This window comes from Diadema antillarum, unplaced genomic scaffold, assembly GCF_040938485.1.
Source record: "Diadema antillarum isolate AM-2024a unplaced genomic scaffold, OU_Dant_1.0 seq00002213_RagTag, whole genome shotgun sequence".
Taxonomy (NCBI): domain Eukaryota; kingdom Metazoa; phylum Echinodermata; class Echinoidea; order Diadematoida; family Diadematidae; genus Diadema; species Diadema antillarum.
Window position 1 is genome coordinate 1 of NW_027272847.1, and position 127,323 is coordinate 127,323.

General features: G+C 38.7%; 2 protein-coding genes across 2 annotated transcripts; one reads left to right on the forward strand and one right to left on the reverse strand.

The window, feature by feature from the left end:
• Positions 1 to 2,375: 2,375 nt before the first annotated feature.
• LOC139714269 (E3 ubiquitin-protein ligase Su(dx)-like) lies at positions 2,376 to 66,611 on the reverse strand. The gene is made up of 21 exons (XM_071625986.1): positions 66,500 to 66,611; positions 51,322 to 51,425; positions 36,589 to 36,739; positions 26,577 to 26,701; positions 24,404 to 24,541; positions 21,299 to 21,532; positions 20,424 to 20,814; positions 19,572 to 19,667; positions 18,249 to 18,426; positions 17,221 to 17,278; positions 15,957 to 16,041; positions 14,907 to 15,041; positions 14,043 to 14,196; positions 11,923 to 12,011; positions 10,673 to 10,832; positions 9,780 to 9,913; positions 9,060 to 9,200; positions 6,828 to 6,948; positions 5,786 to 5,987; positions 4,882 to 4,954; positions 2,376 to 4,234 (listed from the first exon to the last, which is right to left on the reverse strand). Exons 2-21 carry the CDS (start codon positions 51,365 to 51,367, stop codon positions 4,135 to 4,137), a joined length of 2,811 nt encoding a protein of 936 aa, XP_071482087.1. The 5' UTR covers positions 51,368 to 51,425; positions 66,500 to 66,611; the 3' UTR covers positions 2,376 to 4,134.
• Positions 66,612 to 74,672: 8,061 nt separating this feature from the next.
• LOC139714270 (cleavage and polyadenylation specificity factor subunit 1-like) lies at positions 74,673 to 113,517 on the forward strand. Its single transcript, XM_071625987.1, has 39 exons — positions 74,673 to 74,734; positions 76,092 to 76,288; positions 76,791 to 76,921; positions 77,823 to 77,903; positions 78,532 to 78,680; positions 79,857 to 80,006; positions 80,798 to 80,937; positions 81,728 to 81,838; positions 82,319 to 82,412; positions 82,937 to 83,024; positions 83,665 to 83,764; positions 85,186 to 85,214; positions 85,565 to 85,616; positions 86,025 to 86,122; positions 87,437 to 87,511; positions 88,929 to 89,009; positions 90,022 to 90,102; positions 90,581 to 90,676; positions 91,984 to 92,125; positions 93,624 to 93,799; positions 94,393 to 94,529; positions 95,045 to 95,131; positions 96,799 to 96,880; positions 97,433 to 97,530; positions 97,887 to 97,977; positions 98,587 to 98,676; positions 99,073 to 99,243; positions 99,931 to 100,083; positions 101,899 to 102,015; positions 102,978 to 103,068; positions 103,635 to 103,719; positions 104,684 to 104,825; positions 104,947 to 105,099; positions 107,015 to 107,191; positions 108,031 to 108,097; positions 109,116 to 109,322; positions 110,446 to 110,575; positions 112,115 to 112,253; positions 112,930 to 113,517. Exons 2-39 carry the CDS (start codon positions 76,126 to 76,128, stop codon positions 112,975 to 112,977), a joined length of 4,302 nt encoding a protein of 1,433 aa, XP_071482088.1. The 5' UTR covers positions 74,673 to 74,734; positions 76,092 to 76,125; the 3' UTR covers positions 112,978 to 113,517.
• The last annotated feature ends 13,806 nt before the right edge of the window (positions 113,518 to 127,323 follow it).

Below are 127,323 nucleotides of genomic sequence, written 5' to 3' on the forward strand. Positions count from 1 at the left end.
AATTGCTCTCAAGTAAGTGTTCTATAATAAATTACACTCTGCATAAAACCCCACCAAATATAACAAGAGATCCGCGGGTCTAGCGCTCACCTGAGTATCGCAAGTTCACCTTTCACGCAGTCACTAATCTAAATTATTTACAGCTCCACCAAAATTTGACCAGGCATTCTCAAGTAGAAGATGAAAATGTACAATAAAGGCCCAATTTTTTTAAGATTCCTTAATTTGGGGGGATTGGGGCCCCCTGGGGCCCTCTGGGTGGGGCATGGTGCCCATTTTGATAAATTGAGATCCTGACCCCTAGGGATGCTACGTGCCAAGTTTGACAAAAATCCATCATGAGGTTTTCAGGAAGAAGATGAAAATGTACAATTCAGGCCCCCATTTGGACCCTTCCAACCACCCCCCCCCCCCCCCCCCCCCCCACCCAAGAGGGGCACCCCTGGATCTCCTATGAACAAACTTGAAACTACAGTCATTAATGTACTCACTCATAGTATTATCTCAGCTCTATAACTTCTGATTCTAGAGAAGATTTATAAAGATTCCTTCATTTGGGGGGTTTGGGACCCCTGGGGGCCCCCTGGGTGGGGCATGGTGCCCATTTTAACAAATTGAGATCCTAACCCCCTAGGGATGCTACCTGCCAAGTTTGGTGAAAATGGGTCATGGGGTTCTCAAGACGACAATAAAAATGTACAATTTAGGCCCCATTAGGACCCCTCCTCACCCCCTCCCCTGGGTCCCAAGGGGGGCACCCCTGATTCTGCCATGAACAAACTTGAAACTACAGTCATCAATGTACTAACTCATAGTATTAACTAAGCACTATCACTTCTGGTTCTAGAGAAGAAGATTTTTGCAGAATCCTTAATTTTGGGGGGCTTGGGCCCCCTGAGGGCCCCCTGGGTGGGGCATGGTGCCCATTTTAACAAATTGAGATCCTAACCCCCTAGGGATGCTACCTGCCAAGTTTGGTGAAAATGGGTCATGGGGTTCTCAAGACGACAATAAAAATGTACAATTTAGGCCCCATTAGGACCCCTCCTCACCCCCTCCCCTGGGTCCCAAGGGGGGCACCCCTGATTCTGCCATGAACAAACTTGAAACTACAGTCATCAATGTACTAACTCATAGTATTAACTAAGCACTATCACTTCTGGTTCTAGAGAAGAAGATTTTTGCAGAATCCTTAATTTTGGGGGGCTTGGGCCCCCTGAGGGCCCCCTGGGTGGGGCATGGTGCCCATTTTAAGAAATTGAGTTCCTAACCCCCTAGGGATGCTACCTGCCAAGTTTGGTGAAAATGGGTCATGGGGTTCTCAAGAAGAAGATGAAAATGTACAATTTAGGCCCCATTAGAACCCTTCCCCACCCCCCTCCCCTGGGTCCCAAGGGGGGCACCACTGATTCTGCCATGAACAAACTTGAAACTACAGTCATCAATGTACTAACTCATAGTATTAACTTAGCTCTATCACTTCTGGTTCTAGAGAAGAAGATTTTTACAGATTCCTTAATTTTGGGGGGTTTGGGCCCCCCTGGGGGCCCCCTGGGCGGGGCATGGTGCCCATTTTAACAAATTGAGTTCCTAACCCCCTAGGGATGCTACCTGCCAAGTTTGATGAAAATCGGTCTTGGGGTTTTCAAGAAGAAGATGAAAATGTAAAAAGTTTACGCACGACGCACGACGGACGACGCACGACGGACGACGGACGACGGACGACGGACGACGGACGACGCACGACGCACGACGCACGACGGACGCCGGACGAAGGGCGATCGCAATAGCTCACTTGAGCCTTTGGCTCAGGTGAGCTAACAACTTAGAAAGAAAGAACAAAAGAAACCAACCCCCAAACCAACCAAAGTGTGCTATCATAGCCATTCATTGCCATGGAAACTGATCAAAACAATCCCATCTGGCCACAATATCCGTGAACAATATTGTTGGTAACCATGCCCTTTCCATGGCAGTTGAAAACCATCCCTCTCAACTACAAGTGAACCATCTAATCTTTGGGTCAGTAACCAGACTCTATGATGTTAACGACCTGGGGGTGTTTCATAAAGCTGTTCGTAAAGTTACGAACGACTTACGAGCGATTGGGGATCAGTTCTTGTACTGAATTATGGAAATTCTGATAAGTATAGCACATCAAAACTGATCACCAGTCGCTCGTAAGTTGTTCGTTACTTTACGAACAGCTTTATGAAACAGGGCCCTGCAGGTAGCATGGGGATACCACAAAGTGGGAAGGCTGGCCCGGCTCGGATATATTCGAGAATCCCCGTGATGAATTGTGTCTAGCTTCATCAATGATCTCTATGTAAATACACACACATCCGAAGAATCTCAACTAGAGTCGGCCGTTATCGACGAGTGTACACTTGCAATGGACATATTTGCTGACCGGTGCTATTGATGATTTTTTTTCAAAGGTACCTCAGTTGGGCAGCAAATGAATTGGACCAACGTTACTTCTCATGCTTCAGTGTCTCTAAGCTGTCACTGGTAGAGGGGTGCAAACTACTCAACGTGCTCCAGCAAGCAAATAAGTTGGTTGCATTTGTAACTTCAATGACAAAACACTAAAAGAGCACTCTCTTTCTACCCCCCCCCCCCCACCCTTCACACCTGAAGAATCACTGACATAGATAATCTCAATCTGAATAGACCAACTTCCACTGAACAGAGATTCTTAAAAACTGAAAACATTAAAACATAAAACGTCCAGATGAAGTTAGCTGCTGCACTGACGTCTATTCATACACATGAAAGTTAGACAAATATCCAATAAATCTTTTTTTTTAAAGAGTTTTTTGTCATTTTTGTTCTTTTCGGTAGATAGGATATGACCGTAAATGCTTGGCTGACACAAAAAAGACTTTGCAACCGATAGAGAATATGTTAAAATAGATGTATCTATCTACGCTTCGTATGTACAGTGCTTTAAAGCATTCACGCAGGGAGGGTGAGTAGAATGTTTTGCAATGATAAATCCCTGATAGACATATAAACATTGCATGATAAAAGCCATGCAGGAATTAAGGTATTAAAGCTGCTTATTTTTTTTCTTCTAGGAGGCAACTCAACTGTAACATAATACAGAGCAGTCACAGCCCACATCGAACCAAGCTAAGATCTTGAGACACGAATGACTCGACAGTGTGCCATCATACAGAAGCACTACAGCATGTTAGTGAATGAAATGAAAGTTAAAATGGTGTCATGAATAACTTATTGAATGAAGAAGAGAAACGTCACGCCACTTGTGATTCAAACACAAGCGTAATTCCAATGACAAACTCTCCAAGTGGAATCAGACGTTGCGACGCTTCTGTGAAAAGCTTTGACGAGTCCTCGCGATAAAGCCGTACAGTTCTCGCAAGAACTCTCTGTCTCCTTGAAGCTCTCGCTAATTCCCTGATCATGATACTGCTTCTTAGCATTAACCCATTGAGGACGAGCTGCTTTTGCTATAACAGTCATTACCCATAGACACCTGCCCAAGTATACTCAGGGCTAGTCTTCAACGGGTCAAACGGATGGCAGCAACCCAACGGAATCCTCCGATGATTTAGTATAATTCCTCTATCTCCCTACCCCCATCACAAAAAAGAGGGGAACAAATTATGATCACAAAATTATATGCCTGTGCATATTACATGTTCCCCACATGCAAGGCCATGTCTGGCATATTGCGTGTAAGCTGCGCTCTAACTGGACAAGGGACACTGCTGCATTTACTTGACGATCACGTTTTGAACTTGTATGGTTCAAGTCATCAAATGTTTAGGTGGTGTATCGCCAAAGACGTCCATGTGTCCACAACTGATGATCTCCTCTTCCTGGGTCAAGCTGAATACATCAGGAAATAAAGTTCATTCACCCAATATATGTAATCAAAGATGTATTTCATATTTTGCAAGTCTTTCTTTTGCAGAGAGAATCACACGACCACGTATGCAATATCTATCCTAAACCCAATCCGCGACTGGCCGAAATGATGCCACAGTCGCAGGCGACACGTAAGCGAACTAAGTCTCGTAATGGTCGTCCACTAATGATATCGCGCCGCAGTGAGGAAATCACCAGGGCAGTCAGTCCATGGGCAGGGGACAGAAGGGGCTCTTATTCCTGGCCGAAGCCTTCTGTCTCTTCAATGGCAAATGTCAGCTTCTCCACCAGCTGTTCGTAGCTCTTGTACGGGGGTAGATCCAGACGGTTGAAGCTGTGGGGGAAATTGAAGGAGGTGAGACAACAATCTGAGGATTCACTTGCGGGCAATCAACACAATTCAGAATTGAGGCCACCATATGCTTGTCTAGGGGAGCAAAAACAGCCAGATGCAATATGAGAACAATACAGCAACATTTATATGTTAACAGCTGCACAATCATGTACGTTATGAATAACTGATTTCATGCTCACTAAATAGTACCCTTCCAGAAAACTGCAATCACTTTACAAAACTTTGCAAAAAATTGCATAAAACAATCTACACTTACAGTTCCCTTTTTTTCTGGAGTACATCGTAGCCTTTACCATTTACACTGTAACTGAAATTACATGACTACTTGAAGGCCTATTTATGCTATTGGCTTCAACAAGGATTTGATATGCTCTCATCTCACAGTGCAATTAGTTATCTTTCTTTGGACAGAAAAGTCTTTCAAAAGAGACATGAACCTCTAAAGATACACTATAATGAGCTGCGTACAAGGCAGCAGCTCAACCAGTGGGCTAAAGTAGACGACAGAAAAGGGAGGATGAGCACAAGAAATTCTTGGACTTTAAATCTCTGCTCACAAACCCTGTCTTGACAACTGATGACAAGCAGGCTTGCATCAGCACTGCCAAGGCTGGGGGCAAACGTACCAGGTGTGACTCCGTGGTAGCCAGGTCTCCTTGCCAACCTTCTCAATGCAGAACTTCTGAGGACCGTTGCTCCCTGAAAGGTGAGAAGGAACAACACAAATAATCAGCAACAAGATACACCACAGTCCAAATAGCAACCAGTTGCACAGATACGAAAGTAAAGAATAAATGATGGCAGCCAACAACCTACGATACAAGTATATTCTCTGGCGAAATATTTTTAACATCTAAGGGATACAGTTCAATATGCAGAATAGAGAAGTATGTGTTGGGACTGGTTCTGTTTCATTTTTTTTTTTCCCCTAATGGACTGAAACCAAGACTATTGCTTCAAAAATAGAATGGAACAAAGAAGTGGGAAGGAGGAAAGGGTGTGCTCACAAGGGATTTGATTTATCAGCTTCAAGAGCATACTCTCATGTCATTCAGTTTGCTCGGTTCAAGCTCATATCTGAGCACTGCCCTTGAGTTGCTATCTATATATACTTAAATCAGTGGCCAATATTCTTCAAGATGGAAGCTGTCTACAAAATAAATCTTAAACCACTGAGGATGAGTCCCGAGTATACTGGAGCAAGTGTCTATGGAAAATGCATGTTGTAGCAAAATAAGTCCGTCCTCAATGGGTGAAGGAGCTGTTTTAGCAGTTCCACTTTGCAACAATATAAGAGTAATCAGTATTTTTCAGACTACTAACTCTCCACTTTCCTTCTGAACCAAGTTACTAAATATATAAATGAATTTTAGAAGGGATACATTGCACACAACATCTAAACTCTAAAATGTATCACACAATAACATCTAGTACATTAAAAATGCACTGCACAAAGAGTGCATCACTAATGATCATCCCAATCAGAATAAGAGAATCACTGGTGGGACAGGACTAAAGAGGCGGACTCACCCATGAGCTCCGTGAATCCTCCGACGGGCAGCCGGCACGTGCCCGTGACGAACTGCAGCAGCCGCGCCCGCTTCTCGTTGTCCATCTCGCGCACGGCGCGCCAGAACCACTGCACCTGCTTGCTCTCCCGCGTGTAGTGGCGGTAGATGGTGTGCCGGTACCAGTCGTCCACGTCAAACTCCTGCATCCCACATAGCATCAGCTGGGGAGGGGGGAGAGATTGGGGGAGAGATTGGGGGAGAGATGTAAGAGTGGGTGTGTCAAGGGATGACATTTCACCAAGGAGGTTGAAGACATGGAGTTGTAACATTCTTATTCCCTTTGATCCCATGTTTGATGCTGCCACTCAAAAATATATGAAGTATATGCCAAACCGGAGATGCACCAGAGATAGAAAGACAATGGATTCATAGGTCATTGCATAATTACCAGCCACTCTCTAAGGAAGATATGTCTCCATATAGGATATGCCATATCCTATATGGGGATGTCTTTATGATGGTAATTACTTTTCGCTGTCCCTTCTTATAAAAGATGAGCTGGGCATAATGGTACAGACACAGGGATGTGTGAATAGAAATTGCACAAAGATTGATGAAATGAAATCAAAATTACTTGCCCTTACACATCTTTACACTAATCTAACATATAATTGAATAAATGACCATACTTGAAGATGATACCAAATCAGTTTCAGCTGTCGTAAATAAAATGATAAAATCGGCTTTGCAGTGAGGGTACAGTTTCGGATACAGTCACATACAGCTCATATTTACATTTTTGCACATATTTCTGAACAGGATTTACTTTTGTGTCTTATGCTTTAACGTTAGGTGAAATTTCCTTTCGTTTCATTTGATAGATAAACATGCAAAATATAACCGACATTACGTTAGCGTTCACAATGAATCTTCAGATTGCTCAGAAAGACAGTGGCACTCAAGAATGCTATGGTACACAAAAAAATAAAGGCAGTATTCATTTTCATGTTCTCGGTGATTGAAGCAGAGTGTGAACTGGTCCAGGAATCCCGTTATCTCACCTCTAGCTCCCTCTCATCAAAGTACTGGAGCCACTGGAGGGGTACCACCTCGTTCATGCCTTCCAGGAAAGCCTTGGTCTGCTCCTCGATGCCCCGGTTGAAACGGAACTGGGTCATCAGGCTGGTGGGCCGATGAAAAACAAAACTTAGTCACACTCATTTCACAATATCAACCTTTCAACCTTGTGAAATATCAATATTTTCAATCAACTGTCAGGGGGATTTGGGCAGATGATAAACAAAAAGCTGTTTTAACTTTAGGGTTAGAAACGCCTTCCTGAAACGCCAAAAGAAGGGTGATCTCAAACGTGTTTGAGCCAGAAATGTAAAAGTCTTAGCCTTCTCTTCATGACAAAGTATTACTACAAATTTAATCATCAAAGTAATACAGGCTTCACGCTGGGGAAGGGTCTGTGATCACTACAAACTTTATGGCATGCTATGACAAATAGAGTATTAAAGGTGCACGGTCCCGGTGTTTTAGTCAAATGCGTACGCGGGCGCACGGCGCATGTTTCCTATAGAGACCTACGCTATCCACTCCTCTTTAGCGCTTACGCTTTGGCCCACTTCCCCGAGTCCGAAGAAGTCCGATTGACTGTAGTCAGTGGTGCGATCACAGTTCGGCTCATGATTCGGCCGACGGGGATGACAGCTTTAGCAAACTTCTTTTGTGATGTCATAATAAGAAGCACATATGCACGCACCCTTGCATTACTACAAACTGCGCGTTGCGCAGAGAAAGCAACGAAGGCAACGTCACTTCGCAACACCTACGCACTTTACTCTTGATGACAGCTCAACTTCGGTAATCTTCGTATCAATGCCAACGGTGATCGGCAGTATCATCAACAGCGCCCTCTACACTACCGGGACTATGCCCCTTTAAGCTGAACTACAGCATGAAGGGTCATGATGAATATGGCTGCTTTCATCTCTTCCAGCTTACCAATCCATCACTCAATCAGCATGAGCTGAGAAGCTACTTTCATAACCTTCCATTAACAATAAAAAACAGAAGCGATACCCTTAAATAAATCATGCCAATCCACTTCAATGCTCAAGGTAATATAAAATGAGTATAAATGAAGTGAAGGATTCTATCTATTTCCTTGAATGACACACTTGCTATTTCTGGATTGAGAAAATACTAAAAGCTGGGGTCAACATTTTCCCATTACTGAATAAGGGGCCTGCTTGGGGAAACAATATCGCCAGAGTGCTGCCATCTGAAGTCACCCTTGAGCCTGGAATCTAAATCGGGCTCATGGCTGGGGGGAAGTGAGTCACTTCGAAACTTTAAGCCAGGCATGATAGTGGTGTGAACATGACCTCCTTCAAACCCAATACCTGTTACTGCCTCATTCACTCCAAGGATTTGGCAAGTGGCTCCAAAGGGCAGTCGGTGTTTGGCAGGACTTACTACAGTACCATATAACTGACTCATTTCAAAACTCACTCTCCTCCATTTACTATTCTAATGTGCGTAAGGGTGCCAAATTCCAAGCTCATTCAGATCACGTTAAACAACTTTCAGCATGATTGATTCATACAACAAAAAAGAACAAAAAATAAATGTTGTTTCACTACAACATCCCCCTGAAAATTATAAAATTTAATTGAAGGCATCTCACAAAAATAAGCACTTTAATTCTATAAATAACTTTGGATGCCAATACAACAGAGTTCATGAAAAAAATACAAACATGTCATCAAGTATTCTGAATCTTTCATCTTTTCAGGGGTCTAATAAGTATATATTTGTGTGTGGATGAACACAAAATTCTTTTTGACATTAGAGTGATAATTCACACCATGCAAGACGATAGTAAGACTGCCACAAAAATTGAGAAAACCTACAGGAGTACATGTTATTCATTTTGTCCTTCATGAGATGGGCAATCACTGCACTATTTGGGCCGTAAACTCTTCAAACACTACCGTACATTCCACACATTTTGCGGGTTTTTTATTTTCACGAGTTTCGCAAATCGGGTGATATTCAAATATTTTAAGACAGGCAAAAATATCAATTCCGATCCCTACATGAATATGAAGTGCAAGTGTACATATCTCCATCCATTGCCGTACTCTATGATCGCAAATTTACCTAATTGTAAAATTGTCAGGAAATCCTGTTTCACACAAAAATTAGACTTGTGAAATATGAGGCATATACAGTAGGCCATTAGAATAGTTGACAAAAACTATCAACCATTCTACTCCACTTACTGTATATATTCTTCCTTGTTCTCCTCTGTGACCTCAATGTCCTTTCCTCCCTCCTTGAGCTCCACAGTCTCCACCTTGCCCAGGATCTCAAAGTCGGCCACAAACGTCATGTCCATGTCCAGTTCATCTATGTCATTATCCCTGGAAATGGAAACGTAAAATTGGACGTAAACAAAATGCTATTGATACCCATTCAAATACTCTGAAGCCATTAGTTTTCATGGATATAAGTACAAACGCTGTGCCCCAATATGGCACAAGATTTCAAGGCAGCAAGTTGATTTTTTTCTATTTTTTCCCTTATTTGGCTACAATGAGAGAGCATAAATTTGTACAAAACTAATTCAAGGGAAATTATGCAATCTGGATTAACATTCATAGCTTATGGATTATCCATCTGGGCCCTGTTTTATGAAGAGTTATAATTGATTGTATAGTTAATTTCTATCATAAGTCTATGGCAGCCTGTGTGGTAAGGAAATTTATGATCCATCTTATCTTTTGATAGAACGGGGCCCAGGACTATAGTTCTGACCAATTTGATATGATCACATTCATGGGCAGAAATTCAGACAGCTCTGAATAATGACCCAATGACAAAGAAGTCATATCACTGAATTAAAAGTTGACAAATCTAAACAAGGTTTTTCTTCAGATGACAACTGTAACGAAGAAACGAGGACTTTGGACTGGGGGATGTCTAACCACAGCGAGACTCACTTGATCCACACCAGCGAGTTATAGAACTCGGGGTCTATACTCTCCAGGTCACGCAGCGTGAGGGGCTTGTTGAGCATACGCTTGTAGAATGGCATCGTGAATCCGCTGTAGATGAACTTGCCGTGGTAGAGGGCCTATTGAAGAATTGAGAGTTACACAGAACAGGAGAGAATGAGTGCTTCAATTACTGACAGACAGCAAAGGAAGATTCAACTCCAGAGGGCCTAGGCTTACTGAGTACATAACACAGCTAACTCCACACATTCTCTAATCTCCTACAAAGTAGGTAGACATCAATTGTTCTTCAAATACGGAATGCCGTCTTTTCTTTGTTTAGAGCAGTAATGAAATTGTCATTCCGAACAGCGGTATAATGTTTTGCAACCAAAGGGCATATATGTCCTTAATAATCCATTGCTTAACAACACACCTTTTTTTCTTTTTTCTTTCTGCTGCAGTTTCACGTTGCATGAAAAACACAAAAATTTCCATTCTGCGAAAATTTCCTTTTTCACAGTAATTTCCCCAAGTGGCAAGTGGATAAGATGCCCTACTTTCTCAAACAGATTTCATCACTAAACTCAAAGAAGAGAAGCATCAACCAATTATAATACAAGTCCTGAAACCAGTTCCATGACATTTGCTCCAGCAACAATTGCTCCCATAAAATATTTGCATGCTAAGCCAAACATAAATTCTACCCTCAAACATAACCCTAACCCTAATCCTAATCCTCACATCAAACTAAACCTAAAACCCTATCAAAACTCTAACTCTAACCCTAAGTCCTTGGAGAAAATAAGACCGGAGCAATTGTTGCAGGAGCAAATGTTGTGTCACCCCTAAAGCTACATTATTTTATTTTTAAAAATTTTCCCTATATCACCACTCACCATGGCGATGAACCTCCCAACGAAGCGGAAGTACTGGAGATGGTCGGGGTTGACGGAGGAGGCGGGGTTGATTTGCAGACAGTAGTTGGTCTTGTTGGCATACTCAAAGAGGCAGTACATTGGGTTCAGGACCTCGTGGGACAACATGAAGAACCATTCCCTGGTGGAAGGCACATATAATAATAATAATAATAATACATCAATTTATAAAGCGCAAAACCTATAGACATATATTCTTCTGTGCTGCAAAAGCTTCTGATGTGCTTGATAATAATGAACAGTTAAACGAAAAGATGTGTTTTGAGCCGCGATTTAAAGACTGCTACGGTTGGGGATTTCCGGACTTCTAATGGTAGATCATTCCAGAGTTTGGGAGCTGCACAGGCAAATGCTCTGTCTCCTAGTGTTACTTTTGTTTTACATGTTGGAATTTTTAAGAGCAGAGTGTCCTCAGAACTGCGCAAATTGTGAGTGTGTAAATGAGGTTTGAATACTAATAATTCGGATATGTACCTGGGGGCTTGACCGATGAGTGACTTATATACAATCAACAAAATCTTAAACAATGTTCATTTACGAATCGGAAGCCAGTGTAAGTCTTTCAGAAGAGGAGTAATCCTTGAGAACCTAGGTTTGTTACAGATAAGCCTTGCGCAGGAGTTTTGGACTCACTGCAGGCACCCAACTTGAGAATGGAGATGCAGACGGAGGAGGCACAAATCATAATACAACATCTCAAAAGTACTGAAATTGAGTAACTGATATTTAAGATGTGACCATTGAATATTGAGCAATTTAGTCAAAACGTATCTCAATCGAATACTGCTGATCATGCGATTGTGACATTGCTAGCACTGACCTCCTGATCTTGGGGGTGGAGGGCCATGAGCGGCAGTTACTAATTCTTTTTTTTTTTTTGGGGGGGGGAGAATTTTCTATGACTCAGCTGAGAAAAAATCAACCAATTACACATCTTAGAAAGACTGAAATTTAATCTTTCCAACAAATTACAAACATAGCTCACTGTTCTTTTTCCTGCACAAATTGCAGATTTCTACAAAAGCAACAGTTGACACATTATTAACATTAGCATAACTTCCAACGGACAAAACCAAAGAAAGAAAAATATCAAATTTTGATTTTTGTGCTGCTACTAATGTGTGTAGAGTTTCACACTGCTAAATTTAATGCATTTTTGATACTGCGGTGTAGGACAAAGTTTTGAAGCGACCCCTTCTGCACTCTCTCACCTTGCCACACCTCCGTAATCCAGACCCTCCTCTCCTCTGAAGATGATGTAAAGTCGCCTCCTTAAGTCGTAAGCCTGTAATCTCATGATCTGAAGGGGGGGGGGATGGGAAGTGGGGAGAATTAGTGCGAATGCACTGTTATAATCACACTGAAGAGACATTTAGCGACCTGCTTCATAGAACTGTTTGTAATCGTCATAAATTGTAATCAATTGCAGTCACTGCGGCAACAGTGTCAATGCTTACATCTGATTGGTTGTTTCCTGGATGTTGCCATGGAGACTATAACTACTGTAGCTCACAATAATTGCAAGTTTATTATATAAAGTGGGCCCATCTATGCAAGTTTACATCATGTCAATATTCCATCAGACTTGTCACAAAGACTTAGTCTAATGCTAGTCTCAGATGCTCATTGGCTTTTACATGATCTGACATTTTGTTTTTTTTTCTTTTGTTTTTTTTTTCAGGTAAGCATTAGATTAGAGCAATCACAATGGTGAAACATCGGGGGGATTTCATGGAGCAGGTTATGATGGCTTTTCATACATGTAATAATGCAAATCATTCTACCCGTTTCTGTCAGATTTGGAATGCATTAAAAAAAAACGTTCTTCAATAATTTAACAACAATCAAGGCAACAAGAAAAAAAATACAGAAGGTTGCATTGACCAGCCATTCAATTCATCAAAAGGACACAACAGGCAAAGGAAGTCCATCTACAATGTAAATGTGCACAGATATGGGTCATACTCATGTTGAAAACAATACTACTACTACACGCCTCTCGACTTATCAAAACTGTACATTCAATGATAGCTTTAACACTGCTTTAGTGTACCGCACACTGTCCCCAGGGGTGGCAATACCTTGTACTGTATCTCAAGTTCATGACTTCTAAGGAGAGCAATGAAACTTTGCATTTTTGCAACATTTTTGCAAAATAACATTAATAATGACATCAAACAATGCAGAAACATTGTTTTGGCTTACACTGTTCTGCTTTAAAATTCATACCATTTTTTCTTTTGTGTTAAGAAATGAGTTTGGAGGTTTTCCAATAAATGCCAATTGAGATAAGAGGTCTGGTCATTCCAAGAAAGACATGCTCAACTCTACACAGTACTAGTAGTATTGCAACTGATTTACAAATAGCCCTTCATTGATGTAAGTAAGCACCACTTAATAAGTGTTCAAGAAGTACCCATGATAAAAAATCAAGGGCATACATACTCTGGTTGGATTCGGACCAGCGATCTCCCGATTACCAGACAGGCGTCGTATCCTGCAGGTACTGCATATTTATTTACGCTGATGAAGGGCAATTTGTCAATCAGTTGTAATATAAACAACTTAACACAAATTCATTAATATGAATAACTTGTAGTATGATGCCTGGATCTCAAGTCTAGCTTGCAACATGATTCCAGTCTTCTCTACTTTATACAGCTGTTACTTCAATTCCCTTCCTCCTACAGGGAAACATGATTTGTTATTTCTTCTCTAACCACAGGAAGCTAGAAGTAATGTGAGTGGTGGGAGTCATGGCACTGCAGAGGCTCAAGTGATCAGGAAAGACATTACCAAAAGGTAATGTTTGTGACAGGATTGCAACGACAGACCTCCAGCCATTTCGATTTGTGTGTGTGTGTGTGTGTGTGATTAGAAGAGCAATGTTATACACAGGTGAGAGTGCATTCATAGAAATGCAGCACACTCTAAGGTGTTTACAGTGGTACAACACATATGACATTGTGAATACCCAAGAGTGTACTGCTTCTTCACTTTATAAACAACAAAGATATAAGACCAGTGCATTATTGTTTTATAAAATGGATTTTTGACCTAAGCTACAGTATCAGCTGCTAAGACTTTGCAAAGCAAAGCAATGGGGCCACTCTTCAATGGGCCATGCAAACAGTGCGATTCAAAGCTTGGGTTCATGCCGCGTGCACAGCTATCTGCACAGAGGGATAAGTAATCTGCCACAGGATAACACGCAGCGCAATTATGCTCTTTGTTCTGCACTCACATGCTCACACGACTCATTTCCGAGCTCCTGAATTGCTCCATTCTTTGAACTCATTTTATAATTTGCAATGATATGCATGCTCCTTACCTGATGGAAGGAATCTTCAAACAGAGTGTTCCTAGATACGCTGATCTTGACGTGGCTTGGCAGTGCGTTGATCTGACATAGATAGCGGAACTGACCCAGTTTCCACCTAAAACTCCTCTCGTATGCAATGGGGACACCAAAGGCTCCCTTCGGCCTGCACAACGAAAGAAACACAGCTCAAATCAGAACATGATCCTACAAAATGGTCAACTTTGGAAAGCTGCATGGTGAGAAGCACACAGGCTTTGTTTTGATAATCTATTCAGAGAAAGTTTCTAAGAACATAGTCGGGGCAAACTTATGAAAAGCATAATGAGCATAACATTTTCATATTACATGACTGCTTAACTGGTCAAATCAAAATAGTATTCATTTAAGAACACATAATCCATTACTACCATCATCATCAAATATCATTCTAAACACCATAACCATATCCAACATCATCACCATTATCTTCATTATCATTTTCATCATCAACACAATTACTACCATCAGCTTCATAATTCTCTTATCATCATCGTCATCATCATCATCATCATCATCATCATCATCACCATCATCATCATCATTCATCACCATCATCATAACAATCACCATCATCATCATCATCATCATCATCATCATCACCATCGTCATCATCATTCATCACCATCATCATAACAATCACCATCATCATCATCATCATCACCATCATCACCATCATCACCATCATCACCATCATCACCATCATCATCACAATTATCATCACCATCACCACCCTCACCATCATCACAGCCATCACCACCACCACCATCATCATCATCATCATTACCACCACCACCACCACCATCATCATCATCATGAAGGACATCATATACTCACCCCTTGGAGGCATTGGGCCGGGGATCGGTGAAAGTCGTTCGTCTGTTGTTGTGGTCCACAAAGTAGCGGACGCCCTCCTTGGTGTATCGGATCTCCCAGCCGTCGGGCAGGGGTGCCTCCTGCATGTTTGCCCTGCTTTGAAACAAGGGGGAAGAGAGACGAGCTCTTGTCATCTAAATGCCACTCATCAAACTTTGCTAGATGTGAGATGACTTACAGCTATGACCAAACTATATCCTGATTTATCCTTGATTTTTTTTTTTTTTACCATCATCCCCTGGACCTATATGTCTACCAAGAAGTTGAAGCTAATGTCTGGGTTGGGTTTTTTTTTTTTTTGCCCTGCACTGAATTGGGTCTTTCTATCATTCAATAATTACCTAAAAAAACTCAGGTCATATGCGAACACAACCTATTTCCTTGTAGTACAAATATCATTTGCAAGTTAATCTTTCTACCCACTGGAGAAAAATCTTTAATCAGAGAAGGAATAGACCAATACCAACAGGTTGACATATTAGTAAACCCAATATGTATGGACAAAATGTGACCAGATATCAGGTCTATCAACATTTTGATTTTGGATCAGAGTTTCTTATGAATACTCTTTTGATTGCAATCTGCTAACACCTGGGGTCAACCTCATGAAGAATTATCTCTGTCTTTTATATTGGCATACAATAAGTTCAGCAATATGATAGTCAAACCATGCATATTACAATCAAAGTATGGTCTCCTCCTTAACTGGATTACTTTGTGGATTAAAAACTAATAAAATATTTGCATCATATGTCCTTAAGAAAGGAGACATGCATGGAAGAAACTACTGAAATCTCCACTTCCTTGAAGAAAATCTGTTAACATCATCTGTTCTTTTGCACAAAGACATGAATGGAAGAAAATATTGAAATCTACAAAATTTTCGGAGCACAATACACCTCAAGACTAGAGCATAAAAGTAGTGAGAAGAAATGTGGGAGGGGGGAAAGAAAGAAGGGAGAGTGGAGAGGGAGGGGAAAAGGGAAATGATTCCAAGTCGGTGATACTAACCCCTGTGTCCTGGGGTCTTCCCATTGTGTTGTTCGATTCAGGTGATTGACAAAGTAGACTCGGCTGTGGGTATCCGTGCGCTTTTCTGTCGACACAGACAAACAAACAAACAAACAAACAAATCAAAAAGGCGCTCTTTACTCTATTCCTATGGACTGTCAAAATATTTGAACTCAGTCGGCCCAGGCATTGTTGATTGAGCTATGCACTATCAGTCTTCACATGTTACACAAATAATGAATGTTTATGAGTGCAATGGACAGAATACTTCATGAGATGAAAGATGAAATGATCCATTCAACAAGGCGCAGCCGAGTTGAGTGGATCAAAGATTTCATCATTCACCGAATTAAATATTCTGTCCATTACACGAATGAAAAGCATTTATTATTTGCTTTATATAACGCCTAAAATAGATCCTTGTCATTTGATGTTTTACTTATTCAAACACAAGAGAGAATCTGAGATCGAAAGAGTGCTCACTGAGTGCTTTATGCTATAGCGCGCTGTCGCTTACACACACTGCAAACACAAACCAGGCTCTCGGCGTGCATGCAATGGAGCAAATCGTATGGATCCAAAATTGCACAGTAAATGGAGCCAAAATTGCACGGATGATGACATCATAGTGAAATGAGACTAATGATTAATGTCAAACAACCAATCAAATGACAACGATCTATTTAGGCGTTATTTAATAACTTCTACACTACAAAGGAAAGAGATGATAACAGATTTTACTATCAATACAAGCACAGAAACTTAAGTCACTATTGAATGCTACGTTGTTTCACATAACAATTGAAATATATACTGATAGTACTGCTACTTCTACTTCTATTACTACATGTACTCTACTTCTACTACAACTTTTACTGCTAAAAAGAATCATTATTTTCTGATTTTGCACCTCTTGATCCTGTGAGGATGCTGACAGCATTACACATAAGCCTTCTTAATATGACATAGATGTCATAATGCAACATCAAAATTTGACCCGATTCCTTTTGTTGTTGTTGTTGTTGTTGCTGTTGTTAAATGCCCAAACAACATTTCTGGGCCACTGGATTATGGTTCGAGGTTGTAGAATTTTGACTTGATTGACTTCACTGTACAGAAACACGGTAGGTGTCAGGTTGGTCGGAATACAGAGTGGATCAAATAGCAGCACATCAAATCTCCCACCACTCCTAGAAAAATACAAACATTTCTCGTGTTCATTCAGAGCAGGACAGAGAGAAGCAGTATCTTGTGAATATCTTACCCCAGCCAGCTGGCAAAGGTCCCAACGGATCACTGGGGTCTACTCCTCCTGCGGCTTGCTGTAAAAGTGAAACAGAAGTCAATTCATTACCTGAGAATTAGTCTGACATTGCAATCCCACACACCCTTCCCAATGTTATTTATTTATTCATTTGTTGGCAATCTAGGCCTCATCTCACTTTAAAATATTTTGTTAATGTAACACATAGGGAAAACCAAACCAAACAAAAACCAAACAAAAATGCAAACACAAATCTAAAAGAAGTTAAAAAGAAAATAAAACTAGAATAAAATCTCAAATTTACAATCTTAACTTACAGGCCCAGAAACATCTATGCTATTGTCTCACTGGATATATCAATAGAATTATGGGACCTCAAATTAAACCACAAGGGTTCTCCCACTCAAACCACTTTTTCAAAGCCAGCATTGCTTCACACACAACCTCATCATTTATTGACTATTGTGTTATGACCTCATACCCAGCACATTGTGTGTCAGTCATTGTTGGCTCAGAATAAAACCGTAGCTTCCAATCATCCACTTCCTCCTCCGTATTTTACCTTAAAAAAAAAATACCGCATGTCATGACATGGAGTTCTTAGTGAGTTGTTTCAGTTCCTTCACAGTCAGCATTTTCGTCTTGATGTGGAAGACGGTGAAAAGGTCTACGTGATATCAGTATCCATTTTCTACAATCACGTCGAGGACAGTATGTCTGTCTCCTTTTAGTGCTAACAACAGGCCGGTGGATGTGTCTCAATAGTGTAGATGAAGGCAATTCATTCACATAAAAGGAAATGTGCTTCAAGGCATGACATTAATCTTCCCATTGAAGGCAAGATATTCATCTTCCAAACATCCTTGGAGGGGGAGGGGGGAAGCTACGCTACAACAGAGCCAAGTCAAATAATATCTGTGATAAGCAGTGAACTCTGCTTCCTCCCCTCCCCACCTCCAACTCCCCCCCCCCCCCCCCCCCCCCAATCCTCCTTCCTGCAAGCAATCTGCAGCATCAAGCGAACTTACCGGCAGGTAGAGACGCTGCTGCAGTTGCTGCATGGCAGATTGCTGGAGTTGTGCGTGCTGCACCTGCCACTGCTGGTAGTTGCGGACAGAGTCCACTGTGGGTCGTTGCCAGGTGGTGGTGCGGGTGTTGTGGTCGACGTAGTATATTCTGCCCTGGGGATCTTTTCGCCGCTCCCATCTGATGCATCAGCAACAACATGAAAGAGATGACAAGAGAGATATCATAAATCTGCTTCCTGGAGCAGCTAACAAACTGGACATGATTTTCAGTGATGAAATTTCAAATGCCTTTTTACATTTTGAGATGAAAGAAAGATTTGCTCATCACAGCCTGACATGACTCTTCTGGCAAGCTGCAAAATTGCTACATGAAGTGTGTTCTTGTATCTGATTAAGTATGCTATACATGCAAAGACGTTCAATGTCGTTCATAAACAGCTTCTGCATAACTTTGGCATTTCACAACCACGATCCCACTCAACACTGCAACACAGAAATAGTCATGGATCAGAGTGACCACTTTGATTGTACAACTAATTTGAAAATTGCTACAAAAAGGTCAGTCCAGTTTGCCTTGTGTTGCCATGGTGTATGTCACAGCAAACTGACTGCAAATATCTTCAGCCAATGAATGCTATTGCAAAGGTGAGGAAGGCTGCATACTCAAGGGCATTACAAAAAAAATAAATAAATATATATATATATACATGTATATATCGAAGACAGAAGTATTGGAACAAGTTCACTCGGTTGACAGCAGGTTCATCCGTATTTTATTGCTACTCGGAGTTTCATGCCACCTTCATTTAGGGGCAATCATCAGGCAAATATATATAAATATATATAAATAAATATATATATATATATATATATATATATATATATATATATATATATATATATATTTTTTTTTTTTTTTTTTTTTTTTTTTTTTTCCCCACCAGCCCCAATGGGCTTGGGCAAGTGCCATATACTCTTAGTGGGCAAGCAGCATCACTGATTTCCACAGAAAATATATCTGGATATCTCATTAGCCCATTCACGGTGTACAGACAATAGACACCACCGCACCGCCATGTTACCAGCACGTTTTCCAGCAGAGACTGTCGCCAAGATCACGCGATGTCGTGAGCTTCATACACAAGTGTATGGGCGATGTGCGTGATAAGATGGCGGCACGGTGGCTTCAAAATAATCGGCCTATGAGATATCCAGATATATCCTCTAGAGATCAGTGGCAAGCACCCATTTCATTAATCTACTCCAGCAGTAAGTTTTAAAGGCAAGGGGGAGCATGGACATGTTGCAACCCTGCCGACTCACCCTGGCGGTAGTGGCTGGGGCCTCTCCCACGTTGTGGTCTGTGTGTTGTGGTCCACGTAGTATGGCCTACCGTGCTGGTCCAGTCTCATCTCCCAGCTAACAACAAAAAAAAGTTGACACAACATTAATCAATTGCATACCACTGTGTGCTGACATCAAATTATTTTCGCTCAAGAATATATATCATGTGATACGTGAATTGGAATTTTCATCCAGAATTCAAGAATTGTTCTACTTCTGATAATTCTTCAGTTCACTAATGTAAGGAAACACACATCTAAATTTGGCTCTATCTGCAACATAAATACTGAAGCTCAGTGAAATTTTTGACTCTTTGTCAAAGTGTTTATTGAAGATGACAATTACAAATGAACTGATACAATGACAGATATTTACAAAATGTGTATTGTAAATATTGCCCCATTTTTCTCTCTCTTCTTTCTTTCTATAAAACAACAACAACAATATGTGTATAACCAGGGCTTCACACTAACTTTATTTTTGGTGGCCCAAAGGCAAACATTCGACCTTTTTTGGTGGCCCAATCAGGCCACCAAATTCTTCATTTCTGAAATTTTGGAGGCCCGACATGCGTTTTTTGGTGGCCCCGGGCCACTGGGCCACCGTTAGTGTCGAGCCCTGGTATAACTGATGACCAAATATCACAATGTATGAGCTTTCTCAGTTTGTATTTCATAATCTTGTCCAGCTGCTTTCTTATTTTCATCCATTTGTTGCATAATTACAGATGGATGCACAAAGGGCATAGGGAATCTATCTGCGGTGATATACCCTATAGAAATGTGGTTTATCATTATGATTATTACATGTGTGTCTGTATTTGAGACGTACTTTGAAGGAAGAGGTTGATTGTTGAGGTCTACACTCCTGCCCACAGGTGCCCCAGCAGCCACAGGTCCGGCCCCCGGTGGAGCCCCAGTGGGTGCTCCTGCCGGCGGGGGGCCCGTCGAGGCCCCCGATGCGGCTCCTGGGGTGGCTGCTTGGGGTGGTGCGGCGGCTGCTGCGGTCCCCTGGGCCGCCCCTCCGGCCGTCCCTGCTGCTCCTGCTCCTGCTGCTGCTGCTGTCGTGGCGGCAGCAGTGGCTGCCACGGCTGGGGCCGCCCCAGGAACCTGGGGGAGGGGCCTATTGGCCATGCTGTTGGCTGTGGTAGTGGTGGATGTGCGGCTGGCGGCAGTGGTAGTGGTAGTGGACCGTGTGGATGCAGCTGCTGAGGATCTTGGAGCTGTAAGTCATACAGGTAGAGATTATTTACACAACTCACACTAAAGGCTAGCTGCAGCGTTTAGTGCAAACACGTCATACATAGGCAATCATCATGTAGCTTGTCACAGATCAGATGCCTGTTTCAACAAAGCTTAGACAACTTCAACAAAAACCTGTTTCAACAAAGCTTCTAAAGACAACTTATCAAAAATAAAAAAATACTGTCAAATACACTTTCTTAAATCAAGTAAATGACACATTTCCCCCTCTCCCCTTCCATGTCATCTCCTTCTTCAGTTTACCCTCAATCTTCACACACACTGGAATGTAATGCCTTTTCTCTCAGAGTTCTGACAAAAAAAAGAAATACGAACTTGATATGATGTAGAATATATGCTAATTCTTTTTCCTATTTCTTCAACGTGCCATGGAGGATTCACACTTAAAATAGAATTTTAAAAAAAAGACAAAAAAGCATGACCACCAAAATTTGAACTTTGTACCTGGAGTGGGACCATTGGGTCTGGACGGAGGATTCTGAGGCCTGGCCGGTGCCGGGGCCCGCCTCTTGGCTCCCCCAGCCGACGGGGAATTGTTGGCACTGCCACCAGAGTCCTGCTGGTTGTTTATGGAGGCCGAGACGGCCGCTAGGGCGGCCAGGCGGCTGTCTGAGCGGCTGCCGTTGGTCAGACTATCAGGACCTGCAGGCACTTCACCGTTGACCTGGGAAGACGGACCTTCGGGGTAGAAAAGAGGGGTGGATGTTATAGCTCACCTGTTTCTATGGAAAGCTTTAGACTAAGACTTACAACTTTGTAGTTGCTTTTAAAGCGAAACTTTGTCTTTAAACCATTCTATAGCTTATGATATCTTAATGTTATCATAGATATGCCTAATTAATGATTAAAGGTTACTGTATCATATAGAGCATTAATCATTATGTCAATTAACCCCCTGCAAACACAGACTCTGCTTTCTCCTAAGTCTCATAACAGGCTATTCTCTAAACCAAGTGTCGGATCACTAATTGCTTCTTTTTTTTTTCCATTTAAAGATTACAGCAACTCCTCTCTGATGGATTAATCAGGAAACTGCTGACTTCTCAGAGAGACATCTCTAGATAGTTGATGCCTCGTATAGAATCAGAGAGAATGCCCGACACCACAAAGAAAAATTTCCTAAACCTTCTGCTCTTCAGCTATAACAAAATCAAAAGCAGAGGGGTAAGTGACCTACAATATGGAACCACTGGGGGAACCCAGCGTCTAGACCATGGCACTCCCGAGAAGAAAATGAGAAACCAAAAACAAAGTGCCCTATTGGACAGTGGTTCTCCCCTCCACAGTAAGTGAGAGAGTGAAACAAGGAAATAGACTGATGTGTAACCAACATTACTAGTGTTATTTCCAAACTACTAAAGCAGAAGCTACAAAAGGGAAACTGATCTCTTCAGAAATTCTACACTTCACATGAATGTTCCTGTTTATTTTTCCACTGGACGGTCCCTCCCTGAAGACAGGAATGTTCAATTCACCCCGGCATTACCACAAGCATTAATTTGTACAGCTGTATGTTTGCAAATGCTTAGCTCAGAACGTAGCACACTGTTATTATATCCGTAAAAACATGTTTGCCTTTAATCTAGTTGCGTGCATGACTCAAGATTTGGCACATGCTGCAGTTTCAAAAGGTGCTCCCGATTCCAAGTTTCCTGTTCCCATACCATCATTTACTCCTGACATGATATACTGTATACGCTATAATTTTCGCGTACATAAATTTTCGCGAATTGCCGATGTCACACATTTTCGCGAGTGGTTAAATTCGCGATTGGGGGACCAGAGAAAATATGAAGTGGCAAAGAAAGTGTGAATTTTCAACTTGCCAACTAGCATATAAATGATACTAGTTATACACTGCATGGAAAAGACTTGCCAAACTCTGCGAACTAGTAAGTCACAATTCAACATTTTTGAAGTGGCTAAGTCCATCGCGCTATAGATTTCTGACGAGTGGTCCCCTTGCGATAATGGATTTGTTCTCTACTACAAACAGTATTCGTAAGTAGACGTGGACGTGCGTAAACAAGCTTAGCCAGTATGGTCTGTTGGGTAAGCCGTGACATGGTATTCTAGTACTGAAATGTTCGTATCATCAAGGCAAGGGATTCATTTTGGAAGGTAATATTTTCGCGTGTTGTTAATTTCGCGAATAGCTCCCGACTCGCGAAATTCGCGAAAATAAAACCCCCGCGAAATATATAGCGTATACAGTATAGTATGGGACATATGTAAAAATCTGGTTAGTTTTTCTTTACTGTACAATGGGAGAGAATTTCCACTCCCGAACATAGACGTAAAGGTGAATTCTGAATTTGTAGTTATCTTTCATGACTGTATTGCTTTCACATACCAATTAATTAATTAATCAATTAATTTTTTAGAATGTTTGAGAGTGATCTTGTTCACCCTCGATATGCAACAAAATTTTTTCGAGAATTCCAGCTAAACATGGATCCTTGGTCCAATAAACCATTTATTTTCTTTCTAAATAGGCAGGATACATTCAGGAACCAATGGTATTTATGTTACTATTTCTATGATCGAAACGGGTGGGTGTGCCATGGGCTGCTAATGATCAGGTATCAAATTCCAGAAGGTACCACCAATGAGCAATCAGGGGGATACTTGTGTCTAGTATGTATCTCAGTGGATGTACTTAATTTCAAAACTGGGGAGACTACTGTATATTTCCATCCCATCAGGATATGAAGAGATATGTCAAAGGCAAGACATAGTTCTCAGAAGAGCTCAGAGAACTTCATCTGCCAACATTTGAAAATGTGCTTGCAGTCATACATCAAAAGGCGTATTAGGGCAATTACCCCCGGCGGCTAAATACTGGTTAGTGATAAGGGTAGATTAAAGATTAGGGTTAGGTTTAGGGTTAGAGTTTGGGTTTGGGTTAGGAGTAGGTTTAGGATTAGGATTAGGATTAGGGTTAGGGTCAGGGAAGGGTCTGGGGTAATTGTCCAGGGGGTAATTGCCCGAGACCCATCGAAAGGGTCTACCAAGAAACTTATCTGGCTGACATGATTCGCCAGGACAATGAGTTGTTTTAGAGCATTTTGAAATCAAAAGAGTAACATGATTTCGATCGTTTGCACATGACTTTTACTCCTGATGCGCAATCCTCGTTCAGTGAGTGGGTAGGTAGAATGTTAAGGGATGAATGATTGTGTCCTGCCAGTAGTATTTCCAAAGAAGCTACATGTGACGCACTTTAGCGTGAAAGATCGAGGGATACTGCTATCGCCTGATTTGAAATCAATTATAATACATTACATTGCAATTGCAATCGGACAGGTTCTGAGATTGTAATGCTGCTGGCCTACTTTTCTTACAAATATTTTGCACTTTCATCATTACTTAATTGAAATTGTTTTATCATGAAGCGTTATTTCACTCTGTTTTTATGCATGTGTGTACATTTTAGAGCCAAAATTGACAGTTTCTGTAATGAGAACTATGTTTTCCCTCCCACAGAGTAAGGGGGAATTGGCAGATCTGGTTGTGCTCGTACAAGGACATTCCCTTGCGTCATCTCACCATTTTGGCTGACCGCTCCCAAGGAGGACAGTAGCTCCTGGCTGACCGTCATCCCGTCCAGGACGATGTGGAGGTCTCCGCCCTTCTGTGACCCCTTCCCCTCTGCCTTCAGCTCCACAGGGAGTGCCACGTTACTCACTGGTGGTACGAAACGACAATACAGATCATACAATATAGATGTAAGAAGCAATTGGAACCCGTAGTTGGGTACTGTAAAACCTGAAAGTTTCACACATTTCACATGAGCCAAGATTTGTGAAGGTAAAATGCTTGCAAAGTTTTTATCTACACAATGCATTGAATGCTAGTACATGTAATATACTCTTAATAAACTCAAGGTCAGCAATTTGCGGAAGTTTTATAACATGATAAAGGCAGTAGGCTCCACTTCGCGAAAGTTTCATGCCGTGAACATTTCTGGTGTTACAGTATGTCAAAGTAAATTCATCACAGTATTGCCTACAGGAGCTCTGGTGCAACAAAATGGACTATCTTATACTTTCACCACAACTAACTCCACTAGACAAGTAAGTTCTGGGTGACCATAAACACACTTCAATTTATGAAATAAAAATTATGGTTTTCTTTGTAGACCTACGATTTGAAGATTATGACAGAAATGTAACTTTTAAAGGACAAGTTCACCTTCATAAACATAAGGATTGAGAGAATGTAGCAATATTAGTAGAACACAATATTGGTCAATTCCACGGAAAGGTTGCATTTTATGAAAATCAAACTATTGAGTATAGATGATTAATGAAGCTTAATTAGATGATCTGGTATTGTTTACTCAAAGCAGCCTTTCACAACGGATATTTTGATACCTCATTTGTGAACATCGGTGAACGTGGAGTGGAGTTATGTCCGAAAAACCTTCATTTTTCATGAAAATTGCCAATTTTTGCAGAATTTATGTATCATTTCTGATACACTATTATGGCCATAATACAGCTTGTGTAATTCTCAGATGGCTTATTTTCTGAATGTTCTTTGGTCATAGATTGGTTTTATGATGTTCTAGAACTTGTTCTGGCATCAGTAAATATTATTCTCTCAATCTCAAAATGTGGTAGTTGATAGCGTCCCATAAGTCACGTTTTTGTGTCCCATCAGTCACACTGGTTTTCCCTATCCTGCTACTGTACCAATGTGTGGATATTCATACCACTTGGCTCAGGGTAAGCACCAACCCTTTGCTACATTCACGAAAGAAAGTATCTTTCCAGAGACTCTGTGTGTAAAAATATTTCAGAACTTACTTTCCCATGTGAAAAACGGTGGTCCTCACATGTCCCATAAGTCACGACAGCAATTTTTCGTTGCTGTACGTAATGCAATGATACTTTTCCGACTAAGTATGGTGTTTTCATAAACTGTGATATGATGGATCTAACCATGAACTGAGAAAAATGCATTTGATGCAACTATTTTCTCAAAATACTGGTTTGAAATTGCCGAAAATTGTCACTTTGTCCCATAAGTCACAATGGAATTGACCTATTGAAAGTTTGAGGAAAATCAGACAATCCGTTCAAAAGTTATGAATTTTTGAAGTTTTTGTGCAGTACCCGCTGGATGAGAAGACTACTGCAGTGTATGAATAACTTAGATGTCACATGCGTACAACAATATAAGGAAAATATAAAGAGAATTTCACAAAATTCCATCTTTTGAAAAAAGTACACATTCCCCTGACTCGTTACCGATAAATGTTATGGGTAATATTATTCCCCCTGCCTTTAGAAAGAGGCAAGTCAATTGCTCTTTTATTATGCGAAAAAAGTGAAAATATGTTGAATTTTCTTTTATATTTTCTTTATACTGTTGTACGCATATGACTCACAAGCTGTAGTAGTCTCCTCATCCAGCGGTTCCAACACAAAAATTTAAAAAATTCATAACTTTTGCATCGATTGTCCAATTTTCCTCAAACTTTCACTGATGTGTTCTACTAATATTGTTGCATTTTCTCAATCCTTATGTTTATGAAGGTGAACTTGTCCTTTAAGGTAATAAAATGACCATGTATACACTCATAAATATACATGGGCGAATGCAACAACAATGATGATATAAGCCCCTGAAAGACAGTGACCTGTATTACAAAAGTGGGTCTTTATCTGTTTGATTTGGGGCAATTATCAGATCATCATTTGACGTGTCCACAAACCTTTGCCGTTGTGCTTGGCCAGAAGTGGCAGCAGTTTGACCTTTGCCGTGCCAAGGATGACGTCGCTCTTGATGTTGAAGTGGTTGAGCACTCTGAACTGGAGCTCTGCCGTGGGTTTGACCAGGCTGTGTTTTCGTTTAAGAGGGAAACAAACGAGAAAGACTACATGAAAGTAGATACTAGCTGATAAATGAAGTATGATGCGATTTCTAATGATGATTGCAACCCAAGCATTACATACAACGTATGTAACCGGAAACGTATGCCTCCCAGAACACTTTAATTGCTTGAGTTTGTTTGGTCGTTTGCTTTCATTTTCCATCTGACAAGATGGCTGAATAGCCCACATTCCGCTGCATTAAACATGTAGCTGGTCTTCCATGTGGTCTAGTTTGTCTGAGAAGACTGAATATTCAATTTAGAATAAGTTGCTAAATAGCGCAAGATTCAACCGGCAGGATACAAAAATGTACAAATACCCCCACACTTTTCCTGTCGCCCATTTCCAACTATGAAGGTAAACAACTCATGACCATGGTAAGTGTTTGTGCAATTCTGGCAAGAATCCTCATTGCATACAATAGTCATATAATAGCTCCTCCTGGAAAGGTACACTGTAAGATAAGCAAAGGTGATAAAATTGGATAGCTTCCAAAAAAACTACAAAGACATTTTCTCATCCACTAATTTATGCCATGGAAAAGGCAAGTATTTTTATGCACAAATTACATAATGAGCTCATGGGACAACTATATCATAAGTGTCAATGAAGAATAGTCATCATTTTCTGCAGAACTTGCCTGAAATGAATGTATTATCAGGACAAATTGATGACTTATAATAATCTTAGCAATTAGGTTGACACTATATTCCCAAATATTCCAAAATTTTCCCTTGTGTTTGGGAGCACATGGATATATAACTGGATAGTTTATTGGGCTGAATACGACATCTCAGGTTAGGGTCTCTTAGGCCTGAAATGAAAATTAATGCTAAAAAAAAATCATACTCTTTCCTATTTTCAATTCAAATCATGGTATACTTGATTAAAAAAAAAATCACATTTTTTTATGCACAAGTCTCAGATTTGATGTAATTGAATATATAACATAACCAGCAAAATTATAATTCATATTAAAAGGTAAGGACAGTCAACAAAACGCAATCAAGAGCCATTTAACCACACTCTTTGAAATAACTGCAAGCCACGTAAGAGACAAACATATCAAATTTTCCCCTAAAAGAATATCAATATCCCCCACAACATGACAGAAATGTTCAGGAAAGAGATAGTAAAATATTGATATGGCAGTTTTAATCACATGTTCATCATAAATTCCATGACAGAGTATCACATACATTGTACACAGACAACATGCTGCTACCACTGAAGAGTTATTGAGTAATACACAGTTTTGGAAGCCAACCCTTTGCATCTTCCTTCTCATCCCCTCCCCCACCCACCCCCATCTTCACAGCAAATCACATCAGTGATGACATTGTCTACATAATTACACTGTATGTGTGCACATGGGAATCTTGTGATATATTTGCCATAACATACAATGTACATGTGTATATTGTACATCTGTCGATACTTTTCCTCACATAAAAAGAATTGTTGTATATTGTATTTGGTACTAGCCAATGAAGGGTAGAACATGACGCTGTCAGGGGCGATGAATACAAAAGAGCATGACCATGATTCTCAGGCTCATCATGCCGACTCCGACTCCGACTCCGCGAAAGCTGATCTACCCACTCCCGACATCATGATGATGAGTAGAGCAATGATGGTAACGCACACTTACATGTAGGACCTACAGTACACAGTGGGTACCGTGTTTCGATTGCATCTCCTGATTTTATATGAGATGCCCCAAATTATATGGGAAGTGAAAATGGGTCAGAAGGCATCTACAGTATCCCTTGCCCTCTGTGATGTGTAATCTCTACTGAACAGCACATGATGTAAAATCAGGCGCACTTTACAACAATGCAGTGAGAAGTGAGATCTGTCAAGACGTACAAAAAAGACGTCAAGGTGCCAAAGGTCGCTTCACGCCCAACTGCTCACAGGGGGCTGTGTGTATGTGTGTGTGTGTGTATGTGTATGAGTGTTTGTGTGTGTGTGTGTGTGTGTGTGTGTGTGTGACGCAAGTTGATATCTATAGAAACTGAAGATAAATAGTCAGCTGCTTATTATTGCTTGGTGGCAGTACATAGTGGTGCCTGAGCTGCTATCTAATCTGCTCTTACAATGCAAGAACCAACCACTACCCAGGTACAAAGAACACTCGTGCTATTTGCTCTGATTGATTACGTACAATACTGCGGGGTACGGTGAGCATGCAGACACATACAAAATGTGGGGACTGGTTCTTTTGGCAACCGTCTAGCTCACATAACCACTGATTTAACAGAAGATTTATAAAAAGCTTCGTTTCCTACATGTACCTCAATGGAATCCTGATCACTCTACCAACGACTTTCTACTACTAAAAAAATCTGACAAATGCAATGCAAATGAACATTTCCAGGCTACTGCCAAAACTACTGTTTGAAATGTATGTAATGATAAAGAGTGTGTCAGTAGTTTTGTTTTCATTTCATCATGTCCTTAAAGTGTCACTCAATCCTCTTTTCATGTCATGTATATAGCTGAGCTTGAGATGTTTTGAAGATGATTTTGAGATGGTAACATTTATGAATTTACTGTCATAGCCATCATTATATTGCTATATTGTCACAAATGCATACAATCCTTGGTCTTTCTCTCTAAAAATTAACAAGGCCACCATATAAACCATAAACCCTATTTTGATATTGCTAAATGATGCCATAATTAATGGACCACAAAATGCTAATAACTTCTTGTGATAATAGAATACTCCGGGGTAAGATCAACGATATCCTCATCACCAAAGGCTTGTAGGAATTGTAGAAAAACTACATGAACATGTATGAAGGCAAGCCAGAGTTACAGCAGACTGGTATAAAAACAAAACATTATAAATCACCTACGTACAACCTATGCATCAGTTAGCTTTACTCACATGTTCTTTGTTTTGTTTTGGTTTTTCTTTTGTACACAAGAAAAAGAAACAGTAACAACAACAACAGCTAAAGGTTTGGTCACTCATAAGCAATGAATAGTGCTAATTAATTGTCTCTGCAAATCTGTGACTCTTGCAGCTTTTGTTCTAAATCTCTTCACTCTAATTGGGGTGATATTCTCATTTCTAGATGCCCAATCATGGTGATTTGGAGGACATCTTTCTCAAAATTTGTTCAATTTGATTGCATGGCCAGTGCCTAAGATATGTTAGCACACCCACATCACTCTTTTGAACAATGAAAAGGACAAATGGGGAGAAAAAGGTACATGTACAGTATATTGTATCTCTGGAATATTGTCATACTGTAATTTACAACTGTACTCAGGGATCGATTCTGACATTCAATATATTCAAATACTACTATTTTTTTTAAGTACTATTACCCGGTAACATGGGAACAACGGATAGCTTGAATGGACAGTGGTAGTGCATGTACAAGCGCAGAGTTCTCCCTTGCCGATGCAGCATCTCTAACCATGACATGTCCATTCCAGTCAACTTCCTCCGTCCAGTAAGAGGATAAACTGACCTTCACCTGACACTACCACTGACCATCACATCCTCCCTGTCAGTCTGCATACAGAGAAACATCATTCCAGTATCTTGTTGACATGATGTCGTATACCTCTCCTCTCAGAAAGGCATCAACACCATCTTGAAGTGGTATGTAGGGTGACTTCAACTTTGGTGCTACGTTTTATACTGCTGGTGCTGTCTGCATATCAAGCTAACCTACTAGCACCGACAATCAGATCAATACATGCTACACCAATCACTACTATGTGTCTCTTTAACCATACCAAGTGTTACTATCTGTACATGAAGTATCTCATTTTGTATGCTTTGTTTGACACAAATGATGTGGAAGGAAGATTGAAGTGCCATAACTTTCTGAATCACATAGGGAGACCACATGCTTGCTTTTATCATTTTCTCTTCTTTTTTTTTCTTTTTTTTTGGGGGGGGGGGTGTATGGCTAACAAGAGAAAACTGCTCCAAAATCGGTAATATGCTCATTACTTATCAAATGACTGTGATCAATCTAGAGTAAAATCAACATTTGTTGTTTTTTTTTTCCTTTATGCTAAAAAGGTTACATGGTTTATAAGTGACATCTCTGTGGAGACAATACAATCCAAAAGTACAGGGTAGTAACTGGCGTCATGGAACAGGGAACCACTGGTACTACTGAGCTGTTTTGTACATCTAAGGTAGCCATGCATACTGAGTGCGTTGACCTCCCACTAAACAGTCAGAAATGTTTAAAACATTAGAACTAAAATTTCTCTTGAACCCTCACAGATCAACCAGTTCTGTCTCTCTGCTATTCATTCCACAGATTTACAGTAGGGGATGTGTTAACCTGACAAGAAATGACAGCCTACGACTATATCAGGCCTCGAATTTCACCAGTTTTAGGGACAGGCAATTTTTGTTTTTAGGGGCACTCTCTCTCAAAACTTTTTAAGGGCAGCAAAGAAAAGTTGCAGTAAGCATGGTAATTTGAGAGAGGCATTGCAGCAAGTAGACAGGGCATTGCGGCAAATTGCCTTTTGCCTCCCGCGTAATTCGAGGCCTGCTATATGTATGGTATACATACACTATATTGTACATAGTACACTGTACATATCACTTCACTTCTCCATTCAGATAACGCATAAAACTAGGAGTTATCCCAAACCTGACATTTTCACATTTGGGACTGTGTCATATAATGCAGTACATGTGAATATTAATTAACTAACTGTACACTATACACACTTTCGAGTCTGGATAAAGGCCATACAATGTTGTATGCATTCAATATTGCTTTGTCATACCGTTCTTAAAATGCTAATTTCTACCACTGGCCACTAGCCAACGGGACCAGCCAGGGCCACGATAGGGACTTTTAGATTTCGCATCCACGACGTGGACTGCCACGTGATGACGTCATTTCACGATATTGTGCATGCTCCAGATTTTCTGGCACGTCTAGCGCTAGAATCGAGAACTTGTCTTCGAAGGATTTCATGCCCTCCCAGATTGAGGACGAGCAGCGTGCGCAGCATGTATTTAGCACGACGATTATGACATCATCACATCTGTCGACTCGTACTCACCGTCGACTGAAATCTAAAATGGTTTTACTCTGGTGTCGATGGGAGTCAGCGGGAATGGTTGGCTCGCACTTTCAAGTGGCCTGACCGCTGTCGTGTCCACACAATCTAAAAGTCCCTAATGATACACCCATGACGTGTTACTGGACAACTATACACCTGTATCAAGACAGGATTTAGACGTAGCCAGTGTAACATGTACACTCTATTAAAACGTACATGTACAAGTGTGCACAATACAAATTTGGTTGTATCAGTTCTGGACTGTTATGGGGAGTGATTTCATAGTACCCAACTGTGTAGAATATGAATTGTGGTTGGTTAGGTTGACTTGGCTTTATTTGATTGCCGCTGCCTTCTGGACATTCATCTAGTACGTAAGTACATTTGTACATAGTCATGCACTATAGCCATGGATTTTTCAAAAAAGAAATCAATATGATGGTATTGTCATACTTGATATAATAATGAAAACAGATGGTGACTGATCTGCCATATATTCATTATTCATCACAGATTATGTATTTCAAATGCACACTTACATGTACATGTGGATGTACAATATAATAATTAGCCTCCATACAGTTCTCTTTCGCGTAGGGTAAGGACATTGATGGAACAAAATTGCATGTGGCCTATTATATTGCATGATTGTGCATACATTGTATGTCTAGTATGGTGCACCATTTACACAATGGTTAGTAATTAGTGACCTTGGAACCCCATCTACAGGGCTGCGGTGCCAATTTACCGCATTCACAGTCATGTGCTACACATGTGTCATATCGACAGTAATCCTGTTTACAAATGATTCCTCTTATGTTTGACTAAGATGCAGATAATCTACATATTTCCATTCTTACTGGTGCCTATCTACATGTAACTGGCTGATCCTTCCAAACAAGTTTTAGACTGAAATCTACATGTGTACATATTTTCCACATTATAAAAAAAAAAAGTTTAAAAAAAAGTTAAACACTTGTATTGTTTACCAATAGGAGTAGTGATTTAAAAAATGTTCGAGCTACCACATTTTATGCAAATGTGTTGGTCAGTTGAATCAACAAAACATCCTATAATATATAAATTTTACAATAAAGCCTAAAATATACGAAGATATCAGTATTTTTCTCAAGAAACCATAACTGTAGAGGGTTTATTCTACTAGTTCCACTACTGTTCACATTTTCCAACATTATACTGATTATACTGATTATCATTTTTACATTGAGTGTTTCTATCCCCAATCACATTCTAGAACTATTTTGAAGCATTCTGAATAGAAAGCAGGGTTTTGTTTCATCTGCAAATGGTAAATAATGTCTTTAAATGGCATCACACGACATACTGTACATGTATGTCTACATGTATGTACCTAACCACCCGCTGAACTTCTCGGCAAACTAGATAAAATGTATGTAATTAATAAAATGAGGGGTCATCTCAGCATGTTTGTTTGCATTTTAGAGCTTGCTGCCTATACAGAGCTGCCTTTTTTCTGGGTCACCAAAGGACACTGTTTAAAACCTAGCCACCACAACTCAGTGACAAGTACAAAATTTGCTGTCAAAGAGAAAATGATATCAACATGCACTCGAATGTAGGGGGATTAATGGTACTTTAATAATCAAAGCCAATGGCAATCTTGACGTTTATCAAAGCTATAAAGGAAACTACAGTCATATAGAAGGCCAAATATGAATGCACGGTGCTACTGCACATATGAAAGTATTACAAAAACAACAGTTGCTTATTTTTTTGTTTTGTTTTTTAAGTTCTACTGGCATAAAGTCTGTCACCACAGTTCTGGCTGAAGGACATCCAAAACACGATGCCATCTATAGTTTTCAACACAGGGAAGTTGGTGCCACTGGAGGGGAAATCCCTGTTGCTAAGATAGACCTTGCTTACTCAATCTTTTCGTGCATCCCTGAACTGGTAGGACAAGCGAGCGTATGGTGCAGAACCACCCTACAGCGTATTCAATTTAAGAGAATACATATGCATCTGTAATAATGAAAATAACCTCAAAGGGGTTTTTGCATGCTGCTGCAGTTGAATTGCTCATTATGATCAGTTCCCCCTCTGTACGCAATGCAAATGGCATTTCGCGTTGGTAGTCCCGAGAGCTTTTAAAGCATGAGTGATGACTCATGTCAATCAAATCAAATCTATTTCAAGATAAATGTCGTCTTGGATGTGGGCTTTTTCCTAGCAAAAAATACGTTATCATCTTGTGCAATCACAATTTATGAAACTCCAAAAAATTAATTAACAACTGAATAGTTCATAACTACTGGATGGATTGTCTGATTTTCCTCAAATTTCACTTATGTGTTTGCCAAATATTTCTGTATTCACTCAATCCACACACATGCAGGGATATTTGAGTTTCATTCCCCTTTAGCAAAATAAGTTTGATCAACCTATCACAAGAAATACAAATACAGGGGATGGGTGCACGAAGATCTCTGGTAGCAGTGTAGGCAGGGGACTTGCAATCTTTCTTTTATTGATATGCACACACCTGCCATCATCTTGAAAACTAGTTTGATTTTGAAAAATGACAACGTTCCACTGAGCTGAGACTCCAATGGTATAACATATACTGGAATGACGACACATAACATATGTTGTTGTTGTTGTTGGTTTTTTTTTTGAACATCACTCTGTTCGGAAGATGGGAGAGATACCTACAGGAGGTTGGAGGAGATAAAATTCCTGGATGATTCAGGCGGGAATGCAAGTACACACATATTGATACATGTCATACTGCACTCGAAAATCATTTCCGTCAGACCATTTGAGAGAATACTGAATAATCAGCCGGCACATCGCAAGCAGCCCTCTGTGTACACGTGATCCGCCCACGATACAACAGCATTACTGCTGCATGATATCCGCATCATCAAATATTTCGCTGGCACATTCTTTTATTTTTTTTCTTCCTACATAATTCTCAGGAGACTCAGCCAGCCAGATGAATGCAATACTATCATATAACACAGCAAAACAGAAAGAATTCTAGTGGCTGCTATGTATGCATTACAGGGATCATTTTGCAAGTATTGGTGTTCAGGGCCTTCATTTCCTTTTAATTACATGTGGGATGTCTCCATAACTCTGCTGATAATGAATGAGTGTATTGCCACTAAATAGTAGAATATGACATTAGCTAGCATCTCTTTATCTTCATGCCATTATTTCTGTGGTCACGATTTTGGTCTTCTTCACTATGCCATACTTTTCTTCAGTGTAATCCTTGCATTAGAGGCAATATCTGTACACAAATTTGTAAAATGAAGTGCTTTACAACACAAATTTACTGTACATTTGTATGTGTACATTGTATGTGTGTGTGTGCGTGTGTGTGTGTGTGTGTGTGTGTGTGTGTGTGTGTGTCTGTCTGTCTGTCCCTAATAAACACTCTTTCCCTCTTTCTATTTTATTCGAGCACTGCGAAGGAACACTGACAGAAAGTTAAAAAAAAAAGAAAAAAGTGACAGTAAAACATGCTATTCATTTGCCTGTATTGGTGTAGACCTGTTCAGTTTGGGCATTGTTTTTTAATGTTTATGTCTACTGTATAAGCTGTGCCCAGATACATGTATTTTCGTGAATGAGGAGGTCTTGGATATTTTTTGGAAGAAGTTGTTTTCGCAAATTGAAACCTAGGCTTTTGTAAGTGTACTACAGTGCACTCCCGTTATAACAAACACGGTTATAACAAAATTCTGGTTACAACAAAAAATTCAGGTGCAACATTATCCACTTATTTTTATTGTTTATTTGTTCAGTTATAACAAAATTTTGATATAATAAAGGAAAATTGCCTGTCCTGAGGACTTAATCATAATGGGAGTCCACTGTATTACCCTAGCGCATGGCGACATTTTTGCATGTTGTTAAATTCGTGGTCCAACAGCGATTTGCGAAATTCACGAAAATTTAAACTCTCACAAAAGTAACAGCTAATACAGTATTTCAGCCATAACTGGGGGCTTCAGCATGCCTAACAGTTGATTTATGCACTAGGACCCTGTTTACAGTGCGAGGCTTGGCCGCGGCCGAGCCGCAGCCCGGCCCAGCCCCGCTTCAGTGTAAACGCGCAAAAGGCCAAATGCGAGGCCAAAATTGGCCTCGCATTTGGCCTCGCTCTGGAGGTGGTCTCGGCTGTGGCTCGGCCGCGGCCGAGCCCGGCCTTTTCTCAGTGTAAACGCAAACTGGGCCAAATGCGCGGCCAATTTCAGTCTGGCTTCCAAACCCTCTGCCTGTACTATTTCCCTAATCAGGATATTAACCCCCTCAACGTCGAAAACTAGCATAGTTTAAGGTGGTTTTGTCCTGCAAAGGATTTTTTCCTTCGACAAAGGTCTTTGCCTGAACGGCGACTTCGTCGACACGTTATTCAGTTGGCAAAGGGTCTGAAAACCAGACAATACCAAATTGCGTTTGTTTACAAGTAGAGCGCCACTATGACAAAATATTGAAAGGTTTGAATTAAAAGCGCGGCCAAGCCCAGCAGTGTAAACGGACAAAATTGCGGGGCTCGGCCACGGCCGAGCCCGGCCCCGCACTGTAAACGGGGTCTAAGATTGCAATCCACCTGACTCACTGCATATCCCATTTGTAATCATCTTTCCTTCTTTTTTCACGGAAGCCCCCTAGTCATGGCCGACATAAGTTACAGTGTTTTAAAACTGTAGGTCTACTGTGACAACAGGGGTGATGAAGCATTTGATCTACAGGACAGTTGCTGGTAGAAAGGAATGTACAATTTATTACACCACTTACACAGTAAAGTGTTCATCCCACTTAGGATTCCAAGTCTTCTTCACGACCTCTGTCTTGCGAGGCGGTTGGGAATCGACGACCATTTCCACATAGGGATCGCCCTTTCCACTGAAGAAGCTGCTGTTGTTGTCCTTCAGGTTTGCAGATTGTACTGGATTTAAAAAAAAAACAAACAAAGAAGAAAGGCAAAGACAATTAGACAGCCATGTAAATGAAATATAAGTCACACAAGTTCTGACCCATCAACACACATGCTCTGGGTATTCACAAGCAGTACAAATGTACAATCGTACTGACTACAGCTGCATGAAATACATGTATCAGTCAGTAATTTGATAAACATGATCACATTACAGTATTTGTTTTGTTTTCCTGTGGGGAGTGTAAGCAAATACTGTAAAAGTGGTTTCTTTCGCGTACAGAAACTTTCGCGGTTTCCATCGGTGCCGACTTTTTCGCGTGTGTTTAAATTCGCGGTCGGTAATGATAGCGTTGTAACAACCCAGGAGTTCAAAACATTTTCGCGTGATGTTAAATTCGCGGTTCAACCTCAAAGCGCGAAAATAAAACCACCGCGAAAGAAACCACTTATACAGTACCAAGCCACAGAGCATAATTTTTAGCACAATCAATAAATTCAGTGCAATGCTAAAAACCAAACAACATATGATTTGTGACACGTACGTTGTACAGCAATTATGTGATACATGTACAAGTTGTATAAAGAAGCTCTGTGACAAATCTGGGCACTGCACAGAATCTTGACAGCGCTGGTTGTAAAAATGCTGATATTAAAGACCTAATGTACATGTACAAGTACATTGTAGGCCTACAGTTTGTTCTCAGAGTACTCTAAATACTCTAACAGGTGAAAACTTTTGTGATTGAGATTATAATAAATTTTCTACACTCAAGATTTGACAAGCTACTGCTTTAAAAAGGGAATCTCTCCCCTAAAATTTAAATTTGAGAGATGTGAGAGCATGTCCTATAAAGAACTCTAGAAAAATTCTATCCCATCACAAAAAATGTCCCAAACTGTGAAATATTAATCACCAGTGCAGGCTGCAATAGTAGCCAGATCTGAAAATAGTAGCCACGCATAGACCATCGGTGTGTGCACGTTTCCTTCGTTCGCCTTCGTCTGCACACAGCTATTTCGATACTACTTTTGTATCTATCAGTATCGCCTCATCTAGCCAGATGTGCATCTGCATGAGTAGAGGCTGCCGCGGCTGCCTGGTCAGTGGCGCGGCGCGGCGTGGTAGCACCAACCTAGCTGCATATGTGGACATTTGCGTGCGTTTTTTGAGAGTATCGTAGTATACTGATCGTAAAGAAAATTATCGAACTACGCAATCGAATGCAGTCGATAAGGTCAAAAGACTACTCTTCGATCAAGGCGCATGTAATTTTTGGCATTTTAGAGATTACTCTATAAGTCTCTTTAAATTGCTATATCTCTGTATGTGGGTAATGTTGCACTCTTATATTTCATAGGGATATTACCAGTACAATAACCTACAATGTCAGAAAACTAAATTTCTGTGTACAGGGATACAGTACACTTTAAGCTTGCCGGAAATTTCTAGCCATTTGCTGTAGCATGGTAAAGATTGAACTATGTAAAGTGTAAAACCCCTTTCAGTAACTCTCTGGAGAGGGCCAGGCCCAAGCTAAAGGGCTTTTTACACTTGTGTTTCTTAACCCCGGACTTTCTCTGACCCAGGACTATCGTTAGTCCCGTACCAATTTTTTCAGCTTTTTACACTCGCCAATTAGTCCCGTACTATCTCTTGTCCGGGGCTAAGGAGAAAACTGACCTTTTTACACTCGTATTTCTTAGCCCCGGACTTTCCAAACCACATGAATATTCATAATTACGCTGTGTACTGTACACGTACACGCACGCACCGGCAGCACTTGATTACCTTGTTTCTGATTGGTCAGTGAGGGTCGGACTTCGTCTCCGTCACTTAGCCCAGGATTATTTTTTCGTTCTGTTTACACTCACTTGCTTGGCACCGCAATTGCGGTGCTAGCACCGTACTATCGGTGGGGCTAGCCCACTTTGGCAAAAACGAGTGTAAACAGAAAGTGGGCTAAGGATAGTCCCGTACCAACGGTGGGGCTAAGGCCCCCCCTTAGCCCCACCGTTGGTCCGGGGCTAAGCAAAAATTTACAAGTGTAAAAAGCCCTTAAGTCATAAAATGTTGTGTTTATGAATGGCGCTGGCCAAAATGGCCTACATCAGGCTCGGGCTACTTTGGTGCTGCTGTTATCAGCACCAGGCTAGCACTAGGCCCGAGCCAGGCACCGACCAAATGGTTTATGAATGACAGCAGCACTAGGCTCCGGCCAAAATTCCTTGGCTGTGCCTCCGCCAGAGCGCGCATTCAGCTACTATGGCAGCTACCTTACAAAATTGTATGTGGCCGAGTTTGTGAATAAGTCATTGTAAAAGTAGCGCAACTCTGCTACAAATAGGTATTAAACGCAATTTTTACTGTTTGGCGCAGGCTACTTTTAAAGCACATGCCAGGAGCTGGCCAAAAAGTACACGAGTTACTGAAAAGGGTATAATTGAAAATACAAGGGGAAGGCATGGGAATAAGAATGAACCTACTTCTGTTGTAACATCAGAATTTGGAACACATTGTATTAATAGACAGGCCTACTGTATGTGCGGTATATTACGTGGTGTTTCTATTTTCACTAATTAATATCATGAATGAACCCATGTGGGAAATTGCTAAAGTTTGCACTTTGAAAAGGAATAATAATTCTTTCTCATTCCGCCAATGTGGTTCTCCATCGCAACTTCAAGCATTTGCAAAAATGTCTTGCAAATCAAAATTCAAACACACACACACACACACACACACACACACACACAAAAGTGGCATTATACGGTAGTTCTGAATCTTCACAATAGTACAGTTGTAAGTACGACTTCTAAGCACGTTCATGTCGTGCACTTGAACCTCATTCCATGAAGAACATGTACATGTACATACACTACATGAGTAGCAAGAGCACTTGCAACATTAAGAGCACGTAAGTATTATGACAACAGCATGGTATTAACTAACTCTCTACTCTTTCAGCTTTACATGTACATGTAGCTAAAGAAGCTCCAGTTTAGCATAGTTCTTTACATTTACAGTACAAGCAGCATCATGTTTCATTCTTAGAGTAGTTTCTTGGATTAGGTTTATAGATCAATAGAAAAAAAAAGAAGAAAAAGCTGTCATTTGAGAAAGCTGCCAGCAGAAACAAAATGCACTATCATGGGGTTTATTCTCACTCATATGATATTAATCGAGTCTGCAAGCACGAGACTACAACTGACTGCGGCTTGTTGGTTTTCATACTTCGCATAAGGTTATCGTGTCAGCCAATACACGGACGGAGAATAAGACAACCGAGTGTGCGTTAAATGTCAGAGTGATGATGCGTGCCGTAGAGTATGCAAGACAAACACAGTTTGGCTTGTCCCCTTTCACATAATTCTACTTCCCATCATCATTGATGCTTTCTCCTATTAAATGGCTGCCTAAGCTCTGGCCATGAAGAGATGTCCCGACACACACGGCATAAGGGCAGAAACAGATCGATTCACAGGAAGATACTCCATCAACTGATAGAATAACTGTTACTTGAGCACCATAATGACATACTGTGCCCTTCTGGTGTTTTTTCTGTTTCCGTGTCTACGTTCTATTTCGAACGGTAAAAGAGAGCTTGTTTTGCAAGGTATTAACTGCAGACTGCAATAAAAACAGAAGACACCAGATACACATTTGATGCCCGATTATCTTCTGTGTCTGAACGTAGACTGGACTCATGTTTCTTTAATCCTCCTTTGGAAGATCATGTTCGACTAGAGAGTGCATGTTTGTCCTCTGAATGGCTTGCTCATGAAAACACTCGAGGAGGGAGAGCTCAGTTTGATGTTATATTCACTTCCAACCAACATAACCACTTTCCCTTCATGTACAGTGCCTATGCATACAATACACACATGTGTATGTTGTGTGCATGTTCTACATAATATACCAGTACTCTTACATGCATGCATACTGGGAGTGGTATGTTTGAATGATATAGGCCATGAAGTTCGCAACACAGCTGTTGTGTGGAATGTTGTTTGCTGTTTTCTGCCAGTCTTCACGAGATTCCTGTCAGCCTATGAATAGCCTGAGAATCTTTTATCATTACAAACACACTACAAAAACATGATTACATGTACATGTCAGACATTTTGGCCATCTGAAGATGATCTTGCACTTGGGTACATTGCTGGACCTTACTGGATTCTTTAGAATGTCTACAATATAATTGAAACATTGGTATAGGCCTAATGTCTTGATCTAAACAAGACATTACATGTACATGTATCAATATATTATGTATTATAACCCAACAACTACATGGTATTCAACTTCAATATTTACAATCATTTTTTTTTTTAAATCATCAGAGATGCATTTATCCTCCTTGAAAAATGAAAGGCAAAATAAATATTAAGAATAAGAGGCATCTCAGCCTGCATTGATTGAATGTACAGTTTGTAGACTACAAAGTACAAGTAGAATTTTCCTTTCTTACTTTGCAATATAGTACTTGTAAGAAATTCATTTCTTGATTTCCTTAACTCTGAGGTAGTCATTACTTTGGTGCCGTTTAGTACACTGCAGTAACTACATTGTAAATACACGATATGACTTCAATCACTTGTACGTGTACATTAAAGCATACGGAAAATATCAGGTAATCATTAGGCGCTTTGTAAGCCCAAACTATAATCACTATCATTAACATCATCATTATCATTTATTATTATTATCAATTGCTTCACCATGATACATGTATACTCAAAGGGCTTCATGCACCATGTTGGAATATGTTACACTTCATCTTAAATAGTCTTAGAACATGTATACTGAGTAAGTTACGATGGTTGAACCTTTTCTCTATCCCTGTAGATTTATAGTTTAACTGTCCAATAGTATCGAATCAAAAACTAAAAATCATAATTTTCCAGCCCAAGGCGCTCATTGGTAAACTCTAGAGGTAATCTTTAACTCTTCTTCGGTCATTGGCAATTAATAGATTATGTCATAAAGTTTATTCTGAGCTTGTACATCAGTATGTCTGACACACGTAAGTGAACCACCAACTCCTATCACTCGGTCACAAGAACAAACATACAGGATTTAGACTTCGCCCTGCAGAACTTGCGCTTTGCTATGGGAACCAACCGCGGCCGAGTATCGGGCAATATTTGCACACTATCTAAAACCTGATAATGCAATCACAACACTGTACGACAGACTGATAAGATAAAACACCAAACAAAACGATACAAAACAAGACTAGAGCAATTTGACTGACTGTGCAGTTGACAATGTTGCAAAAGTAAGCCTAGCTTCTTCTAATACAATCACTACTGTACAGTATGTAGGTCCTACATATCTTTAAGTTATCACATGGCACTAAGTCTAGTAACGTTTATGAGGAAGTTCATAAAGGATTGACTTACCTAGATCTTCTCTGTACTAAGGAAATATTTTGTGTACAAAATTGTTTCTATCTATCATCCCAAATAATAGTATCATTACGTTTACAGTGTGTACAGTGTACACTGTATGCCCAGAGTGGAACTTATGGCCAGAAAATGACATTTAGCATTCACCACTATCATTCAGAGAGATAATTCTCTATTTTTACCGTTCCCATCATGAAATATTACCATTGCACATTCCGACATGAAATACATAATTGAAAAAAAAAGCCTCTTTACAAAAGTTCAGTGACCTTTGACCTTGAGGGAAATTGCCTGAAATTTTACTAGCATACAGTGTACAATCTTGTATCAGATCTACAACTCATGCAACTTTCCCTGGACCAGGTACTATGAAAGTCAGTTGTTTTGTTTAATCTGAAATTGTGATAACGAAATGTGGGATGGACAGACAGACAGACATAGATTAAACCAACGGACAACCTGAAGCACACAGGTGTAATGCCTTCATCACTCTTCAGGGCAGAGGTATAAAAAACATAATACAGCAAAAACAACATAGAAAAACCTGAAACAAAATGCTATACAAAACATCTACATGTATAGGCCTACAAAGACACATTCATTTATAAACATATCCATACTAGCATCCAGTATTTACAGACATTGAATTTACAAAATACAAAAGAATCCTGACACAGTGTTACTAACAATGTACGTACAGTAGTTTCACTACTGTACCACATACAATTGTATTTCACAGTGGTCATGACAAAATGACTGATGCTGCCTACTGTGGATGCCCAATCTTCAAGCTTACGGTGGAAAAACACAGGCCACTTCTACTGTAGGCCAGCCATATTGTGGCTGTGATTTGCAAGGGTGTACAAGTACTATACATCAGCACATCCCCATTCATTTTGTACATTCATACAGAACACCGGGCACAAACCCTTGTACCTGATTGTTACAGATGAACCATGAGCACTGAATAAAACCAGCATGTCCCATACTTCATGTATACTCATGTGTACAGCCGCATACAAGTATTTATCTTTGATAAAAAAAAGGGGTTTAAATCTATTCTTTAAAAGTAATGAACTTCAGATTCTTTTTTTCCTATTCTCCTAAAAACCTAGCAATGAACTATTTTTACACTAAAATGGCTCTCTACAGATTAAGTCTTCAATGTGGTCAATACTTCACATCACATTCACAGGAAAGTGTTTACCATTTCCGCAATGCAGGAAGTAGTGTAAAAAACAAAAGTAGTGACCTCATCTGACCTTAAGCCCCTTTGGCAATTCCTAGAAAAAGATTCCTTTACTGTCTTCTTGCAGTAAAATATCTACTGTGTTCATTTGTGAATTGGTATTAAATTCAGCTTGTAAATTGTAGCTTTCAGACAGGACAACCCTGCCGCCCCCCCCCAAAAAAAAAACACCCTTAAAACAATTAAACAAACAAACATACATGTGCAAACAAACAAATTTCACATTTATCCTCAGATGACAATAAACACATAGCTGAATTTCAAATCAACAACCCCTCCCCTTCCCCTTCCCCCCCCCTCCCCCCCCCCAAAAAAAAAAGAAGATACATTTTGTAACCATTTAAAATCAGTTCTTATGAAGACATCACAAGGCGGCTTGGTAGTGTCCTTAGCCTGCAATACAGGTAATTTTCCTTCTTTTAATCTCCATCATTCAGAGTATAATTAACATCAGGAAGAGACTGATTTTCTGAAGAAAAAAAAAACACACTCCCCCTGGGCCGATGAATTAATTCTAAAAATAATAGAAACAATTTGTGTGAATCAAGGGCATTATATTCAATGGTTAGTTTAGACTACCTTAGTCACTGACACTGGAGATAATTCAGAGCTATTTTTCTTCACCACAATGTAGGTCATATCCATTAACAAGATTTCATGTCACGGCCAATGGCATATTTCCCCTGCACCTCAATAAATCTCGTAGCGAGACATATAAATTCAATGAAATCAGATTCCTGTGCTTGGGTCCTTATCGCCACTTCCGACCTGAGTTATCTAGATTGCAGCATCATCCCTGTGGAGAGCCTGGTTCCCCTAACACTGCATACATCCCCCCTAAAGACAAGCCGTGTTCGTGTCAACGGGAAACAATGTGTCACTCCGTGCCAACTACGACTTGTATCGCCTTCCTTCAGGAAAGGGAAACTAGCAAACTGAAGTGCGATAACTTTTGGTCTCTTGTCAAGCACAAGGGCCCACGTTGCAGAGTTCTGCTAATTGTGCTTCTTTTCCCTCCGTTCCACAGGAACACAAAATTTCCATGACAGCAGGCCTTAACTTTTGTTTAGTAGTCCACCTGGATGTTATCAATTTGGCACATTTATAAGCATAAACAACTAAACAATACATGGCTGCACCATAGAGGTACTCCTTATAAAATGTTGATGTACAGTCAGATATTTCTATTAAATGCACATGTCTGGTATTTAAGCCACAGTGTTTAATAGGACTCCTCTTCATTTCTACATTTCGTTGGGATTTCATTTTCTAATCAAAGTTGCTGACATCTCAGAGAACATACAATGTACGACTATATCTAAGTTTGACTCCACATGATGTGTATTGCATTGTTTCCTTCTCAAAAGTCTACAATTTCAAGAAACCCCCATGATGTCAGGGAGATTCCATTTACATTGAGCATTGCTTGGATTGAATGTAATCAGGGTGTGTGAGTCAGAAACATCTCCCCCACCCCCACTGTATGTACAACTGTAACAATACCATGAAAGATTTTGACAAAGTATATATAATCTACAGTTCTAATAGCAAAGCTAAAACACACAACAATTGAATGCATCTTCTGTTCGATATCTGCATAAGATATTATGTATCCATATATACTGGACATTATTAGCATAAAATCTAATGAATTCAGGGGACTTTTGAGTTTCATCGTAACCCTGAACATATTTAACAGTCCAGCACTGTAAGTGTGAATTTTATCTGCCACCTCGGGTGTCATCTGTTAGCATAAATCAATATATGCAGATCATCCACAATAGCTCTATAGGGTGGGTTACAACTTCCACTGATGAGCAGAATGTATGTACCTGCCTGAAAATTGCATAATACATGTACACTGTAGGCCCATTCTCCTTGGGGAGAAATTGTGACTTAAAAAGTCAGCAAGCTGCACGCCAATACATGACGACAGCCTACTATCCGTCTGGGGTGTAGTGATTAACATTTAGCCATCATATATATTTTGTGCAAGTTAATTTGCACATTCATACAGCAAATGTTGAGTGGAGTGCATGGGGCAAAATTCATGATTTTACTGTGCGTCAGTGTTCTGGTTGCAAATCATTATGACTCTACACTCAAAAAAAAAAATCAAACTTCTGTGTGCTATGTCACACATTTTACAGTACCTACAACCTGTAAATCATCATTTTGCATGCGTCTACTTCTTAACTGTCAGTAAATGACCCTTTTGACGAACTGTATATAAACGAGGAATGTTTTTGCATGCGTTGTAATTTCATAAATTTTGCGAGATCCATGTTTCGCGAAATCAAAATGCACACAAAAGTTTTGTCTACACTATAGGCATTGAATGTTAGAGGCAGCTCGCGAAAATTTAATGCCGCGAAAAAGGCCGTTGGCTCAAATTCGTGAAAATTTCATGCCGCGAAAATATTATGTTAATAGTATTAATTTTTTAGGTCCTTTCTCTCTCTCTCTCTCTCTCTCCCTTTTGTTGTTGTTGTTGTTGTCTGGACTGGAAGTGATGATCGTTGATCCTATGGAAATTGCAGCCTTTTTACCGGTATTCTCACGTAGATAGCCAAATGGAATGAATATCACCTCCTATGAACTGAGCGTCAAAAGAAAGCTCAAATTTTTGCAAATCAAGAAAAATAAGAAACTTGACATGGGAATACTGTTTGCTATAGGTTAAGTGCACAAACAGTAAAATGTACTGCACAACCAGAAATATTTGCAGCATTAAATTTTTTGTAAAATGGAGCCAACAGCCTTTTTCACGGATTAAATTTTTGGGAACTGCCACTTGCATTCAATTCATGACCACAGCGTAGACAAAAACTTTCAAAGTTTCATGTGCATTTTAATTTTGCCAATCTTTGCTCTGGCAAAATTCGCAAAATTACAATGCACATAAAAATTTCTGGTTTTACAGCAGACCTATTGAAATCACTGTGATACACGTTTGTACATGGGTACTTCATGTCTTAACTGCCCAATTGAAAGAACTTGTGAGAGTTTACATAGTACAAATAGTTTATAAAGTTTGTAAACTGATACAATGGAACTGCCCATATTTCATGTATTCTCAAGTTACTAATCAGTGCGTGGTTTCTGATCAATGAAACACAGCCTACAGTTTTGACAAGCACAAAAAGTGCTGAAGTAAAACTAAACAAAACAAAGAATATTTGTACAAAAGAACATCACAGAAAATAAAACTAGAGACAGCATAGACAACGAAAACTGCACCTGAGATCCACTTGTAGTTTGTACTTTGAGAGCCCCTGCACACAACAGCTGTGAAAGTTTTACAGTGACTCTCCACATTGTATTCACTCACAATTTTGTATGACTTTTACGATGATGTAGAAGGATTGCACTGTACTGTAAATCAAGTCAAATCATACATTCGAAATCATGAACGTTTTATTCATTTGGAAATGGAATAATTAAGTCACAGAAGTTTGAAGCATGACATTTTTCTGACAAACATTCGAGGTGCAATTTGCAGTTGGATGTCTATAAAATATCGTAACATTCTTTCTGTCACTAGTTCAGCAACTACAGTACATGTACAGTAGTCAAACCAGTCTATAGCGGCCATCCAAGGGAAACAACAAAACTGGCCGCTATAGACAGGTTTGTGGCCATTTTGAATTTCAACACTCTGCATTTCATAACAGAAAATATCGCATGTTATTCTTAATACAGAATAACAACCAGCAAATAAGTTTGCATGTGCAGCTAATATGGGCATTTTTGTTGTACATTTCACTTTCATTTTATCTTTTTTCTTCTTTGCCTGCTTCTGTACCATATTGTCCTTATTCAAAGGAACTTAATAAACGCTAATTACTCAGCATTTTAGTAAAATTCTAAGATGTTATTAGGAGTTGTCTTCGCCTTTGTAGCATCTATTGAGGGTGGCATTACTGAAGCCTAGATCAAATCTACCGGTAGTCAAGTTAGTGATAAGACGGCTTTTCGTGGCAAAGAGCTTCAATTAATTTTGTCAATCGTGTCTGTATGATTGTGACTGAGCTAGGACTCGGTAGAATTCACGCAATGAACGTAAAAGACATCGTATTCCTGGCTGATTTAACGGTTCAGCTAAATTTTTGTGGCCGCTATACCAAAGTACATATTTACCACGGGATACAAAGTGAGTGGCTGCTGGCCGCATTAGGCAGGTGGCCGCTATATAAAGGGTCCATAATACAGGAATTTCGTCCGGGGGATTTTTCAGTGGCCGCTACAAGCAGGTGGCGCTATATAGCGGTGGCCGCTAAGACAGGTTTGACTGTACATGTATAGCAACCCTTACCTACACCATTGCTACACATTGATCAAACTTTAGAATTCAAAATGCAAACAATAAAATGCCTTTATGCAATCTTTTTAAAAAGGTATCAAAATAGCTGCATTCAAAGTACAAAACAGCAGGATAATGATTGCGATCCATATCTCAAGATTTTTTGCAAGCATTTACACAGACAGAACTGGCGGAATAATGATCATGATCCAAATCTCAATGTTTTTATGCAAGTGTTCACGCGGACAGAAATATCCCGCTATTTGGCACATATGTATAGTGTGCTTCACTGCGTTTGCTTCCCCATGCCCTTTGTCCTTGCAAGTCACAGTGGTGTAGTGCGCATGCTGTTGGGATGTGTGCTTTGAATGATGGGATACTAATCTCCAGATTGATTGGTCCAGCGTTCACATGGTCACTGCGGGGTCAATTATCACGATAATTCAGAAATAAGCGCAAGATTTCTTGGGAATTGTATCGCGATGCTGATAGCGATAATTTTGGGATTTTTGTGTCCACATTGGCAAAAATCTCGAGATTTCAATCGTGTTGCAAATCTCAAGATTTGTATCCCTCTAATTTGCATATGTGTGTGAATCCCACTAATGAAGACTTTTGTGATATAGACATCCCAGGTTTTTAAATTCAACACCAGCACATCAATGCTCAAGTTAGCCAAGAAGCAGGAGTCTCCAGTATCCATAGGAGGCAATTGTCTCAAGTGGACAGAGAGATACGATAAGTGAAGATGAGGTCAAGATGGACATTACTCCTCCGATACGTTTCACAATATAGTACATAAATGAAACAGCAATCAAGCCTACTTTAATTGTTGGAATATATACATTGTACCTCCCAACAAATATTTGGCCATTTGGTGATTTGAAGAACATGATTACACGTCTGTGGTTTCGGTTTGCTTTCATAGGCACAACAGTTTTTTAGTTCAATTAGTAAAAAAGAAAAAAAAAGAAAAGATGTTTCAAAGCATCTTCCTGTATGAATTGTCTATCAATAGTGACCTGAAAGGAGTTACTTTGTATCTGACTTCAGGTGTACAGTCACTGTCAGAATGTTACGAGTGAAATGTCAAAGGAACAGTACCAGAGTGTCATTGGCTTTACACTATTTAACCAAAAAGGTTATGTGGACTGGGCTTATGCACGTAAGGATAGGTAAACTGTGGCACTTTATTCTACCGCGTCTTGGCAGATCGTGATGGGCCACGATGAAACACTGTTTCTAATCTCCAGGACTCCCCTGGCAGATTGGGAGCGCGTGCGCGCGCCGGTCACCATGTTTCTTTGAACTTCGGCTGAACTCGCCCCCGGAGAGGGTCTGCAACCTCTGCATCAGCAGGTTATTTTCAGCGGGACCAGTGGGGCAAGATGGCGGTGACTGGCACACAGCTCAGCATCCTCCCGCTTCTCCCTTCTCCCAGGGGGATACCTCTGCCAGCAATCTGCGTAATCACACTTACTCCAGCTCCCCTGCACGATTCCCCATCCTCCGCATCCCCCACCCATCCCCCCCCCCCCCCCACCTTTCCTCAATACTTCATCATGCTGCTCTTTACTGAACATGGCAACGGTGGGGCTTGGTTTTGCTTCCCCCTATTAAAAATGTTGTTAAAGTTTAATTAAAGCTGTATGTCTCTTTTAAAGGTCAAGTAGACGTTTAACAAACAGAATACATTAACAGAAATGGTCAGTCTTATTGAATTGGAAACAAAAAAAAAGTTAGAGAATTTCAATATTTCAGATGTATTCATCACCAACCCTCCCCCCTCAAAAAAAGAAAGTACTAATTGGTTAGTCACATCTTCATGAGCATATAAACACTCAACCGATATCACTGTCTCACAACTCTTCTATTGGTCTCTTTCTATTATATTACTAAAATCAAGTTTTTAGTAACTACTAAAATCATATCTTTAGTAACTGATTTAGGAACTACCCCTCAAAACTTATCATTGCTGAGTGAGTTATCATACAGTTGTAACTCTACGATAAGTGAGTTATCATAACTCTACGATAAAGTGACGCAATGGATGCAACTTATTCCACATCATTTCAAACAAGGACATTCGATTCAGAAAATCGGTATGAAGGTCAATGGGAGACATATGTGTTGACTGTATCATCATGTTATCTATCTTGAATGACTTTGATATCATTACTGTTCCATGAAAGAATATTAATTCTTTCAAGTTGTTCTCATTGCAACTGATTGATAAACTGCTTTTCATTGACATAAATACACACCCACTTTTCAGTGTTTTTTAGTAATGGCAATGCTAAAAATACACTTGTATATATCAATCAGTTGAAATAAAAACAATTTGACACAAGAATTATTAATTTGAATACACATGTGGTACCTGCTGCCATAGGGGATCAGAACCATCCCTAGCTATCAGGCAGAGGCTTGGTAGTCTACTGGATATGACGCCTGTACAGCAATCAGGAAGTTGTGGGTTTGAATCCCACCCGAGTACAATATGTATATATGGCCCATCACCTGATTTTTTTTAATTTTTATCATGACTACTACTTAAAAAAAACAACAACACTGAATGATTAATGCAATATCTAAATCAGTCAATTGCCAATCAGCAAATCAATCAGCTCTATGAAACCATTCATGCCTCATTTCCTACTCTATGTTCCACTTTCTATAAAACTTTATCATTTCATTTGTTTTATTTCACTCTACTATTCAACAGATGGTACGCCCATATTTACAGATTACCGATACCAAGAGATTACAATGGTACATTGTAGATGTTGTTGTTGCACTGCTTTGCTGCTTTGCTAATGTTTAATTCCCTTTCTCCCTTTCTTTTTTTTTTTTTTTTCAGATTGACCTTTTGGCAAGCTCTACTCAGGAAGTATCTAGAGTAATATCTGGGCTTGTCACTGGATAGATGTGTCATTATTGTCAATTCAGTTTGGTTGGACTCCAATCTTTTGACCACTGCGATGACATCATCTAACCAATCTATCGCTAAAAACACTGTCATGTTTGTTTTGATTGGTCGATAGTTAAGCAGATCAAATGACTGATAACAGTTTCCTCAATGCAGTCTTTTCGCCACAGCAGCAAGTTGCTAGCAAGTTTATAGCAAAAGGCCACTTCCTGCACTTCGACAAAATCTCACCAAACACCGTGCTAGAAAGAGATGCCAGTTGAGAAAAAAAAGACATTTCCTGCACAGATACATTTCTCCTCCATACATTCAGTCATATCATATGTTCCATTCAGCACCCCCTTCTAGTTTAAATCGCATGGTAACAGATCTACACTTGTACAGTACATACAGCAAGAATTAGCTCTGTTTTCCATGAACACTTTGTTTCAATTATGCAACTGGTGATATGCCCCAACTCTTGCTTTCGATGTTACAGACAACATACTGCAATGACGGACACACTGCAAAAAACAAAACAAAACAAAACACAACTCCCCCCCCCCCCGAATGCTTTTTAAATACATCCAAATACATCACACATGCAGTCATCATGCATTTATCTATTGAATTTGTTTGACAGAAGCGTTTCCTAATATATAGCATACATGGGCAGTCTGGTTTGAATTATCTTTAGAATTTACTTCTAAGAGGAAACTTACTTGTCACATGGAGTTGGGATAGTGGCCCACCGTCCTGTTCCGCCATGGTTGCTCTTCACGGAAAAGAAGTCTTCCGAAACCAAACTATTTCTGTATGACAACACCTGGATGATATAAATGAAGGAAAGATAGGTAGAGAGAGAGAGAAAAAAGACAAAAAAATATGGTTATTGGAAACAATACTGAAGTTGAGCCATCTTAGACATTTTATGATTTTTTGTGTGTGTTTTTTTGTGATGAGTGATAAGTGAGTATTGTCAGGCAATCAAAGTTCATTACTCCAATGTAGCCTGAACATGACCCCTAACCAACTTGACTTCAAACAAAAACAAGCAAACATAAACAAAGAAGTGGTCTACCTTAGAAATACATTGTATGAGTACCTCTGTCCTACCATTACACTGTTAGTAAGGCAGACCTGATCTGGTAAAAAAAATTGACTCCATTATCTGCCTCTTTAATGTACAACTTGTATGATTACACAAACATAAAGATTATGTGTAGAAGTTTCTTTAAATCTGAAAAACAAAAAAGTTTCACATGTGTTCATGAAACAGTGACATAATTCTCAAGAATTATGCAAACTATATGAAGTGACGATATCGTAGACTCATTGAGCTCTTCTACTGGTTCGTAAAAACAGGTTTCTGGTTATTCATTTTAATACTGTGGCAGCTACATCACTTTCCCTATTCGTGAGCACCATCATTGGTGAGTTCTTAAAACTGTAAGTAATCTTATGTGTATATGATTGATTGATTGAATGAATGAATGAATGAATGTTTTAAAGTAAATGTAATGAATGAATGATTAAAGTAAATGTAATTTGTAAGTCAATGTGAGGAAATTAGTGAGGCCATAAAAAATATGATATAAATTAGGCCATTAAATTTGGCTATCTGTGATCAAGAATAATACTTACATTTAGGGTATAATACATGTACACGTGTACCTTCCTTGTTGTACAATGTGTATACATGTATGTCCTATCTTACTTAAGCTTCCACCATTTTTTCATTTAACTTCCTTTATTACAGTCGCTTTGAACACAGTATGAGTTTTCTACAATTAAATACTGTCAATTCCCCACTCAATCATTATTATTATTATTATTATTATTATTATTATTATTATTATCATTATTATCATTATCATTACTATTTTTATTATTATTATTATTATTGATACTAACTGCAGATACAGGGATTCCAATTTCTCAAACAGCCTTGCAGTATTGTGAGAGCTGAAAAGGTTCAGTTTTGGTGGAAACTGTATTTTTTACCTTTCTTGCAATACCATAGGTACCTTGTATTCATGTAGTAATGCAATTTGGTTAAAATCAGTATTGTCCATGAAACCTGTTAGTATTTTTTGCCTTCCAAACCCTACAAAATACTGCAAAATGATAGCTGACGTCTCTGTTAACAGCATCCTGAAAAATACCTCATAATTTCTGTATTTTTTTTTTCCTACTATCAGAATGAACAAGTGATTGCCATGAAATTATTAAGCATATGACATTGAAATCATGTGCTGGAGCATAGCATAAACACTCCAGGTCATCTGTGCTTTTGCAACAGCCAGCACAGAAATGCATTGCATGTGACAAGCACATAAAAATTGTGAATTACACTTTCGAGTCCGCATTACAACCACACACTTATCGTTTTCTGTCATGAAAATTGCCCGACGAGAAATGTCATGGTCATAAATATCAGAAAGGTGGCCCAGTTCCTTCAGAAAAAAAAAAATACAAAGCAGCGGCACTGCTTTGATTTACGAGCCATTTGGTCTTTATACCACCGAAGACTACAACGTACCTTTGCACAACAATTCTGCGCATTGACAGAGAGAAAACGAGGGTAAGGGTGTGTGACATTTCGATGAATATAATCATATGGAATTATGCCACACGAATCCATCCCAACAAACACTGCGCTTTGCAGCAGTTGAACCTTACATCCTCGTATACACCTTTGCTGGAAACACTTTCCTAGTTTGAGCTGTATCTACGCATAGGCCTACCTCTTGATTATCACTATTCACCTCATGACAAGTATGAGTATAGCATTACAAGTTCTTTTCGAACGCCCCCTTAACAATAAGCATCCACTGTACAAGTTGCTCTTATACAGTACGATTGTGTGCACGTCTATCCATTGGATGTTTGATATACATTGCATTTTACCTGATCATAGGCAGACAAATATCATTCTGTAATGCACACACACACACACACACACAAGAGCTGAAGAACAAGAAAAAGAAGCAAAAAGCAAGTATGACATGACATCATTCAAGCCCAGAGTATATCACCATGGAAACAGTCTTTTTTTTTTTTTTTTTAATGAATCTGAGTGTAAGCAGAGCTGTGCATGTACCAAGGTAGCTAATCACATTACACAGTTAACTGTCTCTGCTCTCAAACTGACCTTTGTGTGAGGGCTGACACCCAATACCTACTACATTTGTACTGTAATGATCAGTCACTGTAATGATCAAATCCAGTATGGAATGATTATTATACTTCTGCAGTATAAACCGTACTGAGAACACATGTACTGTACCTTCTACAAAGAAGGTACAGTTGTACAGCTGCTGCCTGTATACACAATACTTAACACCCATTTGGTGCTCTGCTGTGAGAATGCACATTCGCTGCCATATTGAGAATACACGTTTTGTATTGGCATAGAGTTTATACCTTGTTGACACAAATGTCAGATTCATTGGAGTGTGAACAGTTAAAATCTGACAGAGAGAGATACAAGCTTACAATGAACAAATTCAGACAAGGTACATGTTCAATATGGCAGATATCACAGGAGCAATGAAGAGCCTATTAAAATGTACATTGTACATGCACTACTGAATGTTCGCGTGCATTTTGATTTCGCGAATTTTGCGAGTGCCAACATTTGCAAAATTAAAATGCAAGCGAAAGTTCTTGCCTACACAATATGCATTGGACGCCAGTGGCAATTCGCGAAAAATTTAATGCTGTGGGAAAGGTCATTGGCTCCAATTTCTGAAATTTTTACACTGCGAATATATTGTGTAACAGCAACTAACATTGTTCTGTTTCAGAATCTCTTCTGTTGCTATTAATGCTAATTATTCGGGGGGGGGGGGGGGGGTTACATCTACATATAGTCTTATGTAAGGGTACACCGTACACCATATTGTACAACACTTCCTTACCACGTTAAAGATGTAGTGATTCACACCATACTGCCAGGGATGCCAAGTTCAAAAAATTTTTATGAGTGAGATTTTCATGACTCGGCATCTTGGCGAGCGAATGTGCGCGCAAGCGAGGGTGTGGAATTGCAGACTTTGCCCGATGCGTGAGAAAAATGGGTGCCATGCGTGAGATCGTGAGACGACCCCTAAATGCTTGAGTCTCACTCAGAATGCGTGAGACTTGGTAGCTCTGTACTGCACATGCTCAGTTGATGTGAAGTTCTAGTACATCTGTAAGCACTACAGTGTATCCATTGAACATAAAAAAAAAAATTATCAGTATACATTGTACAGCTCACTTTGCTGCACTTTCAATGGGTTGTGTAACTGATTCTGTACAATGTACGAGTTCTATGATATGCAGTGCAGTGATCCACATTGCCACACAATAGCCATACTCATAGTCCCTCCCGTTTCCCCATCTCTCACTCTGTAACAGTATACCGCCATGGCAACCACAGTGCAATCTCAATTACGCAAAAACGAGGCATGATAATGACAAATGCACTCGTGCTAATTCTTAGAACTGTACCTTATTAAGTGTTCTGTGTATGATACGATAAAATTACACTGCACTGTATGAATAACCAGCAGCACAGATACAATTATACTGCATGGCATCTCTCTGGTAAATAGTACAGGTGATGCATTTCAACCGTGCCTGCATTTCATTAATCATTCATACTCTGACCACATGCATATTGCAGGCCGTGTCAGTTCAGTTAATCATGTACACTTTCTCTTACCCATCATGTTAACATAATGACACATGAATGAGCACTATGTGACAGTATGAAACATGTACTGTACTTTGACAAATTATACAATCGTGTATCTCCTACTGGGGCCTCTATTACATTGTAGGCTTAATCTGTACAAAATGCATTTTATAGTATATTCTCGTCACAAAATACTAAACATTATATCAAATTTGATGTACAAAAATGTACCATACTGGAGGCTGGCAGTCAAGTATATGGTCTCTTTCAATAAAACTTTTCAAAGGTTTCTTCAAAATTGGGGCAGAGTTTCCTTTTGAAAAGCTCTTTATGAGTCATTTCACGTCTAGACAGTAGACAAGGAGAGGAATAGGTGAATATTGTGTGGGATGCATGTCGAAGGTTCAAATCCCCAGTCACTTGCTTTTGATATCGAGGAGGGCATGTAGGTACTTTACATCTACTTATGATGGGGCAAATTTCCCTGCCAGTTGCAGTGTCTTTGGAAGCAGTTACCCAGGCTCTGTTACATTAATACAATGTAGTAATAAGAAATTCTAGTGGGAAATCTCGTATGCACCAGGCCGACTAGCTGCTAGCCAAGCTTAGTTTGATCTTTTGGCATTTCACAACTCTCAACACAGTATCTATGCAATGTATGTACAAAGGCCCTATAGATATGTATACATTGTACAGTCCACATTTCTGCAATCAAATAAGAATTTTTCATTGTGTCTCACTCCTGGGAATTATTACACTTGTACCTCCTTATCAAAACAACATGTAGGCCTACATGTAAATTCATTAGAAAAGCATAAGGGAGGGCCCCATGTCTACAACTGCAGAAAGTGACAGCTTGTTGCCTGTATGGTGAGTTGTCAAATCTTTTTGCTTTTTACATTTATTGATCACTTCCCTCTGACAAATGAAAAGTAAAGGTTGAAAGTTACACTGCATCTACCGACTTGTAGATCATACACAAATGAAGCTTTTTAAATTCAAAATACAAAGTAAGTACTGAATATACTCACCATCAGCTATACAACAGATCTAGTGTCTCCATGCACTCACAAATAGGCAGATGTTGTGAACAATCCTTGGACAATAGGCCCGTTCACACACAAGGGAAAAAGTGCGATTTAAAAATCGATTTTCTTATCGCGATCAAAATTTCGAAATTTTTTCCAGTGTGGACAGAAAAATCTCACTAATTACCGCGATCCTAATCGCGATCCAACTCGCACTATTAGTGCGATTTTTCAGAATAATCGCGATTATTTTGCCAAGCGTCGTGTGTGTGAGCGCGATCGAGATTCGGAAATCGGTATTTTTAATCCCATCGTTCGTAGCGCGTGCGAAACTCTATTGGGACTGCGGGGTCAGTCTTCGGTCATGCAAGATTCGCGCATGCGCAGTTTGGCCACTGATCGTTCTTTCCTTGCTGCGAAGTGCGATTTTTCCCTGTGTATGAACGGTCGAAAAAAAAAATCGAAATTTGGATCGCGATTGAAATTTCGATTTTCGTTGTTTGTGAACGGGCCTAATATGATCAGGGAGGTGGGAAGAGACCTCCCTGATATGATTCAGAGTGTACATGTACAGTGTATGATAAACCCAAAGATTTTGTTTTCACGGCTTGTCCACAAATAAAACACGAACTCCCCTTGCACGCATGACTGGCTAAATACTCTTAAAGGCATAATTTACCATTTGCAGATGAAACAAAAACCAAACATTAGTGCTTTAAAATGTGAGTTAGGGATAGAAACAACCACTGTAAAAATTTGAATCCGTATAATCGATGTTAAGTATTGTTAAGTACGCAAAATATGAACAATAGTTATAATAAGAATGCTTCCAAACTAAACCGTATACAGTTATGGTTTATTGAGAAAAATCCTGATATCTCCTCATATTTTAGTCTTTATTGCAAAAATTTTATATGGTAGGATGTTTTGTGATGCAACAGACCTACAAATATGCATCAAATGTGATATCTTGAATATTTTTGAAATCACTGCTCCCAAAGGTAAACTGGACCTTTAACAATCCACAGACAGTGAGGCTCTATGAAGGTTAGTGTACAACTGTGCGTAGTGCTAAAGACTTGTACAGTATGGCTTACACTGCTGCTTACACTGTATGTATGCAGCATGGAAGGAATACTGTATCAAAGCTGTTATTTTCGCAAGGGTTTACGCGAATTTAACAGCATGCTAAAATGCCACCATGCACTAGGGTAATAGCACAATTAAGATAGCCAAGGTTTCGAGTCGTGAAAACAACATCTCGCTAAAATGTCCGAGACCTCCTCATTCACGAAAATATCTGTAGACAAAAATAACAGCTTATACAGTACACACACATGAAAACCTATACAGAAGAGGGTGACACATGCGGAGCAACAAACAAAAATACTTGGCGTACAGTTACAAACGCAGTGAGTCTTATTTAAGCAGGATAGGAAGTGGCCCATTCACAGGTGTGTCTTGCAGCACCACTGAACACCCATCCACAACCACGACACGAGGCAAGTTGAATGACACTGGGCATAAATGGGGGTGGGGGCTCACCATTTTTTTTGACAGCTGGGGGAAAAAAGGAGGGAGGGTAGGGGTATGGGGAAACGGGTGCCTGGATCATTGGAAACAAATGCTGCTCATGTCATGACTCAACATCCAATTCTCCGCTTTCAGGAAGTGGAAAACGGGGATACTTCTAAACAGGTCCCCCAGCAGGACCTACCCCTATGTTGTCTTATATTTCTATTTTTTCTTTTTTGAATAAAGCATAGGCCTACCTGCTAAGGGAAAGAACCCTAATACAGACTAATGGTGTAATGGGAGAGCCTAGCCAGAGGGTCTTCTATGTCATCCACATAATACAATAGATGCTGCGGATGATAAGCCATAAACAACATGACGATACAAAGTGAAGGCCACATGGGCAGATGAATGCAAATTAGGTCTTCCGCAAAACCAGCACCATTAAAAGCTTCTGGGCGACAGCAGCAGATATCACCGAGTTGTAAGCAAACTTGTCATCCGTGACCAGTTCACCAATTCATAAGTTGAACAGATGAGCAACACACATTCTGTTAACATTTCAAGTCTACATAAATGTACGATACAACATGTACAAATACTTGTAATAAAGACTGATGGTAAACACATACAACGTACATGAAATGATGGGTCCTTCCTCTATGAAAATTCATAAAACACATCATTGATTGCTGTCATGGCAAAGGTTGGGGATTTTGACACTCAGACTTAAGTCATAATTTATGTTACATGTAATACAGGTTGTTCTTGTTTTTGTTTTTGAAAGGGACTCTCCTTCTGTAAAATGCTTAGAACATAATATCAAGGTGTTTGTTTTTTGTTTGTTTTTGAACATGTTCTTTATTAATTAAATTAGATTTTAAACTAATAATCAAGCTGTCAAGCACATCTAAGCATCTTACAATATGTACATACACTCTTATTGAGAGCACAGGCTCAGAACTACATGTACTCTGTACGTCTTAAAGGGATTGTATAGTTTTGGTTGAGACCTAATTTCAGGTTTCTTACATTTTTTGGTGAGATAATGAGAAACTTCTTATTAAATATGAAAGAGCATGTAATTCTATGAGGAATCCAACATTTGATGAAAATTGGTCTTGAAATGGCTGAGATATCCAAAAAAGAGCAATTCTAATGAAGTGTGGGACCCACACTTTATTACGATCGCCTTGTCTTACTTTGTTTTTTGATGTTTCAGTCATTCAAAACCCGATTTTCATCAAATAAACTTTGAATTCCTCTTAAAATGGTATGCTCTGTACTATATTATAAATGTTTTCTTGGTATCTCGCAAAAAGTTAAAAGCCCAATTCTCATCACCACCAATACTGTACTATCCCTTTAAGCTCTGGAAATCAATTTGCTCCCCTGCTACTGATGTATATTGTACATGTATTATATTAGTCTGTAGGCCTACTGTACACCTATGTCCTACAGCCATTGTTAATGCCCACGCAATACATGTAGGCAGTTCACATAGCTCACAGAATGTTTCAGTAGTCATGTACATGCATAACAGGCATTGTTTGACTGAGGGTAAATCTAATTGTGTCATGCTCTAAGCCGTTATAATGGAGCAAACTCGGGTACTCTACCATGTACAGTGTGTTCACACTTGTGTACAGTTATTGTATGTGTCAAGTCTTATGGTGACTCTGCCAACATAGAAGCAACTAACAACTTCATGTCTGGTTTATTTGTTGTCATTTTTGTGCAGTTTGAACACTGTGTTCTGCAGTTGTATACAGTCCCATCTTTTGTGTACAATCTAATACGAGGGGTTTCATCCACCTCCCCCTATTACAAGTAGGGCAGCACATGCAATATTTTTCTGCATGTGAACAAAAAGTGAGGGCTGCCCTGCCTGCCTCTGTAATTTTGCATTTTAATTGTTGTTTTGTTGTACAGAATGCGTGCATGTTGTTGTTGCTTTTTTAGGGGGGGATGTACTATAGTCATGTACAAAAGGAAAAAATGTGAAAAAAAAAAATTGGGGACAAAAAAATCACAACCCATGAATTTTAATTTCCAAAGATTCCGCCAAGAAGATTCCGTCAAGAAGGTTCTTGACCTTGACCCCCCCTTCCCGGTCCTGCAGCCCCCCCCCCCCCCCCCCCACATACACACTGAAAAACGTTCCTCGGCCCCTGCATATTGTAGGTCAAACTCATTTTGAATTTATCTTGCCTATAATTTCTGGAATGACAGTACTTCTACAAGTACATACACAATCTCTAGTATCTTAAAGCTCCCCCAAAATGTTTGCACTTAAAATTTTGGCGCTTGTTCAGTGAAGTGCAAAATATGCACTAAATTTCTATTCCCCCACCCCCACCATCGTATTCTACGTTTACAGAAGTATTTTAAAGGGATAGTACAGTATTGGTGGAGATGAGAATTGGGCTTTTAACTTTTTGTGAGATACCAAGAAAACACCTATGATATTGTACAGAACATACCATTTTAAGAAGAATTCAAAGTTTATATAATGAAAGTCGGGTTTGGAATGACTGAAACATCCAAAAACAAAGTAAAACAAAGCGATCGTAATAAAGTGTGGGTCCCAATTGGGGGATAATACTTTGTGTGGATTTTAGGGTCACAGGGTCAAAGGTCAAAGGTCACAGGTTATTTTGCGAAAAAAAAATTGAAATTTCATGTTTTTCTCCATATCTCGCAAATGGTTCAAGGTATCTTCATGGAACTTAGTATATATGCTTGTACTGATGGGCAGTGATTATCTAGGGAAGTTGGGGTCGTGGGTCAAAGGTCAGGGGGTCAAAGGTCAAGGTCAACTCCTCAAAATATCACTACTTTCCTTAGAATGCAATATGCCTGAAGGTTTTTTTTTTTATACTTGATGTATGGCATGTATTACCCAATATATATTTTTGGGGAAGTTTCTTGCCAAAAAGTCAAAGGTCAAAGGTCAAGTGAAAGTGCTAAATTGCACTTTTTCCTCCATATCTCGAAAGTAACTCCAGGTATCATCATGAAACTTACATATTTATGCATGTTCAACCTAACTCTTTTTAACTGTGAGGTCAAAGGTCAAAGGCCAGGTTTAGATAATGCTATTTTCCCATTTGATACTGAAATTATACTTTTCCTCAATACCTTGAAAATTACTCAATGCATAAACTTATAAAAGGGTCAAAAGTCAAGTAAAAATCATCAGTTTCCCAAATACCTGCACTCTGACATTTTAATCATTCATCCAATTGAACCTAGTTCTAGGAAAGTGAACATTCAGCACATTTGTGTCAAACCTGTCCTTTTAATATTTTGCCAGTTGTGTGAAACTGTCATCACACATTGTCAAGACATTGTACTATAGACCTATTAGGAGAACCATGCATTATGGCGGAGGCATATAAGTAGCCGTAGTGATATGTCTAGTTGGATATATTAGCCATTTCAAAAACAATTTTCATCAAATAAACGTTGAATTCCTCGTAGAATTACATGCTCTTTCATATTTCATAAGAGGTTTCTCACTATCTCACCGAAGAAATGTGAGAAACCTGAAATTAGGTCTCAACCGAAACTGTACGATCCCTTTAAGTGTCAAAACCAAGGACTGCAGCCTGCAGCTTTATGTTTCATGATACCCACAGGACACAATGTTCATTCATGATTCAGAACTGGTATTCAAACAATCATGCCGCATCTAACTGATTTCATTCCAAGCATTCACTGAGCTGAGCTGCTGACATTTCAATCAAAGTCACATTCTCCTCATCGATAAATTCGCCTACCCTACGTGTACAAGATGGTCAAATCGGCCAACTCGACGGCCACTGCTTGCAACAAAGAGGGTTCACGGTTCACCGAAGTGTTCAAACTCCTTGAAATAAAGCTATATCTGTACACAATACAGTGTTACAGCCTACTGAGCAGTAACAGGTAACTGTATACTTTTTATGTACATTATAAATTAGATTGGACCTCTAGCTAAAGCTAAGGCACAGTTCTGTACCTGTGACATAATAAAAGCCCTACCCATTGTTTGCTAGCAATAACAATATCTCTGTTCACTCTTTTGTTGCTTGCACAATGACTGCTTGCTACAATGTACGATGTCTCTGTTCAGTAACGTTATGTCTCTGGTCTCTGCTATCAAGTGCAATTCCACACTATTTTTAAGACGGCTGTTTAAAAATAGTTTAGAACAGAGTGATAGAGGTTTTCTCAAATCAGACGTTGTACCCTGTACACAGAAAGTAATGAATTTTAAAGTTTCATGGTTTTTAACCTACATGTAACAGTGATACAGGTAATAGTGGCAAACGCATACAGTACAATCCAATCATAATGAACATGGTTGCAACAAAACTCTACAACGAAACAAAAATCGAGGTCTAAAAATCATTATTCCATCTTTATATACTTTGTACTATTCAGCTATAATGAAAGAAAACTGCCAGTCCCCAGTATTTTGCTATTGAACAGGAGTGCACTGTACTCAAATTACAAGAGATAACAATTACATGTACAGTGTACAGTGTATGTAAGTTGATGATGTCACAGTTTCACAAGTTTCCTACTGATCTACACACAAATCTTCACTCACAACTTTTTGTTCAATGTTGTTCATGTTGTTTTTTTTCACATGATATCAATTCCAACAATAACCCACCTTACCATAGACATGATCTTGTTCATTAAGCTGGTAATTGGTACATTGTAACTTGTTTTATTTTATTTGGTTGGTTTTAGTTGTCTTTTTTTTTTTTTTTTTTTTTTTTGGGGGGGGGGGGGGGGGGGTAATTATGACCGTATCTAATGTGTATTGTAAAACATTGTCAAACGCACAGAAAGTTGGTATCGCATTCACCATCCCCTTTCATAGCTAAACTGGGTTCCCGTGGTCAATACATCTTTGTCTCTAATTTGTCACTATTCATAAAAAACCCAATAATAATAAAAAATAAATATAGGCAACTTTTGTTGAATTACATTGTATACTACACCTTATTTCATGTCCATTAATATTCAAATGCAATTCAAAAACTTGGCTTTTTTTTTTTCGTATACAGCTATGCAGCACAAAGGAATTAAATGGATATGAGCTGCTTTACTACTGTTGCATTATTGGCAATATAAATGCACATTAAGAAAAATGTTTGTGTGTGTGTGTAATAAACAAATACCTAGATTCTTTCTCCCTCTCCTCTTTTTTTTTCTTGTTTTAATTTTATGCATATGTCACATCTATAGGCAACCTGATAGAACAACATACTACATTTTACAGTGAATTGTGAAAGTAAACACTTCATTCATTCTTACGATCTAATTTGCAGTCAAAAGAGAAATATGACTTACACACAACCTTACATATATGTACTAAACACGTAAGTACTATCAAAGCCAACACACACTTTCTATTTTTATACATCTCGGGGTCTACAAAAGAAATCTTCATACTCTCCCTTCCCTTGAGAGTTAATCACACAAAACAAAAGTGCTAATTAAGGAGGATCTAGACTCTTCCTTTACAGGAAGGACCTAGGTAAACATTACTGTGTCTCAATTACTTTAGTTATAAAGAACAAGTTTGTACCTTTCCTGCTCTCCTCTGCCAAGTCAATATCATTTCCTGCTTGTGTTGCAAGTAGTGTGACTTGCTCACTTGACTTGGCCCATGGACGAAATAAAATATTCATAATCTGGTGGGAGGGGAGATTAGGGTAGCCAACTTGCATTACACTATACAGTGTACCTCTTCTCCTTCTTTTTTTATCTCCATGATGAAACTCAACTGTCATAAAAATTGCTCAGCCACCTTTACTTTGATGTTGCACACAGGGCAGCTGTTTGGTGTTTTTTTTTTTTTGGTTTTTTGGTTTTTTGGTTGTTTTTTTTAATGCAACTCTCATGCTACTGGTGAAAGTGCACTGATAGGACTTACTTGTATTTCAAGAGTGCCCCTGCATTATAAGCTTTTTCAAGTTATTGATGAACCATCAAAAACTAAATTGTATTCATCTTTGGTATATTACTTATGATCAGCAGAATTGGGTATGTTCCTGCTTACATGTAAAATGACTTTATGTATCTAAAGGCCAATAGATGTAATCAACATGTGCATGAGGAATAAACAAAAAACTTTTGGTTTGTGCCATCACAACATTTTTTTAAATAATTTATCTATTTATTCATTTATTATTTTTTTTTGATTGGCAGAAATTTCAAGGAATATAATTTAACTCGTTGAAGACGAGTCCCTACTCGAGCAAGCGTCTGTGGGAAATGTGTATTGCAGCAAAATCAAACCGTCCTCAATAGGCGTTTTCACATCAGCCCGATGTTTCCAAATAGCGCGCTATTTTCTGACTTGGGAAGTAAAAAAATATCTTGAGCTTGGATTTTTATCGGGCTGATGTGAAAACGCCTAATGGGTTAATTCGCACTGTTGCTATCATTCAACATCAATGTACAAACACCTGGTATGTAAATTATGAGTTCACCACTACACTTAGCAGGGCTGGCAGAACCATACAAAGGAATACATAAGGTGCCACCACTTTGCCCCCCCCCCCCACACACACAATCAACATAAAACACAAAACAAACACACAAAAACGTCTCACATCAGATTCTAAATATATGTTTAACTGCTTGGTGTAGTGGTCAGCATGTACAGTAGCACAGCCACTGACTGACTCAGCCTGTACTGATTCACCAGGGTCCCTCCTCACAAAAGGAACTTTCTTGCTCTCTGTTTTTTTCTCTCTCTTTCAAAAGAAAGAAAAGTATCTCATTGGTAGATATGTCAAGCAGTACAACCTGTAACTGTAGATCCTACTTAATAATTAGAGGTCAAGTCTTCATGTATACTACAGATTATCACTTACAATAAGTTGTAGATATGCTCTACAATTTGTATGTTAGTAGTGTAATTGGGTGTCTTTGTATGCTTCCACACTATGGTATTACTGCCCGGCATACTGGACAACATGGTAATTCCAGAAGCGCAAATCTCTGCGTAATAATGACATTCAATACGCACGGGACTTCAAAGACCAGCCTTACGATACTGAGCACTGAATGAGCCAAAATTCGCAAAAATGTGAGACACGAATGTAGAAATGCCAAGAAATTCACATTTCACCTCAGATTTTTATAGAAGAAGATGTCGATTTATCACAAGACTTTATTGCGTAAATTGTTCGAAATGTTCATGTTAGATCTTTTACAATACCATAGTACTGGGCCTCATTTGCCAATCTTTGTTGTCCGCTCGGTACGAATGTGCACAATGCATCATGGGTACATGTATGAATTGTGATTCTGGTACAAGGACAAGATGTGAAAGACGTCAATTATTCCATTACAAAAATTGTGTCTAGAGTTATAATGCGATTTTACACTGCACTTAAAGATAACTTTTTGTAGAGGGGCTAATTTGAGAGTGTGCATTTTCCAAAAATTGGAGTGAACAATGTACATAATCTTTTTTACATAAATTTGCTTAATTCGTATTAAGTTTTCAAGACTTTTTCAATTTTCTGCTGCAATTTTCAGGACTTTTTCTATTTTTTTTTTGGCCATATTAAATTTTACTGCACAGAATCTTACAGCTTGTATTACACAGGTCTAGAGTATGTGGAATTCAGAGCAACAGAAAAAAAGCATCTGGCGATACGAAGGACACTCTCCTGTCAGAATCACAAAGGGGTTGCCTTCTGAACACCTGGTGTTTACTCTGCTTTTCATTACCAAACCACTGTAAACGAACATCAACGTACAATTTCTATCTTTTCGCCGTCCCCACCACCATGCCGCTGGATGTAGACTCTAAACTAAAAGTTATGTCCTAACAACACAACACTCAACAGTTTGCATTTTATCCACATGCCACACAACCACATTGACTGGAGTCATTGCGAATCTACTTTTAATGTTACTGTGCAAAGCTGTGTTCATTTTTACAGCAGAAGCAGACTTGTGTATTTAGACTCTGCATTGACTGGGGAAGAGAACTCAACTGACAAGTAAACTAACGTTACATGTACGAAGTAACAGTTAGAATCTAGGCCTTGTAACATGTTATGTTATTACTTTCACTCCAAATTCCAGTTAACATAAATTTACAAACATAAAAAAAAAACATTGTCATGATTGTCGTTGACGTTAGTAAGTGGACCTCTCCTGACTAACGTAAATACTTTAAAACGTTACAATTTAACGTTACACATACCAAAGTCAAAGAATTTCAAAGAGAATAAAACGAAGGGAATATTTCTTCAACTTCGGCTGCTACACTGCTCCCTCCCGTAGGCGCAATACATAAATAGACTAGATGTTCTATATATTTTACAATGCTCTTTTTCCAATCGCTATCTCTTCCATAGACAACACTGCGACTGCACTGCATGGATATGTACGTAGATAACTATAACCAGGGTCAGGGAGGTGTCTCTCTTACACCTCCCTGCTATAACGTCAGTGTAGCCTATTTTTACACACTGAGAATGTACACAGGCAAAGCAAAAGTCGATTGAGACCCAACTGACCACACGAAGAAACATTCGTCGAACGAATTTTAAATCCCACGGAAGTGGTAAAATTTTAACCTATCAAAGTGCATGTTTTGCTAAATACGAGTACAAGCAGCATGTAAATACATCTTGCCGACATACGTACCGATTCTCAGGTCACAAGCTGTTGAACATAATTATAAATTCATTTAACAAATAGTCCAGTGATCATGACTGTTCGTTGTCTCCGGTATTCGTTTCAATGGGTTACATGTAACAAACACAAAATACGTGGGGGTTGGTCTGCCTGCGCTGCGTTCCGTTTATCGTACAGTCAGTTCCAGTGCCAGTCACAAGATGGATTCGTTAAAAAATAAAGAGATCACGTGATCAACTCACCGATGACGTGATGTTCCGGTGCTCTCAATAGAGGGCGACTTGACAGTTCCAATTACTCGTACAACGAAGTTGTCACCACGTTACCTTCCAATGGATTTTCATCATTATCCAGTATTTCTTTCTTCTTCTTTCTTTGTCTTCGTACAAGAAACTGCAGCAAAAAGGATTTCCTGTTATCTAGGAGTTTCATCTTTGAAGATGCTTTATTTTACGCAAAACTGCCGGGTGGGTGGGCTTGATCAGCCATGATCTCCGTATATCCACCCCACCCCACTAATGGACGATGTCGGAAGATGGTCTTCTTTCCGAAGTAAAGGACGAATAACACAAGAAAGAAAAATTAACGTCTAAAACGGGCCAAAATATACCTTGATGTACTGAACCATAAAAGTATCAACTAAAGTGCAAAGTATGCAGATTTATTTCCATATTCATATCTATACTCAATTCAATTCAATTCAAATTCAAAGGTTTTATTTTCACTTCTTTCAACAGAATGTACAAAAAGTATTCGACATGCGTTTGAAGTAATGATACATTATATCTATGTATCTTGTATCTGTGTAACTCGTATCTATATGTCTATATTATTCATTATTATCTATGTAACTTGTATCTATATGTCTATATTATTCATAATTATCTACATCTGGGCATTTCCACGGTAACTCACGTTACATTTTGAACTCAAAATTAGGTCGTTGAGATCAATATCCTTAAAACCTAATTAGTGATATGAGTTACTATTATATGTGAATGAGTATCATGCACCTCCATCCTACCTCACAGCAACATTACATCCACAGACTCTTATGAGAACTATGAGAAAAAACACTACAAATGTCGGTAACTCACGTTACATAATTTGGACATGCAAAAATTTGGCATGTCTTATATTCAAAAGTTTCCTCAAACAAGAAACAGAGAGACTTTAAAGTCTATTGTGTCAAAGTCATGGACTAACAACATACATCACAGAGTATGGTAAAAATTCAAACTGTCTTACATTCTCCAGGTATCGTCATGTGAAGCGGTAACTCACGTTACGGTAACTCACGTTACAGTTTGTCCACATGATCACAAGACGATTTTTTGTCTTAATAATCCAAAGAAAACTTACCAAGACAACTTTTTTTCACAAACAAACTCCATGAATAAAGAATCTAAATTGATTTGAACATTGATCTGACAGTAATTAATCCCATTCTATCCATGAGATTACCAAAAGGCAGGAAACTTTACATTTAGAATACCAACTTGAAGATAAATTTCATTTTTAATTGAGTCATTTTCCAAGCTTTCATTTGTACTGAGACAAAAATTGTATTCAACAAAATGATATGAAACAGAGTCTATTTCATTAAATTACACTCTTTTCCAGTTAACAAATGCATCAGAAATTGAGGATTTAATTGAGAATTTGATTTGATTGTTTTTTTATTTTACTAGATTTAAATGGATTTCAGGCTATCTAGATAAAACAAGTCATCCATAAACTATTCCATTTAATACACTGAGTCACGAGACTAGAGACCTGTACATGTTAGTCTGTGGAGAGTTTAAAGGTTCAGAAATGAATATTTCAATAAATCTTTTAACTTTTAAACAATATATATTATATTTTATATTCCAATTATTTGATAATTGTTTGAATAACTCGATAATCAATTGTTTGTATGTTTGATTTGTTTACAAATTCTTATACTAAACTGGTACAGAAATTAGACTTGAATTACAGAAACTGCAGATAAATTTTAGTTATCTGCTACCAGTATTGATCAGTTTAATAAAACATGTTCATAAATGTTTAAGCCTTAAAAAACAATGGCTGTGGTCTATGAAATGTCAAGTAGCCATAATTTAAATTGTACATACATGTAAAAAGTATACCAGTTTTTTCTAGAGTAATCAAGCAGACTGAAGCAGTAAATCCCAATGAAAAACATGAATAGTTAATATTTTGTGATCAGGAGGCTAACTATTAATATCACAAAATGTTGATAGTTTGCTTTAAGGTACATGACTGTCCAGCTCTTGAAGAAAATGTCTGATAATGAGGTTCACATTCAACAAGTTTTTGGTAATAGATCAGCATGTAAAGTAAATTATAGTAAACATGGAAAAGTTTCATTGTAGGATTTTGCAACAATATAGCTAAAACCTCAGAGTAGAATAGTATAAAACACATAAGCGTGTCAAATTCACAATGTTCAGTTCTCAAAAATCTCAGAAAAAACAGCAGGAAGCGAGCTCCAATCTTAAAATTCTGTTCATTCATGTACAGTGTAAATGTTTCAGCCTCATAAACAATGGCTTTGGTCTATACAGGTAGGTATAAACTATGAAATGTCAAATAGTAATCACTTGAATTACAAAAACAAGAACTTTTCAAGAGTAATCATGCAGTGATTATCCCAATCAGGAGGCTATTAATAGTTATCACAAAATTTTGAAAATTTGCTGGAACAAGGTCCATGCAGCTTTAGAAGAAATGTCTTTTAACAACTTTTGTAACAGATCAGTATACATGCACTGTAATATTAAATAGTAAATGTGGAACAGTTTCTTTCAGAAGTTAACATGTGATGAACATGTGTAATTGATACATTGTACATGTAGACCAGTTGGTTTGGTGATAGAGAGAGACCAAGAGAATAAAAATCTACTGGAAATAGAATCTTCATACAAGAGTTCAGTAATCATGTACTCATTGGTTACTTACAATCACAACCTTCATATCATTTCTTGGTATTAAAGAAAAATCATGTTGGTAACTCACGTTACATTGTGGTAACTCACGTTACATGGTAACTCACGTTACAATTTTAAGACCTCTGTTATGAGAATTTGAAGCAAAGACTATAAGTCCCATCATATTTCTTGGATGTGTGCTGCATAGTTATTTGATAATCCAAAATACCATGTCTCAGTTGGGCATAGTAAAATTGCTAGGTTAAAAAGTTCATGTTTCGGTAACTCACGTTACAGCAGCTTCTCGAGCTATGTAAGAGCACGCTGCTGTCCGAAGTACATATCTTATATCGAGGTCTCCACTTTATTTACTGCTAGATCAACATATTTTTGATTTGTAAAACCAAACAAAGTTTGATTTGAGCCTCAAATATAAAAAATTATCACAAAGAGCAACAGAAATGCATTCTTAGGAATTTTTAGGTCAAAAAATGCTTTCTGGTTTCAAAAGGTATAAAAATGCACAAAAGGGAACTTTTCCTAAAGGTAAAGTTGGTTTCACACACTTCAAACTATGGCTAACAAAGTAAGATTATCAGTTGTCCTGAAATATGCGGGTAAAATTTTGGTGGTCATGTCGCACAACTCACGGAAATGCCCATCTATATCTAAATCTATCTATCGCTGTTTCTCTCATTTATCACACACTCAGCAAATAAAGGAAAGTAAACACTTTTTCGAGTTCAGAATATTTTCATAGAATATTTCGATGAAAATCAATGTATTATATATCATATCAAAGGTAATTTAATTGACTATCAACCTAGTAGGTCAATATAAAGGGAAACGTTTGGGCATGAGTGAACACGTTCGTTTTTGTCCTCCAAGGCATAAAAGTAAATATTGCAAAAATTGACATTAATATTTTTGTCTTTCATTTACAAGTGCCCTTCAAGATAGCAATGATAACAAAAAACCAGTTTAACATAATGAGAGACATGAATGAAATAGTAAAGAAAAAAGTTTTGTTTCCCTTTATCCCTTTATAACATCAAACAAAATCAAAGTTGCTGTTGTTGTGTTTTAAAGAAAGAAGAGAGAGAAAAAGGGGCCTTATAGAACACATAATTTGCCCCAGACAATACTGACATAAATCAAACATGAATATTAGACGTGGTTATGTCTCCACGAGGGAGCTCATAAAGTCTCCACGAGGGACCTCATATTGGAAGTCTCCGCAAGGGAGCTCATATTGGATGTCTCCGCAAGGGAGCTTATACAAAATAACTCCACAAAGGAGCTTATGCAAATTTTAATTATTATGGTAGCCTTTATTGATATTTTGGGCTTCAAAGATATCATAAAGATCATAGGTATATTTTTGCAACTGAATTCATGTTTTTCATTGTGTTAAATTTGTCTTTTGTTCTTAGTGTTTCATGGAAGAGCATTTACGCATGAATGGCAACTTGCTCTTTTTTTGAAATTTTTACTTTTGTGCCTTGGGTTAAGAGGAAAACAAAGGTGTTCACTCATACGTAAAATTTCCCTTTTTATTGACTTACCAAGTTGATAGCCAATTAAATCACCTTTTATATGGTATGTAATACATTAACATTTAGCAAAACATTTTATGAGAAATAAACTTGAAAAAGTGTTTACTTTTTTTTGTGCTGAGTGTATGTCATACGTATAGAGAGGGCAGCGTTGCCAGGTTCCATCAGAACAAAATCCTCAAAAGGCATGTGAAAAATCACCAAAAGTCATAAAAAATCACCAAATTTGAAAAATTTTAGTTTCGGCTTCAATTTCAAGACAACTGACGTCAATAAACCTGCAAACACTCTGCATAATTGCATTGCGCGAGTCTCGGTGCAATTTACGCCGCGCCGTATACACATTAAATGCTTATGAAATCTTTTATCTATGGATAGTATTCAGTGTGGGAGTGACAAAATATGCACAGATTGTTGTTTCTACAGGAAATTGTAATGTGTACATGTGTACTTGATCGCGATATAAGGGGAGAACTTCGGGCAAAATGCATTTTCGTTTTCATTCAATCACCAAAAAATTACCAAAAAACACCAAATTTTGATTTGGTTACCAGGCTAAAATTTTGTCACCAAACAATTAAAAAATCACAAAATTTCACCCTTTTTGGTTACCAAAATCACCATCTGGGCCCCATTTCATAAAAAGTTGATATGATAGCAACTCTTGCTGGAATGACTATTGTCATAGTAACGACAAGAATCCCGCTTCCTGATTGGCTGTTGCTATTGGAAGTTGTCATTCCACCAAGAGTTGACATACTAACATCTTTTATGAAATGGGGCCCAGGCAACGCTGATGAGAGGGAGGGAGATGGAGAGAGATATAGTATACCTGCTATAATTCACATATGTGCACATTTTGTGCTTTCTCGTCATTGGCAGACCAGGGGAGTTTCATAAAGTTGTTCGTAAAGTTACGAACGTTAAGAACGACTGATGATCAGTTCTTGTGCTGGATTATGGAAATTCTGGTGAGTATAGCACATCAGAACTGATCACCAGTCGTTCGTAACTTTACGAACAGCTTTATGAAACAGGGCCCAGGTCTGTATAGATAAGAAAATTATACGAGAAAGGTAAGACTGGTAATTTTGAGTATCCTATTCTATGACGAAGTTATTTTGTGTGCCACAAACGTGAGCAGGGCCTGCTTCTAAGAACACAATTGACTCAACACACCAATGAAAGGATTATAATGTTTCTGTTTTTCTGGAAGTTGAATAACAACGTATAATCTTATTTTTTTTTGAGAGAGAAAATTTTCTAATTATTTAATCCGAAGTGTGCTCAAGATAAATGAATTTCAGTTCTTTAGAAATGCAAAAGCTCTTTATTTATTAGCTAATGCGGGAGGGGCATATATAGACCCTATATTCGATCTTTAAATAATTTGAGTAGCAGGCCATAAATGAGAAAGTCACACAGCTATCAAATTAGTATACTGTTTTATCGGATAACAAACATATTGTATTACTTTGTGCAGTGATTTTTTTCTCAATAATCAAAAAAGGTGCATCTGAATATAGAACTTTATTCAAATTATCCAACAGACTTAGATATCAGATTTTCAAGAAATTTAGTTTGATCAGCAATATTATTGATAAGTTCAAGTCATTGTTGAAAACTTATCTGTTTACTCAACTTTAATTATATTGTTTTGCTGCTGCATGTTATATCTTAATACGTATATTTACATAATGCTGTATTTTATTTTAATGTCATACTTCTTTTTTTTTTCCCGGATCGATGCGCTTAGAAACATCAGTATTAAGGGCTATATAAATGTTATTCATTATCATTATCATTTATCATTGAAAACATGTACTCAACAACAACAAACAACAAAATGAATAGTTAGTTTGTTATGAATAATTTTTTTAAGAAACCTAAACAAATAAGATACATTTTCTTCTTTTACTTTATTATTGAAAGGTGTCGAAATGCACCAATAAAAGTGTTGCATTCCAGATTGTTGCATTACAATAAAAAAGAAGAAGCAAAACCCTCGTTTTCGCAAGCCCCCCCCCCCCCCCGACATTATCATCTCATCTGATTTGATGGCTGTTCATTGGACTCTGATGGGAAATCTCTAAATCACATCTGGTTCTAGAGAATTTTTGTTTTAAACAATTTCCTAAATTAGGATCTTTTGCCCCTCTCCCTCGACTTGGTGACGCACCCTTCCAACAAAATAAATTTCTATTACTACTCTGGGGATGCTATACCTGGCACGTTTGGTGAAAATCTGTCTGTATGATATAGGGTTTTCAAGAAAGAGCTTAAAATGTGAAAGTTTTGCCCCATTCCCCCCCCCCCCCCCCGGCGCCTTGCTGGATCCACTATGAGAAAGTTTAAACTAGAGTTAATGTCTTCATATACAGCACTAACTTAGCTCTATCTTCCTTTTGTTTGTTTGGTTTTTTTTTGCTAAAAAAAGAAGAAAAAAAAAAGGAAAAAAGACTAAAACAAAATCCATATGGAATCAAATGAGGAATGGATAGGAATGTTTTCAAAATTTACAACAAATTGCAATAAGTAACAAGGATGATGACATAGCAGCCTCACCATATAAGACTGCATGCAGTTGGGGCTCAAGGAAGCAGGACGAAAGAATTAAGAAGGCATGCATAGATTCTACACCTGATGAAATTTTTAAACATGCGGTATTATAACATGGAATTACATTGCTACATTAACAATTCTGAAATACATGACTGTGAGTCTGCTATGAATCAACATTGCTCAGTGTAATTTCAGAGTGTTGACATCTCTGCTCAAGGACCACAATAAATTCCACAATAATCTATTCGTGGAGCTGTCGATTTATGTAATAAATGATGTGAAATTATAAAGATAGTCTGGTCATGCCCCTTAACAAGTTCGGAATCTTATCATCCTATCCTAAAGTGATAAGGTCATAACGTCTCCTGGCAAGTGGATTCGCCTTCATACATACCGTATGTAATGTAATCATTATACGTCACACACACATCAACTCCCCCCCCCCCCAGTGCATTAATACACTATACTTTTGTATTTATTTACTCAGAAATTGGTTAACAGTGTTCATCTTCTCATCATATTGTTGATTTTCATGATTTTATTTATCTACCTTAATATTCATTTATTTGTTCACTTGATTATTACGATTTTTTTTCCAGCTGAAGAGGCCAGAGAGAGAGAGTCTTTTGGCATGATGTCTTTGGTATGCCCCATCAGTTATTTTCGTATACTTGTGAATTTACTGCTGGAAGAGAGGCGAGTATCTGATAATCAAATATGCGGATGATGCAGTGATTTCAGGGTATTCAATGTGGATAGATTGATCGATTATTCAAGTGGTTGGTTCCGCATTACTTTGTTCATTGCGGGAACAAAATGAAAGATGTGATATAGATTTCAACAACACTGATAGGATCTTAAAGAGTTCAGGAAATTGTATTATTATGTATAATACCAGTTTATTCACAACAGCCCGCACAAGATATCAGGAAGAATGATTTGGGTTTGCTGCTATTTTGTCTACGTGAGCTGAAAAAAAATCAAACAACCATCAAAAGATCCTTCTCAGTGGTATAGAAGACGAAATGAGGAACTTTGATATGTAAGACAGTATAAAAGCGGCTTGATTAAGGCTACCGGTACCCACGCTGCGGAGCTGTACGTCCGACAGACCTTTTCTCTATGTTGTGGGAGAGAGAAGGCTACGCATAACCGCATTTTACGCTGTACCAGGGCTGTTTCCAGTGAATGAGGTAATTTTTGTTGTAGTTTTCATATTATGATTATCACTGGAGATATTACGATGTATACCTTTGAGCTAGCTTGACCTCGGCACTACGCTTTCTAGTCTAGTAAGTGTCTCGACTGACACCGGCATACAAACACTACAGTCCCAGATGTACATGTTCGCGTGTGGATGACACTGAAATGCGCATAGCGTAGGGTAGGTCCAATTGTATGACTTACTTAGATTTCTACTTGTCCAGCACATGCACTGCACAACTACCACAGAAGAGCTATAAGTGAGTATAAAAACAGTTAAGAGAGAAAGGCCTACTTCTTTTATCACAACATGAAAGTCCCACCTCATTTCTAAGTTGGACTGCGACTGGATTTACCAGCACGCAGCAGAGTAACTAACTACACGCAGCCGCTGTCGCTTCACGACAGCGGCTGCACGTCTACTCCTTCGCAGAGGTTGTTATTTTTCAGCGATGGGTGTATGTTTCCTTCATGAATATCTTTATTAATTGTGGAAAACTAAAATATAAGGAATCCCCGTAATCTATGATAATCATTCAATAATCGGTATGCGTATAATTACGTCAAAAACCCACCGAAATCCGTCCTTAAAATCAGGTCTGTAAGCGTCCGTATTGCTTCACTCCTCATCTTCTGCGTGTTATTGAATGGCAATCACTCTCCTATACTACAATGTAGCTAGTCGGAGCGGAAGTGGATGAGCTAGTCGGAGCGGAAGTGACGTCAAATCATGAGAGCAGCACGTGCGGAAATACACGTACATAGAAGACGACAAGCTTTACGTAACACACGAAACGCACGGGCGTACGTAAAATGCTGCCATGGTACCTAGGGTTGAGCGTTCGTGGTAGTTCGTTGATTTTGTGAATCATCGCACAATCTACTCCGAAAAATTCAACAATAAGGTTTGGATACCAACAAAACACCAAATTCAACTCAACCATCAGCAAAATACGATATAGGTGGGTGGTATTACTGTTAAAATCAAACAAAATAAAAGACATTTTTTGTGGTCTTGCCGTCAAAAGCGACGGTCGTTTACAACGTTTAAACACTAGTACATGTCAGACTGCTGTGCTTTGCACAGCGGTCTGGTCAGGCTACCAGCAGAGTCCAGTGCAGAGAAAAGAGAGTCCATCGGCATCGCATTGCGCATTGAATATTGTGTCCAAACTGGGCAAAGAAGCCCTTTCTTAATTGAGTCCTCTTATTCAAAGATGTAAGGGTGATCTTTCTTCATTTGTATTTCAGTATCTAAGCAAGATGGTCTTTTTGTGCACAGATAATTTGGCTTGATTGTTCAAGTATGATTTATGATGTTTCATGGTTCTGTCTATCACTGTCTAGCGGCTAAGTGGGTTTGGAGACGTGATCCACCAAGATGTACGCCTTTCATAGAGAGGTGCACCCTCCTACCGGGGTGGAGCACTGCGTCTACTGCCACTTTTTCACCCAGGACCAGCAGAATCTTGTCGTCGCTAAGGGCTCTGAGCTGACTGTCTATTCTATGATTACCGTTGACTCCAACAAACCAGCAGACAAAGGTAGGGCCTAGGGCAGTTCATCCTTGATACTGATAGCACTCTCACACTTTTCTAAAGTAGGCTGCAATAACAAGAATGAAATCAAACATCAGACCTAAAATAGGTGATATTAAGATTTCATGTGTTTCATGAAGCAGTTACATTACTAGCAACCTTGAAAATGCAGATTAGGAGTAGTGAGGATACCATTGCATTATAAAGTCTTCAATTTAGCTTTGCACAAATGTTTGTTTTGTTTTGTTTTTTTCATTTGGAAATGTTGTCTTTATGGTATGAGGATATGCTAAGTCTCCAGAATGAGGTTAATCCCGATTTCTGTGACCACCCAGTGAGGTCAAGCTTGACAAAACAATAATAGGAATCATAATAGTTTGGGGGTAATGTTTTAATTGTTGAATGTAAAAAGGCAAAGTAGGTGATCTATCTTACTCGAAGAGTTGTGCAAGTTTTTAAAGGAATGCAGAGAGCAATGAGGCTTTATCGTATTTCTCCCACTTCCAAGATTCAAAGCCCAAGCAGAAGCTGGAGCAAGCCGCCTCCTTCCGCCTCTATGGGCAGGTGATGTCCATGAAGACTGCCCAGGTGACAGGCTCAGGAAGAGATGCACTCCTGCTCAGCTTTATGAATGCTAAGGTAAAAGGTCACCCCCCCCCCCCCCCCCCCCATGTACATGTCTCCTTACCTTGTCCAGGCCTTATCAGAAATCATCAACTTTATAAATTTTAAAACACCATATATTTAGCGAGTCTAATTTTTTTGCGAAGTCAAACTTCTGGACAATTTTGTGAATGGTTAAATTCACCATCGTAGAGTACAGTAAATTAATGGAGAAATGCATGCCTGCACTCACATTCATATCGGGATCAGACTTAGTATTTTTGCTCGTCAAATTTGCGAATAGCAACCAACCCATGAAATTTGCTTACAAAAAACCTCACAAAATATATGGCATATACAGTATTGATGAAAAGCAGTGCAAGCGCAACAGAGCTTGATGTATCACTAATAGTGATGAATTGACTTTAGAAAAAAAAACAACAATTTTATTAACCTGCATTTTTGGATGTAGTTTGTTATATCATTAACCATTATCTATAGCAATAAACTGTTCTCTACTTGTAAATTTTTGAACTTTGAAGAGGAAAATGTAAAGAGGAAAGGTAGGAGGAATCAGACATTTGTAAAACTTGTGGAGATTTGCCATACTGAGTGGAATGGGAGGGGAAAAAAAAAAGATGACGCTTGATATAGAAAAGTTTTATAAACATAGAAATAAAAATATCTCAAATATCTCAGGAACAGTACATACATGTATTTGGGTTGTCATACCTGTAAAGATTTTATATATGGCTTATGTATATGTGACAAATGAATAAATATGTATGCAACACTTCCTGTTGTAAAGATTAGGATTATTCTTAGTGATTCCCTTTCATGTAATCAATGATTTTAATCCATATGACAATGGCCATATCCTTCATTGTTTATCTGAAAGTGAAATGTTGATTGATATAATTAATCTTTCTGATTGCAGCTCTCTATTGTTGAGTACGACCCCAGTATGCATGACCTCAAGACTGTGTCCATGCATTACTTTGAGGATGACGAATCAAAGGTAACAATTTAATTTGCTCTATTTTGTTTTGCCTGCATAGTGTAATGGAATGGGTCTGCTACCACTTTTAATTTTCCACAACTTTCATTTATCCCTTTAATAGATTTTACACGAGAAATATAATTTTTTTCTTGTGGAAGAACAATTTTTGTAATTGTTGAGTGATTGATTATTTATTTTATTTCTTTTTATTCATTAATGTTTTTTTTTGCTCTCCCTAATTTCTGAAACTTTAGGATTGGGCATTTTTCTTTATAATGAAGCTCTCTGTGTATTCTGATTTTACTCCTTTGATATGAGAATAAATTGAGCATAAATGTAGCTTGAAATTGTACAGTATACACTAGTTGTGGAAATTGACAATTGTCTGTCACATTAATAGATTTGACACTCATCGAAATTTTTAGTCTGGTAATAATAATAAAAATGGTTATAGTTATAGTTATTGTTTTGATTGGTTATCTACCAGTAGTAGGGATGAGTCAGGTAGTGATGATCAAAATTATTATTGTAATATAAAATGATTATTGTGTTGATGATGATAATGACAATACCATAATTATTTGTTACTGCTCAAAAATATCACATGCGGCCACCACTATTTGTTTGCTGTGTAATCCCACCACAGGAGGGGTCTTTCCGCAACATTCACCACCCCCATGTAAGAGTGGATCCTGACCAGCGCTGCGCCATCATGTTGACCTATGGCTACAAGCTTGTGGTTCTTCCATTCCGTAGAGATGGGCTAATAGAGGACCTCGACAAGTCCCTGGGAAGGTGAGGCTACCCAGCTGATTTACTGTAAAACCAGAAATTTTCAGACACTTAGATGAAACTTTCGAGAATTTTGCAAGGAGTCAAAATTTGTGAAAGTAAAATGCATGCAAAGTGTGTGTCTACACATTGCATTGAATGCTAGTGGCAGTTTGCAAAAGTGTCATGCTGCGAAAAAGACCGTCAACTCTAATTTGCAAAAGTTGAAGAAAATGGCGAGAATGTTTCTAGTTTTTACAGTATGTACAGTCAGAAAACAGTACAGTATGACCGATGACTTGTTCGAAGTGAAATGGCAGTATCTTTTTTGTGTTTCCATATTTGATTTGTATGATGCACATTTTAGATTAAAAGAATCTCACAAAATTATTTGTCTATTTAAGTTAAATTGAATTTAGATTATTTGGCCGTAACGTTTTGGTGTTTTCACATTTGATTTGTATGATGCACACTTAAGCTTAAAGGGTGTGTACAGTTCTGGTCAAGGTGAAGATTTAGCTTTTAACATATTGTGAGATATTCAGAAACCACTCTATGAGATGTCAAAGAGCATGCAGTTCTAGGGGTATCAAAAGTTTAATCGATGAAAATCGGTTTTGAAATGGCTGAGATATCCAAAAACAACGTGAAACAAAGAGATACTAATAAAGTTGGGGCATGTCGCCTTTTATTATTATCATTTTTTTGGATATCTCAGCCATTTGAAAACCAATTTTCATCAAATAAATGTTGAATCCTTCTTAAAAGTACATGCTCTTTCATATTTCATAAGAGGCTTTTCATTATCTCACTTAGGAATATTCAAAACATAAATCCCTACTTCAACCAGTACTGTACAGTCCCTTTAAAAGAATCTGACAAAATTATTTGCCTTTCATCGGAAATGTGTAAATGAGCAACAGCATGTAATTCTTGTAGCATATTGACAGAGAGGATCATGATGCAGTGAAATGTTGTTTCAGATTATTTTTTTTTTTTAAATTACACTTGAGGATTAGAGTCATCAATAGGAGGGATGGAATTATTTGCTTTGAAAGCGAAAGGATCGAAGGAAGGTTTTATTTGTGATTTGCCCAAAATATGGAGAGTTCAAGAGTAGTGATGTATTTGCAATACAGATGTGCAATTACATAATGAGGTGCGAAATAATCTTTGAAATACCTAAAATGACATCTGCAGCAGTCGGCGTGGAGCACTGATGCCGAGCTACACCATCAAGCTGAATGAGATGGATGAACCCATCAACAATATCCTGGACATCCAGTTCCTCCACGGGTACTACGAGCCGACCTTGCTCATTCTCTACGAACCGCTGCGCACATGGGCTGGGTAAGTTTGCCATTGGGAAATATTACAATTCTGCTTTTATTGTTATTTTTACGATCAAGCAAATTGTGCATCCTGATTTATGACAGGATGGTTTATAAATGTATTTAAATTACAGATTTTTCTCCTCATTGGGGATCTCATAACAAGCTGTTGAATTAAACTGAACACCTTTCAACACTTTGAGCCCAGTATGTGCACACTAGTTGTATTGCTATTTTATGTTTGGGCAATTTGTGGTCAAGTTATCTAGTTTATTTATAGAACATCAACTATTACGTGATAAGCATAAGTATGGATGTGTCAGTAAATGCTGTAGAACATAGAATTCTTTGATAATCTTCCAATGAATGAGACCAGAGTAGTGATTCAAAGATGGTACAATATTATGAAGTCACCCTAATTTGTATAGAGTGGTATGGCATCTTGAAGTTGGCTCCTCAGCAGTTTATCACTTTCAATACCATAGGAAATTACGATGCAGTAGATGTCAGGCTTTCAAGTAAATCATGCTGAAAGGGTTAAACTAAAATTGTTTATACATGTAACATCCTTCAGTACAGATCTAAGAAGTCAGTCCAAAGTGTTTAAGTCAGACAAAATGGCACACGATAATATTTTGGTCACCTGTTAAAATGTCAATTCAAAAGAAGACAGTATTCAAAAGCACAGTATATTCAGACAAACTTGTACTTTGGAGGAAAACCACATAAAAGTAGTGCGTTCCTTTAAACCTGTATTGTGTCGTACCATTGAGTGGACAAACTTTGATCTGTTTGTCATGTGACCTGCAGGCGTGTGGCAGTGCGACAGGACACCTGTGCCATCGTGGCCCTGTCCCTCAACATGGCCCAGAAGGTCCACCCCATCATCTGGTCCCAGAGTAGTCTTCCCTACGACTGCCAGCAGGTCTACCCTGTGCCCAAGCCCATCGGTCAGTTTCTGGTCTTAACACTCTGATAGAGAGTACTGAAAAAACAGTCTGTACCAGAAATTTAGCATTCTTATTCTTTATGTGATGTTTGTTCCAGTTACTGTATACGCTGTTTTTTTGCTTACAGATATTTTGCGCGAATGAGGTGACAGACATTTTTGCGTGATGTTGTTTTCGAGGATTGACACAGGGGCCATCATAAGCGCACTATTACCTTGGCTCGTGGTGACATTTTTCCATGTTGTCAAATTCGCGGTCCAAGTGTGATTCACGAAATTCGAGAAAATTAAACCGTCTCAAAAATACCAGCTTATACAGTACATTCTACAAGTGATGATGATTCAATAATTGAAGTTATGCTATTGGTACATGGTTGTTTGCACACTTGACTGCTTTGACTTGGTTTAGAGTGCCCCCCCCCCCCAAAAAAAAAAAGAAGAAGAAGTAAATGAACAAAAATTGAGGAGACTAGACAAACATTTCTTGTCTTGATGGCCGTAAGGTGATTGTAATACATACAGAGCATTCAACTGTAGGATCAGTTGGGTGAAAAGAAAGCGCTCTTGTGATTGATATTCACTTCTTTATGCCTCAATTTTAGACTGTGATGTGATTAGCATGAACCTAACCTTTCGTGTCATGTGCTCACAGTTTGATCACTCAGTGTGCTATCAACACTGCTGTCAATATTCAAAATTTGTGAGCCGGTTCCTTGGTATGTCAAAAATAAAAGCATATGGTAAAAATATAAGGTGTGATCTCATACTTTTGATTTTCTGCATCCTACCAGGTGGAGTTCTGATCATGGCAGTAAACTCGCTGCTGTACCTGAACCAGAGCATCCCTCCCTATGGCGTGGCCCTCAACTCTCTCACGGACTGGAGCTCAGCTTTTCCCCTCAGTAAGAATCTGCTTTGAATCTAGGAAGGAAACCTCTTTGCCAAGAAATCACTGCAGGAAATATTGGCAAAGTCTCACTTGTCTTGCAGTCTATGATAAATTATGAGGATGAAAGGATACGAAGTTGCCAATTCTCGGATGTCATCTATTCTATATTTGACTACTATGTCAACAATATCAGATTCTTGGAGAAAGAATTCTTAGCTCCTTGATATGTTGTTCTAATCTTTGAAATATTATAGAGTTCTGTACTCTTCATTGATGTAAATCATCTTCAAAATGACTCAGAATTTTATATTTTTTCAAGTCAAGTGCTGACCATGCTTTATGCATCAGCAATTTTGAAAACATGTACACTCCTTATTTTGCTAAAATGTTTTCAGTAATTATTTGTCTTCTACCGTTTTTTTTGTTTTTTTTTGTTATCATTGTATCATAAATAATTCTTTTTTTTTTTGTCATTTGTTTCCTGTTATATTAGAAACACAAGAAGGAGTCAAACTCTCGCTGGATTGCACCCAGGCTACGTTCATCTCGTATGACAGACTGGCATTGTCTCTCAAGGATGGTGAAATGTGAGTTGAAAGAGAGGATCCACATGCCCTTCCCTTTCATAGGATTGTGTAGCATTTGCCACACCCCCTTCCCCCGCACTTGACGTTGTTTAAAGCAGTCAAACGCAATCCATGCAGTTTCTAAACATATTATGGGTCTTCACTAACTAAATGTAATTTGTGCTGTGCTGTGCTGTGCAAGCAAACATCTCTAATCTCTGGTATGAAAAATGATTTGATTATTTTCTGTGTCAACTGCAGTCAGATTTCTTTCATAGTGTGATTTTGTAATGACATTTACTGCAAATTACAGATTTAGTAAATGCAATAATATTTGCAGCAAAACCAATGTTAACTTACAGTATGACGAGTGTACATATGTGATGTTTGATTGTATTCTGCAGCAGTGTCACAGGTATAGTACATGAGCAGCAGATTGCAAAATATTTTGACTGGCTTGTCAAATGATACTTAGCAACTCTAGAAAATGTGAACAGCTATATCAAGTTTAAGTGAAATCCTCTTGACTTCCCATCGTTTGCCAGATATGTGCTGACACTGTTGGTGGATGGAATGAGAAGCGTTCGGGGATTTCATCTCGACAAGGCTGCAGCCAGTGTCCTCACAACGTGTGTAAGTAGCCCATAGTAATATTGGTTTGATGAATTGTGTAGTATTGTCTCATTTACTTGGGGTATTCCCTTCGGGTGTTAACGCTACTCTCCAAGAGGATTCTTGCCCTGTGGTTGCAGTGGGTTCATGATTTCCTCATAGGACAATCCATTTCAAGATCTTTAGAAATACAGTATAACTGTTACCTCTGAATATCTCAGAGTTTGCAGGAAGAATGAGATTTGATTTTGAAAAAGTAGAGACAAGAGTCCCTAGTAAAAACGTCACTTCATTGATATCTGGACTTTGTGTCAAGAATAACTTGGGGTGGTGTAGACAGGAACAGTGTGCCAAGAATCACTGAAAATGAAGTTTTAAACATCAGATATCTGTCTTCATTGTCAAATCATGATTTTGGCATGTTCACGTATTGGTACGGTTCAATACAGTGGACTCCCGTTATAATGAAGTCCTCAGGAACGGCAATTTTCTTTCGTCATATCAAAATTTTATTATAACCGAACAAATAAACAATAAAAAACATAGAACAGAAAATGTGGTGGTCCGAATTTTTACTTCATTATAACCGGAATTTTGTTATAACAGCGTTCATTATAACGGGAGTGCACTACATGATTATGTCTTTATGTGTATCCATCAGATATGCCCAATGGGAGATGGTTACCTCTTCTTAGGCTCACGTCTTGGCAACTCACTGTTGCTGAGGTATACAGAGAAAGTATCTGACACCAGCTCATCAGGTAAGACATTTACCACTGCAGTAACATGATCTCTGGTTTTGAATGATGTTTATACAAACAACAACAAGAACAAGTATAATATCAACCCTATTCTAACTGGGCTACTTAAGACCAAGTTTTTACTGGGGGGGGGGGGGGGGGGGGGTCAATTTGACCCCCCTTCAGATCTCGGCCGCCGATCGCACGATCGCTGCAAAATTTTGCCTGTACATAGAGCCGGATGTCAACTACAAGATTATATGGTCATACAATAGAAAAAATTTGATTTTATATTTTTTAATAAATTAATTATGCAAATTTATGCATGAAATCATATTTTCACCTATAACTCCATTAAAAAGATTGAAGGATTGCTAAATTTTTGTGTCAGAGTTCCTCAAGACATATCAAACAATTTTCTTATAAAAAAATAGCGCAATCAAAATCAGTTTCTTTTGTTTTGTATTGTTTTGTTAATTTCTTATGTATTTTATTGTTTTTTCGACCTTTTGTTTTCTATTGTTTTTTGCCAGAATTTGTTGCAGGCACTTTTCCAAGCTGATCTACATTAGAATTGATTAATTTCAATGGTTAAAAGTTGAAATAATCTAATTTATATCAATTAAACAAAAAAACACAATTTGCATTGGATTTGCACACAAAATCATGAATTTGAGCTGTTTTGGGGTTGACATGCATATGCAAAACATTGCGTAACTTCAGAACGGTGTACCTGGACATCGCAAATTTGGTCTCAAAATATGCGGGAGACTTCAATGAAAAAAGTCATGAAACGCCGCTGCAAAATCTTTGCGCGTTGCGGAATTGTGGCGCGAAATGTCGAGGGGGGGTCAATTTGACACCCCCCCCCCCCTCCCCCAGTTAGAATAGGGTTAAGTCAGCTTTGCAGCTGTATTTAGCAGACCAAAGGAGAGGCTGTAGTAGTTTGGACACTTTGTAAGAACTGGTAGGCATTTGTAGATTTTAATGCCAAGTTGCAATGCCACATACAATATCGAAATATGTATTTACCATCCAATCATTAATGTCAGAACAAATCATAATTTAGTTGAACATATTTCACACACTTTGTTGTCAGTAACTACATTGACCTGTGTGGCAAGATATGATTTTGGTGATTTTTTTTTTTTTTTTAATAATGAGGGTGACATATTACTTGATAGGTTGAAATGAATGTCTGATATGTTAGTGTCTGTAAACTATGTTTCTTGTTTTGGCACAAATCCCTAACAGTGTGACTTAACCCTAAGAAAGCATCATGTGGTAATTCACAGATGAAGTCACCAACTATTCTTCAAAACTTGGTCCTAAATCTCCCACTGAGGCATGTATCCCTTCAGCCAATTGTTTGTGTCATGAATTCATTTTGTTTGGAGTATTTGTCATGAGACAATTCAATATCTATGTATTCTGTTTGACAGATGCTGTGAAGTCAGGGGACAAAAAGGCGGTAAGTCTATGAATCCTCATTAGTGGGATAGATAGTCTTTGTTATCAGACCCCTGCCTAATGAGATTTTTTGGTTCATCTTCTTGTGTGATGTTTAGGAGATTTATGAAATTGAATTCTACAGATGAACAACAAGTGACATTTTTTTTTCTCCAGAAAAATTACCAGTTGCATTTTTCTCTTTCAATAACATGGTGTATTTCTAAGTGTGTAAGCATTTTGCTTTAAGAAAAATCATGAGTTCACAACAAAATTTTCTGTGCATTTTGTCTCTGTAACATAATCCTAAAGAGTGTTCTTTTCAGCATATGCCATGACTCATCAAACTGTCAATCTCCGTATCATTGACAGGATGAACCTCCGAGTAAGAAGATAAGAAGTGACGATGCCAGTGATTGGATGGGTAAGAGAGTAGATAAATCCTGTCTCATCAGTACATCTCAGAAACGTCTTTGCAAAATATCTTTGTATTACTTATTCAAGTTTAGGTGTAAATGTTTGTTTAATGTATTATATTCTTATGGTGTATATTGTATTGTTTGTCAATAAGTTTTAGTTTTATATCTAGTGTAAGTGATATATTTTGTACTTGGAATGTATTTTAGACCAGTATGCTTTTTGTAATATCCAATGTACAATTGTACGAAGAATTTCCATTGTGGACAGTGAAGTAAGTCAATCAGTAAACTTGAAGACAGGATGTGGCATATGGCATGGAGATTACTGAAATTCTTAATTCAGTGCTTCTGTCACAATCAGTTTAGGGAATGAGGGAGAAGATGTAGCATCTTGTTTTGTTTTAATGTTTCAGCATCGGATACAGCATTTCTGGATGATGCGGACGAGCTTGAGGTGTATGGCAAGGAGATCCAAAAGACTGGCACCCACCTAGCTTCCTACTCGTTTGAAGTAAGTCTAAAGCTTCTCAATGGATACCTTTGTATTTTAGTTAAGAAATGAGTATCTGAATGTAAGAATGACCCAAGTCCATGGAAGACCATTTCGAGTAAACTTAGAAAAACTTCATATCTTTTTTATTTGTCCAATAATATTCTATTTAACTGTGATGGGAAGGCAACATTGTATATACAAATTAGAACATATATTATTATGACAATTAACATTTACATTAATTGTGGAGAGGCCATTTTGTGTTATGGACTTGGGTCGCTCTTTGAATCATAATAATACATGATATTCTGCTATAGAGATGAGAGAAAGATGAGAGAGGGCGCTATAATATGAACGTAAGAATGACCCAAGTCCTTCATTCTTACATTCATATAGGATTTAACTCATTCATTTCTGGCACTTCCGGGGGTAATTAGGATTCATCATTTATACACAAGATGAGTCAATGCATAAGCTACAAGTTCCCATGTCAAACTGAATTTGGCCAAAAATTGGACTTGGTTCGTTCTTATATTCAGGTCTTCAAATGTCAGTTGGGATCTCTCAGGGGAAGAGATATGGTGGCATTTATAGACAGATTGCTGCTATTAATCCTTTCTGTACTAAGGATTATGGACAGAGTGTACAAAGCTGTGGAGTTTTCTGTGCCAATTAGAAATCTACGCACACAAAGGGTTAATAGGTTCACAGTTCTGTTGATGTCGCTGAAGCTTGTAGCGTCATCAATGATTATCCAAACTCGTGTCTGTCATGCTTCTAGGCATTCGAAAGGTCTAATGGCATGTAATACACACTGACGGATTTGAGACATAAATGACTTCAAAAAAGAATCAGACATATGTGGTTAGATCTGCGAAGGGCGTTATGTAAGATTTAGCTGTGTTGTCAGAAAGGATACTTAATTTCCTTCTATTGTCGGTAATAAAACATTTTTTTTTCCCCATCTGTCAGCCATAGAGTAGGAGATGTGATTTTTCCCTTTTCTCTGTCTGCTTGCAGTTTCCCAGTCAAATGAAACTTACATGACAAGGTGGAGAATTCTGTTTAATCTAAGCTAAGCATTTGCAAAAAAGACTTTGATTCGATGTGTGAAATCTCACGGACAACTTGAAGATTAAAACGTGATTTGTCCCTCAATATAAAACTCTAGAGTGCATGTAGGAGCAATGATTGCTTCTTTTCTCACAAATAACTCATCATGTGAAGAATCTACCTTGTTCAACTTGTTTCTGTTCACATGAATTGATTTCATGAATACTTTTTCTCTCTTTTTTTGTTTTTTGTTTGTTTGTTTGTTTTTTTGACACACAGATCTGTGACAGTCTGCTCAACATCGGGCCATGTGGAAACATGATTATGGGGGAGCCAGCATTTTTGTCAGAGGAAGTGAGTATATATTGTGCAATACCGTTTGGTGCTCGAGCATTCTTTGCTGAAGAGAGTGAAACCAAATGAATAGAATGCAAGGAGTTTCATCAAAATTGGAAATGAAAGAAAGTCATGGAATTTTTAATTTTCACATATTTTCACACAACGGAAGGCGTACATGTGTTTAAAAAGAGAACTGCTCTGACAGTGGTGAGCTGTAAGTGAATGCTGGAAAAGTAGAAAAAATATTGATGGATGTAAAAAGAAAGTTTCACTGTAATGCTTATATGTGACCGTGCACATCAAAACGAACATAAAGTCGCACACACTGATTTTGCGTGAGGACTGAAAATAAGTGAAATGGGTCAACCTAGCCGAACTTGACTTTTTCATATTTTCTGAAAGAGCGGGTCTTCTTTTACATTATGCTAAAATTTGGTATCATAACACGGGCAGGAAAGTGTGTTTTTTAGCAGTATATCTCAAACATTTTTGGTAGAATAGTGTGATTATGTGTGTCTTTAGAATCCTTTTTTTCATTTCTGAAAAACCTTGTCCACTCTCTTCACTTGCAACTCTAGTAACTTTTGAAAGGATAATGCTACTGCTTTGAAAGTTGGCATTAATTATAGACAAAATGTGTTAATGAGGCATACTCAATTTCACTTTCATCTGATAATCACTTCATTGTTGTTACTCTGGTGGTTTACTTCCTGTTTTTTGTCCCATTCATCGCACAGCCAGCACGGTTTGGTAAAGATTAAGCGCTTGAATAGACACTGTACTTCAGAGCCTCTTTTCTCAGTTCACACTTTTCCTGAGTTTGTGCTTTCTTTCTAATATTAAGATAGGTTGGGAGAGTCCATTTGATTTGAGTTATACATCATTTTAAAGCTTAAAGTCTGCTCTTTCAGAATATGGTCTTAACTAAAAATTCATGTCTGGCGACTTTTTGTTTGTTTTGAGGTGCAGAGTCACATATGCTTTCTTGGGATGCAACAACATCATGGAATATGTAATAGTAAAGGTTCGTTCATGTTGATAAAGTCGATGCTTCTATGAAATTGTTCACAATGCTCTTATCTGTTATTAGTGATTGGTTGCGCAATATATGCCTCCCTCCCTGGAGCAAGAACTTTTACTTTATCAGGCAGAGATGCTAGTAGTCATGACTGGATTCTACTCAAGATGAAGAACAATGATAATTGCTTTAATTAAAATGATTATCAGGGACCACCAAAAGTGAGTTGGATTAGTTAAAAAAAAAAATACTGTTTTCATTATTCGATGAATAGAAAGTCAGTGTTGAAGAAATTTTGAAATTGAAGCAAAACTCTTGAAACTGAACAATGTTTTTAGGAAGGATCTCAGAGAAATATATTGATGGGATATAATGCTGATCTGAAATTGCTATTATTTCTGAATATTAATACAGTTCCATACAGAGATTGATCCTGACCTGGAGCTGGTCACCACATCAGGCTATGGCAAGAATGGTGCTCTCTCTGTTCTACAGGTCAGTGAATTGTCTCTCTTGTCTGATGCTGTTTACTGAATATGCTGACATTTTTGCAGTGGTTTTATTTTGTGGAAGGTTTTATTTTTTGCAAATTCTGCAGAGGTTTTATTTTCTCGAATTTCACAAATAGGCTCTCAATTACGAAAATATTGACAAAAATGAAAACAAAAATTTGCCCTGCATGCAATGTCCCCGGCCAGCACACTAGCATTCTGATATCAAGAGACTACTAGAAGTAGAGCCCCAATGTCATAAATATCACTAAAAGAGGTCTCTGTCATCATCTGAGTACTAGCATTTTCAGCTCTTTCCTTTCATGCGATGTTTCAGCGAAACTATTTGAGAAGTCACACTTTCTTCTGAACACTTGCGTTATTTTGTTGTTCTTACAATTATCACAGTTATGAAAAGACCCCAAAGCTTGAAGTTAAAGGGATCGTATAGTTTTGGTAGAGACCTAATTTCAGGTTTCTAACATTTTTTGGTGAGATAATGAGAAACCTCTTATAAAATATAAAAGAGCATGTAATTCTACGAGGAATTCAATGTTTATTTGATGAAAATTGGTTTTGAAATGACTGAGATATCCAAAAACGAGCAATTCTAATAAAGTGTGGGACCCACACTTTATTACGATCGCTTTGTTTTACTTTGTTTTTAGTTGTTTCAGTCATTCCAAACCCGAATTTCATCAAATAAACTTTGAATTCCTCTTAAAATGGTATGTTCTGTACTATATCATAAGTGTTTTCTTGGTATCTCACAAAAAGTTAAAAGCCAAATTGTCCTCTCCACCAATACTGTACAATCCCTTTAAGTCTAAAAATGTCTGTTCAACTGCCCTTTGCAAAAACAGCTCTACAGGAAAATATAAAGAGGTAAAACTCCCTCACCAGAATAAAGTAATAGGAAAAACTTATGTTTTAAATTGAAATTAACGTTATGAATTCATATTTTATGATAACTGACAAAATGTTGTAATACTTTACCTTCTCCCATGCCATGTCAGAGGACTGTGAGACCCCAAGTAGTGACCACATTTCAGCTGCCTGGATGTCTGGACGTCTGGACGGTCAAGAGTAACAAACAGGTCAGTGCATCCTTCGTACATATTCACTCTGTTAATACTTGTATCCATGGAAACCAACTGTCCATGGTGGTCTATACGTGTTGCATGTAATATGTTCATTTTACCAAACCACCACCAAAAAAAGAGAAAAATAATGCTTTTGTGAAGTTAATTTGCTGGGTGCTACTTTCAAAGTCATGGAGTTAGTATTGCCACATGAATGAACAAGAGAGAAAGGAAAATATGATATTAGGATGCTTTGAGAAATGTACATTATATTTTTAACGCCTTTGGCAAGCATTAGAGGTATTAACCAATTAAAGAACAAACACAGGTTTACCATGATAGAGGGACTAGAAATTTGTATTGAAGACAGTTATATTTCTTTTTGTATTTACCTCTGTGTTCTTGTTATTGTTTTTCTTCTTCTTGTTATTGTTGTTATTCTGTAATTATTCTTAGTCTTATGATCATTATTATTTCTATCATCATCATTAAGCAGCAGCCAGAAGAAGACACCGAAGAGAAGGAGGCAGCCCAAGATGCCAAGGAGAAGCATGCCTTCTTGATTCTCAGCAAGCAGGAATCCTCCATGGTAAGTGGTTCATTACCAGAAATTCTGCTTTCTCTCAGTCATTGCATAAGTTTTTAGACCTCAAGGAGAGTACCAATCCAGGTTTGAATTTGTCTTTCAAAGACCCACATCTCTCCCTTCGTCGTAATTTGACTTCTGCTGGAAAAAAAAGAGAAAAGAAATGTGAACGTAAATTACAGACATCTGGAAGAAGATATGGGTCTCTTCTAAACCAAAGAGAAACATGCCTCCTTGATTCTCAGCAAGCAAGAATCCTCCATGGTACGTGGTTCATTACCAAAAATTCTGTTTCCTTTAAGTCTTGGCATGATTTTTGAGACCTCAAGGAGAGTAGGCACCCCTACCAATCCAGGCTTGATTTTGTCTTTCAAAAAGCAACTAATCTCCCGTCATCATTATTTGACTACTGCTTGGGGAGGGAGGTGGGGGGGGGGGGGGGGAAGAAGAAATGTGAACATAAACTACAGACATCCAGAAGAATATATGGGTCGCTTCTAGACTTGGGAGAAGCATTTCTTCTTGATTCTAAGCAAGCAAGAATCCTTGATGGTGAGTGGTACATTAGTAAAAAAACAAAAACAAACAAACAAAAACAAAAACAAAAACAAGAACAAATTGCTTTCTTTCAGTCTTTGCATGATTTTTGAGACCTCAAGGAGAGTACCAATCCAGGTTTTGAGAGTGTCTTTCAAGAAGCCACTTCTCTCCCTTTGTAAAACTTTCACTACTGCTAGAAAAAAACAAGAAATGTGAACATAAACTACAGACATCCAGAAGTAAGATACAGGTCTCTTCTAAACCATGGAGAAACATGCCTTCTTGATTGGAAGCAAGCAAGAATCCTCCATGTTAAGTAGAGCATTAGTGAAAATTCTGCTTTCTTTTGGTCTTTGCATGATTTTTAAGACCTCAAGGAATATACCCCTCTAGGTTATGTGAGTTCCTCTTTGAAGGAGCTACTTCTTTCCTTTCATCAAAATTTGACTACCTTTGAAAAAAAATAGATGCAAAGGAAGAGAAAGAGATGTGAACTTAAGCTACAAGCATCCAGAAAAAGATATTGGTCTCTTGTAAACCAGCTGCCATTTCAAAGCCTATGATGAAAGTCATACTATTAAGATTATTTCTAATGAATTAACAATTTTCCCTTTCACAAGTTTTCTATTCTAATCTGTTTGAAGGGAGTTTGTCTCATGTTTGAAAAAACCTTCCAAAAAGAATCATGGCTTTAATGTGTTCTTCAGAGGTAGTTGTACATACTGTGTGCTGTGTGTATCGACACATCTGTGATTTTCGTGCAAATTCAGGTCCTCCAGACAGGACAAGAGATCACAGAGGTGGCGGCTGGTGGCTTCAGCACCCAGGGTCCCACCATCTTTGCCGGCAACATGGGCGAGGATCGCTACATCGTGCAGGTCATGAGTGGCAGCGTCAGCCTCATGGAAGGAGGTGGGTGATGATAATTCAGTGCTTCTACAGCAGATGTCACTGCTATTGATTGCTTCTCAATGCGCTGTAAGGACGAAAGATAAAAGAGACAGCAAGACACTAGTAAATGCAAACATACGATTGTCTCGTTTAGAATGTTTTTGAAATAAGTGTATGTTCAGTACATTTTTATGCCTCCGCCAACGAAGTGGCCGGAGGCATTATGTTTTCGGGTCGTCCGTCCGTCCGTCCCGTTTTGTTTTTGTCGATATCTCAAGAACTGTGAGGAGGTTTTGCATCAAACTTGGTATGAGGGTATATCCTGGGGGGATGATACTTTGTTTGGATTTTAGGGTCACGGGGTCAAAGGTCAAAGGTCACAGGTTATTTAGTGAAAAAAAGGTTGAAATTTCATGTTTTTCTCAGGGGGTCAAAGGTCAAGGTCAACTCCTCAAAGTATCACTACTTTCCTTATATTTATGCAATGCCTGAAGGATTTTTTTTTCCTTGATGTATGCATGTATAACCCAATATATATTCTGTGGGAAGTTTCTTGCCAAAAGGTCAAAGGTCAAAAGGTCAAAGGTCAAGTGAAAGTGCTAAATTGCACTTCTTCCTCCATATCTCAAAAGTAACTCAAGGTATTATCATGAAACTTACATATTTATGCATGTTCTACCTAACAGTGATTCTCTTTGGAACTGTGAGGTCAAAGGTCAAAGGCCAGGTTTAGATAATACTAGTATTTTACCATTTGAAACTGAAATTATACTTTTTCTCAATACCTTGAATATTACTCAATGCATAAACTTATAAAAGGGTCAAAAGTCAAGTAAAAATCATCAGTTCCCCCAAATACCTGCACGCTGACGTTTTAATCATTCATCCAATTGAACCTAGTTCTAGGAAAGTGAACATTCAGCACATTTGTGGCAAACCTGTCACTTTAATATTTTGCCAATTGTGTGAAACTGTCATCACACATTGTCAAGACATTGTACTATAGACCTATTAGGAGAACCATGCATTATGGCGGAGGCATACACCAGTCGCCGTAGGGACATTTCTAGTTCAACTTTGAAGTTGTGGCTGAGTCCTTGAGATAAGATGGCGTATAATTTCAGAGAAGAGTGGCAGTGTGAGCAACAGAGTGTTCTCCATAAAACTTGGCCTGAATAACTGGACAATCTAAAGATCTTTCTGAGCTGATCTGAGATTTTTGGGAGGGCACATACTTCACTAAAGATTCACTGATATATTCTGGATCCATTGGAGGAAGACACTGGTAAATCAGGAGTAGTACTTTGCATGTAGGAAGTGAAATGGTAGACAATGACTGGCCTAGAAGCAAGTCTTCTACTCCCTTGACGGAGAAGAGGAAAATGGTGGATGTAGGACAGCACACAAAAATGGAGGGATGATATCTCCTGCATCTATGCAAATGAGATGAAATATGTTGCAATGGGGGTTGGGCGTGCTAGAAAATTCAATCTTGGATCCGTCCCATGGATTCGTGCAGTGGAACAGGTGCAGCACATCATCCTGGATGTTGGGTCGCCGGTCGTCCACTGCTCCCTGGCTGACCCTTACCTCCTGATGCTGACGGAGATGGGTGCCCTCGTCCTCCTCACCCTGAAGCCAGACCAGCAGGGGACGGGGCATCGTCTGCAGACAACCAAGCCACAACTCCCCCAGGTTGGTCTCTGCTTCCCTGTCCCTTCTGATGAGGGCAGTTTAAAGCTAAAACATAGTTCTCAGAAGGGCTGAAAATTCATCTTCCACAATTTAGAATTTGCTTGGAATACATGGTAAGGGTCACCCAAGACACTTGTCCGGCTGACACGATTGTGCCAGGATGATGAGTTGTTTTGGAGTATCAAAAGTGTGAAATAATTTCCTTTGTATGCATACGACTTTGATTCCTGAAGCACCCTCCCATTCACATTGTGGGTAGGTAGAACATTACGTGATGATCGATCATACCCTTGCAATCATATTTCCCAACAAGTTACATGCTATTCTCTCTTTTGTGGAAGATCAGTGGATACTGCTATGGCTCGATTTATTGATAATCAAGAGAGCAAAATCATATGAGAACTATATTTTCCCTTTAAGCTTATGCCAAAGATTACTTGTACGGTATTTCTCTACTTAGTTTTACACCTTGTGATTGAATTGTGGCCCATCAAATTTGCATTTATGTTTTGTGTACACCCTCAATGAGTAAAACTCAATGCCTGTGCCCTCTAAAGAGGAAGTCAGTACCAGAATGTGGTTTCCCTTTGCAGAAATCAAAGATTTTGACACTCGCCACCTTCAAAGACAAGAGTGGAGTCTTCACCACGGCCTCTCAGACAGCTGCTGGTGGAGAGAGTGGGGTGGCAGAGAAAGCAACCAAGATAGAACCAAGCATCCAGGACACAAGGTAACAATGATACTGGAAATGCCAGTGAAATGTTAATGTGATATTTCCTAAGATTTGTTGCCATGGTGTGAGTAATAAAACCCAGTTTTCTGAAGGATTTGTTGTTGTTGTTGATAGTTTCAGTAGCAGGGTAAGTAACATTGAATAGGTAAGGCACGAACAATGGCCAACCATTTTTTTTCTATGCACTTGATATAAGGGTTGATGCTTACCAAGTGAATTAAGTTTTGTTTGATAAAGCAAAACCTTTTCTTCTGTGCATGTACACCTCAGAATAGACTAGAAGTTCATAATAAATGTGCAAATATGACCTCTGTTGCTAATGTAACTGATGACAAAACTAATTTTGGATTTGTACCTATGCAAATTTTTAGCCCCCAGAGACCTGTAGAACATAAGATGCAAGTGCTGAACATGAACTTGTTAGGTATATCTATTTATCTGAAGCTCTGCTTGCCTGTAAGTCATAAATATGACACATCTAACTCACATCTTTTTTACCCCTTGTCTTTTAGTACAATTGATGATGAAGATGAGCTGTTGTATGGATCTTCTGAACCTGTAAACTTCTCTCCGGCTGTCAAGGTTGAAGAAAAGCCCAGGTAACGTGATTCAGGCTTGCATGAATCATCTTTAATGTTTAAGCAGTTTTGTCTGCCCTAAAGTTTGTGTTGTAATATCACTGGGATTGGTGTGAAAGAAAAACATACAGATATGTTTTCCCTCTTCTTCTGACTCAACATGTTTATGGTAGCATAGTCCATTGTACAAATAGAAATGAAATGAAAATATGTCATAAACTTATTTGTACTTGTGTGGACAATTGTTTATGCTCAGCAAAATCCTGTGCTATGATTCAGACATTACATATAACAAGGAATAGTGTCTAAAATTTTAATGTCCCATTTGTTGTAAAGAGTGATATCAAAAGAAAAATCATGAATGGTATTGGCAGTATTTTTTTTCACAAGCTACATCATTCGGATGAAGTTGTTTAGTGCACCTGTAGCTCACCAGAAGAGCATTTCTTAACAAAATTTCATAATTAAACTGGGTTTGCAATGTTTCTTGTGACATAGATTTGCCATAAAGGAGATGTCGTAGGATTCGTTTTGAAAGTTCCGGCTAAATGCAATAACCATCGGAGAGATGTTTGTTTGTACATTGCCAAATGGTATTTCTTCCAATAGGTAGTACCATCTACCCTTATTCAGTTTGGCAGCCAGTAGCATGTATATTGTCAGCATCTTTTTTTTTTTTTCAGTTTGTACTATGTTTGCTCTGTTGTGATCTTCCCAAAGTGCATACTTCATAGGTATTACTGTAAAAGTGGTTTCTTTCGCGGTGGTTTTATTTTCGCGCTTTTCGCGCTTTGAGGTTGAACCGCGAATTTAACATCACGCGAAAATGTTTTGAACCCGTTGCTTGTTACAACGCTATCATTACCGACCGCGAATTTAAACACACGCGAAAAAGTCGGCACCGATGGAAACCGCGAAAGTTTCTGTACGCGAAAGAAACCACTTTTACAGTAATACATGAAAACTAACCATTCTTTGATTAAACAGTAGACGGATAATCTATGAAACAGACAATAAAATACTACTCTCCCAAACTATTTTGGGGAGTTCTGATATTGATCAATTTAGAGATTAATAAAAAGATTTGCTTTGTGTTTTCTTTTATTTATATGATATTGATAGCAAGCTACAAATTTTGTGGTAAAAGACACAATGAATTTTTATTCCATTGGATGGCATAAACAGACCGTATTTGGTATATAGGGAAAAGTTACTTTCCTCTTATGACGTTAACAAATCGCATGTCCAGTAAAGTGTACAGGAGACTCTTGGTATTGCGAATGAAGCCCTCGGGACAAAATTTTGGTATATGCAAACAATGATGTATATAAAATTCTATGGATGATACTGTAAAACCAGAAATGTCCCCATCTTAATTTCGCAAATTTCGCGAGAGCCAAAGATTTGCAATATTAAAATGCACATGAAAGTTCTCGTCTACTCCGTATGCATTGAATACCAGTGGCAGTTCTCGAAATTTGCATGCTGTGCAAAAGGGGCCATCACCTCCAATTCATGAAAATTTCATGCTGCAGAAAATAACTTGCTGTGCAGTAACCATGGGAACTTGAATTTCTACATGTACTTCGTTGTAATGAAATTTTTATTATACATGTATCCATGTTGGCTTTAACGGGAGTGCACTGTATTTTATTTCCTGTGTCATGTTGTATGATAATGACCAACAGCTTGAGCTCTGAGGAGACAGAGAAGTCTATGATGGAGCCCAGCTACTGGTGTGTGTGCTGCAGAGAGAGTGGTCAATTGGAGGTCAGTCAGTGGGTCAATGTCCACTACTTAATTGCCACTTGACTTTTGTGTTTTGGAGACTATTACACGTTTGATTTATAGATTGAAAAAAAAAATCCAAATGAATGAGTAAATGACCAGATAAATACACTGTAGATGACATGCAGAGAGACAGATGAATACTTCTCGTATATTGTTGAATAGATAGATAAATGAGTACAATACATATAAAAGATACGCTCTAAGCCAAGAAGATTTATGTGTGTGTGTATGTATGTATGTAGTATTTGTGTATATATGTATGTATGTGTGTTTGTGTATAGTTTTCATTTGTCTCACATCATATCGCATGGAAGGAATATTTTGAGCACTTTTTGTAGATTTACAACATGGGATTCTACTTTTTTTGTAACAACAGCTAATGATTCATGTAATGAATATGATGTGTCTTTCTGGAATGTAAGATGAAAAGGTCCTTAAATTACATTGAGATTACTGTCTCTCTCTCTCACCTAAATGTGTTCTACCTACAAGTCTTCAACTTTTAATGTTGTGTTGCTGTCGTTCTTTCAGATTTACAGCTTGCCTGATATGGCAGTGGTGTTCCTGGTCAAGAACTTTCCCATGGCAACCAAAGTTCTGGTGGACAGTGGCTCGACCTTCACCTCAGGGTCAGTATCAGTGTCCGAATACAAGCATTGGTTTCACCTCAATAGCAATCAAGTGTGCTATGTGTATCATTCAGTGAGGTTAGCTTCACTGTGTGAAGTGTAAAGAATGAAACATGACAATTATATCTGCAGTTACTTCATTTTGATGTCATACCTGACTGTGTGAATTTCTTCATTCATGCCAGGAATACTGTCAATACGCAGTCACATGCATGAATGAAATGAACACTAAAGTGTACAGCATAAGAGATGATTTTGGAAACGTTCAATGTCTGTGATAAGATGGCAGTATAACCCCTTTTTGTTTAATAAGTGTTTACTCATTTGTTTGTTTGTTTTTTGTTTGTCCTCACCAGGGATCAGACCCAGCAGCACGAGATGTTGCAGCAAGTCCAGGAAGTCATGCTCGTCGGTCTCGGGCACAACTCCAGAAAGATCTACATGCTGGTGAGACATTGATTGCAATTTCGATATATCTTCTCATTGTGCAATATTTGTTCCATGACATTTTACTCCTGCGACAATTGCTCCAATGAAATATTTGCATGCTAAGCCAAACATGAATTCATCCCACAAACTTAACCTTAACCCTAATCCTAAATCCTCACATCAAACTTGATCTGAAACCCTATCACAACCCTAACCCTAACCATAAGTCCTTAGAGAAAATAAGACTTGAGCAAGTGTCGCAGGAGCAAATGTCGTGTCACCGCATTATCATCATCATTGTCATTTCTCCAGTTGTGTATTGATGGGTGACATTGACCAAGTAGAAGAGTTGAACTCATGCTTTAGTGCACCCACAGCATTTTATTTTTCAAATTCAGTAGCAAATGTTCAGGTATGATAAAGACAAGAAAAGGGACTGCAAAGAAGAACCATGAATTATTGATACAAGATTGTGAATTTAATTGATTTTAAGGTGTTATATCTTCCATCCAAGTGTTGATGATATTAATTAGGTATACTTCAAGATGATTGTTATTTCCTAAGTGGTGTTGTTATGAACTCATATTCCATTGTCCTAGTATGGAATTGTTTTACTTTTTCCTCCAGGCTCTGGTTGAGGATGATCTTCTGATCTACGAAGCCTTCCCGTACCATAGTGTCGTGCAGGAAAACAAGCTCAGAGTCAGGTTCAGGAAGGTTAGTTTGCACTCTGTAACGATGCGTATAACACTTTAAAATGAAAAGTTCTGTTTGGCCAGAATTCAAAACTGCTGCCATTGCATAATTGATGATACACTTGTGCCACGACTGCATGATTAATACTTTAGAATGTATATGTAGGTATATGCTAAATGATTGAAAATCTTGAAATCAAAGAAAACACAACAAATGTTTTATTTTTTGCCACCACGAGCATCGTGAGGGAATATGACATTCATTCATGTTCACTATCATCTCTTTTCCATGTGCAATTTAAGTAGCTGATTATACACGCAAACTTTCATTCTTGGTTGTTTGGTCATCTGATAACTAACCCCCATTTTGTTGAGTTATTCCTAATGAACGTCCATTGGACATCTCTCTGTGTCCCAGGTGCCCCACAACATCCTGATGAAAGTGAAGAAGACTAAGGGGGCCAAGAAGACGACAGACGGAGCTGGCAAACCCGAGCCGGACTCCGAGGTGGAGGGCAGTGAGCAGACGAAGCCGACAAGACGCATCAACCGATTCAGAGAATTCCACAACGTCTCAACATACTCAGGGGTGCGCAACCCCCTCACCCCTTTCCCACCTTCCCTCCTCCCCCTCCCCCTCCCTCTTTCAGTCACAACTTTGAGGTGACATCTTTAAATTTCAACAATATCTGATATACCATCATATTTCACAAAATGAATGTTTGTCCCCAGGTTATTAAGTCATATTCTTTTCTGGTCTTGATGGAAGATGCTTGCTATTAATCCGTTGAGAACAGTTTGATTTTGCTTCAACACGCATTTCCCATAGACATCTGCCCAAGTATACTCTGGACTCGTCCTCAACGGGTTAAGATGTTTAGCTGGCAACCATTATTTGTGTTCCGAAAAGGACTAAGGAGCATGTAAACTTGTGAAAGTGTGTCACTTGAGTGTCAATCAAGATCCTTCCAATATTAGGATTAAAGTCAGCCATTACAAAGGCTGTGAAGGTACAACTTTTTCATCTCATAGATTATGGTAGAGTAATCCACTTTGAAAAGTAATTTGTCAAGCAATCCTCTACTACAAATATTTATAAGTATGAGACTCAAAAGTAAAAGGACCAAGATAGTCTAAGATCGCTTTGAGATTACAAGTGAGCAGAGAACTTGTATTGAATTTGAGAAGGATATGCTTAATGTTTGTTTGAAGAAAAATAGAAAGAAGGAAAGAATTTATGGGTTGATGCATTTCAACTTTTTCCACCGATTCCCAGGTTTTCATCAGCGGGTCTCACCCGTACTGGCTGTTTGTCACCACAAGGGGCGCCCTTCGGATGCACCCGATGCCGATTGATGGGGCTATCTCCTGCTTTGCCTCCTTCCACAATGTCAACTGCCCGCATGGTTTCCTCTACTTCAACCGAAAGGTAGAAAACCACTTTTGGTGCTAGGGTCTAACATTTCATATGTAAAGCCAGAATATAGTTTTTTGGCACTGCGAGATCATGATTTTCTCTTTTTTTCCCCCCAGATTATGCAAGAGAAAAATATTTGAAATGCTTGCAAGGAAGGTTTATGCATAAAGATTTCTTTAGGACCAAAGTTTAAACTGTTGTATTTCTGGTGACACAACATTTACTCCTGCGACAATTGCTCTGGTCTTATTTTCTCCAAGGACCTAGGGTTAGGGTTAGGGTTATGTTTGTGGGTAGGTTTTAGTTTGACTTAGCCTGTAGATATTTCGTGGAGCAATTGTCACAGGAGCAAATGTCATGGAACCTTATTTCCAACGTAGCTTGTTTTCATAGAATATAAACAGTATAAGAATAAACAGATCGAACGTACAATCTTTTTCATGGAGAGGCAAAAAAAAAAAAAAAAAAAAAAAAATCCCTTCATTCTTGTAACTTACCATACCAGAGGCTGGTAAATTATGAATTAAATCAAGAGAGAATGGAGGTGAGAGGAGGCATTGAGTATTTGTTCAAACATCATTGTCTCACTGCCATGAACTGGCTTTAACCTTGGTGGTAGTGCTGCTGCCTAGTAAGCAGTAAGTGATGCCGGTTCCAATCCCAAGCTACACGTACGTTGTAGTTCCCTCTTCATCACCTGCTGTCCATAGTAAAATAGATTGAGCATACAATGTCATTAACGTAGAGTGACAGGAAGAACAAATCTTTATAAATGCAAAGTTTATAAGCCAACTTAAACGATGGTTGATTTATGATGTCCACACCTAAATATCGGTGAGATATGTTTCAGATATGTTGAGCCAAATCAATTGAATTTATGACTGTACATTGAATGGCTCAATACGTCTGTGTGCATGTTTTTTTCGGTGACACAACATTTGCTCCTGCGACAGCTGCTCTGTTCTTATTTTTCTCCAAGTACTTAGGGATAGGGTTAGAATTGTGATTAAGATTTTATGTTGGGTTTTGTGTGGGGATTAGGAGTAGGATTAGGGTTATGTTTGTGGGTAGACTTTATGTTTGGCTTAATGTGCAGTTATTTCATGTTATAAAATGGGTTCAAGAATGTAGCCAATAGGAAGCGCTGAAATGAGTCACGTGTGCGTGCATGATTTTCTTACCAACATGCATGGGCCGGCCCGCCGTGCAAAAAAACGTAAAGTCACTGTCGTCACAATGTTTAAACTAGCAGTGCACACTCAATCAGTTGTTACAAGTGCGTCGCGCGCTACTATACGCGCTGTCAATCCTGTAAACAACTTCTAGTTCGGGCTGCCAGCCGGCCTTTCTTGTGCATAACATGTGGCGTACGTAATATATTATACGCTTGTACGTACAGTACTTATATGTGCGGGATAACCGAGTGCGACGTGCGTAATGTTTGGGATGAACATCTTCGGACATCTTGCTACATGTAGCTGACTGGTATTGACCCACAAAGATACACAAAAAATGCTGTTAGTTTTCCACCCATTTTATAAATCAAATAATACACAGGTTTGAGTTCGTGACATTAGTGGAGATGCAGCTCACTCTCGGGTATTTACAATGTGCAACATGCACTCGGCTTCGCCTCGTGCATGTTTCACAATTGTAAATACCCTCGAGTGCGCTACATCTCCACCAACGCACTCTCACCTGTGTATTATTTGTATAAGAGCAAACACAAACAGACACACATACACATAACATGCAGTGTACATACACAAGCCAGTGTCATGGAACAGATTCTTTTTACCTTACTATCTTCCCCACCAACCTCTACAGGGCGAGCTGCGGATATGTGTCCTCCCGTCCCATCTGTCCTACGATGCCCCCTGGCCAGTCCGAAAGGTCCCCCTGAGGTGCACCCCCCACTTTGTGGCATACCATGTGGAGACCAAGGTAAAGAAAAACTTAGTGTGGAAACATGTGAGGCAATTTTTACCATGTGGCATGGAATTGCATTTTTTTTTTTCTCAGATACCCCTCTCCACCTAACTCTTTATATTTACTGGATTAAAAAAAAAATGAAGAAAATAAAGAAGAGTATAACTTGTCTCGCATGTCTTGCAATAATAGCAATAAATAGATAATTGTCAGACACCAAAGGGAAAGACAATCAGATACAGTGATAAATAGATAAATTTGCATACATAGTCACTTTCAGAAAGTCACTTTATCATTGCAGAGGATGAAGACATTCTGAGAAATTGCCATGGATATCAGACATCAATCACGCATCAGATCAAAATTTCCACCTAACCCATTAGGAACTGAACTGTCCGAAACCACCCGTCAGCTCTTTAAAAAAAAAGATAGTTTTATGCCTTAGTGTTTTCATTGTTTTCATATAGAATTATGTAATTTTAAAGAGGTCAAAGGTCAACGAAAATATGTCAAAATTATTTCTGTGACACACAAGTCTCTTTGTAAAGTCATCATAGGCTTTCAAATAAACATATAACTTATAATAGACAAAATTTACATGCAGTGAGCTATTTTGCATAATTTAAAAAGTTGTTGACATGAGAGTAATATTGCTGTACCTTCTGGGGAACAATAGACCATTATGTACGGAATCATTTCAGGTGCTAAAGGGTTAAACTGAGAGTCAGAGAGGTACACTTATCAGGGGCGGATCCAGGAATTCCATAAAGGGGAGGCGCCTTTACAAAATTAAAGGGGGCGCAGCCCCCCCCCCCCCCCCCCCCCGCTTTTTTCTTTTTATTTCTTTTGTTTTAACCAAAAATAAAGAGGGGGCGTGCCCACGGTGCGCCCCCTCTGGATCTGCCACTGCTTATTCTCATGACTTGACTGTTACGTCTTTTTGAGAGTAAGATGAAAAATTTGTGTCCTTTTTTCAGACGTATTCCGTTGTGACGAGCGTCCAGGAAACAAAGACGACAGTGTGGAGGGTTGTTGGAGAGGACTTCTCTGAGGAGCCGATAGAGAGAGGTGAGTCTGGCAAACTTAGAAGAAAACAAGGTGTAACATCACAGTAATAGGCTGCGCGCCGTGCGCGGACCACAGAACCGCGTACGGCAGAACCGCATGCAGAATGACATCTCGTTACGTGTACGCGCAACATTGATCAAGACTTACGTTGCTTTGCTGTAGCAATTAAATAGCTTGATTAGGTTGATGCGGTAAAGCAACGTTTGTGTTGATTTGTGCAAATTACACTAGAAATATGGGATCTAATGAAATTGATTGCATTCAATGTATTGTTGATACTGTTGGTCCTTTTTTTTTGAGGGTGAGATATGAAGTATTAAATAAAAACAGAAAAAGAGCTGTGTGTTTGCAAAACTTTAAACTCAGTTTTCTGGAAAAGAGGTTGCATGTAGATACATTGTTTTGCTATCTCATGGCCGATTTGGCCATGATACCTAGGAGTAAGTGAAATTATCTCAAGAGATGCATATCTTGAGAGTTGACAATTCAACTACTGTTACTTGCATGTGTATATTTTCTCATTTACTTCGTGTTTTGAGGGTTTGTTTGTTATCGTCCCCTCCCAGATGACAGGTTTGTTCACACCGTCAAGGACTTCTTCTCTATCCAGCTCTTCTCCCCTCTCAGCTGGGACGCCATCCCCAACACAAGGTGAGATCCTGTCTTTTGTGCCCCCCCCCCCCCCAAAAAAAAAAAGAAAAGAAAGAAAAGAAAACAAACCATCAAGCTTGCTTTCTATGACTGTGGTTTAACAGTGACAGTGAGTAATCGTGTTTCCTCTTTCTAATTTTATGTGTTTCTTGAGTGTATGTGGATATGTGGCTTCAGTTATAATATTTACATTCTGGTAGTAATGGTATATTTATGTGATGCATTTATATACAAGTGTTGTTTGATTCACTCTTAAGTTATATGTAACGTGATATGTGATCTTCATGTTTCATGTATTTTCAAGATGCAGACTTATTGTGAAACTGCAGAGCACCTTTGGAAAGCAGTTTTGTACAAGTGAAGATGCCAACCCTGCACGATAACACTAAAAAAAAAATGAATGAATGAAACAATAGCAATCCAAAGAAAACATGCTTGTATCTACAATGTTGGAACTGCCTCCATGAATGTGACAATGATAAAAGCCATTTAGACAAGATGTGTCAATTATAAAAGCTCACCTCTCCATGCTTGTGACTTCACTCAGTGAGATTGCAGATATTTTGAGCTAGTCATTCACGTATCAACTGAATTCCTAATTGCAGATAGAAACTTGGTTTTGTTACATTGTTGTATTGGCAATGACACTATTTCGTCCATTTCCCTTAGACCTCATGCTCATGGGAAAAGGGGTATGTAAGCATACAGGGTATATGCTGAAAAATTTGTGCTGTTAAATGCCTTAATGCAACTTTAAATAGCACTGTTATGTTTTCCTTCAATTGTGTTCTTATGGTAAAGGAGGGAAATGATGGAGTGTGATATTGCCTTTTTAAAGCGATTTTAGTAGAATTTTGGAAAGTGAAATCTTTGCCAATGACTGTAGTTACTTGCTGTAGAGGGACATGTTTGTGCTTTAAAGCAAAATTTCCTAGAAGTGATCATGTTGTCTTTTCAATTTCAGAATCGAGTATGAGCCAGCAGAGCAGGTCACATGTCTGAAAGTGGTCAACCTGAACTCTGAGGGCAGTATAACAGGGAGGAAGGGTTTTATGGCTGTGGCGACGACCCACGTGTACACCGAAGATCTCCAGAGCAGAGGATCTGTAAGTTGTATTTCCATGACAGTTTGATATTATGTGTGGTCACATATTTATGTAGCTCTTCATGTGGGTGTTGTAGAGTGGACAGTGATTGTGGCTTATTTTGTTTACTTGTTTGCTGCAGATATACATCTATGATGTCATCGAGGTTGTGCCGGAGCCAGGCCAGCCACTGACAAAGAACAAGCTGAAGCCCCTCTACTCCAAGCGGCAAAAGGGACCGGTCTCCACCCTGTGTGACGTCCTGGGATACCTCCTCAGCTCTGTGGGGCAAAAGGTCAGTGTTAGTGGACATCGGCCATAATACTTTCTGACGGACAACATATAACATCGTGCTAGTGCTAAGTTGTACTTTTCACAAGCTGCTTTAAAGGCATAATTTACCATTTGCAAATGACACAAAAACCCAGCATTAGTTCTTTGAAGTAGTTCTAGAATGTGAGTCAGGGAGAGAAACAACTGCTGTAAAATTTTGAATCGGTAAAATTGATGTTTAGTATTGTTAAATATACAAAATGTGAACAATAGTTATAATAAAGATGTTTCCAGACTAAACTGTTTACAGTTACTGTTTATTGAGAAAAATACAGATATCTCCGTATATTTCAGGCTTTATCGTGAAATTTTTATATGATAGGATGCTTCGTGGTACAACAGACCTACACATATGCATTAAATGTCATATCTTGATTTTTTTTTTTTAATCACTGTTCCCAAGGATAAACAAGACCTTTAAAGTACACTGGACAGAATGACCAATGACATCTTAGGCCTCATATGCCATTGACAGTCCTAACACAAATTTCTGAAGGCACTTAAAGGCATAATTTACCATTTGCAGATGAAACAAAAACCCAGCTTTGGTGCTTCAAAATAGTTCTAAAATGTGAGTTAGGGTTAGAGACAACCAACGTAGAAATTTGAGTCAGTATAATCAATGCTAAGTATTGTTAAATATACAAAATGTGAACAATATTTATAATAAAAATGTTTCCAGAATAAACCGTATACAGTTATGGTTTATTGAGAAAAATAGTAATATCTCCTTATATTTTTGGCTTTATTGCAAAATTTTTACATGGTAGGATGTTTTGTGATACAACTGACCTACACATATGCATCAAATTTGATATCTCGAACATTTTTGAAATCACTACTCCCAAAGGTAAACTGTACCTTTAAACAATATGAATATGGAGAATATTTCATAATCTCTGCGACAAAAGAATGAAGATTTGTGAAGGAATGCATAAAAAAAAACCCACTCTTTTATGCTTAAAACTGCAGCAATCTAACACAAAACACTTAGAATGACCAATCAATTTTATATTACCAGACAGGAATTTGATTTGCAAGAATCTGGAAATTCTTTGCATATTGTGAGCATCAGAAGTTCCAATACAAGTTTTTGGCATGTTACTCTCCAAAGAACTTATCTAATCATGTGCTATTCCTCACACAGGGACCAGATATCATCCTGATCACATGAAAAGCATACTGCCCAAACTGTTAATCCCTCTTTTGCTCAAAAAGAAGACATTCTGTCTTTTTTTACAGAATATTCATACAACGCTTCATCACTGAAGAATTCCATTTCATGTCATATGAAAGAAGTAAAGTTTGTTCATCATTTCAAATCATTTTAAAAAGCTTTCCTTTTTTGAGACAACTTTTTTGAGACTACAGTACATAATGATTTCTAAAGTGGAACGTTTCTACTTCTGTGCAGAGACATTTAATTAGTAACATGTGCTCTGTAGGATTTGTGGTTATGATTATGACAATTATCTATTGATATATTGCAGTTTTGTTTCTGGTTGTAATGTTTTTGTTGCTGTTAATGGTGATTGTTAAGAGTTAGGGTGATTAGGTGATTATATGCTATTTGTTTTGGTTGTGGTTGCAGTTGTGGTTGTGGTATTTGTTACAGCTCCTGTTCCAGTTGCAGTTGCAGTTATACTTATGACTGTGGTCCTACACCTCATTATCATGATTTGAAAAAAAAAAAAAAAAAAAAAAAAACCTGCTTGATTAATTTTATGGGTATCTGGCTTTGGTATGCTATATGCCATTAAGTTTCAGTTGATCTGATTAAAATTGGGGGAAAAATTCCCCAAGGTAAGGTCCAAAGTCACTATGTAGTCAAGAATTGCCATTTTTCAGCTGCATTTTTCATATTGTCCTTTGTGTAGGTTTACATGTGGCAGTTCAAGGATAATGACCTAGTTGGACTGGCCTTCATCGACACCCAGATCTACATCCACAACGCTGTCAGCATCAAGCAGTTTGTCCTGGTCACCGACGTCATGAAGAGCGTCTATCTCCTTCAGTACCAGGAGCGGGACAGGACCCTGTCCCTTGTCAGCCGGGTGAGCTTGTTGCCTTTGTCACCACGGAAGTCTTGCTTTCGTTAAACTTTGTCCTAGGATATGATTGGGATGCATTTGTGTTCATTCTTTACACTCCCTCTTCTCCTCGGGATCTAATTTTGAAGAACTGCTGATTGTAATTGAGAAGATATAATCTTGTAGATGATGTACACCATATTGCTGTGCAGTGCTCTGAAACCTGAACTGCCAGATTTAATTTTGTGGATACCACATACTATACATGCTATATAATTTTGCAGTGTTTTTATATAGCCAATTGACTGCCTTCGCGAAATTATCAACTCGTGGAAATATTGCTACCTGTTAAAACAAATGCACTGTTATCTATAAGGTGGAAAATCACTGTGTTTTCGTCTGAAAAGAAATGATATTTGTTTCTGATTTCATGACAGTGGTTCTTGAGTGCAAATTATAAGCCACTCACAAATCTGTCCTAAAAGTCCAAATTCACCAAATGCACATGAAAGCTATGCTGTACACTGTGTGAGAGTTGCAGCATAGCAGAATTAAAGAAATGTAGTTAAACAGCTCAGCCTGTTAAGTAGCATGTATGACAGGACTACTTTACAGTCATATCAAAACTGTTAATGAATCATATTTGATCCTATTTATGTATTGTGATTTGATAAAGCAGATTAATACCTGATGGAAAAAAAAATTTACTGCAACCCTTCAGAGTCTACATTATACTACACTATACTATACTTATACTACATTACATTACTAACATTAGTTATCACGTTGAATATCATAGTTTATTTGAATGTGTATATGTTTGCTCCTCTTTTTTTTAATTTGCACCTTTGTAATCTTAATAGGATAGCAAACCGCTGGAGGTATATGCCTGTGAGTTCATGGTGGATGATAGCCAAATAGCATTCCTTGGTAAGTTCTCCATACAAAATTCTCTGTGCAAAATCATCTATTTTTTGCTCCTATTTTTTCTTCCAGTATTCCCTTCAATGCATGCAGATTTCAAGATGTATAGCAGAAAAGGAGAAATTTGCCAGAATGTAGGGGGATGTTCTTCAAAATCATTCTGTATAGTCAAAATGGTACAAATAACATGTTAATACCATATCTTACTGTAAAGCATGATATTTTCGCTGCAAAAAAAAAATTGTGAATTGGTGCCAGTGGCCTTTTCCGCGGTATGACATTTTTGCAAATTGCCGCTAGGATTAAATCCATATAATGTAGACAAGAACATTTTGATTTCGCAAATCTTGGTTCTCGCAAATTCATGAACTTTCCTAGTTTTACAGTATATTGTAGTATATATATGATATTGTACACTTTACCAATTGCTAGGAAACCAGGAAGTATCTAGTATGTAAATATTAAACCTATACAACATTGTGAATGTGTCTTTTTTTCTCTATCCTCTCTCATCCACTTCACCCCTCCTCCTTTCACCCCCTCCCCCATCCAAACCCTTACCCCCACCTCCCTCACTCACCCAATGCTGCACTCACCCCCTTCTCCACCCATCCCTTTCCTCCACTTCCCCACTCACACCCCTCACTCCACCCAACTCTTTTCTCCACTCACCCCAACCCTTCCCCCCCATCCAACCCCTCTCCTTCATTCCCTCACTCATCCCCCTCCCCCTACTAACCCCTCCCCTCACTCACCCACTCCACCACCACTAAACCCCTTTCCACCACTCCCCCACTTACCCCAACCCCTCCCACTCCTCCATCCATCCCTACCCCCTCCCAACCCAACCTCTTCCCTCACACACCCAACCCTTCCCCACTCCCCCCATCCACCCCTCCCCCTGCCCACCCAATCCCTTTCCTCACTCACCCCCTCCCCCACCCAACCCTTCCCCCCCTCCCCCATCCACCCCTTCCCTCACTCCTCCGCTCACCCACTCCCCCACCCTCATCCCTCCATCCAGCCTCTGATGTGGACAAGAACCTCATCCTCTTCCACTACCAACCGGAGGCCCGGGAGAGCAGCGGAGGAATGTACCTCCTCAGGCGGGCTGACATCAATGCCGGTGCCCACATCAACACCTTCGCCCGGGTCAGGTGTCGACTGACGGACCCCTCCAGTGAGAGACCACTGACCGGTCCAGTGGAGAGGCGGCATGTAGCATTCTATGGTGAGTCTGGTGAAGCCAGTTTTGACAAGTCCACTTTCAGCATGGACAACTTCCCCTTCTTTTATCCTTGTCAAAACATCAAACACTATGACATTTTGTAACTGATTGATAATTGCCCTACATCAACATGAATAAGCATCAAATAAATAAGTGCTTAGTAGCAGCCATGATAAAATTTATGAGCATACGTACTCGGGCAGGATTCAAACATAAGACCTCCTGATAACTGGACAGGCGTCTTATCCTCAAGACCACCAATGTCAATGTTGATATGGGGCAATTTGCCAATCAGTTGCAATAAAAACAAGTCTACGCAAAAATGACATAAATTTGAATTATGTAATCTTTCTTGAAGTAATTACAGTAACGGAGCATGGTCAGTCTATATGTAAATATAGAGATGAAATACATTGTAGTATCTCAGCAAGCTGAAAAGCTTAGGAAACAGTGAGCGTGTGTGTTAACAAATTATCCAGCAGTATTCATGTTGAGCTGTCCTCAAGTGGATTTCTCACCGTGCCCTTAGTATTAGAAAGGGATAGGGATTCAAACCTTGCCACAGCCTAAGTGTCCTCTAACAAGACATATTACCCACAATGCACCTCTCTACCAAGGTGTGGTAATGGTACATGGTTCAAAGCAGGACATGATTATGGATGGATTAAGTGCATACATGTGTTGTAAAGTGGCAGCATGGTTTGAATACTTCCGACAGTGTGAAAGAAAATATGTGTAGGTTTGATCCCACTGTCACTGACCTGTGGTATCCAGGCGACTCCTTTTACGACCAAGTCCTCAGGACCAGTAGCTTTTTGTGTGTGTGTGTGTGTGTGTGTGTGTGTGTGTGTGTCCAAATTTTGCTATAATCAAACAAATACTGTAAGATATACAATGTAACATGTGATTATCAGGGGACCTGAATATTTACTTTGTTTCAAAGAAATTTCACCATAAGCATGCTCGTAGTAATGGGAGCACCCTTTAATATGTTGTATAGTTCTGCACCATGACCTGTAAAAGTATTATCATAAAAGAAATGACAATGTCTGTTAATTATGATATGGTCATCTTTTGTTCTTGTCATCATTTCTCTATATCCTATACATGTATTTTTCCTCCCCAGCTACCCTGGATGGAAGTATAGGCCTTCTGCTGCCTATGATTGAGAAGACTTACAGGCGACTCCTCATGTTGCAGAACGCCCTCACAAACGGCATCCCGCACACCGGTGGTCTGAACCCTAAGTCTTATCGGTGAGCATGGACCATTTCAGACTCACTAGCTTTACTTGTCTCTGTCTTCATTCCTGTTTTGATGTCTTCACCCTATGAAAAGATTTATGTACAGGGAAACCCCGTTATAACGAGCTCGGATATAGCGAGATACCGCTTGTAACGAGGATATTTTACCGGTCCCATTTTCATTTGCACATATCAAAATGGTAAAAATATGCATACGTTTATAACGAGGTACCGGTTATAACGAGGAAAAAATGATGGTCCCACCGACCTCGTTATAACGGGGATTCCCTGTACTTTCTATTTAGGGTCCGTGGAAACAAGTTAGGAGCTTGACAAAGATTTTTGATTAAAGCTGTTAAAATACATAAAATAACAAGAAAATATGGGATATTTTTATTCGTTGTTTTGTTATAAGTGCATTATCATGGGAATGCTTTTGTATTTTGCTCAGTTGGATGATGGACTTACTTTAAAATGTTTAAAAATATTGCTCAGGCCATTTTGGAGTCAAACTCTTTATCTGTTGAATGTTGGGTTCGGCAGTTACAGATTTTAAGGAAGTTTCCATTGATATGAACAAGAATAGTTTCTGCATGCTAAATTTCAATACCTTAATATACACATATTGTCAAATATCATAAAACCTTTTTTTTGTGTGTAAATTCCTTTATGTTGTAGGATAAGACTAGAATGCTATGTTCAGTGTGTACTATGCTAGTCATGTCAGCTTCTTGCATCAGTTGTATATGTTCCATTCATAATGATACTCATGATAATACTGTAGCAGAGAGGCTTAAATAGTGGAGGCATGGAATCTATGTCATTTAATTGAATCAACTTCAAGTCATACAGACTTATATGATTTGTTTATTTGCATGTTCAATTTCATTCATTTATTTTTCATTGTTGCTTGTGCTTGCCGCTTTATTGTTTGTGTTCCGTATGAATGCTCCTAATGGGCCAATTTTACTAAGGTATTTGAAATCAAATCCAGAATATAACTTTAGTCCATGGACCAAAACGAGCATGAAAGAGGCTTACCATGCCCATGAGAATGTCAGTGTTTGTTCATTTTTGTATATCTGTTTTCTAGACACATTGGCCCGAATCTACGAAGGTGGTACAAATGAAACCATTTGAAGTCATTTCGTTGATGAAATGATTATTTTGTAACGAAATGACAACATTTTGTAACTAAGTGAACATTTTGTCCACGAAATGATAATTTCCTTAACGAAACGGTCATTTTGTCGACGAAATGACCAATTCAGTAGCAAAATATTCCGTGTCACACTTGGCGCTCCATGGTTTTTGTCCATGGTTCAAACCATGGTTTCATTTGTACCACCTTCGTGAATTCGGGCCTATATGTCACACACATTCAACTTCGCATATTCCATGGTATACATGTAAACAACCTTTGTTAATTTAGCCTAGTGTGTTGAACAATGAACACTCATCTTATGTTAGATTAATAGCTCTGTTTATAATTTGGTATATAGACCTATGAAGTTAATTCCTAAGCAACCTTTCAATGATTGTCACTACCAGGCATGTCAAGTCCCACGTCCGTTACCTTAGCAACCCGCATCGCAACGTCATCGATGGAGACTTGCTGATGAAGTACTGTCATTTGAGTGTAGTGGAGAAGAACGAATTTGCCAAGAAGATTGGAACAAGCGTGGATCAGGTATGTTATAAGGAAAGACGTAATGTATATCCCGGAGATATTTCATGCTTTCCATTGTTTAAAGAGACATTCAATTTCACATCAAAGCATTTGAAAGTGTCATCAGCGAAATTATTGTCTGAATTACTTTCTCTTTGTCTCATGCACTTCTAGCAATATTAGAGAATTTTATAAAAGTGTTAGTCTGTCATGTAACTGACAAATCACTGCTTTGAAGTTGATGTATCTTATTTCAATATTACTTTGACAAAAAAGTAAACTGTGATACCCTATATGCTATATCTATAACGGGTCTATTTTTTTTTTTTTGCAAATCGGGATTTCACAACAATTGTGTGAGTGGTTGAATTTGCAATCGTGGAGTACAGTAATGATCCGATAAATGTATGCGTGCACCTCACTTTCATGTCGGGATCACATATAATACTTTTGCACGTTGTAAGATTTGCGAATAGTACCCTACTTGATGAAAATTCACAAAAATAATCCCATTGTTAAATATATGGCATATACAATAGTGCTTTGAATTTATGTGTGTTTGTGTGTGTGTGTGCCTCTTTGTGAGTGACATCCTCACAAAAGGAGGCTGCCTACCTGCTTTGATATTTATTGCATTTATCATCTACCATTAACCTGCAATGCTGATTTTTTCTTGCTTTCTTCTTGTAACTCTCAGATTATGAGTGACTTGATGCTGGTGGAGACGCTGACCATGCACTTCTGAGGGGGCTAAGAGGCTGACCAAGAGATATCCTCCAATCTGGGCCCTTCTCGGCCAGTGGTGGCCACTCCTGCCTTTGGACGATGGCGTAGCATGTTCCATACCTTGACGCAAAGTCCTTCTCGATTGTGACAATTCCTGAAATCCAACAGACTTTAAGCTGAAGATGGTGGCAGTTGGCATCAGTTCAAATTGTGTTTTCAGCTCAGACCACTTTCGTATATGAGGAGATAATGCATTCCACAACTTTTCTCTTATTTTTGCAGTATGCCAACGGTATACTGCAGTCAGACTTTTTCAAATTGACTGGCTACTATGGCTGTGGTTTAAACCGTTGGCCTATTTACCTATTAGTGTTTGAAATACTATGGAATAATCAAAACGATTTTGAACTGATTACTCCATGTAAAATTTAGAGGCATCTAATGTTTTGTATGACTGAACGCATACGAAAGAACTTTAAATACTTGTTAGCGTGAGCTGCTGTGGTTCAGTGGACCAGACCAAGAACTATTAATCACAAGGTCCGTGATTCAAATCCCCTGGTAGCAGCAGTTGTGTCCCTTGGCAAGGCATTGATATTTCCTAACATATTCCTTCACAATGGAGTGAAAGCTGTGAGTCTTGTGGTCGGATGCATACATGCTTCCATAGCTTACTTAGCGACCATGCAAAACAAATCACAATATAGTTCAAGAATTCAATTCAAGAATTCAGTTCAACGCTATTCACAATCTATGATTCTTGCTAGATTCTGTATCTAAAGCAGTTCATGCACCGGTGAGTGCTTTAATCATATTTCACACCTGTGAATCCGATTGATTTGTCATTGTGCTGATATGGTGGCGGCTGTAAGGTTAGGAAAAAACATGCCCCCCCCCCCCCCCCCCCCCAAAAAAAAAAAAAAAAAAAAAAAAAAAAAAAATCCAAAAGAAATGAAACCAGTGTGTGTATCCTAAAAACCAGCCACTTGATAAATTCAAGATGATATTGACAAGTGTGCCTTGAAGCACAAAATAATTTCAGCGAATACACCCATAATACAATGTAGTAGAATTGTTCACAAACTACTACTGCAAATACTGATAAGCAGATATTGAAGAAAAAAAAAAAACCAACCCAACAAACTCAGCAATAACAATAACTGTGCAAAGAAATTAATAGACCAGAGGAGATTCAAAAGTTTTCTCTTAGCTCAAATGGATGCATTCAATTTCTTCTTTACCCTGGCTTTGTCTGTACCATCTGGAGAAGAGAACTTCTGTCTGAATGCAGATTCTGGAGGTGCCTTAGTTTCTCCATGAAAAAGGAATGTGGACATCCTGAAAGTTGATTCACAGGAGATACTAAGAACTTACGCTTCAAGTTTATGCAACCCAGTATGCATTTTTGTCACCCAAGTTCTCAATGTATACAGCGGAACCTTGTTATAAAGACGTTGGATACAGCAAAACCCTCTTACAACAAGGTAATTTTGCTGGTCCCAACTCTATACTGTATGTTTTTCTTGTTTGTCTTGTACCCTGATATAGCGAAAAACCTGATATAAAAACTAAGGTAATTGTCATGGTTTGTAGGTCCTCGTTATAACGAGGCTCTCTTGTTGTATGCCAAATATGCTGTCATCTGAGACATTTCAGAGTACATTGTATGATATTTGTATATAAGCTCTACCAGTCAGACTACATTGTTTTGGCATTGTCATCATGATATGACTGAATAAAGTGAAAACGTTTTTTAGCATATCAAATATATTTTGTGATTTGTTATTTTTTCTTGTGCGTCGAGTGAGTCTCTGTAAAGCATTGATAAACGCATGATTTTTGTGCTTATAGCACGACTTTACTGGTTGTAAACTCAATTCCAGAGGAAGCTATTATTTATTCCCAAAATTCTTTTGTGAGTTTCTAATGATATCATCATTCTTCTGCCTGGCACTTACATGTATATGAAATGTGTCCATTTTGCAAAAATGGGTTGTCTTTATTTTCTCACAATTCAGAATGAATGTGTCAATATTTGAATGTCCTCCAATCAAAACCAGTAACAACCGTGATACAGCGTATTAGTACAGTGTATGTACATGATTGTGTGTTAATTGAGTGCATGCTTGCAAATGGCATATGAGATGACAGATCTGTTATCGGACCAAAGGGTTTGCATATAAAAGTGATTAAAAACAAAATCAAAAGATGTGTAAGAAAAATAGATACTACAGTCATTTACGGCTTCATGTGAAAGAATTTTTAAAATCAATCTTCATAACCTTTCATTTCAGAAAGTTTTTACCATACATGTCCCCAAATGGTTGCACGTGCATTGGCCAGGAGAAAAGAATTCTTTTGAGATGGTATCGTATGGAAACTCGAATCGCTAGCCTAGACCTATCGTTAGCAAGTGCACTTGAAATGAACAAAGATTTATGGCCTTGTGTGTAGTTAATGGTACATTGTAATTCCTTCTGGACAGTGACCTCTTAGAAGGCAGATATTGTGGGTGTGGTTTGCCAGAGTAAAAAAAAAAAAAGGATCCACAATTGAACAGAATGTTCATATTTATAATTATGGTCTGGAGTGGGCAGTCAGATGTAAATATGTTAATAACTGTGCGAGGTACAAGCTACCATATCAAAGAGTGTGGACAAACAACTGGACAAACAAACACGCACACACACACACACACACACTAATACTGATCCATGTTGAGTTTGTGTAATTTTTATTCAATTGAAAGGGGGCAGTTCTGATAAATATGTTAATGTACGTGCATGTGTGTTTTCCTTCAAAAAAAATCTCTGAGTAGTTATGAATCATTAATTTCATTTGATAAACAACAAACAAACAAAAATGAGCACATTCAATATTTATCACCCTTCAGTGTATGAAGAGATGTGATGTTAGTCCCTAGTACGTTTATTGTAACTTATTGATTTGTTTGAAAACAGTTTGAAGGAAAATGGTGCAGTCAGAGCATTTTTGCTCTCAGTCAATCAATTATAATTGTGTGCTTGTATTTACACAGACTTTACCACCAAATAGACCAGTTGACAAGAGAGTGCAAATTTTCAGCTTTCCCCCTAGAGACCTCGCAAAACACCTTGCAATCCACCTTTTCCTACGTAATGCAGTTCTGTACTTGAAATCCAGATTGTGAGTAGTCAGTTGTTGCAATGTTAGTCAATCATTTTTTTTTTTTTTTTTTGGTGCAACCTTTTTTTATTTTTAATGAAGGTCTTGATAAGATGTGGATGCTATATGAAACCGTGTTTACTGATCATCAAAGGTAAAATGTTAAATCGCCGACACAGACAGAAAAAGATACTCGTCCAGTCGGCATAAATACTGCAAATAAACAGACTACCCATAGCAATCAATGTTAGCAATACGTTGTATATCATCGTCGAACACACGATGACCCAAACTGCCTAATGGACAACGTACACGGTACGCAGAAACCATACACAAAACACAGAAGCATCTTCATGACCATATGGTATTGCTATCCATGTATTTACTGTAGGATTCAGAACCTCTTCATTTTTTGTCATACGACAGTCTCATTCTCAGACTCTAGCGAGCATAATTCAAATGGGGTGGAATGATTTATCGGACACACAATGAATTTAATTTCATTTCAGTTGTGTATTTGAAGAATCTTTTGGTTCTTTGCGCAAGATTAATGATTTTAGTATTTTTTGAAAAATGCAAATGCAGCAACTATAACCCAGATCATAAAAAGAATGGGAATCCTTTTTTTTTTTTTGTAGTTTATCCAAAAATAAAAAAATCTTCAGGGTGACGTCGGCTTTCTTAGTTTTACGGATTTGAAGCATGAGAAACCCTTTACACACTTTTAACATTCAACCCTGATATTATTTTGAAGGGATAATGCAATATTGCATTGACAGCCGTCATAAATCATGAATAGAATGTACTTAATGAGTGTGCAAAATTTCAGCTTGATTTCATAATGCCTCATAATGGCTGCTACTCCAGGAATTTAATAGCCCGTTCTTTGTCCCATATAATGCACAGAGAATGCATCCCAGGGTGAGATTTGGTACTCAAATAGATCCGAAACTTCAAAGCCCCTTTTTATCAGTAAACTCTTGAAGAGAGTGTGTCTTTCCCATTGTTCAAGTGGCTATGTGAAGTCCATTGGTATGTTTTTGAGCTTCAGCGTGTGTTCAATCATATGATATCCTACGATAATATTCAAGCATTTCCCTATACTTTCAATATTGTGCAAAATTATACATTTATGTTATTATTAATACATTGTAATGTAATTTATGCATTCAACTTCTGTGGAATGTCTGTATTTCTGCTGGAAATGGAAAAATAGATGAATGAATAAATACAGTGGACTCCTGTTATAGCTAAGTTCTAGGGACCGGCAGTTTTTTTCGTTATATCGAAATTTTGTTATAATCGACCTAATAATAATCATAAAAAAAATACATGGAACTGATAATGTTGCGGCCTGAATTTTAAATTCGTTGTAACCGTAATTTCATTACAACCGTGTTCGTTATAACTGCAGTGCACTGTAGTGAATATGTAATTATAATGCATAAAGTTTGCTCTTATATGAAACTTTATGTCTAGCGACTTTTTGGGGGCTTCGTGACACAGGGTCCTATTTAGTCGCTACAACATGAAGTGCCTCCAGCCTTCCGATCGGGCCCATCGGAAGGCCGTCGGAAGTTTTCGGCGTCACATCGACCAACCACCTGTGGATGTCGTCGACGCATTCGTCCTTCAGATCGTCCGGGATACATTGAAGGTGTCCGGTAAGACTTCTGATCTGATCTGGATTGATGCAGTAAAAAACACAATGCTGAAATCATAGTAATTACTACACTGACGTCATATTAAGGGGGTGGGGGGGGGGGGGGGGGGGGGGAGGGGTGGGGTGGGGTTCCAACGAACCAGGGTCCGCTTGAACAGAGTAAAACAAAAGTAGCTCAATACTTCTTTCCAAGCCTGAAAATGAAACAGAAAAGTGGTATTGTAGGATTTAAAGAAGAAACATAAAAGAAAAAAAAAAACAATTGTAAAACAACATCCAGACTCTACTCCCGCTTGGTCGCTTTACTCCTGCTGAGAGGTTCACTATTTTGAATTTTGCCCCCCCCCCCCCCCCCAATGAAATCCTAGTTTTATGCCTAAAATTCATTGGCCCGAATTCACAAAGGTGGTACATTGTACAATCGAAACCATGGTTTAAAGCATGGACAAAGACCGTATTTTTTGTCCCCGCCGAACGAGTTCGAGCAGGGGACTATGAAACGGGCTCCGTACGTGTGTGTGTCCGTGTGTCCGTTCGTCCGTCTGTGCGTCCGTGTGTGATCAAAATGTTCAATTTGCTACTTCTCTGTCATTCATGAGCCAATTTTGATTCTGTTTGCTTTATATGATAGCACTACATGGGAGCTTTGAAACTTCTACACAGAGTTTCAGTTGTGACCTTTGACCTTGATTTTTTACCTTTATTGTAGGTCCCTACATTGGCTACAAAATGCTACTCCTTCGCCATTTCTAACCCGATTTCGATTCCGTTTGCTTTATGTGATGGCACTAGGTGAGGGCTTCAAAACTTCTACACAGAATTTTGACCTTTGACTTCTTTGACCTTTGACCTTGATTTTGACCTATATTGTAGGGCCTACATTTTGCTACAAAATGCTACTCCTTCGCCATTTCTAACCCGATTTCGATTCCGTTTGCTTTATGTGATGGCACTAGGTGAGGGCTTCAAAACTTCAACACAGAAGTTTGACCTTTGACTTCTTTGACCTTTGACCTTGATTTTTGACCTATATTGTACATTGGCTACAAAATGCTACTCCTTCGCCATTTCTAACCCGATTTCGATTCCGTTTGCTTTATGTGATGGCACTAGGTGAGGGCTTCAAAACTTCAACACAGAAGTTTGACCTTTGACTTCTTTGACCTCTGACCTTGATTTTTGACCTATATTGTACATTGGCTACAAAATGCTACTCCTTCGCCATTTCTAACCCGATTTCGACTCTGTTTGCTTTATGTGATGGCACTAGGTGAGGGCTTCAAAACTTCTACACAGAATTTTGACCTTTGACTTCTTTGACCTTTGACCTTGATTTTTGACCTATATTGTACATTTTGCTACTAAATGCTACTTCCGGCGGGGACATATATTACGCACCGCGTAATTTCTACTTTTCCTTGTTTTTTATAGGGCGCCAAGTGTCGCATGGCCTATTTCGTTACGAAATCAGTCATTTCGTCAACCATTTCGATAACGAAATGATCATTTCGTCGACGAGATTACGTGTATTTCGTAACGAAATAGGCCATGCGACACTTGGCACCCCATAAAAAACTACAGTCTTTGTCCATGGTTTAAACCATGGTTTCGATTATAGTCGGATAAGGATCGCAATCCATATCTCTAAATTTGTTGTTTTTTGCATACGTTCACATTGACAGAAAAATCCTGCTAATTTTTGCCTGTCACAGAGCGCAAGGTATTGTTGATATAAAATATCACGATTTTGGTCAAGCAAATCACTCAGTCACCGCGGAGCGAATGATTATCAAGATAATTCAAAAATAAGCGCATAAGCAAGAATTTTCTTGGGATTTGCATCGCGATGCTGCCTGCGATTAAATTGGTGGGATTTTTGTGTTCACACGGACAAAAATGTCTAGATTTTTATCCAGCTAATGGTCGTAGCTAGGGCCTATATGCAAATCCCACTATAGTTTATGGAACAACAAACACGCAATCCAAAACAAGAATAGCAACAACATCCAAAAGAAAAAACAAATTGCTTGATAAAGTACCCATTCCACCTTGAGTTTAATACATTATAGCCAATCATTTGCATTGCCAGTTCGACGAGGTGTACGAATAATCGTAAAATGACATAACACCCCATCCCGCACTTCAGAGGGGCTCTTTCGCATTTGATTCGCCTTTCAGCTTCTTTATTGTTGTTGTTGTTTGCCGAGTTTTTTGTTTGTGTTCAAAGACAATACATTTTTAAAATGAAGACAGAATAATGGTACAGAGATTCACACGCACCAGCAAACCCTCACCAAATAATGAACTGCTCTGAATATCATCTTACCTTTTATCTTAGCAGCATTCCATTTGGGCCACGTGACGTCAGCAGCTCGAGAGGAAACAACTTTGAATCCGACTGACTGAAACATTTTCAAGAAATCGTCAGCGCAAAGCCACTCAGTGTGTTTATGTTCATAGTCCTGAAGAAAGACAGAGTTCAGTGAGAGAATGGAAATCCATGTGCGAGAGTATAAAATCACTTAGTGGGTAGTTTATTTAGATTTAATCAAAGACCCTAATTGAAATTACTGTCAAACGTATGTTAACTGCCGGATATTGTACATATTTTGTATAATCATGCATCTGGTACCTTTGCCTACAACTTGTTCCTTTTCAGAGTAGGTTACCTACTCTTGGTATCTGCTGAGAGGTTTTTGAAAAATTCACACAAGGAACACACATTTTGATGAGAGTAGTGGTCTTCTCTTGGTTACATCGCATTTAAATCTCAAATAGTTGAGACTTGTTTGCTTTATGCAGAGAAATATAGGGGCGGATTCAGGAATTCCGTAAAGGTAAGGCGCCTTTGCGAAATTAAGAATTCTGATTGTTTGTGCAGAATCTATACAGGACTATTTGACAGTCCTGGCCAAACGGGGTCATCCCACGAAACCGACACCCACGAGTCATACTGTCCACGAGACCGACATCAAAAATAGGTCCATGAGTAATACAGTCCATGAGTTATACGGCTCACGAGTCATACAGTCCATGAATTCGACACTACTCACAAAAGCCTCATGAAACCGACACTATGCAAATATAGCCCACGAGACCGACACTAGGCCTACACAATAAAGGCTCACTGACGAGACCGACAGTACGCAAAAGAGGCTCACGAGACCGACGCTAGGAAAAGAAGGCTCACGCAACCGACACTAGGCTAAGAAGGCTCACGAGACCGACACTAGGCAAAGAAAGCCTATGTATCCTATCCTCCTGCCCATATACCCGCCTGCTTAGAGTTTTCAGTTTGTATTTTCCTTTGGCTGTAACTATAATGTATGACATTTCAAATGATGAAAACGCTTATATCGCAGCGATTCACCTCGATTTGTGTCTTGTATTTGTAAAATCATTCACCTCAAAACGGTACATTTTTAATGAAATAGAAAAACTGTTTTCATGGATGCCTCTTCTTTTTCCGAATTCCTTAAATCTTCCTTAATACAGTGCAGCCCCGTTATAACGAACACGGTTATAACGAAATTCCGGTTACAACGAAGTAAAATTTAGGGCCGCAACATTGTAAACACTGTGTATCTTTATTGTTTATTCATTCGGTTATAACGAAATTTCGATATAACCAAAGAAAATTGCCAGTCCCTAGGACTTCGTTATAGCGGGAGTCCACTGTAGGCGATTATCTCATTTTCTGTGAATCTGACTAAATCAGCACCTTTGCAGATGACTACTCTCCTTCCATATCATGTAAAGCAATTGTGCACTGCAACATTGACCATTTTGTGAAATATTTTATTGTAATTTTCATTCAAACCTGGGTTTTATTCTAGTTGGTTGATCTGAATGTCCACATCATTTAATTTTATTATCTTTTTTTTTTCTAAGCAGGTGCATAATATACTGGTATATGTTTTGCGGAAAGAGAAACGAGGGTGTTTTGGCATTTTCGAAATTAATGTTGAAACATCTCATGAACTTTAGATGAATTTTGTTTATTTTTTCACAAACACTCAAACACGCAAACACAATCAAAAATCTTGGGCAGTTCAGGGGGCAAGGGAGGGCAATTGGGGGCATCCCACGAGACCGACACCCACGAGTCATACGGTCCACGAGACCGACATCAATAATAGGTCCATGAGTCATACAGCCCACGACTTATACGGCTCAGGAGTCATACAGCCCATGAGTTCAACACTACGCACAAAAGGCTCATGAAACCGACACTAAGCAAATATAGCCCACGAGACCGACACTAAGCAATAAAGGCTCAAGAGACCGACACTAAGCAAAGAAAGCCCACGAGACCGACAGTAGGCAAAAAAAGGCCCACGATCCGAGACTGACACTAAGCTAAAAAGGCTCACGAGATCGACACTAAACAAAGAAAGCCCACGAGACCGACAGTAGGCAAAGAAGGCCCACGAGACCGACACAGTGCCGTACCGGATATTAAGAGAGTCTGGCCAACTCGCTTTTTGGCTTACGTGTTTTGAAGCCTGTGATTGGTCAAAAGCTGGTCCCGTGATCTACAGGCGCCATGTCGTTACTGAAGTGCGCTCATACGCAATGCCCATTGTTAACCGCCCCTTATTTGGCTTGGTTATTTTGTTACGTCTGAGCGTACACGCTAATCCTGTGACGCGTAATACGCGCGGTAACGACATGGCGTCCAAATTAGCAGTTGGCCAGACTCTCATAATAGGGAGCTTTAGATTTTGACGCGCGGACGTTTGAGCCGACGCTTGCGCTGGACGTTCTCCTCTCCCTGCGTCGTGTGGAAAAGTAGCTTTAGATTACGCTGGGACGCAACGTAGAAAAAATCAAATCGAGCCCCCATACGATCAGTGCATGAAGAAGCTCTCTACGTCGCAAACTGTGCGGACGTGAAAATAGCCCTGGGGCCTGTTTCACAAAGGTCGCACTTAGTAAGTCAGACTTAGCGCTAGTCAATCTTAGTCTAAGTGCGACTTTTTAAGTCTGTTTCACAAAGTCAATCTTAGGCTAAGACTGACTTATTCGATTTGAATAATAATGTACGAGCCAAAAATATGCAAATTAGCCATTTGTTGTCTGCTGATGATTTTTGAGTAATTTCTGGAAGGGAAATTGCTTTGATTTTCTGCAACTACGATTCATATGACATTACTGTATCATTCGTTATTCACAGTGCTCATTTACTGACTCATATTATTTCTCTTTTGTACATAAATAGCCGCTCGTTTGATGATTATTTTGATATAAGAGATGTTTTGTGCACGAGGCCTCTTTAATCCAGTCCCACATGTTTATATTGGACTGTGTGAAAGTTAGGATGAATGGGGTTGCTCGCGCAGCTCGCAGCAGCTAGCTGGCACTGATATGATCTCTGCATTCTGTACAGCGTAAGCCATTCACATTGCACAATTGGTAACTGTGGACCTTGGTAGAAGAGGACTCTGGCTAGCCTCTTGTTGCACACGAAGAGAAGTTTTCTTTTCCAACTAGACCTAGCTACATTTGTAGGGTTGGTCGTAACTACAGAAGTGAGTGTAGCTTAATCTGTTAGTCATTAGGTAGGTCCTTGAAATTATGTAAATTTAATTTGAGCAAGAGATGATTCATCGAAGGTTAGCATGGTTAGGAAGGGACTGAATATTATGAACTCTGTGTGTGTTGTACCGGTACTTGTATTGTAATTTGTAGAGTCTGCTCATTAGTAATATCATGTCATTAGACAATGTCTACATTAGCCCGACCAGACGCTGTTAATACGCTGTGCGAATATAAACTCTTAACAGTTCTAGTATTAGTATGACTATGAGGCTGGCTATGCCTAACAGTTAAGTTAGTGTAGAGTCTGTGCACTGTGTTATTAATCAAGATAGGGCACAGTGCCACATCGGCTTCATGATTTTGAAGAAAACAAAGTGCATGATTGCCCTAGACTGCATGTATAAGGTTAGTTAGAACCATAATAAATCATGGCTAATGGCTATCAATTGGTCGAATTTTAAAGTCCAATTGCTGGGCCCTGAGTTGAATTAGGAAGTAACTGATGAATTTATGCGTTTTCGGATTTTGGAATGTGTTTGAGAACTGCATCAATCAAGATTAGGCATAGAAACTACTAAACCTCTCAAACGTTTTCCGTGTATACGTTACTGTAGCCTTTGATGCGAGGCAGAGGTGACTGTCTATTGGCTAACCGTTTCCTCTAACTAACACAAAATGCTGGGGGGGGGGGGGTTGTTATGTCTTTTTTTTTTTTTTTTTGCTTCCAGGAAAAAAAAAAAAAAACATTCATTAAGATGTAACTGGTACCGTAGAAATGGAAACTTGGCTAATTTCATTGGCAGTCATGTGTAGAGGTAGACCAATAAATCTGCCTCTTGTCGGGTAGCCTCTTGTTAACTGTATTTATACCAGTTAGTGTAGATAGACACAGCCCCGTCCTGTACACAAGAGGTATAATATTTCTAACAAGTATAGGTCTAACTAATTTGTTAGGTTTTTCTAATTTGTTGTGAATGCATGATATTTATAATGCCAATATAATGGATAGGCATGCATTAATATTCATGGGTAAGCAGCTAAGAAGATAACACAGGCAAGAAAGGATTGGTAGAAATATAATTAATTTCCAAAGTCCAGATACATAGCTCTTTATGAGCTAAAATTTTGGTTTAACTTAAAAACAGTTCAAACTATCAATCAGTACATTTGTAGGTAGGGATCTATTTTTATGACTATTTTTAATTTGGACCATTGTTCAGTGAATAGTGTAGGACAGGAGTAGACCCTCTACGAAACTAGTGATTCTCTAGTTTGTTAAAAATACTGCCATCTCACTCCGGATAAGATAAAGTGGAAGAAATTAATGAATATTAGGAGTTGATTATGCTTTTGAACTTCCCATTTTGGAATTTAAGTCTGACTTTACGCATGGCTTCAGGCCATGCGTAGAGTTACGCAGGACTTGGTGGGACTTACGCATGACTTAAGCTTTGTGAAACAGGATTCAAAGTCCTGCGTAAATTTACGCAGGACTTAGGGACTTACGCAGGGTTTGGGGATTTACGCATGAGTTAAGTCAAACTTAAATCTTTGTGAAACACCCCCCAGTACGCGTAGTAAACAACTCAGGCGACGCAAGCTAAAAATAGATTGACTTTACGCGCGCTACTGCGCAAGCTCAGAACATGTTTTTTTCCTTTGAACGTCCGCGCGTCGAAAATCTAAAGCTCCCTATTATACGGCACTGGACCGACACAGTGCCGTATATAAAGAGAGTCTGGCCAACTGCTAATTTGGACGCCATGTCGTTACCGCGCGTATTACGCGTTACAGGTTTAGCGTGTACGCTCAAACGTAACAAAATAACCAAGCCAAATAAGGGGTAGTTAACAATGGGCACTGCGTATGAGCGCACTTCAGTAACGACATGGCGCCTGTAGATCACGGGACCTGCTTTTGACCAATCACAGGCTTCAAATCACATAAGCCAAAAACCGAGTTGGCCAGACTCTCTTAATATACGGCACTGGACCGACACAGTGCCGTATATTAAGAGAGTCTGGCCAACTCAAAAATTGAACGCCATGTCGTTACCCAGCGTACAGTGCGCTTATGGTTTTAGCGTGTGCGCTTAGGGGTTAGCGTGTACACGCAGGCGTCCCAAAGGCGCACATCACTATGTTGCTTGACTTTTTTATTGAGAAAGAGAGAGAGAAATATTGTAGGTTGTGGGAGGGACAATCATTCTTCATTCCATCCATGTGGAACAAAAGCCAACAATCAATCATTTTTACACATTCCAATAGACTCAAGCACATAAGGAAGCTGTCTAAAGGACATAATTCCTGAATAGGTACCCTACTAATAATGATGATAAATTATCGCTGCAAAAATAAAAGAAGAAGCCACAGTATGTCGTGTCGTAAACTGACTTTTATTTTTTCGTGGCCCAAAAGTAAAATCTGGTGGACCGAAAAAAAAATCATGAAAAACATAAGAAAACTAAATCGGTCCTACTTAAGATAGAAACATGATTTAAAATTAAGTATTGCTGAAGTGATACAGGCACCCATGTTTAGAAAATTCAATCATCTTACCGTTATTCTAAGATTTAGCAAATATATAGGCTTTATAGACTTTAATCAAAGTTGATGCCTATTCAGGTGCGATGGTCAAAACTTACGTTTGAAATGAGAAAGTGCCGGGGAGCATTTGCAGACATTATTGTAAACATCCGACATTTGTTTTTAGCCGATTGTAAAGAGCCGAAAGTTACCATTATTCATTTCTGATAGTAAAGGCAATCATCCAACATTTACTAGTATTTTAACACCTTACGGAGCCGAATGTTACCGTTAGTCATTTTCAAATATAAAAGCAAACAACCGGCATTCATTTTAGCATTTTACGGAGCTGAATGTTATCCTTATTTCTTTTCCCAACATGAAAGCAAACATCCGCTATTTATTTTATCATCTAACTGAGCCGATTCATACCCTTAATCATTTCCAAATGTAAAAGCAACAATCTGTTATTTATTCTAGCATCGTACGGAGCAGAATATTACCGTGTTCATTTCCAAATTTAAAAGCAAACATCCGACATTTATTCTATTATCGTACGGAGGCAACGTATACTGCTGTCCACTTCCGAAAGTGAAATGAATCAATAATTAGCCGAATGTTACTGTTATTCATTTCGAAATACAATAGCAAACATCCGACATTTATTTTAGTATCATATGGAGCAGAATGTTACTGCTATTCACTTCCAAACGTAAAAGCAAGCGTTTGACATTTATTTTGGCATCTTCCGGAGCCGAATGTTATTGCTATTTATACTTTCGAAAGTAAAAGCAAACATCCGACATTTATTTAAGCCTATTTTAACTGGGCTATTTGAGACCAAGTTTTTGCTGGGGGGGGGGGGGGGGGGGGGTGGGGGTCAAATTGCCCCGCCCCCCATTCAGATCTCGGCCGCCGATCGCGCGATCGCCTGAACATAGAGCTGGATGTCAACTATGATACAAGATTACATGATCATACAATAGAAAAATGTTGATTTTATATTTTTAATAAATTAATTATGCAAATTTCTGCATGAAATCATATTTTCACCTATAACTCCATCAAAACGAATGAAGGATTGCTATTCTTGTGTCAGACATCAAACAATTTTCTTGTAAAAAAAATAGCGCAATCAAAATCAGTTTCTTCTGTTTTTGTTTATTGTTTTGTTAATTTCTTATGTATTTTGTTGTTTTTTCGACCTTTTGTTTTCTATTGTCTTTGCCAAAATTTGTTGCAGGCACTTTTTCAAGCTTATCTACATTAGAATTGATTAATTTCAATGTTCAGAAGTCGAAATAATCTAATTTCAATGAAAAAAGTCATGAAACGACGCGGCAAAATCTTTGCGCGTTGCGGAATCGTGGCGCGAAATGTCGAGGGGGGATCAATTTGATCCCTCCCCCCCCCCAGTTTAAATAGGGTTAATCATCGTACAGAGTTGAATATTATTGTTATTAATTTTCGAACATCAAAGCAAATATCCGAC

What these genes read in the sequence shown, in the direction of transcription:
- LOC139714269 (XM_071625986.1), bottom strand. Translation starts at nt 51,367, where the DNA reads ATGGCGGAACAGGACGGTGGGCCACTATCCCAACTCCATGTGACAA. An exon ending in ACCCAATGGTCCCACTCCAG is followed by an intron (nt 20,815 to 21,298) that starts GTACAAAGTTCA and finishes TATGACTTACAG; the next exon opens with CTCCAAGATCCTCAGCAGCT. An exon ending in CTACCACGGAGTCACACCTG is followed by an intron (nt 4,235 to 4,881) that starts GTACGTTTGCCC and finishes TTTCCCCCACAG; the next exon opens with CTTCAACCGTCTGGATCTAC.
- LOC139714270 (XM_071625987.1), top strand. Translation starts at nt 76,126, where the DNA reads ATGTACGCCTTTCATAGAGAGGTGCACCCTCCTACCGGGGTGGAGCAC. An exon ending in TCTCTCAAGGATGGTGAAAT is followed by an intron (nt 82,413 to 82,936) that starts GTGAGTTGAAAG and finishes ATCGTTTGCCAG; the next exon opens with ATATGTGCTGACACTGTTGG. An exon ending in CCAAGCATCCAGGACACAAG is followed by an intron (nt 94,530 to 95,044) that starts GTAACAATGATA and finishes CTTGTCTTTTAG; the next exon opens with TACAATTGATGATGAAGATG.